The sequence below is a fragment of the Rana temporaria genome, chromosome 9 (genome assembly GCF_905171775.1).
Source record: "Rana temporaria chromosome 9, aRanTem1.1, whole genome shotgun sequence".
Taxonomy (NCBI): Eukaryota; Metazoa; Chordata; class Amphibia; order Anura; family Ranidae; genus Rana; species Rana temporaria.
In genome coordinates, this window is record NC_053497.1 from 165,872,850 (window position 1) to 166,017,028 (window position 144,179).

At 46.3% G+C, this 144,179-nt stretch overlaps 1 protein-coding gene across 2 annotated transcripts; it reads right to left on the bottom strand.

Annotated features, from left to right (window-relative positions):
• Positions 1–15,836: 15,836 nt before the first annotated feature.
• LOC120914294 (class I histocompatibility antigen, F10 alpha chain-like) lies at positions 15,837–109,250 on the bottom strand. Of its 2 annotated transcripts, none has more exons than XM_040324926.1 (8): positions 109,099–109,250; positions 84,545–84,805; positions 78,056–78,334; positions 25,284–25,562; positions 21,339–21,437; positions 18,790–18,822; positions 17,130–17,175; positions 15,837–16,511 (listed from the first exon to the last, which is right to left on the bottom strand). In XM_040324926.1, exons 1-7 carry the CDS (start codon positions 109,169–109,171, stop codon positions 17,132–17,134), a joined length of 1,068 nt encoding a protein of 355 aa, XP_040180860.1. In that variant the 5' UTR covers positions 109,172–109,250; the 3' UTR covers positions 15,837–16,511; positions 17,130–17,131. The 2 variants fall into 2 exon arrangements, with proteins under 2 accessions (XP_040180860.1, XP_040180859.1); XM_040324925.1 differs by having other exon boundaries at positions 21,339–21,452.
• Between the last annotated feature and the right edge of the window lie 34,929 nt (positions 109,251–144,179).

Below are 144,179 nucleotides of genomic sequence, written 5' to 3' on the forward strand. Positions count from 1 at the left end.
ATTCTATCTATGGAGCTCGAGGGGGCAGGCAGAGGCGGAGAAGGAGCGCAGCATGACGTGGGGGGCGGGCCCCGTGCTATCTATGGAGCTCAAGGGGGTGGTCAGAGGTGGAGATAGAGCGGAGCATGACGTGGGGGGCGTCATGAGATGTTTTTCTGCGATACTTCAGCCCAGCCTCCTGGGATTGATGACAAACATCTCCCAGGAGGCATAGCAGCGCTGGATGACGCGGCGAGTCTGCTGCCACCACGGCAGGGGAAATAAACTCACAACAACAGCACAGTGAGATTTTAAAAAACAAATAAAATACATGCCAAATATATGTAAGGGAGCTGTATTGAAGTGAATGAGCTAATGTTGAAAAACAGGGTGGAGCTCCGCTTTAAGTACCGTTTGGGGGCAGATTTTAGCCTTGGCTGTGTTTTTTGTCAGTGGCCTTTTGCGGCCCATTCCCTGGTGGGTACCTTTTTGTGCTAGGGGTTTGTCATATACTTCCCCCTCTTGGTTCACCTCTTCCCCCATGAGTTTGGACTCTGGTGCTCTCGGTTCTTCAGGAACCTTCCTTTTTCGAAACATCAGAGAGATTCTTCTCTTGACACTATCTCGGAAAGTGGCATTTTTAGTGGCCATTACTTCTGTCAGAAGGGTTTCTGAGTTGGCGGTCTTGCCTTGCAAGTCGCCATGCTTGATCCTCCATTAGGATTACGTGGTGGTGCTTCCAAAGGTGGTTTTGGCGTTTCGCCTGAATGAGGACTTTGTCCTTCCATCCTTTTGTCCTTGGCCGGCGCATCCTAAGGAAGTTGCGTTTCCTACTTTAGACGTGATACGCACTTTGCGGGTGTACCTGCCTGCTACAGCTCCGTTTTGGAGTTCTTCTTTTTTTTTTTTTTTTTTCACTTCAGACTTCAACCTTATAGAGTGTGCATTTATACGCTCATGTTCCGTTTGCCAGCCCTTAGCGTCTCTAATCGGGTTTTGCATCATTAGTGTGGTCATTTTTCTTGAGTTGCTTTTCTCTTACAAAAATGTGTATATTATATATTTTTATATTTATTATTTTTTTTTGTTTTTTTGAAATATATGGTCTCAGAAAAAAAATAATTTTGCAGTTCCTTCGCCTTATCCCAGTTCCTCCCTTCCCCCGCCCCCCCCTCCCCCTATCTCACCATAGACAATCCAAAATGCCTCCTGATGCCTTCATCTATTTTTAATTTGTCTTTAGGTCTCAGCCCTAAGTTTTTCTACATAACTCCAGGATCTCTTAAATTCCCTCCAGTTATCCCACTTCTTATCTTGAGCTATGTTATTGCCTTCTACTCCTTCTCTCATTTCTTCCATTCTATAGGTCTCTTCCACGGAGTCTATCCATTCCCAGATTGAGGGACATTCTACCTCCTGCCATTTTCTCTGTATTATCCTTTTAGCAGCATTTAATAGATGTGGGACTAGGGTTTTCTTATAATTTTTGATTTTTTCCTCTCCCCCATGGAACAGTACTACCCAAGGATCCAGCTTAATTTTTCCTTTTGTAATCTCTTCTATGCATCCCCGAATTTTTTTCCAGAATTCCTCTACTGTAGGACATTTCCACCACAGATGAGCCATGGTTCCCGGGGTCCTACATCCCCTCCGAAACTCTCCCGTTTGTTCGTCGTTACATTTGGATAGTTTGTCCGGGGTCATGTACCATCCAGTCAGGCATTTATAGCTCATCTCGGCTGTACGGCTATCTACTGCCGAGGAATGAGCTAGTGTCAGCATTTTTTCTATTGTGATCCTATCCCGTTTTGATCCTAGTTCCCTCTCCCATTTTTTGACGAAAGGGGGGACCATCCGCTCGTCCACCTTTAGCAGAATCTTATATAATTTTGAGATGGTTCCCTTGACCTTCTCTGATGTACATAGTTTTTCCAAATCGGATAGCTGTTCCCCTGACCTCAGTGGGTGCGGCAATCTTTGTATAAAGTGGGCCAGCTGATGGTGTCTCCATTCGTCAATTTCTAAAAAAAAAAAAAATTTCTTTTAATTCTTGTAGTGTTGCAATGTGCCCATCTTTTATTGCGTCCCTTAATTGGGTCGTGTCTTTTTTTTTATCCAGTTTCCTCCAATCTGTGATTTGCCCGGTGCAAAATAATCATTGTTTTTTAGTGCCAATAATGGTGAATTAAATTCCTTTTCTGTTTTTTTATACATAGTATCCCAAATTTTTAGTGCATTTTTAGTAATCTCATGTGTATTCTTATCAAGTGTCCTATATTGAGGTGGGTTCCATATAATCTTATTGAGGCTTGCCTTTGACATTTCATTTTCAGTGTTAACCCACCTCTTTTCCTTGCTGGCCCTAGCCCACTCCACTACCCTTGACAAGATCACCGCCTCGTAGTATGTTTTAATGTCTGGTACTGCTAGTCCCCCCTTTATTTTAGGTTGTCTTAGGGTCTGGAAGGATATTCTGTGTTTCTTGTTTCTCCAAATGAAATTCATAATCTGTTTTTTAAGAGCTGAGAAGAGTATTCCAGGCAAACTTATTAGGTATCATCTGGAACTTATAGGTAATCTTTGGTAAAATTACCATTTTACAGAAGTTTATTCGTCCTATCCAGGATAATGGTCTATTTTTTATCCTCCCAATTTCTTCCCTGATTTCATTTAGCAAGGGAATGAAATTTTTCACATACATTTTTTTAGTTGATTTTACTAGAAAAATACCGAGGTACCTGAGTGCTTTTACCCAGGAAAATCGGTATTTCAGTTTTAAGTCCCTTTCCTCTCGTTCGTCAACATTAATACTTAAGATCTCGGTTTTGGCCACGTTGATTTTAAAATTTGATATTTCTCCGTATAGCGTGCATAGGTCTAATAAATTTGAAATTTAAGTTTTAGGGTCCAACAAATAGAAGAGGACGTCATCTGCAAATGGAGAGAGTTTGTGTTCGTCCTCTCCTATTTGAATTCCTCTTATATCGGGGCACTTGCGTATCCTGGCCAATAGTGGCTCCAAAGAAAGCACAAACAGGAGTGGGGACAGGGGACATCCCTGCCTAGTACCGTTTTTCATTATCAGATCTTGAGATAAACTACCATTTATTTTTATTTTTGCCCTCGGTTCCTGATAAAGAGTTGTTATCCACTCCCTCATTCTTTGTCCAAACCCCATTTCCTCCAGGGTGCGTAACATGAATCCCCAGTCTACCCTGTCGAATGCCTTTTCCGCATCTATCGACAGGAGTAGGCTGGGGGATCCGGTCATTTTCATTTTTTGAATTATCAATAATGCTCTAACTCCATTATCCTTCCCCTCTCTTCCCTGGATAAACCCTGTCTGGTCTGGATGTACCATCTTTGCCATTTCTTGTTTTACTCTCTCGGCCAAGACCTTTGCGAACAGTTTTACATCTGTGTTTAACAGAGATATTGGTCGATACCCTGAGCAATCTCCTTTGTCCTTGCCCTCCTTGTGAATAACTGTTATAATGGCCTCTGAGGCCTCCCGGCTCAAACAAAAGTCTTTGCCCAATCCGTTAAAATATTGGCATAATTTTGGTAGAAGGATCTCCCTACATTTTTTATAATACAAAATAGTGAAACCGTCGGGCCCCAGACTTTTACCTGTTGCTGTACCGGCTAATGCTATGTTAATCTCTTTTTCCGATATTGGTCTGTCCATAACTGATGCCTCGCTTCTGTTTATTTTTGGCAGCCCTGCTTCCCTCAGAAAATTTACAGTTTTATTTATTTTTTCTCCCTCCTGCCCCTTCTTTTGTTCTACCGAATAGAGTCTCTCATAATATAGCCTGAAGGTCTCCGCAATTTCCTTTGTTGTATGCATCATCTCTCCTTTTTCGTTTTTGATTTTTTCTATATAGTTTTTTGATTTCTTTTTCTGTACTATTCTTGCTAAATGTTTATTAGTTTTATTTCCCCACATATATCTTTCCCTAGCAATTGAGTTAAATTCCTTTCGGGTTTCTTGTTCCATAATATCCTTCAATTCGTTTCGTTTATTGACAAGTTTCAAATACAGATCGCGTCGTTTCCCTATTTTTTTGTGTTCCTGTTCTACGAGGAAGATCTCTTTTATTAATTCTTCTTTTTTCCTATTTTTTTCTTTTTTTTTCCTTGCTCCTTCCGAGATCAGGGTTCCTCTTATCACTGCCTTATGGGCATCCCATATTGTTGCCACCGAGACTTCCTCTATCTCGTTTAACATGAAATACTCTTCCAGCTCCTTTTTTACCCTTGTTAAACTGGTCTCCTCTATCAACAAGTGTTCATCTAACCTCCAATTTTGTTTAGGTCTCGGATTTCCTGAAATGTCTATTATAATACTTACTGGTGCATGATCGGAGATCATCATGGTTTCTATTTTTGTCTCCACCACTATATCTAAAGTCCTGTGATCTACCAATATGTGGTCGATCCTTGAATAGGTCCCATGGACCGGGGAGTAAAATGTGTAATCACGTTGGTCAGGGTTAAAGACTCTCCAAGCGTCGATCAACTGACTCCTAAATAAAGCATCCCTAAGCTTTCTTAACTGTGCGCACCGAACACTCGATGTCTGGGATGTCTTATCTATTTTTGGGTTGATGCATAGGTTAAAGTCTCCTCCCATAATTACTCTTCCTCTCCTAAAATCTGTTAGTTTCCCTAGTATTCCCAAAAGAAATTTTATAGGTAAGACATTTGGGGCATAAACATTTACTAGAGTACATTCCAATCCCTCCAATCTTCCTCTCAGAAAAAGGAATCTCCCCTCTGGGTCTGTCAGTCTATTGGTTAATTCGAACCGTATCCTTTTTGAGATTCCGATTGCTATCCCTCTAGCTCTTTTGGAGATGGTATCCCCATAGTACCAAATGGGGAAGTCTGGTGCATGTAATCTAATGTTTGATCCTAGGGTGATATGCGTTTCCTGTAAAAAGGAGATGTCTGCTTTATATCCCTTCAATTCCTTGAGTACCTTATGTCTCTTGGTTGGGCTATTGAGACCTTTCACATTATAAGATATACATTTGATTTGTGGCATCTTTAATCTTTTCCTTTTTTCTGATTATTTTGGTGAGATAGGTCCCATCCTCCCTCCCCTCCTCCCCTCCTCCCTCCCTCCCCTCCTCCCTCCCCCATCCCCTCCTCCCTCCCTCCTCCATCCCCTCCTCCCCACTCCCTCCCCTTTCGGCCAGTTATTGGCCATTGAACCGTCCTCCATGTCTGGTCCAGTTTCCTCTAGGTGGGGTCCTGGGGTTGCCTCCCCTCCGCTCTAATTCTAGAGCGGGGGAGAGGGGGGATGGGTAAATCCCCAACTCACCGGGCATCACCACAGGAGACCAGGCGGGGAAGAAAAAAAAAAAAGAGAAAAAAAAACACAGAAAACAAGATTTTCTGGAAAGTAGGTCATTGTAAATTCACACATCTTTCTCCCCCCCTATCTCCCTCTCCTCTATTCCCATCCTGGTAGATCAGGGATCTGGATATCCATTTTTTTACAGAATTCTTCTAGGTCCTCCGGGAATCTAAGTATCATCGATCTTCCGTCTTTTGTACCAATTAGACATGCCGGGTGTCCCCAAGTATATTTAATGTTTAGATCTATCATCTGCTTTAACAGTGGTTTCAGTACTCGTCGCCTTGCCAGGGTCTCAGCCGATAGATCAGAGAATATCTGTAACTCTATCCCCATCTCTTGTTCGCTCTGAACTGGCTCTTTGTGGGTTCCCCACTCTATGCACCACCTCCTGCATGGTCCGCTCCCCTCTTCTCCCGTCCATCTCCAGCCCTTTAGCCGCTGTCCACTCTATGGACCCTTTCAATCCTGATGGGGTCTTCTATTGGTTTTTCCAGAAGGGGGTTGAAAATCTTCCGCATTATTTTCCTGAGATCTTCTCCCCTTTCCTCTGGGATTGACCTTATCCTCAGATTTTGTCTACGGTTTCTATTTTCTTGATCTTCTATTTTATAGAGGATAAGTCTCTGTTGTCGTTGTGTCTGGTCTATTTGGTCTTTTATTTCTTTAACCTCTTGTTCTACCGTCTCTGTTCGTTCTTCTATTGTTACAATTCTGGACATAAAGTGTCCTAGGTCTGTGCGTAGGTTCTGTATTTCCCCTTTAATTTCCTCCTTGATCGCCGTTTCCATCCTTCGCAGCATCTCTGCGATTTCTCCGTTTAAGGGGTACTGCATGTCTGATCGGTGTCCCTTGTTCCCATTACCTTCAGGCCCGTATTCTGTATTGCTTTCTTCTCTTGTCTCTATTGATGTTTCCTCCCTGGGGTTTCTTATTTACAGACTTTGGATCTTTGTTAGATTGTTGCTGTTTTGTTCCTCCCTGGGCTCCTTGTGTTTGTGGGCTAACTCCTTTGGTCATAAAAGGTCTAATAGAGCTTGTTGTTGATATATTACTCGGAGTTGTCGGGGGTCCCCCCCTTGTAGATCTGCTCGTCATTCTGCTCATATTATTCTCTCTTTTCCTGATTCTTTTCCCCAGTTTGACCTCCTACTGCCTCCCTCCTATCCCCCTGATCCCCTCTCAATTTTCCACCAAGTCCCCCTTTCCTTCCAGATGGCGAGGGGCGAGATACTGGGTGGAGACTGATATGATAGGTGTCAAGCCGTAAAATTTCCCTCTGCCCGAGGGGAAAACTGTCCCTGATGTTGTTGTATGTATAATTATCCGCCTCCTCCTAGGATACTTGGGGTAGTCCTCTGGATATTTGGGATCTCGTCCTATATTTATCCAATTTCTACAAGTCACTATATGTGCACTGTGAAAGGAGGTTGTTGGATCAGAGAATTATACTCAAAGAAACGGGAAAAAAGAAATACCCCCCACTCCTCCAACAATGGTTTTATCAGAACCCTCTAGGGGTTTCTTCTACCTACGTTCTACAAGTCCCCCTTTACGAGAAATACTTCCGAGAGAATAGGGGACTATGAAGAGAGATCCGACCTTATCCCCTGTGGCGATGGATTTATTCAGGTACAAAAGTTTTACCAGCCCTTCGTGTGGTCTGTTCAAGTTTCAGAACTTCCTGCCGCACGTTCCACTCTCCACCTCACCCCTTCATTTATAGGTCTTCAACTGCTGTGAACCCTGGCCCGGTCAAACATAGTGTGGTACAGCCGGGGATAGGGGGTATGTGTGGCGTTCCTATAGGTGTCCGGCTTCTTTGGGTCCCCTTATCTGTACCTTGTAAGATGCCTCTATATACAATGGGGGGTATCCCTTTAAAAAAAAATAGGTAGTCCCCTTTCAACCAGTTTTTGCAATATCCCTTAGACAAGACAGCCTCTTATGGTAAAATGGGAAGTTATTAATTACAGTTTATCCTTTGGTACAGGGAACATTTTGTGCAGACATTACTTCTCCTGGTAAACAAATAGCAGCTATACAAAACCAAGTCCCACGCTGTATTTTACCTCATTGACCATGCAAACGCTTGACCCTCTTCCCTTAGGGGTCCTTCACTTTTCCTCTTGTGCGAGAGAGGGGACGCCACTTCCAAGAGAAAAAAAATAAATAAATAAATAAACTTTTCCCCTCCCTTGAGCTGCTGTGTCACTCCCCCCTGCCGCACTATATCTCACCGTGCACCAAATCTATTGGGTAAAACGGTCCCGTTTGCTCTAGTACATTCAGATTCAAGTAAAAAGATTTATCAGCTAATGCTTATGATTAGTTTTTGCCACCTCCTGAGAGCACCTTAGCAATATCTTTACATGTCCTTACTCTCAATATAGGTAGATAGAGCTATGTCTCTGAATGAAGCCAGACCTTTAACCACCACTTTTACAGCATTAACATCATTTTGATCTCATTTTCACAACCTCCTTGTCCTCTCTCTTTGGGGGTTACTTTTACCTTACCTCCACGTATCTTACTTCCTCTAGATACTTTTGGGGAAAGCAGAAAGTTAACCGCCAACCTTATCTCCCGTGGTGATGGATGAGGGTTGATGTACTCTACCGTCCTCCAAGCGCTCCGTCTTGTTTCAAACCACCTGCTGCATGGTCCGCTCCCCTCTTCTCCCGTCCATCTCCAGCCCTTTAGCCGCTGTGCACTCCAGAGCGGATCGGTATCATGGTACGGCACAAGCTGTGCCGGTCCGTGCCACGATCTATTCCACCGCTACGCTGCAATGTTGTCCAGAAGATAGCCTCCGGAAAGCGGTGTGCGGTATGGGGCGTGCGGCATACGGCTGGAGGCTGTCGTCTCCACCTTCACTTGGCGCGGTCCGTCCTCATGCCCGGCCGTCTCCCAGCTGTTCGCTCCCCCCACCTGCGAGCGCGCCTCCTCCTCACGTGCGCGTGCACGCCATCAACGCACTGAGCTTGACAGCCAGTTTTGGAGTTCTGACGCTCCTTTTGTGTCGGTGTCTGGTCAACAAAAGGGCCTGGTGGTCTCGTTGACCACCATTTCTCGGTGGATCAGGCAGGCTGTCATACAGACCTATGCTCTTGGGGGGCGGGCACCCCTTTTCCAGTCACGGCACTTTCGACCAGGGCAATTGGTGCTTCCTGGGTTTTCCGACATTATGTGTCTGTCTCACAGGTGTGCAGGGCAGCGACTTGGTTGTCCGTTCACACTTTTTCCAGATTTTACATGGTTGCTGTGAGTGCATCTTCTGATGCTTCTTTCGGCCGCTAGGTTTTGCAGGCGGCTGTTTACTGTTGCACCTCCTCTGTTGAGGAGCTCTGCTTGTTTTGGGTTGAAGTTAAAATTGGTTTTACTGATACTGTTCCCACCCCTCGTTTTTGACACTGCTTGGGGACGTCCCACTTGTCAAGATTTAAGGACCAAAAATTTAAAAGTATTTTATTAAGTTTTTTTGTGATAGACCAACATAAAGTGGCATATAATTGTGAAGTGGAAGGAAAATTATAAATGTTTTAAATTTTTTTTTTTTTTTACAAATAAAAGTGAAAAGTGTGGCCTGCATTTGTATTAAGTCCCCTTTACTCTAATACCCCTAACTAAAATATAATGGAACCAATAGTCTTCAGAACTCAACTAATTAGTAAATAGAGTCCAACTGTGTGTAATTTATTCTCAGCATAAATACAGCTGTCCTGTGAAGCCCTTAGAGTTTTGTAAAAGAACCTTAGTGAACAAACAGCATCATGAAGGCCAAGGAACACACCAGACAGGTCATGGATAAAGTTGTTTAAAGCAGGGTTAGGTTATAAAAAAATATCCCAAGCTTTGAACATCTCACAGAGCACTGTTCAATCCATCATCTGAAAATGGAAAGAGTATGGCACAACTGCAAACCTACCAAGACATGGCCGTCCACCTAAATTGAGAGGCTGGGCAAGAAGAGCATTCAGAGAAGCAGCCAAGAGGCCCATGGTAACTCTGGAGGAACTACAGAGATCCACAGCTCAGGTGGGAGAATCTGTACACAGGACAACTATTAGTCGTTCTCTCCACAAATATGGTCTTTATGGAAGAGTGGCAAGAAAAAAGCCATAAGATGTCAAATTTGCAGTTTGCGAGAAGCCATGTGGAAGAAGGTGTTTTGGTCAGATGAGACCAAAATTGTACTTTTTGGCCTAAAAGCAAAAAATGTGTGGTGAAAAACTAACACTGCACATTACCCTGAACACACATCCCCACCGTGAAACATAGTAGTGGCAGCATCATGTTGTGGCGATGCTTTTCTTCAGCAGGGACTGGGAAGCTGGTCAGAGTTGATGGGAAGATGGATGGAGCCAAATACAGGACAATCTTAGAAGAAAACCTGTTAGAGTCTGCAAAAGACTTGAGACCGGGGCGGAGGTTCACCTTTCAGCAGGACAACGACCCTAAACATACAGCCAGAGCTACAATGGAATGGTTTAGATCAAAGCATATTCATGTGTTAGAATGGCCCAGTCAAAGTCCAGACCTAAATACAATTGAGAATCTGTGGCAAGACTTAAAAATGCTGTTCACAGATGCAAAAGTGGTCAGACACCTTTGGTGAGTTGCCATTTGCCACATGAGCACTCGTGATGAAGCTTTTATTTGAAGGAACATCAAACCAGAAGATTTCATTTATTTATGGTGTTGGGATTGTCACTTTGGCCTTTTATATATGTATTTGCTTTTGTAATAACCATTTACTTTTTCACTTTTATTTTGTATGTTTGTAGCGCCAACACCTTTACGTAAGATTTTTTTCCTATAATACAGTTATAGAGGTTTTCAGATTCTAAAACCAAAACATGTAAAACGTGGAAAGATCAGGAATGATATTATTATACAAGATTTATATAGCACCATAAGTTTACGCAGCACTTCACAATAAAAAGGGGACAGTACAATTACAAGGGAGGGAGATGTGGTACAAAAGGTAAGGGTGTCAGGGAATGATCTGATGGAGGGGACTCAAGTACAGTCCTTAGGTGGAGGTGGGGTAGGCTTCCCTGAATAAGTGAGTTTTCAAGGATTACCTAAAGGCTGACAGGGTAGTAGCTGACCGGACATACCGAGGCAGGGAGTTCCAAAGGATGGGAGAGGCTTTGGAGAAGTCCTGTAGGCAAGCAAGGGAGGAGACAACAAGGGAGTTTGAGAGCCGGAGGTCCTGAGAGGAGTGGAGAGGACAAATTGGGCGATATCTGCAGATGAGACTGGTGATGAAGCTAGAGGCGACGTTGAGGATGGCCTTGTATTTAGAATTTTATACGGCGGGGTAGGGAAAGCCAGTGGAGAGATTGGCATAAAGGGGTACCAGTCAAGGATCGGTTAGTAAGGTGTATTAGCCTGGCAGCAGCATTCATAATAGATTGAAGGGGTCTAGCCTGTGTAAAGGCAGGCCAGTGAGGAGGGAGTTGCAGTAGTCAAGGCGGGAAATAATCAAGGAGGGAATAAGTTGTTCTGTGGTGTCAATAGTTAGGAAGGTGCAAATTCCGGAGATGTTGCGGAGGTTAAGGCGGCAAGATTTAGCCAATGATTGGATGTTGGGGCTGAAGGAGAGGTCAGAGTCTAGGATTACACCCAGCACCCTGGCATGTGCGGAGGGACCAATGGTTGTTCCGTTCTCAATAATAAAGTCATATGAAGGGGACCGGGAGGGGGAAATATCTATGGGAATGTTAATATGTAGGGCAGCATTTGGAGCAATTACATTTTCAGTGGCTCCTCTGGGCCACCATCAATGAATAGGTCACATACTGACAGCTGTTCTGTCACAATCCTTTATCAAAAATTTCTGGGTGGAGCTTTGCTAACCCTAATTTGTGACTCCAATCTTCTGTGTAATGCAATGTAGCAACCGTTTCAGATTCTACAACATGCCTGGACCAGTATGGAAAAATACAAGACAAGGTAATAATATGTTTTTAAATTTATTTTTCTGATAAAAAACAAACAGTCTTTACAGCAGAAAAATAATTGCATTCTTAGATTCAGTGGCATTAAAAAAATTAACATTCAAATTTATTTTTAAAGGAAACCTCTTTTAACTCATTCACACCTGAAGATGATTTCCAGCAAGTTCCTCCCACTTTTCTAAACAACAGTTCTTACATGCTTATGTTGCCATCTATGATTATGTGGAATACTGAACGAGGCAAACAATATGCTTCATTTAAAGCTTAAAGTGGATGTAAACCCAGTTCATGAAATTTGAGCTGGGCACATATATCTGCAGTGTTGTGTTATCTCTCTTCAAAGAGCCAAGTCCCATAGCTCTCTCCTGAACCATTCCTCTGTTATCAGCCTGAAAACTCCTGACAAATTCTCTGACACATCAGATAAAAGCAACCTGAAATTTCTGTCGGGGGAGGTTGCTAAAATAGATTAGCAGGGAGCTGGCCCTGTTACAAAACACCTCTAATGCTTAGTACACACGGCCGGTTTTTCCGGTCGGATCAAAAACCGACGGTTTTCCCCACAGATTTTCTGCCTGCCTTGCATACACATGCCCAGACAAAAGACCGCCTGTCCAAAATGCGGTGATGTACGATGGCACTATAAAGGGGAAGTTCCATTCCTTTGGGCTGCTTTTGCTGATCCTCATGTTAGTGAAAGTTTGGTGAGAGACGATTCGCGCTTTTCAGCCTTGTGCTTTTCAGTCCATGATGTTTACAGCAAGACAAATGTGCTATCTCCATTACGAACGCTAGTTTTACCAGAAAGAGCGGTCCCGTCTCATACTGGATTCTGAGCATGCACGTTTTTTTTTCCCGTCGGAAAAGCATACAGACGAACGGTTTTCCCGCTGGGATTTTTTCCTGACGGGAAAAAAGAGAACTGCTTCTCTTTTCTTTTCCTGGCCAAAAGCTCTCATTGCAGTTTTCCCATCAGAAAAAACGGTTGTGTGTACGAGGCATGAGAGTCTCTGCCTATGTGGAGAGGGGGTGTGTGCCTTTCTTCCAATCAGCAATTTTAGCCATCTTGGCTGTATGCCCAGACGTCACACTCTGTGTTAAAAAGGAAGAGAACATTTCCAACCATGATCTGAACTTTCTAAATAGTATATAAATGTGAAGACAGCAGATATGCATATAAAACTTATGTAGGGAGATTTGGTTTATCTCTGTGTATCATCTGAGGCTGTTCACTTCACTGGGTGTATGGAGGGTTTACATCCACTTTAAATGCAGCAAAAGTAAAAACCAACCACTTTAATCATCTTACAAAAAAAGTTACATCAAAGAATACACCATTCAGCATATATTCTATCAGAACCTATTGTGTCTAGTACAGTGATCACTTTCTGTTGCCCTTTTTTGTGGAGTTACAAAGTGAGAACTCCAACCCCAGAGGTTTCATTTAAATTTTAATTGGTAAATATCAGAGAATGAGAGCAGACAACAATATACTGATATACTGGTTAGATACAGAAGCTATAGCACATTTTCTTTTTTTTTAAATCTGATCACTTTTAGAAATAAAAATAAAGAGTAAAAGAATACATGTATACTATAAAACCCCCAAACCTGATCACATTGATCAAAAATATATGCAAACATTAAAGTGAACCTGTGCTTTATGCATGCCAGAAGAAATAAAAGCTACACTTAACTCCAAGTTAAAGTGTTACTAAACCCAGGAACCTGCATTCTCTATATCTGGTCTCCCAAAGAACACGGAAATGCAATTATTTTAGTAAATATAAACTTCTAAATACCCTTTCTCATTAGCAGTATAGGGCAGTCTTGTGACTTCTATCAGTGTCCGGCTGAGCACTGGTTATAGCTTTTAGGAGGAGTATTCATTCTCCTTTGATTGTCCTATGACAGTGTATGACCCTATACCCTCTGTTTGGACAGTGCTGATTGGCCCTGTGCCGATCACATGCACCTGCTCAAAAAAAAAAATCTCTAGCAATACACACCAAACTGAGCATGTGCAGAGTGCCTCCAAGGCTCCATTTAATTAGTAGATGGGTTGGGGACAGTGGAAGATGAGGAGGATCAAAAAAGACAGGATTAAACAGCCTTTTTACACAATACAGAGGATAGGATTAACCCCTTAGGTTCCACAGTGAGTATAACAAGCATGCTTTACTGCACGTTGAGACTGATTTTACTGCTGAGGGTTTAGTAACACTTTAATATAAGAATCATGTACTTACCTTTCCACTAAACCCCAAAATTGCTTTGATCTGTTGCTGGCCTGTCTGAGAAATAAAGCTGCCTATCCAAACCCCAGAGACCAATTATCAGGCCATCAGCTGGAGGCAGGAGAGTGTATGCAACTCCTGTCAAAATAATCTCAAACAAGCAAGCATAAGGGGACTACTGTACATGCTCCTGATATTCTATGGAGGACAGTGAATGTTTATTTTCCCAGTATCGGTGCAGGTTTACTTTAAGCATAAAACAGCCAGTAATGTGTATATATAATAATTATATGATGAAAACGAACCTGTCATAAGGCAATATATTCTTTCAAATCTTCTGAGGGCAAAGATAAATTGCATATGTTTTAGCAATCCATTATTGTCCCACTATATACACCCAACATGCATGCACTAATAAAAGTCCAACAAAAATGCAACACCACATTTCAAAAAGTTAAATATTCCACAGAGTTCCGAGAGCACAGAATGTATGGTATCTTTACCATTATATTGGCACACAAAAAAATAATAGAAAACTCTTGTGCTCACCATACACCAACCATCTAACCAGCAGCAGTACCACAAAGTGTTAACCAACTTGCAAAATTGTGTAAAAAATAAATTGTACTCTGCTACAGGAAGATTAAACTCTCTTAAAGATAGAAACACCAAGAAAATCCCAATGAATGAGCTCAGGAAGAAAAAAAAACATAGTGCTCTCTGTATAGCTTAAAATCAACTAATATTTATTAAAAGCTCACTTAAATAAAACATATTAGTATAAGCTCATCTTATATTAGTGATTATAGAAGTACTACGTAGCTTGCCACTCTCACCGACACCTGGAATCAAATCCTTTAGCCTGTGCTGCTGCTGGAAAAAACAATTTCTCCTCTTTACACTGGATGATTATCAGCTCTCCACACTCCACCCAAGCAAGATTTCCTTGGTGTTGATCTTTGAGAGGGTGAGGTTTAATTATTAGAGCCATTCCTGGTGGTTTTAAAGGGACCTTTGCAGTTGACCTTTTATAACATTAAGGTCCAACATTGAAGGTGAGCATTTGTCCACAAGAGTTGGTGGAATGAACATTATCTAATCTTTGTTCCCTTCCAATTGCAGTTTGTTGGATGTTAATCTTAAAGAAAAGCGGACTATTTGACATGAAATTATGTTTGATTTCACATGCGCAATTTTTCATTAATGAGTGTAACGTTTTTCCAACAGTTTTGATTTATTCACATGAACAGTCTATTGGATTCATTTATATAGATTAAGGGTCCTTTCACACGGAGCGGACCGTTTCTGTGTCCGCTCCGTGTGTCCGCCAAAGCTCAGCGGGGATCATCCGTCATCCCCACTGAGCTGCCGGCGGATAGGGCGGTCCCCGCACACAGTGCAGAGACCGCCCTGTCTCTGCTCCGCTCTCCCCCATGGGGGATCGGATGCAGACGGACCGTCTGTCCGTCTGCATCCGATCCGTTCCGCCGGACGGAAGAAAAATAGGGTTTCTTCCGTTCGCAAAAGCGGATCCCGACGGACGCGGACGCTAGCGGATGCTCCATCCGCTAACGGACTTGTAATGAACGGACGAACGGTCCACTAGTGTGAAAGGACCCTAATATTGTAACATGTTAAAATGTATTTTTACACATATTACCAGGCAACTCCACCTTTCCGAAAGACCCGATACTCTAATGCCGCGTACACATCATCGGAAATTCCGACAAGAAAAGTCAGATAAGAGCTTTTGGTCAAAAATTCTGACCGTGTGTAGGCTCCATCGGACTTTTTCTGTCGGAATTACCACCAACAAAAGATTGAGAGCAGGTTCTCTATTTTTCCGACGGAAAGAGTTTCTATCGTAAAATCCACTCGTCTGTATGCAATTCCGACGCGCAAAAAAACATGCATGCTCAGAATCAAGCAGAAGAGCCGAACTGCCTATTGAACTTCATTGATCTCGGCTTGTCGTTCTTGACGGTCTGAAGATTTGTGTGACCGTGTGTCTGCAACACAAGTTTGAGCCAACATTCCGTCAGAAAAAATCCACGATTTTCTTGTCCGAATTTTCAATCATGTGTATGCGGCATAAGGCCTTGTTTACACCTGCATTGCACTCCGAAGAACAACCCGAATTTGGACCACTCTTCAGAGAGCATTTGACAGGTGGTGAGGAGGCATATAAGACATAATCATTAAGGAGCCAGCCTCTTCCCATTCCTGTGAAGGCTTACTATCTTCATAATCTATGCCTGGTTTTCTAGGCGCTAATTTTCTAATATTTTGCCAACTTCAGTCCTTTTATATTCTCGCCAAATATACTATGCTTTTGAAGAAGCGTGTCCGCACGTGAAACATGTCAAGCCCTAATTTTCTCCAATCAAATTCAATCTATTAAATCTATTGCTGCAGGTGTTGAGCCACACTTTCAGGACATTTATGTTACTATGGAAAGAATCTAGCGATCTTCCTTAAAGTCTTGTTACCAGTGTGGTTTCTCCACTAGCTAATGAAATGTTTTGATTGGATGTTTGTATATTATCTGTGTTATGTAAAGGATTTTTAGAATTCAACTTTATTTATGTATTTATAATAAAAATGTTATATTTTTATAAAAAAATAGCTATGAACATCTATGAAATTTTCTCTCGAAACAAATCGTATAGCAGACAGGATGGTTCCTATGTAACCCACCAGCTGCTGAATGTATATAATATAAAGTGCACCAGACAAATATCTGGTATGAGTGGTACAGATCCTAAAATTTCAAACAATCATTATCGAATGTTCCCAACAATCCTAATATCAGCTACGGTAATTGTATCTGCACATGAGATGCCCGATTATGGAATATGACAGGTTCTCCCTAAATCACAAAATGCGTATTTCTAAACTGAAAGAAGCCAAGCTATACATGTATACAGACAAAGGAAACAGTCCGCATTCTTCTCCTTTGTGGACCTGCAAAGACAAACAAATTAAGTAGAATTACTTTCCTATATCAGAAGTCTTTTTACTCTCAGAAGAATTTTTACATAGGAATACATAAATGTAGTGAGAGGTACTGTATTCTTTAAATGTGAAATGGAGAATTCACCCCAACATGTTCTACACAATGAAAACTCTTGTAATAAATGCCCTTCCATGGATAGTACACATCCCTTTTTAGAACACTATTTTAGACTGTATAACATTTCTTTACACACTTTGACAGTTTAGCACAACTTGTGGAAACTACACAAAAGACAACAAATCTACAAGCTTCAGAGACAGCCAAGTTCTCCTCTTTTCCTCACCCAAAGAAGAGCCCTGATCAGTCTCAAGTGTTTGCAGTTTTTATGCAGTCAACCAATAAAAAAATGTTTTGTGGGGAAGAGACCCTTGACCTCATCAACAACCACAACAACCCCCCAACCATGTTGTTGGCATGCAACCTGGTATGGTTCAAGAGGGGGGGCTGATTGCTTGTCCTCCTCCATTTTCCTGGCCCGACAGGCTGCATGCTCGCATAAGAATCTGGAATGGATTTTAGGGGGACTCCATTCCATTTTTGTGTGTAATAGGGAACTGAAAACTTACATTCAGGCCTTCTCTGCGTTGGAGTTGTCAGACGTGGTGTCAGAAGCTGCAAAATATACATCAGTGATTATCATGTACAGTACATCTATTATACTGCAAACAGATCTATATCAGTAGTTATACTGATATAGATCTGTTTGCAGATCTGCTCACACACAGGATAAAGCTCACACACAGGACCTGTATACAATGCAGATACAGACCGAGAAACACAGCTACAGGCATAGGAACACAGCCATAGACAAAGGGACACAGCAATAGACATAGGAACACAGCAATAGACAAAGGAACATATAAAATATAGATGCGCTAATATTAACTTAAAAGGTGATAAAACGTACAAAGAAAACTAATCAGGGAGAACACTCCATAAACTGTGAATTACTAATATGTCCTTAATTAGTGCACAGTGATTAGCAGGATTCCATGCAGAGAAAAAATCACTCTCTTTAATCTGAATGCTAATCCAGCCCTCCACCGCTGTGATCAGATGATACAGGCACTCACAGACAGGGATTGCATGAAAGAAAAGAGAAAAAACCTCATTGCGCAATATTCGATGACAGATCAAAAAATGTAATCAGAGCATTGACATATGCACTCACGAATCCCCGCTTTCAGTAAAGCATGAAAACGCCACTCAGTATGTTGTTTCCTCAGCTCAATCCGATGCACTCGGATTCGATCGCAGGCTCCTCCCTACGCGTTACGTCACAGGTACGCGACTTACTCATGGGTTCAAGTCGCGTGCGTAAGTGAGTAAGTCACGTGCCTGTGACGTAACGCGTAGGGAGGAGCCTGCGATCGAATCCGAGTGCATCGGATCGAGCTGAGGAAACAACATACTGAGTGGCGTTTTCATGCTTTACTGAAAGCGGGGATTCGTGAGTGCATATGTCAATGCTCTGATTACATTTTTTGATCTGTCATCGAATATTGCGCAATGAGGTTTTTTCTCTTTTCTTTCATGCAATCCCTGTCTGTGAGTGCCTGTATCATCTGATCACAGCGGTGAAGGGCTGGATTAGCATTCAGATTGAAGAGAGTGATTTTTTCCCTGCATGGAATCCTGCTAATCACTGTGCACTAATTAAGGACATATTAGTAATTCACAGTTTATGAAGTGTTCTCCCTGATTAGTTTTCTTTGTACGTTTTATCACCTTTTAAGTTAATATTAGCGCATCTATATTTTATATGTTTCACTGTTTGGATTTGGTATCACTCAAGATAGCAGCTATATTATTTGTTTTTTTATTTAGGTGCACGTGGAATTGATTATTTAATTAGCGCTGTAGTATATTTTTCACAATAGACACAGGAACACAGCAATAGACACAGGAACACAGAGATAGACACAGGAACACAAAGATAGACACAGGAACACAGCAATAGACACAGGAACATAGCAATAGACACAGGAACATAGCAATAGACATAGGAACACAGCAATAGACATAGGAACACAGCAATAGACACAGGAACACAGCAATAGACACAGGAACATAGCAATAGACACAGGAACACAGCAATAGACATAGGAACACAGCAATAGACACAGGAACACAGCAATAGACGCAGGAACACAACAATAGATACAGGAACACAATACACATAGGGACACAGCAACAGACCTAGGAACATAGCAGAAGGATACTCACTGTTGGTGCTCTTATAGCCAGCCCTTGTCTTCTCTGAAATATAAAGACATAGGGTTAGGAACCAAAATATAAAAAACTTTACTTCTATATTTTCAAATCGGAGAATTTTGCATTAAAAAAATAAAAATGTTAAAAGGGAATTGTATAGTTTGCTTCGTATAAGATGAAAAATTCCGATTTTTTGTTTACCTGTAAAACTGCTTTCTTGGAGTACATCACAGGACACAGAGGAGTTAAAGTATAACTTTTTTCTTAGTTCCAGTGGAGAGGGATTAAAATTCTTGGCAGTTTTTAATTGCTGTCTGTGTCTCCATTAACCACTTTAGACCCGTAAGAATTTCCCCCCTTCCTAACCAGAAAATTTTTTGCGATATGGCACTGCGTTGCTTTACCCGACAATTCAGCTATCGTGCAATGCTGTATCTAAACAAAATGTACATCCTTTTCCCCCCCACAAATTAGAGCTTTATTTTGATGGTATTTGATCACCTCTGCAGTTTTTATTTTTTTGTGCTATAAACAAAAGAAGAGCGACAATTTTGAAAAAACATAATTATTTTTTACTTTTTGCTATAGTAAATATCCCAAACTAAAAAAAAAAAAAAAATTCCTCAGTCTAGGCCGATATGTATTCTTATACATATTTTTGGTAAAAAAAAAAAGCAATAAGCGTATACTGATTGGTTTGTGCAGAAGTTATAGCGTCTACAAAATAGGGGATAGATTTATGGCATTTTTATTATTTACATTTTTTTACTAGTAATGGTGGTGATTAGCTATTTTTATTGGGACTATGATATTGCAGCGGACAAATCGGAAACTTTTGACACTTTTCTGGGACCAGTGAGATTTATAAAGCGATCAGTGCTAAAAAAAAAAAAAAACACAGCAATAGACACAGGAACACAGCAATAGATACAGGAACACAATACACATAGGGACACAGCAACCGACCTAGGAACTTAGCAGAAGGGTACTTTGTTGGTGCTCTTATAGCCAGCCCTTGTCTTCTCTGAAATATAAAGACATAGGGTTAGGAACCAAAATATAAAAAACTTTTACTTCTATATTTTCAAATCGGAGAATTTTGCATTAAAAAAATAAAAATGTTAAAAGGGAATTGTATAGTTTGCTTTGTATAAGATGAAAAATACAGATTTTACCTGTAAAACTGCTTTCTTGGAGTTCATCACAGGACACAGAGGAGTTTGTCCACAGAAACTGATTACTGTATAAATGTCACTTGCAGGGAAGGGGACAACACTAGGGGGCGATCAGGGGGTTAACTGTGGGGGGATGGGACTGACTAGAGGAGGAGAGAGATTGTTGTTTCTACTTAGCACATGATCTGTCTCCTCCCTGAGAGAACCGGGAATTGTGTGTTTACACACACACATAGATCAGATTCTCGCTCTGTCACAAGTGATCGCGGGTGCCCAGCAGTCATCGCATCCGCTGGGCACTTGCATCGGCTCCAGGGACACGCTGTGGGCACACATGTGCCTCCTACAGCGTCTTAAAGGCCTGATGTACAGCTATGACGGCTCTCCCCGGGGAGCCATCCTGCCGCAGTATAACTGCCACCATATGTGATAGGCTAACTCATTAGCCAAAAGGAAGCTATGGAGCAGGAAGAAGAATGTCCCTGTGCAGTATAGTATGCACTCAATACTTGGTCGGGACTCCTTTAGCATGAATTACTGCATCAATGCGGTGTGGCATGGAGGCGATCAGCCTGTGGCACTGCTGAGGTGTTATGGAAGCCCAGGTTGCTTTGATAGTGGCCTTCAGCACATCTGCATTGTTGGGTCTTGTGACGGGAGTCACTTTGAGTGGGGGGCTTGTGGAACCCAGCTTGGAGATCTCTAGAAACCTCAGTGTCTAGCTCCCCTGGCCCCTCCTATGTGTAAATCACCCTGTGTCCATTAGGGGCTCAGGGTGACTGAGAACCCCAGTCTGATCTGTGCTAGTCGGACTTGCTGTACAGCCACACTGGAATGTTGTACAATATATTGTGTGTTGTCTCATGCTGTTCATGGAGTTGTATATATGTTTGTACATGTGTTTCAATACACAGTCTGTTGTTTTTACCCTACATTGAGTTATGGCTAATAACTGGGTGCTCTGAGGGATCTTGGATCGCGTGGTACCGGACAGAGGAAGCATTTATGGTGGGCAGACACAGGTCTTGTGTCTCATCTTCCTCTTGACAATACCCCACAGATTCCCTATGTGGTTTAGGTCAGGTGAATTTGCTAACCTATCAAGCACAGCGATACCATGATCATTAAACCAGGAATTAAAGAGTCTAACATCTGATGCAGCTGTGCATGGAAGCCAATCAGCTTCTTACTTCGGCTTGTTTCAATTAAGCTTTGCCAAAAAAATCTGGAAGCCGATTGGGTTTCATACAGAGCTGCACCAGATTTTACACTCTCCTATTTTAGTAAATCACCTCCCTAATGTGTTTATTCCCTACAGTAAAAAAATAAATAAAAAACATTGTTAATGTGCTAATGAAATTATTATTCCCTCATCCTTATACTTACTTATCAATAAAACAATTGCAATAATAATAGCAAGAACAACAATGACTCCAATAGCAGCTCCAACGATCACTCCGACTGAAGGACCATTGCTTGGTGGATCTGACAAAGATAAATATAAAGAGAATCAGATGTTGGTGAGTCTGGGATTCTTACACACATATTATTGAGTTCACAAAATTCTGAAAACCATTAGCCACCATTACATACATCACTACTGCACCATATAGAACAGTGGGCAAATACAATTGGTAAATTTGTTTACTTGGCTTATAATTTGTATTTACTGTTCCATGAAAGAGGGGTGCTAATATTTAATAAAAATATATAAAAATTAATCTTCCTTAAAATGTATGAGGAATAGAAGGCGGGAATTTCCCAGCACACAGATTACCTCCTATACAGCACTATGTGATGTGTATACTATAGATGGGGCGTACACACAAAAGAAGAATACAAACAGGAAGGTAAGAAGATTTAATTGCAGACTTACTGGGAGGGGGGGATTTACTAACACTAGAGCGTGCAAAATCTGGTGCAGTTCTTCATGGAATCCATTTCCAGATTTTATTGTCAAAGCTTAATGTGATTGTAAAGCTTTGTTGTTGTTTTTTTTTATAACAAACATGTTATACTTACCTGCTCTGTGCAAGGGTTTTACACAGAGTGGCCCAGAGCCTCCTTTTCTGGGTTCCCCCCGGTGGCACTCCTGACTCCTCCTCTTCTTAAGTGCCCCAATGGAGAGCCGCTTTCCATGGGGGCACGTGTGCGGGCGCGCTCCCGAATCCTGCTGCTGTGTCCATTGACACAGACAGCAGGACTCGGCCTCCACCTCACTGGATTTGATTGACAGCAGCAGAAGCCAATGGTATCAATCTATCCAATGAGAACCCAAGACAGCGGCTGGAGCTGCTGTGCTTGTCCCTATTGCTGGAAGAATTGGATTCAGGTAAGAAAAAAAGCGGGGCTCTGGGGGCTGCTGCAGCACAATTATTTTGCACTTTAAAAGTGGAGGTCCGGTTTAACCTCCCTGGCGGTATGATTCTTTCAGAAAAAAGGTGCTGAAAGCGGTACCATTATTTGCAAGGAAATTTGGCGTTTTATACTGTAGGCCTGTAATTCTTAGGAATAACTCACTTAAATCTGACCAAACAAGAGTCTAGTAGGTATCCCGGGTATGAATTTTTTTTTAAAACAAAATTATAAATTATAATATAATAAATAATTATAAAAAATAATAATATAATTATAATAAAAATTATTCAATAATGTAATCAACTCAATCACTGAAATTTGCTCAGTTGCAGAATTGTCGCTGTCATTACTTTTATTTTTTTATGACGAATTTCCCCACAAATCGCTATCGCACAATTCTGCAAGTGATTATAATTTATTATCGCTGTTTTCTAGCTGCTCTAAAACCATTTTTGACATAAAGGGACATTTTTGGTTGCTATGGACAATCTCCAGTTTCCAGGCAGAAAGAACAGTTTTTATTATATAAAAGTACATGTAGGGCACTGGGCAGACCACTAGGGACAAGGGGGGTGTGTATTTTTTACATACAGTACTGTAATCTATAAGATTACAGTATACTGTATGTAATGTGTTTGTTTACGTTTTTGAATTTGGCGCCGTTCTCCGCTCCCGTGCGTCGTAATGTCGCAGGGAACGGAGATCGGCGGCACAGGAGGGCACTGTGTGAATCGAGCGAGGTCCTGCTCGCTCACACAGCGCGGTGGCATCGCTGGATCCAGGTACAAGGTAAGTAAACAATGCCTGTGGATCCAGCGAGGCAAGCCCGAGTCTTACTCGGGGTTACCAATCACAGCACAGAAATTTAACCCGGAGTCAGACTCGGGAATACCGCCAGGGGGGTTAAAAAAAAATTAAGTCAGCAGCTACAAACACTGCTGACTTTTAATAAGGACACTTACCTGTCCAGGGTGCCCACGATGTTAACAGCCGAAGCCGAGCAATCATTCGGGTCATTGCTGCTTCACTGCCCGATTCCCTACTGCGCATGCTCGAGTCGTGCGGCGCTATGTGAATGGGCGGATGTCTCCTGGGACACACACAAGGTCCCAGAAGACACCGCTCCCCATTTCCCAGAAGGCAGCATGAGGAGGAGAAGAAAGAAGACCACCGCAGACGAGGACGTGGCAGATTAGGGCGATCTGCCTAGTAACAGCCATTTCTGGCAAGTATAGAAAAAGAAATAAAAAATTCACATTTTTTGTAGCCTTTTTGGCTATTTTATTTTTTTTATTTTTTTTAGGGTGGACCTCCAATTTAATGCATACAATGCATTAAGGTGAAAAACCGTGAGGGTTTACAACCCCTTTAACTGAACAAACTAACAAAGTTAGAAGCTGATTGGCTACCATGCACAGCTGCACCAGATTCTGAGTGCTTCAGTTTGAGCCCCCTTTCACACTTGTACGACTTCATAGTCGCGCGATTCAATGAATGCCTGTGTAAGTGGCATCAAAATCGGACCAAAGTAGTGCAAGGACTACTTTGAAGTAGGCACAACTTAAAGTCGTGCCAGTATAAATGGTAGTCATTGAAAATAATGGAGAATGACTTGTCATACGATTTTGCAGTCCAAAATCGTGAGACAAGTCGTATAAGTGTGAAAGGGGACTTAGTAAATCTCCCCCACCGTGTCTCTTCACCACAAATACACCTTCCTGCACATTTTTTTTATAGTTCTTCAAATGCAGCAACTCATAGCAGCCAATAACATATGCTCTGCTAAAGTCAGACTGTTACAAGATAGATTATGATTGGTTTCTGTGGGTTAAGGCTAGGTTCACTTCTCTGTGTGTGGCTGCGAGAATCACATCTGTCCTCGCACCCGCAACCACCCGCAGCTAAATCATAGGAGACGTGTGGGGCTGCCATTCATTCTGAATGGCACCCCCAAGCATCTCAGCATGCAGTGTGTTTGAAGGTGTATGCACCTTTTGTGGAAACACAGACACAGCAACCAGTATATTTGAATGGGCTGCTGTGACCGTGCAAACGTGGGCCGCACAAAATGTGGAAGTGTGAACCTAGGGTTATTCACATAGGGCTAACAAATATCATATTCAGCGGGAGTAGGACTGCCATGTGTGAAGATCCCATTGAAATGTCCTTGGTATTTCAACATTAGAATCCTATAGAGAGATTATATGCCACATAGAATAAAAAAATAACTTTAGGCTCCACTCGCACTTGCAAATGGGGCTGATTACCTGTCTGCATCCAGGGTCGATCATTCACAAGTAATCGCTCCATTTCTTTTACTGATTACATGCCAGCAGCCACAATTAGCTGTGGAAGCTCTCAGCCTCCAATTGCTTTTATTGGGGCTTCTGGCTGCAGCTAATTGCTGGGAACCCCCGCTTTGTCTCCTGCATGTATTCACCCCATTTGCAAGGTAAAAAGAAAAGATAGAGAAAGAAAGATAGTTTTTGTCCAGAGTGGGGCTTTAATAATACTTTCAAAAGAGTCTGCACTCGTTGCCCACACTGTTCTGGGTTTCCAGGAGAATGCTTGTAATCCAAAGAACTCGCATATCAAAGCGAGTTTCCCCATAGAAGTCAATGGAAACTAACATAATTCATTCCACATTGACTTCTATTGCATGCAATACCGCATGTTGCCAGAGTTGGGGGGCGCCAGAGACTCGGAAATACTCGGAGACCACTCGTATGCACTTGGAAACACTCGCTAAAGGAGTATTTCCGAACGGCTCCGAGTGTCACCGGCACCCCCGCACCTCTGCCCAAAAGCGGTACTGCACACGGCAGAGTCTTGAATCCTGCTCGTTTTGCGAGACGCTCACTAACCGAGTAAGAATTTAAAAAAGATAATTGCTCGTATTGCAAAACGCTTGTTAAACACGTTACTCGCAATCAGAGGTTCCACTGTACTGTATTCTGTGTAAATATCACTCACCCCATATCACACTGAGAGTCTCTTCCCCCAGACTGCTGTGCTCCACATGACAGGAGTAAGAGTCTTCCTCCTTGTTTGGCACTTCCGCACTGACTCTGATCTGATAGGTGCCATCAGGATGGGGGAGAATTGGAGTCATTTCATATGAAGGAATATGGTCTGTCCCATTCCTCATCCACTTCACATCCACAGGTCGGGGGTGAAACCCGTACACCAGACACTGAAGTCTGGTCACATCATCCGACTGACGATGACCCCACACCTTCACCTCTGGGGGCACTGAGAGAAAGAGAGAAAAACAAAAATCAGCTGGCTGTAGAGAAGGTCACATGTTCTGATCAGTTTCATATAAAGATTATATAACAGTGTTACCTCCCTTGGATAGATCCGTGTAAATTAGTATTATGTGAAGTAAAAATGTAGAAGCTGCAGAGTCAGTGTTAAAGTGGCTCTAAAGGCAGAATTTTTTTTTTTTTACCCTAATGTGTTCTATGCATTAAGCTAAAAACCTTCTGTGACCAGTTTCCCCCAGCACCCTGTTATAATTATGATGAAGAAATAATAAATTGTATAATATTCTGGTGGAGATGTTAAATTCAGTGAGGCCTCAAGACAGACGAACTGAAGGTCTTTGTGACTTCATATGTTTTCCAAGTTTCAATGGATCAACCATTCTAAAATATATAAGCCTTGTGTTGAAACAAAGTCACCTGAACAATAGTGGCCCTTTTCACGAAACCAAAGATATTTACCGGTCCTCGTTGGTAAGATTAAAGGATAGGCCCAACACGGCCATAAAGGTTACACAGATATGTAACTAGACTGTTATCACATGGAAATCACCCCTGTCTAACGAAACCCATTGTGTTAGACCTCAGGAATTGTGGATACAGCTAAACCATCTCTAAAATATTCATTGAGTCTGTTCAAAGTTCATTTCAAAACATTTTAGGAAGAGATTTAAATTTTATGCAGTCAGGCCTCGTACACCCGACCGAGTTTCTCGGCAAAAAACAGCAAGAAACTTGCTGTTTTTTTTTTTTTTTGCCGAGGAAACCAGTTGTGTTCCTTTTTTCGACGAGGAAACTATTGAGGAACTCGACGAGCCAAAAAGAGAGGATGTTCTCTATTTCCTCGACGGGAATGGAGAAAATTGGCACGTCGAGTTCCTCGACAGCCTAACAAGGAACTCGACGAGCAAAACAATGTGTTTCGCCCGTCGAGTTCCTCGGTCGTGTGTACGAGGCCTCAGTATTATTTTAAAAATACCTATATGTAGCACTAACCCCGGAGGAGCTGCTGGGTGGCACATTTACCTCGTGGCTCTCCGAATTCCTAGGAGTGAATGGTGCGTATGGCAGTAAAGGAATGTCTGCAACAGGTGTCTTTTGCTGTGCTCTTTATTACCCAGCCGGGTAAAAACAATAAACTGGTGATGAAAGGGATAGAGTTGAAGGAAGAAGGAGAACAGCAGATTCAGGCGTAGTATTTGGAACAGTCCTGCTCCCATATGTAACACTTTCTGTACCACTCCAGCCTGAGTGGGCTTAGCGTACTCGGACAGGCCTCTCTCACTGACCTGGCAGCCGGAGTATCACTCAAACCTTGAACTTGAGGAAAAGTCTCTGCCACAGACCCTCCTGGTATGGACTCAGGGAGAAACCTCTGCCACAGGCCCCCACCGATTGTAATTACGGAGACAATGCTCCTTTAAGAATTACGCCTGGATCTCCTTCTTATCGTCGCCCAGGTACCGACTGACAGGTGATCAATCCTTCAGTTTCCGGCAACCTTGATTCCCCGATGGTTTGTCGAAATCCTCTTGGATCGCCAGCCTCCCATTGGCTTTACGCAGATGGACTCCCCACCGTTCAGCTATACCGCTTGGGATCTTCAAGAAATGGGAACCCAGTCGATCACTGGGTCCCCGCCAGGGATGGACTGGCCATCGGGACTACCAGGAGATTCCCGGTGGGCCGATGGCTCAGTGGGCCGGTCAGAAGTCGTGGCGATCTACCAGTCAATCGCTGACAGCTGGCGCCTGATGGGTAGATCAAGATTTAGAAAAAAAGTGAATACTCTGCGCTGCCAATTGTATGTGGATGGTAGCTGCTAACACGGCTCATACGAAAAAGCAAGAAACAAAAGTATATATATGTGTAGCGCTGAGATTGACTAAGTGAAAATCAAAATACCATAGTAAGTGCAGTGATGAAAGTTAAAACACATATACCAATATTATGCACAAATCATAAGTCTTAAATGGGTCCCTATAGAAGAATGTGCCTGGGTGGCACGTGATCTGATACACCTGCTGTGATATCAGATGTGGATGCAAGGTTCAACAGAACACAAGACTGTGATGGTCAAATATATAAACAAAAGTTCATCAACATCAAAAAGTCATTCAGGTGAGTGAGTGAATAGATGAAAATTACGTGACTTCTTTAACGTGACAATCCCACCACCGAAAAAAGTGCAGGCTTACCGGAACTCATTGACCGATGATGACATATGTCAACAAAGGTCAAACAAGGCTTTATATGACAGATGTCAAAAACGATCCTTGGCAGGAAGCATAGGTCCGACTGGTTGAAATATCTTTGAGTAGGATGGGTCCCCAGGAGCAAGCTGGAAGCTGTACTTGTAGATGGAGTCCCCAAACCGATAAGCTCAGTGTATTAGTGGTGCATATAGAAAGGAGAGAAGGGTGGCCACATAGCGTAACTCCGTATAATAAATAAAATAAGTTTTTATTCACAGCTGACAAACTTACATTTGGCTGGAAGTATAAGAGCTCTTGCATGCAAATAGGGCGACAGTGGAGTCCTCCCGACGCATTTCGTGGTCAAAAGCACATCGTCTGGGGTATCTCTCCACTGTAGCCCACTCCAATATATATGTATTCCATATGTTCACATCCAATCAAATGAGGATCTGACTCACCCAACAATCAGCAATCACAGGCAGCACTTCCACCTATCGAAGCCTCCAAGCCTCTATGTGAGAAATGAACCTCATGCAAAAAACAGGAAGTGGATACAGCCCTTAATGTGACAGCCAATATAGTTTAAGCAGAGTCATTGCGAGTGAGAACATAGTGATTATCTTGAAGTGACTGGCATAATCCGTGTAATATATAGTGTGGATGCTTTTTTTTTAAAAGAATATACACTTATAAACATCGCGGTCCGTAGGTCTGGCCACTGCACATGTGCAGTACCCAAGCCTCGTTCTCAAATAGAAGGGGTGTAACAGACCGCAGTGGTCAAGCCTCATTTGTGTGTGTCTAAGATGACGCCGCCAATGTCCCAACACGCGTGCGTGATGCCCAAGCCTCACTATGAAAAAGTGAAAGGCTTCCTTGTGATGGGATCAAAGATGCTAGATGGTCAAAGCGCATGCGCGCGCGGGTCAAGCCTCGTTATGAAAGAAGCCAGTCGCGGTTGGTCGAATCAGCCCCCACAGGAAGGAGGCGCATATACGATCATGATTGGTTAGATCAGTAACCTAGATAAACGAACAGCAAAAAAATGTGTATATTACACCCTTATGGACGAGCGAAAAAAAGGAAATTAAAAACGTCGCCAGCACATGGAATATATAAACCAGTCAAAGAGTTACATAGAAAATTGTATATTAAATTAAAAGAGGATTGCCACATTCGATCTGACCAAAGAAAGAGGAAATTTCTGTCAGATTCGGGTGAGAGACAATCAGCATGTCTAAAACAATTGAAATTGAACATATGTTTATTACATTAAAATGTGGTCTGTGGCGCGCGCTGCCTTATATGAATAAGTGAGCGTGTAGAAATTACCACAGGCAAAAATAAAATAAATGTGCAATGGAATTGCAGATATAAAAAATATATTATAACAAACCTGCCTCATAGACTATAAAAAACTGCCTCATGTTTGATGTGAGTCAGATCACCACGTACATTAACACACGACATAAATAATCATAAATGAGACAAAAATACGTAGTAAGGAACAAGAAAGTTACTGCGCGTATAAACTTCACGCAGTACGAATTAAGTGTACTATAACATTTCCAAAGACCCAGAATACGCAAAATGCAGAACAGCGATAAACTCATGACACATTATTAAAGGAATTTATATCCCATTCAACATTCATTCCGAACGGGGTATATGTCTGGAGTTCATATATCCAGAAAGTCTCTAAGCGGGAAACCCCCCCGAGTCATGGCTCCACCTCTCCACGGGGGGGTATATTTGTCAATGACCACAAATTGTGTTCCCTTGGGATTTCTGTGATGATATTGTTTATAGTGTCGGGGGACAGGATGTTTAGTGTCCCCACCTATTATAAGTGCAATATGTTCGCTCACTCGAACCAATTGAAAAAGTGCGGATGGTACGACCGACATATTGCATGCCGCAAGGACGCGTTAGTAAATATACATGTACTTGGTCGCACATGTACAAAATGTTTTTATGGTGTATTGCTTGTTAGTGACAGTGGAGGAAAATTACCAAGTACATTGTATATTTACTAACGTGTCCTTGCGGCATGCAATATGTCGGTCGTACCATCTGCACTTTTTCAATTCGAGTGAGCGAACATATTGCACTTATAATAGGTGGGAACACTAAACATCCTGTCCCCCGACACTATAAACAATATCATCACAGAAATCCCAAGGGAACACAATTTGTGGTCATTGACAAATATACCCCCCCGTGGAGAGGTGGAGCCATGACTCGGGGGGTTTCCCGCTTAGAGACTTTCTGGATATATGAACTCCAGACATATACCCCGTTCGGAATGAATGTTGAATGGGATATAAATGCCTTTATTAATGTGTCATGAGTTTATCGCTGTTCTGCATTTTGCGTATTCTGGGTCTTTGGAAATTTTATAGTACACTTAATTCGTACTGCGTGAAGTTTATACATGCAGTAACTTTCTTGTTCCTTACTACGTATTTTTGTCTAATTTATGATTATTTATGTCGTGTGTTAATGTACGTGGTGATCTGACTCACATCAAACATGAGGCAGTTTTTTATAGTCTATGAGGCAGGTTTGTTATAATATATTTTTTATATCTGCAATTCCATTGCACATTTATTTTATTTTTGCCTGTGGTAATTTCTACGCGCTCACTTATTCATATAAGGCAGCGCGCGCCACAGACCACATTTTAATGTAATAAACATATGTTCAATTTCAATTGTTTTAGACATGCTGATTGTCTCTCACCCGAATCTGACAGAAATTTCCTCTTTCTTTGGTCAGATCGAATGTGGCAATCCTCTTTTAATTTAATATACAATTTTCTATGTAACTCTTTGACTGGTTTATATATTCCATGTGCTGGCGACGTTTTTAATTTCCTTTTTTTCGCTCGTCCATAAGGGTGTAATATACACATTTTTTTGCTGTTCGTTTATCTAGGTTACTGATCTAACCAATCATGATCGTATATGCGCCTCATTCCTGTGGGGGCTGATTCGACCAACCGCGACTGGCTTCTTTCATAACGAGGCTTGACCCGCGCGCATGCGCTTTGACCATCTAGCATCTACGATCCCATCACAAGGAAGCCTTTCACTTTTTCATAGTGAGGCATGGGCATCACGCACGCGTGTTAGGACATTGGCGGCGTCATCTTAGACACACACAAACGAGGCTTGACCACTGCGGTCTGTTACGCCCCTTCTATATGGGAACGAGGCTTGGGTACTGCACATGCGCAGTGGCCAGACCTACGGACCGCGATGTTTATAAGTGTATATTCTTTTTTAAAAAAAGCATCCACACTATATATTACACGGATTATGCCAGTCACTTCAAGATAATCACTATGTTCTCACTCGCAATGACTCTGCTTAAACTATATTGGCTGTCACATTAAGGGCTGTATCCACTTCCTGTTTTTTGCATGGGGTTCATTTCTCACATAGAGGCTTGGAGTGCAAGCCACAGCGCCATCTTGGATAGGTGGAAGTGCTGCCTGTGATTGCTGATTGTTGGGTGAGTCAGATCCTCATTTGATTGGATGTGAACATATGGAATACATATATATTGGAGTGGGCTACAGTGGAGAGATACCCCAGACGATGTGCTTTTGACCACGAAACGCGTCGGGAGGACTCCACTGTCGCCCTATTTGCATGCAAGAGCTCTTATACTTCCAGCCAAATGTAAGTTTGTCAGCTGTGAATAAAAACGTATTTTATTTATTATACGGAGTTACGCTATGTGGCCACCCTTCTCTCCTTTCTATATGCACCACTAATACACTGAGCTTATCAGGTTGGGGACTCCATCTACAAGTACAGCTTCCAGCTTGCTCCTGGGGACCCATCCTACTCAAAGATATTTCAACCAGTCGGACCTATGCTTCCTGCCAAGGATCGTTTTTGACATCTGTCATATAAAGCCTTGTTTGACCTTTGTTGACATATGTCATCATCGGTCAACGAGTTACGGTAAGCCTGCACTTTTTTCGGTGGTGGGATTGTCACGTTAAAGAAGTCACGCAATTTTCATCTATTCACTCACTCACCTGAATGACTTTTTGATGTTGATGAACTTTTGTTTATATATTTGACCATCACAGTCTTGTGTTCTGTTGAACCTTGCATCCACATCTGATATCACAGCAGGTGTATCAGATCTCGTGCCACCCAGGCACATTCTTCTATCCCTCGCATCAGAGGGACCCATTTAAGACTTATGATTTGTGCATAATATTGTTATATGTGTTTTAACTTTCATCACTGCACTTACTATGGTATTTTGATTTTCACTTAGTCAATCTCAGCGCTACACATATATATCCTTAAGATCAAGATTTAGCAAGCATGCAGAGTAGCGCAGGAAGCGTGTGTAATATGTTCTCTCTCCTGTCACGGCACTCACGCTGCTCCCCGACAGCCCCACCTCTCTTCTCGTCCATCCCCATTTGCTTGTGACATCATCTGGGATGGACGAGAAGAGTGGAGGGGCCGCCAGGGAGCCGAGTGAGTGCCGTGACGGGAGGGAGAACATATTACACACGCTTCCTGCGCTACTCTGGCAGGTAAACGATGTGCACCATAATGTGCCCTGTGCCCTGATGTGCCCTGTGCCTCAATGAGGTGTGCCCTGATGTGCTGAGATGGGCCCTGATGTGATGTGCCATGTACGTGTTGTGCCCTGATGTTCTGTGCCCTGTACCCTGATGTGCTGAGCTCTGTACCATGCCCTGATGTGCACTGTACCCTGATGTGTTGTGCCCTGGGCCGGTCTGGATGAAGTCCAGGGCCACATTTTTGTCCCAGTCCAGCCCTGGTCCCCGCCGCTGTTCAAATGTTCCGGACCAACATGGTCCCGGAACCAGGAACACCGCGTGGCATGCACGCCGCAGCCATAACGCGGGGGCGCCGTGATGTGGCCACCCTAAAGGTGGGTGCCACACTGGACGAAGAAGACGAACCCAGACTCAATGGCGTCTGTCCCATAAATACCCTCTCCCAGCATGCCCAGCGAGGAAACTCCCTCCTGATTGGCTGCTGGGAAAAAGCACCCAAGTCTCGACTCCACTGCTGCCACCTATCATCCTGGGGTGGAACATCACCCCAGCAATGACAGAATGAGCCCACAGCACAGCCAAGCTGAGACAGAGACCCTGTTTTGAACATAACAATTTGGATCAGAGTTTACAAATACTCTGATGATCACCCTCTAAATTTCAATAGCACCGGTACTTGGAAGTAACCAGGCGCTACATATATTTTATTAAAAGTCACTAAAATTAGATATTATATTCCAGGTCACAGATACAATTATGATTTTAGTGTCTACTGACCTAATGATAATTCTGTTATAAGGTAAAAATATAAAGATTTTGATGTAGAACAAATTAGAAGTAGAATTGTTTTAAGATGCCAATGTCACGGAGCCCTGAACCAGACGTACAACAAGAGATAAGTGAAAATAAGAAGGCTTTATTGAAAATCAAGCTGTAAAGCAAAAGTCCAAACGGATGGTGAAACCGAAGCAGAGTCTTTGCGAAGCCAGAGGTCAGGAACCAGAAGGGTAGTCAGACGAAGCCAGGATCAGGAACCAGCAGGGTAGTCAGACGAAGCCAGGATCAGGAACCAGCAGGGAAGTCAGACGAAGCCAGGATCAGGAACCAGCAGGGAAGTCAGACGAAGCCAGGATCGGAACCAGAAGCAGCAGCAGTCTTAGAAGCATGTGAACACAGGAGGACCAAGCAAGGAACTGAAGCCACAGATCTCCTATATATATGAGCCAGGCATCCAGCTCCTCCCAGTGGGAAGGAGGAGCCGCAGGGTGGGAGGCTACAAGAAACCCAGAAACCAAGATGGCCGCCAGCACATGTCAAACGAAGGAGAACAGCAAGGAGGTAAGACCATGACAGTACCTCCCCCTCAAGGGCCGCTCCTCCGCGGAGCAAAAAACGGTTTCTGAGGGAAGCGTGCGTGGAAGGCTCGGAGCAAGGCAGGAGCATGGACATCTGCGGAGGGAACCCAGGAACGCTCCTCTGGACCATAACCACGCCAGTGGACCAAAAACTGCACCCGACCGCGGACCAGGCGTGAGTCCAGGATATTGCTCACCTCATACTCCTCATGATTACCCACTTGGACCGGACGAGGCCGAGGAACCGAGGAAGTGAAGCGATTGCACACCAGTGGCTTCAACAGGGAGACATGAAACACGTTGGAGATCCGCATGCCAGGTGGAAGCGCAAGGGCATAGGCTACCGGGTTTACCCTGCGAAGCACTCGGAAGGGACCAACAAAGCGAGGAGCCAGCTTGGGAGTGGGCACTCGAAGGTTGAGGTTGCGGGTGGACAACCATACACGGTCTCCGACCTGGTAGGAAGGAGCAGGCGCTCGTCTGCGATCAGCCTGGAGTTTCTGGCGCTGCGCAGAGACCTCAAGGGACTTCTGGATCTGTACCCAAGAAGCACGTAGGACGGAAAGGTGATCCTCCACAGCCGGAATATCCTGGGGAGAGAATGCCTCCGGTAACACGGCATGTTGGAACCCATAATTGGCCATGAAGGGAGACGTCCCAGAGGAAGAGTTCACCGCCGTGTTCCTGGCAAACTCAGCCCAAGGCAGGAGGTCAACCCAATTGTCTTGGTGATCGGAGACATAGCAACGAAGGAATTGCTCCAAGGCCTGATTGGATCGTTCTGCGGCCCCATTGGACTGAGGGTGGTAGGCCGAGGAGAAGGAGAGATGAATCCCCAACTGGGAGCAAAAGGCGCGCCAGAACCTGGACACAAACTGACTCCCCCGATCCGACACAATCTCCTTGGGCAAACCGTGCAACCGGAAGACCTCCCTGGCAAAAATCGTGGCCAACTCTTGTGCAGAGGGTAACTTCTTGAGAGGAACACAGTGGCACATTTTGGAAAACCGATCCACAATCATGAGAATGACCGTATGGCCTTGGGATGCAGGGAGGTCCACGATGAAATCCATCCCCAGGTGTGACCATGGGCGTTCCCCGGTGGCTATGGGTTGCAGAAGGCCCAACGGAAGGTGCCGAGGGGACTTACTCTGGGCACAAACGGAGCATGCCGCTACATATGCGGCGATGTCGGAACGTAGGGAAGGCCACCAGAACAGACGTGAAACAGCCCAGGACAGCTGATTCTTTCCAGGATGCCCCGCGGTCTTGGAGTTATGGTAGGTTCGCAACAACCGAGTGCGCAACTCCTCAGGCACAAAACATCTGCCGTTGGGTCTCCCAGAGGGAGCACCAGATTGAGCCGCCAAAATCTGCTCACCCAGGGGAGAGGTCAGGCTGGTGCGAATGGCGGCCAGGATCTGATTCGGAGGTATGACCGAAGTCGGAATCGATTCCTCCCTGGACAGCTCGGAGTACTGCCGTGATAAGGCATCCGCCCTGATGTTCTTGGAACCGGGTAGGTAGGAGACCACGTAATTAAAACGTGATAAGAACAGAGCCCATCTGGCCTGACGTGGTGTCAATCTCTTGGCCTCAGAAAGGTAGGTCAGATTCTTGTGGTCCGTCAGGATGAGAACCGGAACCACCGAGCCCTCGAGCAAGTGCCTCCATTCTTTAAGGGCCTGCACGATGGCCAATAACTCCCTGTCACCAATCTGATAGTTGCACTCCGCGGGAGACAGTTTCCGGGAGTAAAACCCACAAGGAAGCAGAGGACCCTCTGGTGTTCTACGCTGAGACAGAAGAGCGCCTACTCCCGTCTCAGACGCGTCCACCTCGAGGACAAAGGGCAACCCAGGGTTGGGATGCGACAGAATTGGAGCCGACACAAAGGCGGATTTTAGGGCCTCAAAAGCTCGGATGGCCTCGAGCGGCCAGACCTGGGAATTACTGCCCTTCCTGGTCAGATCCGTGAGAGGCTTGGCCAGCATGGAAAAGTCCCTGATGAACTTCCGATAATAATTGGCGAAGCCCAAAAAGCGCTGCAGGGAACGAAGACCACTGGGCTGGGGCCACTGTAAGACAGCCGAAACCTTCTCAGGATCCATGGAGAACCCCTCAGCGGAAATGATGTAACCTAGGAAGGTTACCTGGGATCGGTGAAATTCGCATTTCTCAAGCTTACCGAACAGCTTGTTCTCTCGTAACCGTTGCAACACTCGTTTGACATCCAGAATGTGGGCCTCCATGGATTCAGAATATACCAAGATGTCATCCAAATAGACCACCACACACTGCTGCAACAGGTCACGGAAAACATCATTGATGAATTCCTGAAAGACTGCGGGCGCATTGCACAACCCAAAGGGCATAACCAAGGATTCATAATGACCGGTCCTGGTATTAAACGCGGTCTTCCACTCATCGCCCGCCTTGATCCTTACCAGGTTATATGCCGCCCTCAGGTCGAGTTTGGTAAAGACCGTGGCCCCTTTAAGGCGATCGAACAGCTCGGAAATCAAGGGTATCGGGTAAGCGTTCTTGATCGTGATGCGATTGAGACCCCTGTAATTGATGCAAGGCCTTCTTTTTCACAAAGAAAAATCCAGCCCCTGCCGGGGATGAGGATTTGCGAATGTGCCCGCGTGAAAGCGCCTCCATCACGTACTCCTCCATGGCCTCATTCTCCGCTACCGACAGTGGATAGACCCTGCCACGAGGAGGAACGGCACCAGGTTGTAACTCTATGGCACAATCGTATGGGCGGTGCGGAGGTAGGGCAACCGCGCGCACCTTATCGAATACATCCCAGTACTCCTCGTATTCAGGAGGCAACAGAGAATCCAAGGAAGTACACAGCAACTTGACAGGCCCATGGATGCAACTAGCCCCACACTGCGGTGACCACGAGAGGATCTCGGCCGATCTCCAATCGAAAGTCGGATTATGCTTCTGGAGCCAGGGGTACCCCAAGACCACCGAGTAGTGTGGAGACGAAATAACCTGGAAGCAGACCGACTCTCTGTGAACGGCACCAATGGCTATCCCCACTGGAAGGGTCTTATGAGTCACGTGTGACGGCTGGAGGGGTCTGCCGTCTATCGCCTCAAGAGCCAGCGGGGAACCTCGAGCCTGCAGAGGAATGGAATTGGCGGCAGCGAACACACTATCAATGAACAAACCACCAGCACCAGAGTCCACCAACGCCTGGGTCGTCACCGAACCCCCGACCCAGGAGAGGACAACAGTGATCAGTGGTTTGTCAACACGGGAAACCGGGGACGAGGAGACTCCACCCAAGATCTGCCCCCGACAGGATCTCAGGTGCGAGCGTTTCCCGGACGGTTCGGACATGCCAACCGAAAATGACCACCGAGACCACAGTACATGCATCGGCCCTCGCGTCTCCGGAGTGCCCTCTCCCCCTCGGACAGGCGAGCAAACCCCAGCTGCATGGGTTCACCCCCCCAGGAGGCGTGGGAGGAGAGGGAGGCACGGGTGGGACAGCAAACGTAGGCACCAATCTGTTAGGAGGCCTCCGCAGGCTCTCCTTAAAGGAAGGTCTCTCCCTGAGTCTGGTGTCAATCAAAATCAGGAAAGAAATAAGAGCCTCGAGCTCCACTGGTAGGTCCTTAGCTGCAACCTCATCCTTCAAGGCATCCGAGAGACCATGAGAGAAAGCAGCGACCAGAGCCTCATTATTCCAGCCCACCTCTGCTGCCAGGGTACGAAACTCAATGGCGTATTCGGCTACGGATCGTGAACCCTGTCTGACGGACATGAGGAGCTTCGTAGCAGAGGCAGCGCGAGCCGGCACATCGAATACCTTCTGAAGAGAAGCAACAAAACCGGAAAACCAGCCAGCCATGTGATACCTACCACGTGGGTAGGTATCACATGGGTAGGTACAGAGCATGATGGGACTGTGAGGCCTATATAAATCCGACGCAAGCCGGGCACACGTCATTGCAGCGAGAAGAGCCGGCCGGCGTGTCAACATCTGGAGAAGACGGAAGACGAGAACAGAAGAAGATGACGTTACAGAAGAGCGGACTGACCGCCGCCAGTATAGCGGCGGCCAGCCCTGAAGGAGAAGGAACCGGACAGCGGGAGGAAGAACCGGGGTGCGCCGAGTCAAGAGTGGAGAGCGGCGAAGATGGAAGAAGACCCCCCCAGAGCTGAGAAGACCCCCGGAGCGGAGAAGACGTCACAAAAGAGCGGTGAAGACCCGGAGAGCAGGAGAAGACCCCCGGAAATCGGAAGAAGAAGCCTACCCTGGTAAAAGAGCTAAAGAAGACAGGGGAGGCCTCCGGAGCAGTCTAATAAAATATTTTAATACCCTGTGTGGTTTATTTGTGTTTTTACCACTTTTCTTGCAGGTGAATGGGTAGGGGTACGATGTACCCCATACTCATTCACTTAGGGTGGGGGGCCGGTATCTGGGGGCCCCCTTATTAAAGGGGGCTCCCAGATTCCGATAAGCCTCCCGCCCGCATACCCCGACAACCAACGGCCAGGGTTGTCGGGAAGGGGCCCTGTCCTCATCAACATGGGGACAGGGTGCTCTGAGGTGGGGGGGGCCGCAGTGCGCCCCCCTGCCCCAGAGCACCCAACCCCCCCATGTTGAGGGCATGCAGCCTGGTATGACTCAGGAGGGGGGGGGGGGCGCTCGCTCGTCCCCACTCCCTTCCTGGCTGGCCGGGTAGCGTGCTTTGGATACGGGTCTGGTATGGATTGTAGGGGGACCCCATACGCCGTTTTTTTCGGCGTAGGGGGGCTCTCCTTACAACCCATAACAGACCTAAGGGCCCGGTATGCTCCTGAGGGGGGAACCCATGCCGGATTTTTAGTTAAAATCCGGCGGGGACTTCCCCCTCAGGATTCAGAACAAACGCTGCACACGGCGGGAATCCAAGTCGGATCTCCCGTCGCTTCTATGACGCGCTTGCTGGGATGTGCTGTCACTATTCCAGTGAGTGTGAGATGTCGGCGAGATCTCGGCACCATGTCGCCGAGAATCAGCGCGATGCTGTCGTGCTAAAAACACAATATCACAAACACCTACTGTACTGTATATAACCATTTTATGTGATATTGATTAATTCGAGATTTTCCTAGTTTGTGACGGAAAATATTAATTATATGAAGACAGGAGGCGAGTATCTTGCATTAATCTTTCTTTTTAATGCCCATAGCAGAACATTTTACATATTTTAAATAAATCATAAACTTTTCCACATGAAATGATGGAAGAAAACTACATTTCCCAGCAGTCCCAGCATCCGTGTAAGCCACACCCTTCTGGTGGCCTGAACCTATATCTAGGACTGTCCTTGTGTATATCCTCCTCTTTCTTGAAGCGAATGCTCGAAACAGGATAAACTTGAGAAAGAAACTCCACACATGACTCTTCGGCCAGCCGGCCAAACCTGTTTTGACGTCAGCCAAGGTGGTAATGGACGACAACCATGTCGTTAAGAACTCCAACCGGGAGAGTATAACAGAGACTTCGTCCCAACGGGGGACCCAGGAATCAATTCGTCAAGCGCCCACAGGAGCCTGGTGTGGGGGTTCAGTATCCTGAAAAGAGAAATAAATATCCATAATAGGGTGGGTTGGGAGGGAAGATACTCGCCTCCTGTCTTCATATAATTAATATTTTCCGTCACAAACTAGGAAAATCTCGAATTATATATCAGACAGGAGGCTCATATCTTGCAAGTTTAAAGCTACATATATAAATACGTCATGTAACACAAACAGAACTTGGTTATAAATGCCCGTTATCTAATGCACCCCGCGTAAATTGTGGGGCAGTAGGGATCATACAGTACCTATGAGGTAAGGACAGATAAGGAGACATGATCCTCTGGTCTGAAATAAAATTGACGAAAGGTCGATTCTGACGACCAATCGGCCGCTAATAAGAGGTCTGACAAGGAACCCCCTGACGTAACCACCTTAGTGGCCATCGCCCCCCTGGTCGAGTGAGCGCCAAAGAGGGATACATCTATACCCGACATCTCCATCACCAATCTTACCCATCTGGCTAAAATGGCTGAAGACACCGGATGGTGCGGTTGTACATATGAGATTAATAACTGTGAAAAGTCTGGAGAACGTAAGGTCGAAGTGTGCGATTCGTATGTCTGCAGACAGCGGACCACGCAAAGATGTGGATGCGATTGGAAGAGAGGGTAAAAAACTGAGTGTAGGTTGGTTTTTGTCCTGCGTACTATAGAGAACCTAACCCCTTCTGGCGAAAATTGTCGCCTAGAAATATCCAAAGCTCTCACATCGGAGATTCTTTTTATAGAAACTAAACATAATAGAGTAGTGAGTTTTAGAGATAGACTCTTTAGGGACAACTGATCGTTGTCTTCCCAAGAAGAAAACAATTGAAGGACTTTGGACACGTCCCAAGTCGCTTGGTATCGTGGGTGAGGTGGACGCTTATATTTAACGCCGCGGAGTAAGCGACATACCAGTGGGTGTTTGCCTATAGGTACAGAATTTACCGGACAATGGTATGCCGAGATAGCAGATCTATAGACATTGAGGGAACTGTATGATCTTCCTTGTTCGTATGACTCTGCAAGGAAGTTTATCACCGAGGAGACAGGGGCTTGAATGGGATCAACCTGCCGTTGATCACACCAACGGACCCATAACCCCCAGGCAGATCGATATGCCGATCTAGTCCCTGGGGCCCAGGCCAAGGCGAGAAGGTCTCTAGCCGATTGTGAAAGGTCTGTACCCGATTCTGGCACCCCGAAACCAACCAAGCAAGAAGAGGTAGTCTGCCTTCCAGCAGCAATGGGTGTAGACCCTTGGTCGGATTCGTCAATAGGCGTGTTGAGTGGGGAAGGAGCCTGGGGTAGTCAATCGACATCCCCAGAATCAGAGGAAACCACGGTTGTGTCGGCCACCAAGGAGTGATCAACGCAACCGTCGCCCACTTATTGATTACGTGAAGGAGAAGTCTGGTGATCAGTGTGAAGGGGGGGAACGCATAATGTATCCCCTCCGGCCACATTTGAAGAAATGCGTCCACTGCTGCTGCTTCCGGTCTCCAGCTGTAAAAGCGGAGTAGTTGTCGGTTGAGTCTTGAAGCGAAAAGGTCCGTGTGAAACGGACCCCAGAGCTCTTGTATTGATAGAAAAAACGATCTGTCCAATGTCCAGTTGCTGGCGTCGGACAGATAGCGGGAATTCCAGTCTGCCACATAGTTGGACACCCCTGGAATGTATTCTGCCACCGGGATAATGTCGCGGGATAGACAGAAATTCCAGAATTCGGACGCGATGTCCGCTAGTATCTTGGATTTCGTGCCCCCTAGACGGTTGATATATTGCACCGCCGCCACATCCATGCGTAAAAGAAGGCAACATTTAAACCTCTGAGAGAGGAAACTCCTGATGGCGAAGAATGCCGCCAGGAGTTCTAGCGCATTGATGTGGAGGGAAGATTTGTCCATGGACCATGTCCCTCCTGTGGTGTCCTGGCCACAACGAGCTCCCCAGCCCTGTCGACTCGCATCGGATTCTAGGATGACATCCGGCCGAGAACTGAAGATAGTCTTGCCGTTCCATTCTATGGCATGTTGGAGCCACCACTGCAGTTCCTCTTCCGAACAAAGGGAGACTTTGTCCGAATAACGGAGTCCTTGCCGTAGATGTAGGGCTTTGAGGCGTTGTAAGGCCCGATAATGTAGTGGAGCTGGGAAGATTGCCTGGATGGAGGCTGATAATAGTCCGACTATGCGTGCAAGGACTCTCAGTGATATCCGGCCTTTGCGCAAAACTGCCCTGATTTATTTTCGAATCAGAGACAGTTTGTATTTGGGTAAGCGTAGGACAGCTTGTCTGGTGTCCACAGAGAAACCTAAAAACTCCATCTCTTGGGCTGAAAAAAGTATGGACTTCTTGTGGTTGATGAGGAAACCCAGTTCCTCTAAGAGTGACACCGTCCAACTTTTGTGTAGTTCGGCTTGTGTTTTTGAATGGGCCATGATTAGGAGGTCGTCTAGATATATTATCAGACGTACTCCCCTGCATCGTAGAGCAGCCACTACTGGCTTCATTATTTTGGTTAAGCACCATGGGGCCGAATATAGGCCGAAGGGTAGACAGGTAAACTGCCACATATGATCCCTCCATTGGAATCTCAGAAATTTTTGGGAAGAATAGTGCATTGAAATCGTTAGATATGCATCCTTCAGGTCTATTTTGACTAGCCAGTCTCCCTGGGTTAGCAGGTCTCTTAATAGATGTATTCCCTCCATTTTGAAGTGACGATATGTCACGTATTGGTTTAGATCTTTTAAATGTATTATCGGTCGATAGCCGCCATCTTTCTTCTTTACCAAGAATAGGTTGCTGACGAACCCGGGGGATAAAGGATCTACTTCTATCACGGCTTGTTTCGAAACGAGATCCTGTAATTCTTCGTCTATGAGACGTACATTTTGTTCCGAAAAATGACTGGGATATGGCTGAACCAACATGACTGGTTGTGATACGAAGTCTATGTGGTAGCCTGCTACTGCAGTTAGTATCCAAGCGTCTGCTGTAATCGTGTACCAGACGTGGATAAAATGTCTCAGTCTGCCCCCTACAGGTATATGAGAAAAATAATTCCTTGATACACTTACCAGTGGGTGGACGGGATCTGGGGAAACCTCTGCCACCGCGTCCTCTCCATGGGCGTCCTCTGGGAGGAAAAAATGGCGCCGGTTGTGCCATCGGGACGGAGTACTGCTGCTGCATGGGCGAGTAAGACTGAGCGGTTGCCCTAGGATAGGCCCTGTAATAGTTGCTTCGACCGGCAGATCGGCCTCTCCCTCTGCCGGCCCTATTAAAAACCTTGGGCCCAGAGCCTGACTTCTTCAATGAGGTTTGGGCTTTGTCCAAACTATAAAATAGGCCTACAAACCTATTAATATTTTTCATTAAGTCATCTCCGAATAGGAGACCTTCTGCTGAGGGACCTGGTTTCGACTCCGCTAAATGTGAGAGTTGCGGGTCGAGTCTCATCAGGATCGACCTGCGTCGTTCAATGGCGCAGGTCGTGTTGGCTGAGCCTAACAGGCAGATGGCACGTTGTGCCCACCCTCGTAATTGTATTAAATCTACTGACCCCTCGGTGGCGGCTGCCTGCTCCGAGAGGTTCAGTATTTTTGTCAAGGGGCCTAAGAGATCTAGAATACGATCTTGGATTGATCTAAAAGAGCGTTCAATGCCCTTTTTGGCATACTTGCCAGATTTGGTCAGGTACTTGAGAAGCACCGGGTCAATCTCAGGTGTGGATGCCACCTTTTTAGGAATAAAGGGTCTGGGGCATTCTGCCCTCAGCTTATTCCTATTTGCCCTGTCCAAGCTCCTTCTTGTCCAGTGTTCCACATATTGGGACACTTGTGGGAGGGGTGCCCAGTCCCCGGATCTGGGATGTGAAATACATTCCGGATTAAAAAATGGCTCCCCTAGGGAGTCCAAAATAGTTTCGGATGGTAATTCCGGATTGGCTTCAGTTTCAGTAGCCATTTGCCCAGCCTCCTCCAGATCGGATTCAGAATCCTCTGATGCTATGATCAGCGATCCTTCAGGATGCTTCATCCTCTGAGTCCTCATTAAATGAGTCCGGTTTAGCCCGGTGGACGGGTTTGAATTTTTTCTGGGGAATCTCCTTGAATATCAAGGGTCGCTCACCTTCAGGATGGCTAGGGCGGCAGGCCGTGGAGGGTCCTGCCTCATGCATGAATTCTACTTCCCCTGCCGGGGAGTCGGAATAAGCAGTCAGATGCTTGCGCTTGTAAAGGGCTTTGCCCTTTTTTACCACCTCAGGGTGAGTAGGGTGAGTAGTGTGAGGTTTGCTATTAGAAGCCAGAGCAGCCTGGATGGAGCTACTTATGAGCTCTTGTATTTGTGCAGCAGTTAGCAGCTTCTCAGGGGTTAAGGCTGGACATGTTAAAGGAGTACTCCAGAGCAATTTTTTTTTTATAATTAGCAACATGTTTAAAAAGTATATAAGAATGTAATTCACCTTCAGTGTCATATCTGCAGCAATCCCCGACTTTTCAGAAACCGGAAGTTCGGCCAGTCATTCCTGGCTATGAATTTCGTACCCCAGCTTGGTAACGAAACGTCATCATTCTGCACTCTTCCCCCGTCTGCTCCTGCATCCTGTGTCCGCCCCTGGCTCCTGTGGGTCACTCCCACACTTTGAATATTCATTGTTCATTCGTTTGCACAGCCCTGATTCGCTGGGCTGTGCAAACTAGGGGGCGGGAGCGATCCACCTCGGAAATGAGTGACAGGCAGCCAGGGCTGGGCGGCTAGTAATTCTATTCCTGCACATTGTCCCTAGAGCACCGTCATTTCATGTTAGAAGCAGCGCAGCCACGGACCCCCCCCTCCCCCCCCCCCCTTCCCCCCCCCGCACGGCTGTCTGCTCTGACATTCATTTATAAGGTAGCCACTCTGCCGGTATTTTACTGGCTGGGCTCGGGTACAGGCGGATGGGATTGGTGCAGTGGCGAGTCACATGGGTGGGGAGTCACACCAAGCAGAAAGCATGGAGACTGTGCGGGGGGGGGGGGGGTTATCGGTGGCGGCGGAGCGGCTGACCCCACACATCGAGTGCCTTCTCCCAAATACCAGTGACATGTAAGGGAGTCAGCAGGAATAAGACAGGGGCACGGGACAGGGCACGCCTGCCAGGGACAGCCCGATCTATTCCAATTTCCAGCACCGTGCGTGTGATGGGGGAGAAGGCTGCTGTCAGGTGTAGGGGAGCGTGGTGCACCATTGACAGAAAGCTGCCAGTGACTGTGTGTGTGTATGTGGGTGGCATGGCCCCTCTTTCACCACTCTCTCATCCTGATCCCTGATCCCTCTCTCTCTCATCCTGATCCCTGATCCGTCCCTCTCTCATCCTGATCCCTCCCTCTCTCATCCTGATCCCTCTCTCTCTCTCATCCTGATCCCTCTCTCTCTCTCTCTCATCCTGATCCCTCTCTCTCTCATCCTGATCCCTCTCTCTCTCTCTCTCATCCTGATCCCTCTCTCTCTCTCTCTCTCTCTCTCTCTCTCATCCTGATCCCTCTCTCTCTCATCCTGATCCCTCTCTCTCTCATCCTGATCCCTCCCTCTCTCATCCTGATCCCTCTCTCTCTCTCATCCTGATCCCTCTCTCTCTCTCATCCTGATCCCTCTCTCTCTCATCCTGATCCCTCTCTCTCTCTCTCATCCTGATCCCTCTCTCTCTCTCATCCTGATCCCTCTCTCTCTCTCATCCTGATCCCTCTCTCTCTCTCATCCTGATCCCTCTCTCTCTCATCCTGATCCCTCTCTCTCTCATCCTGATCCCTCTCTCTCTCTCTCATCCTGATCCCTCTCTCTCTCTCTCTCTCTCTCTCATCCTGATCCCTCTCTCTCTCTCATCCTGATCCCTCTCTCTCTCTCTCTCTCATCCTGATCCCTCTCTCTCTCTCTCTCTCATCCTGATCCCTCTCTCTCTCTCTCTCTCTCATCCTGATCCCTCTCTCTCTCATCCTGATCCCTCTCTCTCTCTCTCTCTCATCTCTCTCATCCTGATCCCTCTCTCTCTCTCTCTCATCCTGATCCCTCTCTCTCTCTCTCTCATCCTGATCCCTCTCTCTCTCTCTCTCTCTCTCTCTCTCATCCTGATCCCCCTCTCTCTCTCTCTCATCTCTCTCATCCTGATCCCTCTCTCTCTCATCCTGATCCCTCTCTCTCTCTCTCTCTCTCTCATCCTGATCCCTCTCTCTCTCTCTCTCATCCTGATCCCTCTCTCTCTCTCTCTCTCTCATCTCTCTCATCCTGATCCCTCTCTCTCTCTCTCTCTCATCCTGATCCCTCTCTCTCTCTCTCATCCTGATCTCTCTCTCTCTCTCTCTCTCATCCTGATCCCTCTCTCTCTCTCTCTCTCATCCTGATCCCTCTCTCTGTGACTGTGTGTGTATGTGGGTGGCATGGCCCCTCTTTCACCACTCTCTCATCCTGATCCCTGATCCCTCTCTCTCTCATCCTGATCCCTGATCCGTCCCTCTCTCATCCTGATCCCTCTCTCTCTCTCTCATCCTGATCCCTCTTTCTCTCTCTCTCATCCTGATCCCTCTCTCTCTCTCTCTCTCTCATCCTGATCCCTCTCTCTCTCTCTCTCTCATCCTGATCCCTCTCTCTCTCTCATCCTGATCCCTCTCTCTCTCTCATCCTGATCCCTCTCTCTCTCTCTCTCTCATCCTGATCCCTCTCTCTCTCATCCTGATCCCTGATCCCTCTCTCTCTCATCCTGTTCCCTCCCTCTCTCATCCTGATCCCTCTCTCTCATCCTGATCCCTCTCTCTCTCTCTCTCATCCTGATCCCTCTCTCTCTCTCATCCTGATCCCTCTCTCTCTCTCTCTCTCATCCTGATCCCTCTCTCTCATCCTGATCCCTCTCTCTCTCATCCTGATCCCTGATCCCTCTCTCTCTCATCCTGATCCCTCTCTCTCTCTCTCATCCTGATCCCTCTCTCTCTCTCATCCTGATCCCTCTCTCTCTCTCATCCTGATCCCTCTCTCTCTCTCATCCTGATCCCTCTCTCTCTCATCCTGATCCCTCTCTCTCTCATCCTGATCCCTCTCTCTCTCTCTCATCCTGATCCCTCTCTCTCTCTCTCTCTCTCTCATCCTGATCCCTCTCTCTCTCTCATCCTGATCCCTCTCTCTCTCTCATCCTGATCCCTCTCTCTCTCTCTCTCTCATCCTGATCCCTCTCTCTCTCTCATCCTGATCCCTCTCTCTCTCTCTCATCTCTCTCATCCTGATCCCTCTCTCTCTCTCTCTCATCCTGATCCCTCTCTCTCTCTCTCTCATCCTGATCCCTCTCTCTCTCTCTCTCTCTCTCTCTCTCTCTCATCCTGATCCCTCTCTCTCTCTCTCTCATCTCTCTCATCCTGATCCCTCTCTCTCTCATCCTGATCCCTCTCTCTCTCTCTCTCTCTCTCTCATCCTGATCCCTCTCTCTCTCTCTCTCTCATCTCTCTCATCCTGATCCCTCTCTCTCTCTCTCATCCTGATCCCTCTCTCTCTCTCTCATCCTGATCCCTCTCTCTCTCTCTCTCTCTCTCTCTCCTCTCTCTCTCTCTCTCTCATCCTGATCCCTCTCTCTCTCTCATCTCTCTCATCCTGATCCCTCTCTCTCTCATCCTGATCCCTCTCTCTCTCTCTCTCTCTCATCCTGATCCCTCTCTCTCTCTCTCTCATCCCGATCCCTCTCTCTCTCTCTCTCTCATCTCTCTCATCCTGATCCCTCTCTCTCTCTCATCCTGATCCCTCTCTCTCTCTCTCATCCTGATCTCTCTCTCTCTCTCTCTCATCCTGATCCCTCTCTCTCTCTCTCTCATCCTGATCCCTCTCTCTGTGACTGTGTGTGTATGTGGGTGGCATGGCCCCTCTTTCACCACTCTCTCATCCTGATCCCTGATCCCTCTCTCTCTCATCCTGATCCCTGATCCGTCCCTCTCTCATCCTGATCCCTCTCTCTCTCTCTCATCCTGATCCCTCTCTCTCTCTCTCTCTCTCTCATCCTGATCCCTCTCTCTCTCTCTCTCTCTCATCCTGATCCCTCTCTCTCTCTCTCTCTCTCTCTCTCTCATCCTGATCCCTCTCTCTCTCTCATCCTGATCCCTCTCTCTCTCTCATCCTGATCCCTCTCTCTCTCTCTCTCTCTCATCCTGATCCCTCTCTCTCTCATCCTGATCCCTGATCCCTCTCTCTCTCATCCTGTTCCCTCCCTCTCTCATCCTGATCCCTCTCTCTCATCCTGATCCCTCTCTCTCTCTCTCATCCTGATCCCTCTCTCTCTCTCATCCTGATCCCTCTCTCTCTCTCTCTCTCATCCTGATCCCTCTCTCTCATCCTGATCCCTCTCTCTCTCATCCTGATCCCTGATCCCTCTCTCTCTCATCCTGATCCCTCTCTCTCTCATCCTGATCCCTCTCTCTCTCATCCTGATCCCTCTCTCTCTCTCTCATCCTGATCCCCCTCTCTCTCTCTCTCTCATCCTGATCCCTCTCTCTCATCCTGATCCCTCTCTCTCTCTCTCTCTCTCATCCCGATCCCTCTCTCTCTCTCTCATCCTGATCCCTCTCTCTCTCTCTCATCCTGATCCCTCTCTCTCTCTCTCATCCTGATCCCTCTCTCTCTCATCCTGATCCCTCTCTCTCTCTCTCATCTCTCTCATCCTGATCCCTCTCTCTCTCATCTCTCTCATCCTGATCCCTCTCTCTCTCTCTCATCCTGATCCCCCTCTCTCTCCTCTCTCATCCTGATCCCTCTCTCTCTCTCATCCTGATCCCTCTCTCTCTCATCCTGATCCCTCTCTCATCTCTCTCATCCTGATCCCTCTCTCTCTCATCCTGATCCCTCTCTCTCTCTCTCTCATCCTGATCTCTCTCTCTCTCTCTCTCATCCTGATCCCTCTCTCTCTCTCTCATCCTGATCCCTCTCTCTGTCTCTCTCTCTCTCATCCTGATCCCTCTCTCTCTCTCATCCTGATCCCTCTCTCATCCTGATCCCTCTCTCTCTCTCAACCTGATCCCTCTCTCTCTCTCTCTCTCTCTCATCATGATCCCTCTCTCTCTCATCCTGATCCCTCTCTCTCATCCCGATCCCTCTCTCTCATCTCTCTCATCCAGATCCCTCTGATGGGATGCACTGGTGCATTGGTGGGCACTGATGAGGTGGCACTGGTGGGCACTGATAGACACCAATGAGGTGGCCCTGATGGACACTGATGGGCTGCACTGATGTGGCACTGACAGGCTGCACTCCACCCTAAACAATTATCTCCTCTCCACCCTAGGTTTTTGGAGATGAGGGGAAAAAAAATAATAATAAAAAAAAATAATCGGCCTAAAATATCGTCCGCAAAAATCGGCAACACATATCGGCCATCGGCCGCCCCAATTTCCAAATATCTGCATCGGCATCGGCCAGAGAAAAACCCATATCGGTCTACCTCTAATATATATATTATCAGGCTAAGTGCATCCGGCGTTTGCAAAACTACAACCCCCAGCAATCACATAACATACCAGATGGTATTTCTAGTTATGCAAAAGCTATACACTCATTATCTTTTACACACACAAATAAAATATATGTGTGTGTGTGCATGTCTGTGTGTTGTAATAATCAGTGCCTCTTGCTGCATAACTACAAATAGCAGCATGCATGCTATGTGATTCATGGGAGTTGTAGTTTTGCAACTGCCGGACGCACTCGGCTGTATATATATATATATATATATATATATATATATATATATATATATATATAAAACGAGTGCGTCTGGCGATTCCATAAATAACAACTACAAGCAATAACATAGCATGCATGATGATATTTGTAGTTATGCAGCAAGAGGCACTGATTATTACAACACACAGACATGCACACACACACACACACACACACACATACATATATAATATATATATATATATATATATAAATAAAAAAATTATTTATATTTATATATATATATATATATATATATATATATATATATATATATATATATATATATATATATATGTGTGTGTGTAAAAGATAACGAGTGTGTATAGCTTTTGCATAACTAGAAATACCAGCATGCATTGGTATGTGATTGCTGGGAGTTGTAGTTTAGGACATTTCTACTACCAGCAATCGCATAGCATGCTTGCTGATATTTGTTGTTATGCAGCCAAGAATTACTGATATATTGACAAAAAACATGTTTATTACATGAACTGGGGGCCTCCAGCAGTTGCTAAACTACAGCTCCTAACATGCACTGTATGGGCATGCTTTGAGCTGTAGTTTTGCTAAACTTGGGGGTTACATGTGTGTATGTGTTGTGTGTGTTTTTACTGTGAATGTGTGTGTCTGGAAGGGGTAATGGGAACTTTTAGTTGAGAGTTCAGGCTGCTTTCTCCTGCTGCACTGTATATTTATCTATGTGAGCAGCATGTGTACTCAAATAGCAATAGCTCTGTGCAGTCACAGGACACAATGATTGGTGGAGGGTTTGGAGGGGTGGGATATGATAATTTTAGGGGCGGATGGCATGGCAGGGGAGGCAGGGAGGGGTGTGTTTATTGAAATGAATGGGGAGGGGAGATACTAGGATAGGGGAGGGGAGGATGAGGAGAGAGGCATTGAGTGACAGGAAAGAAAAGCAAGGGAGCTTGGGTCATGACGATTTTTACATCATCCACCATGGCTCCATAACCAGGAAGTGGCTGAAATTCAGGAGGAGGTAGCAAAGGAATGGCTGGGCTGATTTAGGAAAGAAAGACATCGACTGAAAGGTAAAGCATAAGGGAACATTATAGTGTAAAAAAGAAATGCATTATAGAACTCCTTTAAGGCATTTTGGGACACTCTAGTTTCTTCTGCCATTTTAATTAGGTGATGCTATCTTTCAAGAAGCAAACAGTTAAGTAAATCTATATAAAATGACAAGAATAGCAATGGCAGTAAATTCGTTTAGTTCTAGAATTAATCTAAAATATCAAGAGAAAAAACACAGCAGACCACTCTAGCAAACGAGTGCTCCGCTCTGACAGTAAATATATATATATATATATATATATATATATATATATATATGGCAAAAGGGTCCTATACCGCTCTCCTCACCGCTCGGCAGCAGACTGGCGTTGCGGTGAGGAGGAGGTGAGTATAGGATGCGATGTAGACCGAAAACTCGCGAGAGTACGACGCGAGTGCCGTGATTGGCTGCAGCGCTGAAGGACAGAAGGAAAGAGCGCGCATTCTAAACACCGCCTCCTTCCCGGCCTGCGGCGGGATGGAGGGCAAGAAGAAGGGAGCATAATGGCGCCCGCAAACGACCTGAGGAAAAGAAAAAACAGGGAAGAACAGCGCGAATTGGTCTCGTGCCGCGTCCCCTTCAAAAGGTTGGTACAGATAATCAAAGAAATAGACGATATATATATTAATTGAAATAAAATAAAATTAAAATAAAAATTAAAACAAAAATTAAAATAAAATAGATAAAGGCGCACCGCAGATAGTGAAATACTATCCACAATGCCACAGATGTCTATATTACAAGAATTTAAGATGGTACAAGAAATTAAAGAACAAACAATAATACATAGCAATACTTATCTCTGCCATGAGCAGAAAGAAAGAGGAGGATATACACAAGGACAGTCCTAGATATAGGTTCAGGCCACCGGAAGGGTGTGGCTTACACGGATGCTGGGACTGCTGGGAAATGTAGTTTTCTTCCATCATTTCATGTGGAAAAGTTTATGATTTATTTAAAATATGTAAAATGTTCTGCTATGGGCATTAAAAAGAAAGATTAATGCAAGATATGAGCCTCCTGTCTGATATATAATCAAGATTATACTGAGAGTAGTGTATATTATGCCGGTTGCCAGAATCCCAGAATATAAATAATATATTCTTCAGCACCAATATACAAACTGTTACACATTCTGAAAATAGAACATATTATTTAAAGAGGAAGCAAACCCACTGTTAAAAATAAAAACGCCACCTGCAAGACAAAGGCATAATGAGCTAGTATGCATAGCATACTAGCTCATTATGTAATGCTCACCTCAGATCAAAGCCCCCACAGCCATCCTCGTACACCGCTCGGGCGGCCGACATCTCTTTCAGGATTACTTCTGGGTATCGCGACTCCCGCGCTGTGATTGGCCCGGAGCCATGATGATGACGCTCCTGCGTGCCTCCAGTCACGGCACAATCGCCGGTCCTAAAGTGCGCCTGCGCCGTAGACATCGGCGCCCGTCATTTTTCAAAATATCTCCTAAACCGTGGAGGTTTAGGAGATATTTCAAGCACCTACAGGTAAGCCTTAATCTAGGCTTACCTGTAGGTAAAAGTGGTTGTAAACCACTTTAACAGATAGTTCAGAACATGATCTTCTGCCCTCAGACATGCCTAGTGGTTGAAGGTGATATTATCTGAACTCATTAAAGTAAATTATTAGATTTCTTTAATCAATGGAAAAGAAGCCATACCTTTTGGGCGGAGCCTATTAGAATTATGTCTGAGATGGTATTTAGAGGTAAGAGAGATGCCATTTTTTATATGAACGTTTCTCATCCCAACAGATACACATGTATACATACATAGTAGTAAACAAAATTATAAAAAAAGTAAATTTTTAAAAAGTTTGATGCAGGGGTGCATAAACGATACTAGTACATTCACATGAAGTTATTAACCCACAAAACAATTTTTATTGTATTTTATTTTTTTATTTAATTTTAGTTATGGTGTTCACACACCACACTAATTATTTTTAAGTCAAGCAAAGGTACATATGAATGTAAGGTTTGTCCACAGTCACTTGCCATACCACAACAAAAATGGCGCTGGCGACACTTCCTGTATTGGATGGACTAGAGCTGTAGTTTACCAGTTCCAAAATGGCGCAGGCGGCATTTCTGGTGCCGACGACGCCATTTCCGGCCGTGAGTAATCAGGCTTGGACTACAGCTCTTGTTTACCATTTGTAAAATGGCGCTAGCGGCACTTCCGGTTTCGACGACATCACTTCCGGTTTCGGCCACTTCCGGTTTCGACGACATCACTTCTGGTTCCGGTTTCGACCACTTCCGGTTTCGACGACATCACTTCCGGTCGTGAGTAATCAAGCAATTGGACACAGTAAGATTTAGGGCATAAATAGCCATTCAAGGGGTACACCGGCAGCTTCCTGAGGACGAATCTAAGTATTCGAAACGCGTAGAGGCGCGGGGTACCACACATCTTTTTCACGCCACACGATCCTTGACCCCTGGAACGATACCGCACAGGCTTTTTCGTCCGCTGGAGCGCACCACGGTTAAGGCTTGGAACGCACGCTGGGAAGGTAGCAGTGACACTGGACAGGCTAGTGCCGGCTTGGGCACAGGAACATGCGAGTGTAAAATTTGTTTTTAATGTTTCATGAATAAAACTTGTTAAAAACGTACTACACCATATGGGCCTTTTTTCTTCTTGGGAGTATAAGAGAACCCATAGAGAGTTGGAGCGCAGAGATTCGGGAACCAGAAGAGGAAACCGTACACCATATGATTATATGCAGTTTACCTTTTTGAATCTGGTGAGAGCATAGCGCATTAGGAGGTGGTGGTGACACTATTAGGTGGCAAAGTCACACATTTTTTTTTTGCAGCAAGGCACAAAACGGAAAATTGTATACTCACCTTTCCGTAATTTTCCTTTCCTGACGCATCTTCATGGCAGCACACACACTGGGTTGTGACTCCGCCCCCACAACCTGACAGGATTGGTTAGCTATAAATTTGAAGGGGAGACGCCCCGCACCATTCTCTGTATATATCATCATAAAACAATAGGGCGGGCATCTGTGTGCTGCCATGAAGATGCGTCAGGAAAGGAAAATTACGGAAAGGTGAGTATACAATTTTCCGTTTTCCTGACGCATTCATGGCAGCACACACTGGGAAATAACTCGCCAGTCGGGAGGGTGCAAGAAAACAGTAATATTTATTCTCTATAGCGCTGAGGAATTGGCTCTAAGAACAGATCTGCCAAAGTCGACGGTAGCCAGGAGAGCAGAATCCACTCTGTAGTGAGAAATTAAGATGTGTTGGGAAGACCAAGTTGCTGCTCTGCCTATGGTTTCCGGTGAAATCCCGCAATATGCTGCCCAAGAAGTGGCCACTGCCCCTGTCGAATGAGCCCTAATGCTCTTTAGGAGTCGTCAGTTGCTGGATGGAATAGGTCTCCGCGATAGCACTTACAACCAAGAGGTAATGGTACGGGAGGTAGCTGGCTGACCTCGTCTGCTCCCGTGTGGGATAATTAAGACAGAATCCGTCTTCCTGAGATGTAGCTGTGAAGTAACTGGAGATGGTAGGTTTGACATCCTAGGCATGGGACTCGCCCCTCTCATTAGTAAAAGATGGAAGGACGATGTCCTGGTTATAATGAAAGGAGGAAGTTACCCTTGGATAAAAATGGTCTGAGGGCTTCAGAACCACTCTGTCAGGGGAGAACACTAAATAGGGGTTCCGTAGCCATAAGTGCTTGTATCTCCGACGTCCTCTTAGCTGAGGTGATCGCAATACGGGAAGCCATCTTCAGAGCTAGGTTCCACGGTGAGACTAAGTTGAATGGAGAAAAGGGTGGATTGGACAGGGCCTCGAGTACTACACAGAGATCCCCTGTTGGAAAGGCTGGCCTCCTAGGTGGTCTGATCTTACGCAGGCCCTGAGGAACAGAGTGACCGGATGATGAAGAGCCCATCTAGTACCCGTCATGGCTGAAAGGGCGGATACTTGCACCTTCAGGGTACCCAGGCCCGGGCCCATGTTAAGCCCTGACTGAAGAAATTCAAGAATTTGAGATGGGATTCCAATCTCTTTGCTGCGACGACACGAACCTCTCCCAGATCCTAGTATAGGTGACATCAGTGGAGCTCCTTAGAGCTTGTAATAAGGTTGATATTACCTCCTGAGAGTATCCTAGTTCCCCTAACCTAGCCCTCTCAACTTCCAAGCTGGCAAATGCAGCTTCTCTGGGCTGGATGGAAGAATTGCCTCTGATGTATGAGATCCCAGGTTACTGGAAGATGTATTGGAGGCCGCGTACCTGGTTGTAGCAGGGTCGTAAACCATGGCCTCCTCGGTCGGAACGGTATTAGTACAATAACCGTGGCTGAGGACCTCCGAAGTCGGGACAGGAATCTTGTAATCCGAGAAGTTGGAAGAAAAATGTACCCCAGCTCGAAGCTCCATGGAAGAGCTAGGCAGTTTGTCCCTTCGGCTGATGGAAAGTGGGCTCTGGACAGGAACCTCTGACACTTGGAGTTCTTTGGCGTGGCCGCTAGGTCGACTTCTGGTATTCCACAAGTTTTCGTAAGAATGGAGAATACCTGTTGGTTCAGGGACCATTCGTTGTTTGAAAGTGTCTCTCGGCTTAGGTAGTTGGCCAACGAATTCTGTGTTGCCGGGACGTACACTGCCCATAGATCTAACAGGTGCACTTGTGCCCTTTCCAATATGGGCAAACTTCCTCTTGAAGCGTGCGACTCCTGATGCCCCCCTGTATCTGGATACATGACACCTCTACTTGTTGTCCATCCTGATCAGGACACTCTTCCCCTCTAGAAGAGGCGCAACGGCCAGGAGAGCCTGAAAGGCTGCTCTGAGCTCTAAAATATTTGACACTATGCCCTGAGCCCGAAAGTGCCACTGTCCTTGGGCTACTTGGTCTAGATAGTGTGGACCCCATCCCCCCTGGCTGGCGTCCGATGTTACTACTTCTGGACTTGGGGGAACTATTGGAATGGACTCCCTGAGGTTAGACGGGTGTGTCCACCACCATACTAATTGCTTTACCCAGTTCGGGATGTGAATGGTTTGGAGTATTGACGTTCCATTCCACTGCCTGAGAAAGGAGTTCTGTAAGACTTGCATGTGTCACAGGGGCCACTGTATCAAAGGTATGGATGCTGACATGGACCCCCGGGTACTGAGGCAGGCTCTGACAGTAGACGTCTGGATGATAGCAGATTCTGTACCTTCTGGAGTAAGGGCTTCAGCCTCTCTTGAGGGAGTTGCACCCGGTACAACCTGGTATATTATTCTGCCCCTAGGAACACCCTGACTTGCTGAATGCTCTGGGTGCTGAGGCGATGCCGAATGGGGGGCACCAAAATTGGAAATGAGATTGATAGATTGAGAACCGAAGGGACCTCTGGAAGGCGGGATGATCGGGACGTGAAGGTAAACGTCCGAAAAATCTAGGAGATAGCATCCAGTCTCCCACGTCCACTGTCAACAAAATGGACGGAAGGCTTTTCCAATCTGAGGGCCTCTATTTTGATCGTCTGTTGAACCGCTTTAGGTCCAGGACTGGACGTAGATCCCCTGTTTTTTTTGTTTTTGTTTTTTTGTACCAGAAATAAAGGGGAATAAAACCCCCTCCCTTTCTGGTGCGGAGGTACTTGGTAGGCTGGAATGTGTTCCCTGGCAATGTGCCCATGAATTTCCAATTGTGACCGGTCTTGATAGAGGATAGTGTCCATGAATCTGTTATACGAGTTGCCCATATCCGAGCAACTCTCTTGAGTCTGGTGCCCACCTGAGCTGGGTGGGCAGACGGACCCTCAAAAAGGACTTCTGCTGTTCCCCGGCTGTGATAGCCTTGGCTTACTGTAAATACATGAAGGAGGGTCGAGTCTTCCAGTCCCTCCTAAATTTCCTGCCGGGACGGTAGGATCTAGCATCCCTGTACTTGACAGGAAGATCGCGTCTGTAAGCGGGGCCCTTCTGGGGCTCTGGTCTCCTATCGGAGGGAATCAGCCCGGATTTTCCCCTGGTAACCTTGGAGATGGCCAAGTCCATCTTTGTGCCAAATACACTTGAGCCGCCATGTGGAGTTTTGCACCAGTAGATTTTGATGCTGTCTCCGCTATCCAGGGTCTCAGCCATAAGGCTCTTCCCAGTCATGAAGTCGCCCCCTCAGGAGCCGTAAGCCAACTTAATTTCCCTGCAGGGAGGAGAATATCTTCCCCTGGTCGGCTCCTTCTAGAATGGAATTCTCAACGTTAGCCGCCCATGCAGCGATAGTTTTAGCTACTGCCGCCGTGGTGATAGCCGGCCTACTAGCGTCTCCTGTCGTGGAGCAGGCTTCCTTCAGTTCTATATTGATTTCACGATCAAGAACGTCCCGGATGGTAACTGCATCTTCAATCGGTAGAGAAACGTCTCTAGCGAGTCGCATTAAAGATGAATCGACCGTAGTTGCATTGATCAAAGAATTGATCCTAGACTCCCACAAGGGGTACAATCTGCAAACTTGTTGCTCATACTGGGCCGCTTATGCGATCTCCCCCACTCATCCTTTATGAGGTTTTCCAGCTCTTTGATGAAGGGCAATGATTCAGGACCCCCTTTTCAGCACCAGGAAATATTTCTGAACCTTCAGAGGTTCTGCCATAACCCCTTCCCAGCCGATCGCTTCCTCGCCTGAATGGGCAAATGGTTCAACTAAAGAAGAGACAGTCCGACGCCTGCTCACACTCCTCATTCTTAGAGAGGGTTTTTGCAGCCTGGCGTAACGGCCGGGTGCTGGGCGATGTGCTTGGGGAAGGATCGCCCACAATTGATCCCTGTGCGATTCTCCTAGGAGCTCAGTATATACTCTGGCCTCCGAATCCTTGGTTACTTCAATGAAGCACAAGCGGCAGGCCAATTCCCCTGGCAAGGCTGGCGCCCCGCATATTTGGCAAACATTTGCTGTGGTGCGGGTAAGATAGCTCCATCTGGGATGAAGGTAATCGTCTGCGGTGGGACCGACTATGACAGGAGTGGCTGTGACGCGAGCGGCTATGCCTTGATTGAAGAAAGCAAGAGGGTAAGCTTGAGTGACTTCTTGCGCCTTCTGCCGGAAGCATGGCTAGAATCTCCCTCTGTGCCGCAACCTTGCGTCTTTTGACCCGATAGGGCTACCAAAACTGTAGCGTCAGTGGCCAAGCTCTCTTTTTTGTCTCTTCTCTACTTACCACCTTCTGGACGGCCTCTATACCTGGTCAGCTGATGGTGGTCTGCGAGGGCAGTGGCCCCCATGAGGATAGCAGGGAGACAGCCCGGAAAGGTGGGAAAAAAGAGAGAAGGGAAAACATTACAATATGTCCCCCCCCCCCCCAACATTTCTATTTATTAAATATAATGATTTATATACATATATCTATCCTTATTTATTTTATTTTATTTTGGATTATATTAATTGTTTAATTATGGATATACTTTCTCCTATAATATGTTATAAATTAATATATAAATGTATTATATCTTCTATCCTATTTTTTTTTTTTTTTTTTTTTGTGTAATCAATTGGCCCAGGCTGAACTGGGACGAGCCTGCACACACCTGGTGCAATCTTCACTCTGAGTAGAGCAGAGCAGCAGGACTGCAGCCAGAACTACAGAGCGATAGGACTGTTTCCTTTTTTTTTTTTTTTTTTAAACGGCGCCGCCATTTGGAAGAGGGCAGAGGAGACCGGCGGCATCATCACTGAGCTGCGTGCATGCGCAGAGCGCTGAGGGGTACGCGGCGGTGACCCCGAGAGTATGGGGTGTCAGAGGAACCACAGGGCTCAGCAGAGCTGAGAAAAAAACAACAGGCAGACAAAGGTACAAAACGGACTAACCTTAGGTGGCAAATGTAATGATACAAATATCTTTGTGGAAGCACACACTGCACTGGAAGGAAAGACAGAGCGAAAGTGGGGACCACTGCGAGATTTGAAGCTTCTTTAAAGCTTGCTACAGATGCCAGTATAATTCCAGAGCCCCTAAGACCACCAGAACGGGGGTTCCCACCATAAAGCTCATTTAGAGACTGTACAGGAGGGACTTCCAAACAGGAGAGGCTGAACCTGCTGGGGCGATCTGCGGTAAGAGGCATGCTTCTTGCTTGTTCGTCCAATCTGTCAGGTGAGGATAAAAAAAGAGAATGGTGCGGGGCGTCTCCCCTTCAAATTTATAGCTAACCAATCCTGTCAGGTTGTGGGGGCGGAGTCACAACCCAGTGTGTGTGCTGCCATGAATGCGTCAGGAAATTCCTGCACTTACTGGAGGCACGCTTTTTGAGGACATTGTATTAATGCACGATTGCACTGGACTATTTAGTGTATTTATAGTTCCGTATTTTCATTTTTCATTATTGATTAATAGCGCAGACGCGCTTAAGAGTTTGCAGGGGAGAAGGGGTTCATATATTTTGTGTTTTATATAATTTTTACATTTTGTTTCTATATATGTGAATGTATCACAGATTTAGAGATAACGATTCACAAGAGCTGGTGTATGAATGTCACGGATATATACATATTTATTTATATTTTAACCACTTTAGCCCCGAGCCTGTTTTTCAGAGTCGGTGTTTACGAGACAAAACCATTTTTTTTTGCTAGAAAATTACTTAAAACCCCCAAACATTATATATTTTTTTTTTTCTAACACCCTAGAGAATAAAATTGAAGTCATTGCAATACTTTTTGTCACACCGTATTTGCGCAACGGTCTTACAAGCGCACTTTTTTTGGAAAAAATTCACTTTTTTAAATGAAAAAATAAGACAACAATACATTTGGCCCAATTTTTTTATATATTGTGAAAGATAATGTTACGCCGAGTAAAATGATACCCAACATGTCACGCTTAAAAATTGCGCCCGCTCGTGGCATGGCGTCAAACTTTTACCCTTAAAAATCTTGATAGGCGACGTTTAAAAAATTCTACAGGTTGCATTTTTTGAGTTACAGAGTAGGCCTAAGGCTAAAATTAATGCTCTCGCTCTAACGAGCGCGGCGATACCTCACTTGTGTGGTTTGAATTCCGTTTTCATATGTCGGCGCTACTCGCGTATACGTTCGCTTCTACTCGCGAGCTCGTCGGGACGGGGCGCTTTAAAAAATTTTTTTTTTGCTTTTCGCATTTATTTTTATTTATTTTAGAATTTTTAACACTGAAAAAAAAAAAAAAAAAAAAAAATTATCACTTTTATTCCTATTACAAGGAATGTAAACATCCCTTGTAATAGAAAAAAGCATGACAGGTCCTCTTAAATATGAGATCTGGGGTCAAAAAGACCTCAGATCTCATATTTGGGCTTAAATGCAAAAAAAAAAAAAAAATTTGAAAATGTCATTTTTTCAAATGACAAAAAAAAAAAATGTTTCTTTAAGACGCTGGGCGGGACTGACGTTTTGACGTCACTTCCGCCCAGCGGAGCTATGGGGACGGGCGAAGGAGATTTTTCCTTCAGTCTCGTCCCCGCTCACCATCCGGATGGTCCCGATCTCCTCCGCCGCTACCGACGGCTCCGGTAAGCGGCGGAGGGCGCGGGAGAGCGGCGGGAGGGGCCCCTCTCCCGCCACCGATAACGGCGATCTCGCGGCGAATTCGCCGCGGAGACCGCCATTATCGTTAACACGGCCGCCCACAGAAGAGATGAATATCTCGATTGTGGCAGCAGCTGCTACCGTTACCGAGATATTCATCTCTAAAGTGATGACGTATAACGGCGGTGGGCGGTCGGCAAGTGGTTAAGGTCAGCGCAGGAGTACAAACTGTACAAATACACTTTAATATTTTGCACAACTGCACCACCTGGTGGAGTACACCACAACTGCAGCAGACCAAATAATTTAATTTATATTAACACGTAATATTTAATATTTATTTGCGCCGGTACAACCACTCACAACCAAACTGTTAAGTTTGGTATTTAATTGCTGAATTTTTTTGGCAGGTATAGGGATAGGAAGGCACCTAAAATAATAAAGTATTTTTGGCAATGTCTGCATCTTAAATGCAGCTATTTTCCCAACCCAAGATAGTTGAGTCTTCTGTATGTTTATTAGGTCTTGATTAATACGATCTAAGAGGGGAGGAAAGTTATTTTCATAAATTTTGGATGGTTGTGAGGTTAATTGTATTCCTAAGTAAGTTAATGAGGTGTTGTTCCAGCTGAAACCCATACTGTGTCCTCAGGTTGTTTGCCAACAAATTCGGTATGTTCATGGGTAGGATATAACATTTATTTTGATTGATTTTATAGTATGACACGGCGTTGAATTTTTCTAATGCTGCAATTACTGACGGTAAGGATATTTCAGGGTTAGCTAAAGTTAGTATAATGCAGTGTTTCTCAATTCCAGTCCTCAGGCCCCCCCAACAGGTCAGGTTTTCAGGATTTCCCTCAGATGAAAAGGCTGTGGTGATTACTAAGGCAGTGAAACTGATCAAATCACCTGTGCAAAATAATGGAAATCCTGAAAACCTGACCTGTTGGGGGGGCCTGAGGACTGGAACTGAGAAACACTGGTATAATGTCATCGGCAAATAAACCTAATTTGTGTTCGTCTTGACCAATTGTAATACCTTTGACATCTGGGGAGGAACGTATATATTCCGCTAGGGGTTCTATCGCTAGGGAAAATATTATTAGGGATAGAGGGCATCCTTGTCTGGTCCCGTTTGTAAGTGCAACATTTCTAGAGAGCGTGCCTGATGACAAAACCCTTGCCGCGGGATCAGTGTATAAAGCAATAATGGCAGAATGAATAAAGCCATGAAGGCCGACTTTAGTCAGAGTTAGAGAAATATATTCCCAATGCATCCTATCGAAAGCTTTTTCAGTGTCTAATGCAAGAAGTAGGGCGGGACTATGGTCATTATGTATTCGATTGATAATATTTAACATTCTTCTAGTGCGATCGGGTGCTTGTCAACCTTTGACGAAACCTACTTGGTCGGGTTTGATTAGTGAGGGGGTTATGTTAACTAGTCTATTTGCCAGTATTTTCGCATAAATTTTGAGATCGGAGTTTAGTAAAGAAATGGGTCTGTAGTTTAAGGGAGATGTAGGGTCCTGTCCGGATTTTGGTAGTGTTATTATTACTGCTTCTAGAAGCTCTTTTGAGAAGGTTTTTGAAATTGCTGCTTGGTTGGTTGAACAGTCTGGACAGGTAAGGGATAAAAACGTCCTTGAATGTCGAATAATATTCTCCTGATAGGCCATCGGCACCTGGTGCTTTATTTTTAGGCAATTCATTTATGACTTTCAGAATTTCCTCACTGGAATTCGGATTATTAAGCTTTTCTAAGGATAATGGGTTAATGGAGGGCAATTTAACTTTGTCTAGAAACGCTTTTATTTTACTGGTGTCAGGTTGAGGGGTGTTCATGTCTTCTTTAAGGTTGTACAACGCCTCATAATATTGTGAGAATGTGTCTACAATGTCTTGGGGGTTGATTGATACTTTACCTGAGCTGTGGTGAGTTAATTTAAGAATTTTATTTTTTTGTTGACGTTGGCGCAATTGGGAAGCAAGGCGTTTACTTGCTCTATTTCCTTCGGAGTAATATTTTAAATTTTGTTTTCTAAAGTACTTCTTCTGATCAGCTATTAGGATAGATTTGAGTTCCTCTCTTAGGTTGGAAAGTCAACGTTCTAATTTTATGTCTATAGGATTCTTTTTATGTAAATCTTACTGGTTTGCCATCTCTTTAAGTAGTGAATTTACTTTGATGTTTTTTTTTTATTTTTTTTTCCTAGCGGTTATTTGTATTAGGAGGCCTCTAACATAGGCTTTATGGGAGCACCATAAAGTAGAATCATTAATATTGTCATTATCATTCAGTACAAAAACATCGTCAATGTATTTCTTCATCACAGACTGATGTTTCTCCTGAGAGAGAACAAACGTGTTATTTCTCCACAAATAATTATTGGGGCTGAATTGGTTGGAATCGATGTCTAGTGTAATTGGAGTGTGGTCGGACCACATTAAATTGTGAATTTTAGCATCTACTATTTTGGGAAGGAGATTTTTGTCTGTGATGAAGTAATCCAATCTGGAGTAGGATTTGTGCACACTAGAAAAGAAGGTGAAGTATTTTTCTGTAGTGTGCAAGCATCTCCATGGATCATACATATCTTCTATAGAGAAAATGTTGGCTAATCCTCTTCTGGGAGTCTTCCCCTTTTTTGACGTGTCCATGTCTGGATCCATTGAAGCGTTGAAGTCCCCGCAAATAATGAGGTGACCCTTCTGTATTTTCTTTGCCTTCTGAATCACTTTTTGGATGAATTGTTGTGGGTTTTTGTTGGGAGCGTAGATGTTGACAATCGTGTATATTGTATTGTCTATTGAGGCCACTAAAATTATGTATCTTCCTTGGGCATCCGTTTTGATGTCTAATTGTTGAAAGGAGACACTGTCTTTTATAATCGTAATCACTCTTTTTTCTTTTTCTTGTTGTTGGTTACGAATATTTGCGGAAATTTATGGTGATTACATTTTGGAGGGTTATCCTTGGCAAAATGGGATTCTTGAATACAAATGACATCACTTCCAAATTTAATAGCATCTGTCCATAGAGCTCTTCTCTTGAACAGGCTATTAAGGCCCTTCACATTCAATGACATGAGTTTGAGAGACATCTTAGATATAGGGATAAATGCTGATATGTAAAATCATCTTTATATATAAGCACAGTGTTGAAATGAAAAAAAGCAGCATGGAGGTGTAGATATACTTTTCCTCCAGTAGATGGAGGTGCTGTATTAGAAAAAATAAAATGGTATGATTAAAACAATGAATGTCATGCAACAAAAACAGAACAAGAAAAAATGAGAGGAGTTGCGATACAACTCCTGTGTACATTTACATGTACTTTTAAGACAGGGGATAAAAGGGAACAAAACAGAAAAATTCCCTGGGATCGCCTCCCCTTAGCCACAAATAATTCCTGAGTGGTATCATTAGGAATAGTTATGATATTCCGGGTAAGACCATATTTTTGTTAGACAGATGGCTCTTAGTTCTTTTTTCTTCCAGTCTTAGGGAATTGGACCAGGGGCACTAGTATCCATTTTGTTAAGAGCCTGGTCCATGCTGTTAATCGAGTGGGAAGATCCTCTGAAGTCCACCAACAATTTTGTGGGGAACCCCCATTTGTTGATTATTCCATGGTTACGTAGAATTTTCGTAATTGAATTTAGGTTTTTGCGAGCAAATATTGTCGCCTGAGAGAGATCCGAGTAGAGGATAATTCCCGCATAGGGGTCAGGGAGTGGTGAGTTACGTCGAGCATATTGCATAAGTTGATCCTTCACCCCAAAAAAATGAATTCTGGTGATGACATCTTGTGGTAGTTTCTCTGCTTTATGCTGCGGTTTAGGTAGCCTGTGAGCTCTATCAATTTCCAGCTCTTGTTTTGAAGTTGAAGGAATCAGGTCCGATATCATGGTTTTAATGAAGCATTTCAAATCTGATGGTTTCACATTTTCCAGTATTCCTCTGAACTTTATATTGTTCCTCCTGCTTCTATCTTCAATATCTCCGACCCTAATCCTGAGTTGTCTCACTTCTTCTTCCAGGTCATAATGAGAGTCCACTAATTTGTTGTGCGCTGAGGTAAAGTCACACATTTTGTTCTCAACATAGTCTACTCTTTCTCCTATTGCCTCAATTTCCACTTTAGATTTATGCATGTAGCTCAGCAAGTCATGCTGCAGGGCACCTCTGAGTGACATTATTATGTCTTTAATTGTTGTGTCCAGAATGGGTTGCCCTGCTGTCGGTATAGCATTCAATTTGTCATCATATGGGTTGTTATCTCGGCTATAGGCATTGTCAGGGTTAAAAAAGGCAGAAGTACCTCCATTAGCAGAGATCCTCCTCTTCTGTTTCACTGGGCTGAGAAACTCATCCTGGTGATCAATGTCGCTCTGTGTCTGTGAGGCATACTGTTTCTCCTCATCCCTGTCAGAGCATTCAGAGCTTGCAGCATGTTGCTGTGTGTGATAGAATACGCTCAATTTACGGGGTCCCTCTCTGGATTTCCGTTTAGCCGCCATTACCGTTTTGTTCCCGCTTATCTCAGGAAGAGATCGGTACCACTTAGTGCTGTATGGTCGCACGGTAGTCGGCTCAGGGAAGTCTGATATAACAGAGCTCCCTCACACTGCAGCCATACACTTCAGTGGCTAGCCACGCCCCTCGATATCTCACAGTATTTATTTGAGAAGAAAGTAAGGTGTACGTTTATCAAACAGAGAAGAGCTGAGATCCTGATGATCACCGGTGATCTCTCGGGTGTGCCAGTTTATGAAGCTGAGATGAGGAGTGGAGAACATGTTTTTCACTTCTCATCACTAGACACACCCTTCTGTCATTCACTTTTACACAGATGACCAGATCTGAGGATCTCACTGGCTATCTCTGTAAAAAATCTCTGTCCCAGATTCTCCAGCTCAGAGGTTGAGAATATGGGTGAGAAGCTGCTGTGATGTGAAGGAGGGTTCTTTCCTTCTAAATATCAGCAAAAGCAAGCTTAAAGATTGATATAAATAATAAATATATATGTTTATTTATGTATATAGGTGATTATATATATAAATATATATATATATATAAATATAAATGTGTATTACACACACACACACATACACAGTATAGTTATAATGTATTTTCTTTTAGGACTAGAGTTGCCACCTCTTCTTCAAGCCAAACCCGAACACTTTAGCAGTCTTGGGCACCTTTGGGTCCCCAAAGGAGAGTAGTTTTGCATAGCGTGCCACAGCGAACATTGGGTGTGGCCAAATTGTTATTGCGGACATCATTGCCCTGCCCCCCCAATGATACCGAACCTGCGCCCAGACAGCCACCCACAGCTCCCGGACAGCAACAGATTTGTGTGCGACTATCTTGCTTACCTGGGGAGCCACAGCCTGCTCTGAATAATGTGTCCAGGTTTAAGTCTGCCTGAAACCCGAACACATGATTCAAAACCCGGACTGTCCGGGTAAATCCCGAACAGGTGGCAACCCTATTTAGGACCCATTCACATCTGAGCAATGCAGAATTGTTGGCAGAATTGTGCAATTCTTTCCACAATTGCAAATTGCTCTAAAATTCTGTCAAAATACGCAATGCGTTTTTGGGTGCCATTCATTGTTAATGGCACCCCAAATGCAGTTAGCAAACATGTATTTTGCCACACATTTTGTCATTTGACAAATGCTCTAGCAACTTGCCAAAATGCGCATTGAAAAAATGCACAATGCTCCATGCCCAAAATGTACATTTTGATGCTTTTTTAAACATGTATTTTGGCTCATTTCTTTACCTGCGTTTTGGAGTGCGTTCCAGAAACACATGCAAAATGCATGATATGCTTGCAGTGTCATTAATTGTTAATGGTATCCCAAAAGTGGCTAGCAAATGTGTGGTTTGCCAAAATACGCATAAAAAGCAAATCAAAATGCACATTAAAAAGGTGTCAAACTATATGCTAAAAAAAGCGCCAAAGTGTGCATTACAAACCACACCAAAATGCATCTTAAAATAACCTGTGCCAAAATGTGTGCTAAAGGACCAAAATGTGTGTTTAAAAAAATGCACAATAAAAAAACCTACGGCCAGATGTGTGTTAAAAAAATATGCCATGTTAAAAAAAAATGCCAAAATATGCATAAATAATGCCCAAATTAGCAATTAAAAACACACATTTAAACAATGTGCCAAAATGTGTGTAAAAAAATTGAGTTAAAAAAGCGCTTATTATTTTCATGTAATAACACAGCCTTTTTAACTTTTAACTTTGGTTTCACTTTTAAATCTCAGCTGCTCTCAGGAGATCACAGGCAGCCCCTCCCCCTTCTACTCAGATCTCAGGTGTTCTCAGAGGAAAAACTTCTCATCTATTCTCCTTCTGAGAACAAATGTTCTCTGCTTCATAAACAGGGTGCCAGAGGAGAAGATTTTTCTCTGAGAACTGCTGAGAACTGAAATTAGATAAATTATCACGGTTTGATAAACGTACACCTTTAAGCGGAGGTTCACCCTTATTTGAAAGTCAGCGTTAAACACAAGGGCTCAGTGTATGTATTAAAAGTTCGCTGTCCAAAAAAAATTAAATTGATTGCATACCTTTGTTCTGTCTTCTGAACCAGGCACTTCCTGGTTTGGCTCCCGCGGGAGTGGGCGTGTCGCTTCGGCTGCGATCGCTGCAGTGATTCCTGGGATTACTTAGCTATGTCTCCTGGGACCACAGCGTAAAGCTGCCCAGGAGACGATTCAGATGCCAATAGGAGGTGCCTGTCGTCACAACGGGGCGTGAACTTTTTATTACGCCAGCCGTTGTGATGGCAACAGAGAAGTGTTGACGGCGCTGCTCCTCGTCAACACGGCTCATTCCCCCAGCTTCCTGGAAGCATTTGCTTGTGGGCTTCACGCTGCCTACAAGCAAAATGGAAACGGCCAGCACAAAATGTTATAGTCACACATTTGATATAGGCGGAGAATGCGAGGCAGTAGAGAACTTAACTATGTGAGTACTATCTTTTGAAGATCAAAAGAGTTTATTAAACAAAAAAAAAAACGTCCGGACCGCGGAACCCTGCTTTAAACACTTACATTTGCAGTGATGTAAAAAGCACTATTAAAATCGATAAAAACAGTGGCATCAGTAATCCTTCCGACGCGTTTCGTTCTAAGGAACTGTAACGCCACTGGCGTTATTCTCTCTGAGACGAGCGCAGCCTTGCTTAGCCACAGCTGCGCTCCTCTCTCGGTTTCGCTGACGTCACTTCCACTGCGCCCATCTTGCGTTCCACGCTGGAACGCGGAAGTGCGTCCAGCGTGTCGGCTTCTTTCCCGCGCTGTGCGGGCTATTTAAACTTGCAAAACGGACGGCAGGGTGTTCCGCTATTCTGTTGGACCCCTGCCGTCACCCAGGACCCGCTCCTCAACTCGCTGTGCACCTGCTGGTAACAAGACCCTCACGGACTACCCTTCCTGGACCTGGATCAGCGCTCCCTCCAGCCCTAAGCTCACAGTCTCTCCATCCAGGACTCAGATCAGCACACCCTCCAGACCTCAGCTTCTCAGGCTTCCTATCTCCAGCCACCCACTACAGACTTGATTACAGCCATCTCCGTTTACTACCAGCAGAACCGCAAGTATCTCTACTTAAACTTAATTGCATAGCCAGGCTATACTGATCTGTATTCTGTATGGAACTTTGTATATCATATACATTACTTGTCACCTAAAGACCTGCCTGGAAACACTTCGTTTCTATCTCAGCTTAATATACTTTGGCTCCCTCTGCATTGCTTTGAACCAGGGGACTAAGTAGTAATATTGTAAACCTGATAATTACAATTACCTCCTTCCACATAGACGTTGGCATTCACTTATACCGCAAATACAAGCTTATGAATTAATAAGCTCTTTTGATTGTGTTGGTACTCGATCTGAGGTTGTGATGACATAAACCATTAACTCTTAACCATACTTTAGAGTGAATATTGGTTTACAGCTGAGAAACCTCCGCAGCTGAGATCCAATTGATCAAATATATAAATAGCAGGACAGGATCGTCACAGGAACATCATCTGGGGTACTGATCCACTGTTATAAGTGCTATATATATATATATATATATATATATATATATATATATATATATATATATATATATATATATAGTAATGTTTGGGGGACCAGCTTGATCGCAGGACACAGGCTTCTTAAATCAAAACTATGGTTTATTAAACTTAAATGGCTTAGCAGCAGCAAAAACAAAAGAAATAACAGTCTCACCGACTTGTACAGCTCAGAACTGCTATCGCAGTTAAACAGTCCTTCCAGGTAAGTCCTTCAGTAGCAGGTTTTTAGGCAGGACACTGCCAAGTCCTTTCACAGCTTTTCATAGCTTTTCATAGCTTCCACAGCTTTCCTTGTCCACCATTCACCATGCATTGGACTCTCCTACACTCCTTCACTCTCACCTGCACTTCCTGTCTGCTTTAAACTACTTCCTTACACAGGTGCGTTAACCCTTTCCATTCCCTTAAAGGCACCACAGTCCAAACAGAGGGGAAATATAACGTCCTTCCAGGACCCAGCCATGGCGTCCTGTACATATCCCCCCCCTGTGCCCCAACGCCAAGGAGGTGGAGGCAACAGTGGAGCTCAAACAATGGACTCGGGAGAGGGCATCTGCATTTTGATGCAGTCTCCCGGGCCTATGCTCCACTACAAACTTAAATTCTTGGAGCGCCAGGAACCAACGTGTAATCCTGGCATTAGTCCCTTTACCCTGCCTCATCCATGTTAAAGGGGCATGATCAGAAATGAGCCTAAACTTCCTCCCCAAGAGGTAATACCTGAGGGAATCCAGAGCCCACTTAATGGCCAGACACTCTCTTTCAATAATAGCGTAGTTTTTCTCCGCTGGTGTCAACTTTCTACTGAGGAAGACTACTGGGTGTTCCTCACCACAAACAACCTGTGACAACACAGCTCCCAATCCTACATCGGAAGCATCAGTTTGGACAACAAACTCTTCTGAAAAATTGGGCGCTATCAAGACAGGGTGTTGGCACAGTGCTGACTTGAGCACCAAAAAAGCCTTCTCAGCGTCTGCATTCCACTCCACCATGACCGATTTCCGACCCTTAGTCAGATCGGTCAATGGAGCCGCCAATGTGGCAAAGTTGGGTACGAACCTCCTGTAGTATCCCACCATGCCCAGGAATGCACGTACCTGCTTTTTTGTGAGGGGGCGGGGCCAACTCTTTATAGCCTCTACCTTGCTGACCTGAGGTTTCACCACCCCTCTACCCACAATATAGCCCAGGTATTTCACCTCCTCCATTCCCAAAGCACATTTTTCAGGGTTTATTGTAAACCCCTCTTTCCAGAGAGAGTCCAGTACTGCCTGGACTTTGGGCAAGTGTGACTCCCAGTCTCTGCTAAAAATGACTATGTCGTCCAAGTACACTGAGGCATACTCCCGATGAGGTCGTAAAATCCTATCCATTGCTCGCTGGAACGTGGCTGGAGCAGTTTGCAGTCCAAAAGGCATTCTTTTGTACTGAAAACTCCCCTCTGGAGTAGAAAAAGCAGTTTTCTTTTTAGCAGCCTTAGTTAATGGGATTTGCCAATACCCCTTGGTAAGGTCTAATGTTGTGATATACCTAGCTGGACCTAGTCTCTCAATAAGTTCATCTACCCGGGGCATGGGGTAGGCATCAAACCGTGAAACTTCATTAAGCTTCCGGAAATCATTGCAGAATCGCAGAGTCCCGTTGGGCTTTGGTACCAACACAATCGGGCTCGACCACTCACTCTGCGATTCCTCAATGATCTCCAGGTCCAGCATCTTCTTTACTTCCTCTGAAACGGCCTTCCTTTGAGCCTCTGGGATGCGGTAGGGCCTGACAAAAACTTTGACTCCAGGTTCCGTGATAATATCATGCTCTATGATACTAGTTAGCCCCGGCAAGTCTGAAAACTTCTCTTTATTTCTCTGCAAGAACTCCTTTGCCTGCTGACTTTGGTATTTAGATAGGGTATTTGCTACTTGGACACTCTCCACCCCAACCTGTGGCTCAAGCCTTGCACTAGCCAGGGAGGTCACCGGTTCCCTGTCTGTCCAGGGCTTTAACAAGTTGACATGATATATCTGATACGGTTTCCTCTTGCCTGGCTGGTGGACTCTATAATTGACCTCTCCCACTTTTTCCACAACTTCAAAGGGTCCTTGCCACCTGGCTAAGAACTTACTTTCCACAGTGGGAATTAGCACCGCTACTCGATCCCCCACTTGGAAGTGCCTTATTTTAGCAGCCCTGTTATAGACCCGTCGTTGAGCCTCCTGGGCTTTTTGCAAATGCTCTTTGACTAGCGGCATCACGGTTTGGATCCTTTCCTGCATTTGGGAGACATATTCCAGGACACTCTTATGCTGAACAGGTTCACTTTCCCACTCCTCTTTAACCACGTCAAGAAGTCCGCGAGGTCTCCGCCCATATACCAACTCAAAGGGCGAAAAACCCGTGGAGGCCTGGGGCACTTCCCGGATAGCAAACAGGAGAGCTGGTAACAGGCAGTCCCAATCTTTCCCATCCCTTTGTACCACTTTCTTGAGCATAGATTTAAGGGTCTTATTAAAGCGTTCCACCAACCCGTCCGTTTGGGGATGGTAGACCGATGTGCGTAGCTGTTTAATCCGGAACAGCTTACACACATCGGCCATAACCCTTGACATAAACGGGGTACCCTGGTCTGTGAGTATTTCCTTGGGGAAACCAGTCCGTGTAAACATCTGGAGTAATTCCCGGGCAATGGCCTTTGAGGAGGTATTCCGCAGGGGTAGCGCCTCAGGATACCGGGTGGCATAGTCAAGAATCACCAATATGTAGGAGTGACCTCGAGCTGACTTTACCAAGGGACCCACTATATCCATGGCTATCCTCTCGAATGGGACCTCAATTATGGGCAGAGGGACCAAAGGGCTCCGAAAATGAGTCACCGGAGCGGTCAACTGACAGGTCGGACAAGAGGTACAGTATCTCTTTACCTCTGCTTTCAGACCTGGCCAGTAAAACCGGTCGGTGATCCGTGCCTCCGTTTTTTCAACTCCCAGGTGTCCCCCTAACACATCGTTATGGGCCAGGTCCAGAACCTTTCGTCTATATTGTTGGGGTACCAACAATTGCTCTACCACATTTTCTCTCTCCTTGGTAACCCGATACAGCAATTCATTATATATTGCAAAGTGTGGCCACCTCTCATTCGCACCTGGCTCTTGGGGAACCCCATTTACTACTACCACTTGTTCCCGTGCATGGGCAAAAGTGGGGTCCTGCATCTGAGCAGTCCCAAATGCCCCATGGGGAACACCCAAATCCGGCAGCGCAGGGGTAGAGGCCACTTCCTCATCCTCTTCCCCCAGCATTACCTGAAGTGGGAAAGGCTCCTCCCCCTTAGTGTTTTGGTAGGTCTGTGGCCCACATATCTTGACATCCTCAATAGTATCAACACTACTTTCATCACCATTAACCCAATCATTAGCATTTTCCCCATCTGGGTCCACATTAACGTTTGGCAGTTCAGGGTTATCCCTCTCAGCAGCAGGAACAGGGGGGCTAGTTTCTCCCCAGTCTCTGAACTGTTCTCCTTGTTCCCACAGTTTTGTAAACAATGGACAGTCTCGTCCTATTATAACATCATGCACCAAGTTCTTTATCACCCCCACCTCTTGAGTAACAGTGCCACATGCTGAGGAGATAGACAACGTGATGAGCGGGTACTCTCTAGTGTCCCCGTGAATGCATACCACCCGTAAAGTTTTTCTTACCGGACCGATCTTCCCAATCACTCTAGGATGAACCAGGGTTACCATGCTTCCAGAGTCCAACAAAGCCCGGGCAGGGAGGTGGTTCACTTGGACTTCACACTCAAACTTTTCCTCATCCAGGTCGAGGTGTGTGGTGCACACTTTGTGGGCACAAAAAGACCCCCTCCGAAGAACCCCGCATTCCATGGGCTCCTCTTGCAGTGGGCAGTGTGCCCGGGTATGACCCCAGGAATGACATCGCCAACATTGTACATCCCCTCCTCTCCGAACAGGAACAGAACGCTGCGAAGGTACCGGGAGTGTCTCTTGGCCTTCCGGGGTGTTTGTCCCAGGGCTCCTTGGAACATCCTTTCGAAGGGCAGCAGTTGGTCGAACAGGCCGTGGCAGACTAGGCCCTATGCGCTTGGTAGGTCCGAGCAGGTCCTCCACCACTGTATATCGTTCCACCATCTCAACAAGGAGGTTTGCTGTTTTGGGGTCTCCATGGCTGACCCACCGTTGGAGGTCATCTGGCAGGGACCTCAGGTATCGGTCCAGCACGACCCGCTCCACAATTTGGGGGCCAGACAACACCTCAGGCTGCAGCCATTTTTTTACTAGTTGCACCAGGTCATGCATTTGAGACCGGGGTGGCCGATCTGGACGATATTTCCATTGGTGTACACGTTGGGCCCGAACGGCCGTAGTCACCCCCAGACGAGCCAGAATTTCTGCCTTTAGCCTTTGATAGTCTTTAGCATCATCTGGTGGCAGGTCAAAGTAGGCTTTTTGAGGATCTCCAGTGAGAAAAGGAGCAATGAGGCCGGCCCATTGGTCCTGAGACCATCCTTCTCTCTCCGCTGTCCTCTCAAACGTAGCAAGAAATGCCTCTACATCATCGCTCAGGGACAACTTCTGTAGAAAATGGCTTGCCCTCACAGTCACCTGGTTGCCAGGGGCAACAGCCGCTGGCTCCTGAACCTGAGACAGCTGTTGCACCGCTTCCTTTAAGGCAGTCACCTGAGCCTGCATAACCCCTTGCTGGGCTGCTTGCTGGGCTGCTAACTGGGCCACCAACAGGCGAGTATTTTCTTGCTGCAGAGCCAGCGCCTCTTTGTGGTAAGTTTGCGCTTGTATGTTAGCCAGGGTCAGCTGTTTAATTAGCTCCTCCATTGCTTCAACTTTCAATGTTTGTGCAGCTTTAACCCAGGACATAAATTCAATGTACTGTCCCTTTAAATGTTAGTTCAATATAAAGTCCAATGCAACAGAAAAAAAAAAACGTTTTTTTTTTTTTTTTTCCTCTTCTTATGCCTGTTATTCAGTCCTGCCCGCATTCGAGCACCAGTGTAATGTTTGGGGGACCAGCTTGATCGCAGGACACAGGCTTCTTAAATCAAAACTATGGTTTATTAAACTTAAATGGCTTAGCAGCAGCAAAAACAAAAGAAATAACAGTCTCACCGACTTGTACAGCTCAGAACTGCTATCGCAGTTAAACAGTCCTTCCAGGTAAGTCCTTCAGTAGCAGGTTTTTAGGCAGGACACTGCCAAGTCCTTTCACAGCTTTTCATAGCTTTTCATAGCTTCCACAGCTTTCCTTGTCCACCATTCACCATGCATTGGACTCTCCTACACTCCTTCACTCTCACCTGCACTTCCTGTCTGCTTTAAACTACTTCCTTACACAGGTGCGTTAACCCTTTCCATTCCCTTAAAGGCACCACAGTCCAAACAGAGGGGAAATATAACGTCCTTCCAGGACCCAGCCATGGCGTCCTGTACAATATATATATATAAACAAATGATGGCTCCAATAGAAGGTAGGGCAATACTCACTTGCCACTTCCGAGTTTGTCAAAATGGAGTCTATAGCGTGCGGTTCAGGCCTCATTCTGAGTAGAAGCCTGAAACCGGAAATGACGAAAACATGCCGAACCGGAAGTAATAGTATCTCCGGTGCAAGCCTCGTAATATAAACACTTCAGTGGAGGGCACACTATGTGCGATTCAGGCCTCACTGGAATGGAAACCGGAAACATATATATGTAATGCCGCACCGGAAGTCGTCCCCCTTGCGTTCCAGACCTCACAGTGCTGGCGTTCCGGAGGATAAAAAATAACAGTCAATCGTCATGTGTCCCATTATAGCCAATACATCAACGTAGGGAAACCAATACAGATTACATTAACATGTGATACGAATGATGGCTATAAATACATGCGAATGACGGCTACATACATCTGCAGAGGCGCATTGCGGGCGGTATTAACCCTTTTTCGGCCGTTAGCGGGGTTAATACCGCACCGCTATCGTCCGAATACCACCGCAATTCAGATGGTATAGCGCCGCCATACCGCCACCGCACTTGCCGCCCCAGTGTGAAAGGGGCCTTAATGATATATTGCTCAAACATGCCATGGGCATAAGTGGAATTACACCCCAAAATACATTCTGTTACTTCTGAGTACGGGGATACCACATGTGAGACTTTTTGGGAGCCTAGCCGCGTACAGGACCCCAAAAACCAAGCACTGCCTTCAGGCTTTCTAAGGGTGTAAACTTTTGATTTCACTCCTCACTGCCTATCACAGTTTCGGAGGCCATGGAACGCCCAGATGGCACAAAGCCCCCCCCCCAAATGACCCCATTTTGGAGAGTAGACACCCCAAGCTATTGCTGAGAGGTATGGCAAGTATTTTGCAGATCTCCCTTTTTGTCACAAAGTTTTGAAAAGTGAAAAAATAAAAAAAATTTGTAGTGAGAAGTGAAATCAAAAATTTGCGCCCTTAGAAATCCTGAAGGCGGTGCTTGGTTTTTGGGGCCCCGTACGCGGCTAGGCTCCCAAAAAGTCCCACACATGTGGTATCCCCGTACTCAGGAGAAGCAGCAAAATGTATTTTGGGGCTGCAATGTCACATATAACCATGGCATGTGTGAGAAATATATCATTTAGTGACAACTTTTTTGTTTTGTCATTATTCAATCACTTGGGACAAAAAAAATAAAAAATATTCAATGGGCTCAACATGCCTCTCAGCAGATTCCTTGGGGTGTCTACTTTGCAAAATGGGGTCATTTGGGGGGGTTGTACTGCCCTGCCATTTTAGCACCTCATAAATTGAGATAGGCAGTCATAAATTAAAAGCTGTGTAAATTCCAGAAAATGTACCCTATTTTGTAGACGCTATAACTTGCGAAAACCAATAAATATACGCTTATTGACATTTTTTTTACTAAAGACTGTGGCTGAATACATTTTGGCTAAAATGTATGACTAAAATTGAGTTTATTCAAATTTTTCTTATAACAAAAAGTAAAAAATATCATTTAAAAAAAAAAATTAATCACAGAGGCAATCAAATACCATCAAAAGAAAGCTCCATTTGTGGGAAGAAAAGGACGCAGATTTTGTTTGGGTACAACATTGCATGACCGCGCAATTACCAGTTAAACAGCGCAGTGCCAAATTGTAAAAACACCTTGGGTCTTTATGCTGCAAATTGGTCCGGGTCTTAAGTGGTTAAAGCGGAGTTCCACCCAAAAATGGAACTTACGCTTTTCGAATTCCTACCCTCCTCCGGTGTCACATTTGGCACCTTTCAGGGGGAGGAGAGAGCAGATACCTGTGTAATCCAGGTATTTGCTCCCACTTCCTGGCATAGATCGCAGCAGTTCCTGCGGAGACCTGTGCCACATCGGAGACCTGTGCCCCCCCCCCCCCCCCACTGTCTTCTGCGAGATACACAGGTCACAGAAGACAGCAGGGACCAGTGGAATTGTGCAGAGTGACTCGTGCATGCGCAGTAGGGAACCCGGAAGTGAAGCCGCAAGACTTCACTTCCTGATTCCCTTACCGAAGAAGGCGGCAACTCCCCCGGAGAGCCGAGGGACAGATCGGCTTTGGGTGCCGACATTGTGGATGCCCAGGACAGGTATATATATTAAAAGTCAGCAGCTGCTGTATTTGTAGCTGCTGACTATTATTTTATTTTTTATGCGGCGGAACAACGCTTTAAGGAACTTTTTTTGATTTATCTCCTTAGAATGTATATACCCCTGAAGAAGACCATGATAATATGGGTCGAAACGCGTTGGGGTATTCATGTGGATGTCCATGTTGTAATGTCCTGCAAACAACTGGCTCCACTGTGTGTGCTTTTTTGCCTAGAATGTTGGAATATGGAGTTTTATATGTCAATTACCAGAGCCTAGTTTTTCAACTTTATGTGGAATCTGAAGTTCATGTTGTTGTTACAATAAAAGATTTTATAATAAAAACACTATGTTCTATGGATTTGATCATGTTTCCTGCAAAAAAACACATTAGGGGAACCTTCCCATTTTGTATTTTTTTTGGGGTGCACAGCTATGTTGGCTCTCACATTATTCTATTCTGTAGATATAACATAAGTAATGTATATAGTGCAGTGTGTATATACGGTGTGTAGATATAACATATATGATGTATATAGTGTAGTGTGTATATATATACGGTGTGTAGATATAACATATATGATGTATATAGTGCAGTGTGTATATAGGGTGTATAGATATAACATATATGATGTATATAGTGTAGTGTATGGTACTGGGTGAAACTCCTGCGCTGTGGTGGATAAGTGTGGGAATGATGAGGTGGCAAAGGGAAGGGAGAAAATTAAAACTAGGGGTGGGGAACTGCAGCAAACAAAAAGGAGTCTTTCCAATGAAGGACAAAGAGTAAATGCAATAGTGGAAGGAGTCTGCGCACGATTTGAGGATTGGGTTGCACTCCTCCATTGACTGGATTCTGGCATTTTTCCTTTTGCTGTTTTCACCAGTCATTGTTTCTCTTTTTTTCACCTCACTGTGAACTATATTGTTTTGGGTTTTCACCCATTCCAACTGTATATATTTAAGTACACATCAGGTAGATCACTCCTTTCACTTATTCATTTCCTTTTTGTGGTTCATCACCCGGTCCAATTAGGATCAGTTTCACTCCTGTGTAAGTTATTTTTGCTGCATTTGTACACGTTTGATTTCCCCGATTTTACACTCACCCCCTTCCCTCCACCACCACCGTTTCCTCGTCCACTTTTTCACTAGTTTAACCACAGCGCAGACTCCTTCCACTATTGCATATAGTGTAGTGTGTATATACAGTGTGCAGGTCCGGACTGGCCATAGGGCAGAAAGGGCATTTGCCCGGTGGACAGGGTTAAAACAGGCCGCCGCTCACCTACCGCCATGAGGCTGTGCCTGTGTCATCTCCGATGCATCTACATTAGCAGCCGAGTTGTGTGTCTCTCTCAAACACAGCTCCGCCTAAGGTCACGCTGGTAGTTCCGCTGTGTGCTCGGAGCCTCCGGCACTGCTCCTCCTCTTTCCGCCTCTCTACACCTGTCTGCCTGTCGGACTCGGATGTAAGGGGGCTCGGTGTGGACTCGGATGTAAGGGGGCTCGGTGCGGACTCGGATGTAAGGGGGCTCGGTGCGGACTCGGATGTAAGGGGGCTCGGTGCGGACTCGGATGTAAGGGGGCTCGGTGCGGACTCGGATGTAAGGGGGCTCGGTGCGGACTCGGATGTAAGGGGGCTCGGTGCGGACTCGGATGTAAGGGGGCTCGGTGCGGACTCGGATGTAAGGGGGCTCGGTGCGGACTCGGATGTAAGGGGGCTCGGTGCGGACTCGGATGTAAGGGGGCTCGGTGCGGACTCGGATGTAAGGGGGCTCGGTGCGGACTCTGATGTAAGGGGGCTCGGTGCGGACTCTGATGTAAGGGGGCTCGGTGCGGACTCTGATGTAAGGGGGCTCAGTGCGGACTCTGATGTAAGGGGGCTCGGTGCGGACTCTGATGTAAGGGGGCTCGGTGCGCACTCTGATGTAAGGGGGCTCGGTGCGCACTCTGATGTAAGGGGGCTCGGTGCGCACTCTGATGTAAGGGGGCTCGGTGCGGACTCTGATGTAAGGGGGCTCGGTGCGGACTCTGATGTAAGGGGGCTCAGTGCGGACTCTGATGTAAGGGGGCTCGGTGCGGACTCTGATGTAAGGGGGCTCGGTGCGCACTCTGATGTAAGGGGGCTCGGTGCGGACTCTGATGTAAGGGGGCTCGGTGCGCACTCTGATGTAAGGGGGCTCGGTGCGGACTCTGATGTAAGGGGGCTCGGTGCGGACTCTGATGTAAGGGAGCTCGGTGCGGACTCTGATGTAAGGGGGCTCGGTGCAGACTCTCATTTAAGGAATCAGGGGGTGGGAGGAGCTGGAGATCTGCATAGTGAGTAGAGAATAAAGGGGGAGGGGGGCATGATTGCAGGGACACTGTAATATAAAGGGGACTGCACTGTAATCAATTATATTTATATCACAGTATCCCTGCACATTGCAGCGTGGAGGACCGACACTGTGTACTTATATATATATATATAACATATATGATGTATATAGTGTAGTGTGTATATACGGTGTGTAGATATAACATATATGATGTATATAGTGTAGTGTGTATATACAGTGTGTAGATATAACATATATGATGTATATAGTGTAGTGTGTATATACGGTGTGTAGATATAACATATATGATGTATATTGTGTAGTGTGTATATACAGTGTGTAGATATAACATATATGATGTATATTGTGTAGTCACCTCTCTTCTCCAGATCTTCTCTCCCATTGTTGATGTGTTTCTTCAGCCATTCTATACATTCATTCTCCAGATAATTATTGTATCTCTCCCCCTGTCTCTCCTCCGGACTGTTCCATCTCTGTGTGGTGATCTGAGCCTCATTCATGGTCGGGATATAAATCCCATTCTGTGTGTCCAGAGACATGAATTCTCTCCCATCATATCTATGATGATTATACCCCTCAGTGGTGCCGTCATCTCTCAGCTCACAGCCGTACATCTCCTGTACAATATGGATCCCTGCAGACAGAAGAGGAAGATGAGACCCGGGATCAGAGGAAGTGATGTGTGTGTAATATGTGATGATGGAGGAGGTGATGGTATAGGGAGGAGATATGTACAGGGATAGATGTGTGTATACAGAGTGTACATATACAGCACAGATCTCCTTATAATGACACGGCCAGTACTACAGATATATATCCTCCTCTATGGCAGAAATCTCCAATACACATCCTTAGTATGGAGGAAGAAGAAGATCGGATCCTAGTGACACCCCACAATGTTCTACAGAGGGGTCACCGACTCATACCACCACTGAGGAGAGGACACTCATCACTGATTGGCTGTCCTGTCCTGACAAACATTCCTATTCACAAATCAGGTGCGACATCTTCAGATCATCATCTCATTGGCTGCGGTTTCCCTCCAATTTTTTTTAACAGCTAATCACACACTGTATAGATGACCAGTGATGGTGACACAGGATTGGTGGATTATGGAATAATTAGAATATCTTCCCTCATCATGGCTGTAGATTGTACAGAGAGATCACATCACGGGAAATCTCGGGAATTTTTTTTTTTTATTTATTAAAGGGCCCAGAGGTCCCCAGCATGAGGTCCATCTGTGCTGAATAGGGGGTCTGTGCTGAAGGGGGGTCCATCTGTGCTGAAGGGGGGTCTGTACATTCTCTAGGCTATATTTATATGGGCATGGAGTGAAGCTGAATTATCTCAAGAGCTATTTCACACTGCCAGCTGGCCGCATTATCGGTAAAGCGGTGCTTTACCATTATTTTAGCTGCGCTATTCGGTCGCTAGTTTCTAACCCCCGCTAGCGTTTGAAGACAGTGTTAAATGCGACTGTGTATCACCGCTGCCAAAGCGCCCCTCCCTGAAAAAATTTCAGCGGACGCCCATGGTCCCCAGATCCGGGCCCCTTACAAAAAAATGTCATCCGGGACACCCCCCCCACAATCAGAAGTCCCCGAGACCCCCAAAATCTGACATCCCACCTCCCTGGTATTGGATGATATGTATGTACCCACAATGCATTGCTCTGTGCATCCCATCCATAGGTCAGGTGAGAGGTGTGATGTGTATTCTCCAATCATGTCACATGAGAATTAGAATATGGATTTAGCTCCGGCTGCTTCACAATTGTCTGACATGAAAGGGCATGAAGAGGGTATTTCACATTGGTCACTTTCCTCACTCTCTCATCTTCCTTTTCCCCACTTTCTTTTTTTATTTTTCCTCGCGTTTTTGTTTGTTTTGTCACTCTTTTTGTTTTGGTGCTTGCACTTTATGTGTGGCGAGTAGGGTGCTGGTCCTCGGGCCGGTCTCTGAAAGTCTTGGGAGTTGGTGGACTCGGCCTTCTGGTTAGGTTCACCGGCTCTCATGGGGTCTCCCTTCGGGGGAGCCTCACCGAGGAGGGTTCTGTTTCGGCAGTCCCTCCGAGGATGTTGGGTCCTTGTGGCTTCGGCTGCTTGGACCAAGATGGGTCCATATGGCTTCGGCTGTATGGACCACAGTAACTCTAGTCCCTGTCAGGAGCCTAACGCCCCGGGGGATCAGAGACGGGTCCTCTTCGGAGGACCACTGACGTTTGCACCCGTCGCAGTTTTTTGTGATGTCACTCTTTATGTGTGTGCACATTTTTCCCTGCACCGGGTGGAGTTTTTGGGTTGTGTTTTGCACGCCACAGGCTTTTCAACAGAAAAAAAAAAATGAAAGTGTCGCCATATCCAGTGTGACTTTGCTGTACCACTTCCATGTGACTTCATCTGATAAGAAGCATTCCTGTGCGACTCTGATGGATCCGTGTTTAACGCTCACCTCTCCTCCCTGGTCCTCCCAATCACACCTCAGTGTAGAGGAAATGGATGTTCTCACTCCCACTTTTGTGCAAGTTTTTCCACTGTAAATGTGCGTCACACATCGGACATCCCATTCCCTGGAGTGGCTGCCCAACCTCAACAAATGCCCCAAAGAAGCTCTAGAACATTGTCAGTCGTGAAGTGTCACATTTTTTTCAGTGTGCATTTTGGTGCGTTTGTAGATCATTTTGTCGCACAGCAAAACACGCATCTGCTCACCTTGATTGGGGTGTCATTAACAATTAGGCTGCATTTACATCTGCATGTAACTCGCACAAAAAACGCACATTTCAGAAATTGCCAAGGAGACAAGGCAAGCGTGATGCGTGTTTCTGAAACATGCCCAAAGTGAGTGTTTTTTGTGCTGGTTGTCACACGTTTGGAAACGCACAGATGCAAATGCAGCCTAAATGGTAACGCAAGCATGACGCACATTGCCGTTCCTTTTTAAAATGCATGACAAAGTGTGCTTTTTATTGCAGGTTGCCATGTGTTTGGAAAAGGCGTAGATGCGAATGAATGGTAACGAATGCGCGATGCATGTTGCCATGCGTTTGAGACACACAACAAAGTGCGCATTTTCAGTGTGGGGTGCCATGTGTTTGGAAATGTTCAGAGATGCAAATGCAGCCTAAATTGTACCACAAGTGTGACACACAGTATTACGCATTTACAAAATGCACGGCAAACAAAGTGTGCATTCTCTTGTGGTTGCCATGCGTTTGGAAATGCACAGATACAAATGTAAGCATGATGTGCGGTGTAGTGCATTCTCAGAACACACGGCACTTGCGGGTTTCCCTTCATTCAGAAAAACACAGATGTGAATGAATGGTAATGCAGACACAACACGTTTTCAAAATGCTCAGCAAAGTGTGAGGTTTCTGTACAGGTTGCCACCCAAAAGGGAAACACACAGATGAGAACGCAGCCTAAATGGTAACACAAGAGGAGCGTTTCCATGCATTTTTGATACGCACAGCAAAGTGTGAGTTGTTTACTGCTTAGAAACGCACAGATGCAAACGCAGCCTAAATGCCAATGCATGAGCAACATGCTTTCTGCGTGGTTTTGAAATGCACAGCAACGCATGTTTTCTGTGCGTGTTGTCACACTTTCGGAAACAAGCAGATGCAAACGCATGTGTTTTGAAAATGTGCAGAAACGCACATGTGTTCCTATTCAGGCTGCGTTTGGATCTGCGCATTTCTGAATGTGAAGCAACCTGCACAGAAAATGTGGTTTGCAAGTTAGGTTGTGTTCTCATCTGTGCATTTCTTAATGTGCGTTGTGCGATTTCTGTGCGGGTTGCCATGCATTTGGGAACGCACAGATGTGAACGCAGCCTACATGGCAAAGCAATGCCTGCCTGCCGGGTGTTTACTAATCATGTGGCAAAGTGCGTGTGTTCTGTGCGGGTTTCCACACGTTCAGAAATACGCAGATGTGACTGTCGGCTAATTGTTCTAAAAACTCAACCGTGATTGGCAGTTGTGTGTTCTGCTGTGCCACAAAACATTCTACAAATGCACCCAAAATGTGTGACTAAAAAGGTTCTTGAGCCTCCTTGAGGTGTTTGTTCTGTATAGGGCTGGGCTGTCTATTCAAGTAAATGGGCCGCTATATGTGTGATGTGCGTTTAGGAGGGAAAAAAGCACAAAAACCGTGAGCGGGAACTTGTGTTTCTATTACACTGAGGTGTGATTGGGATGTGCTCGGGAGGAAGTATTTGGGCAGCAAGGATGACCAGGGAGGAGAGGTGAGGGTTAAATAATTAAATGATCCGTCAAAGTGGCATTCTTATCTATACAGGCATACCCCACTTTTAAGTACACAATGGGACCAGAGCATGTATGTAAAACGAAAATGTACTTAAAGTGAAACAATACCTTTTTTCACTTATAGGGTGTAGTGGGGGGTCAGGGGGTGTAGTGGGGGTGTTAGGAGCTGTAGTTAAGGTCTCAGGGGCTGTAGTGGGGGTGTCAGGGGCACACTGGAACAGGGCGGGCTATGCTCTCTGAGCTTCAGCTCCTTCTACTGCGGCTGCAAAATGTCTGTACAGTGCTTGTAAGGCACTTTACATACACTCACGGGTATGTCCTTACTCGCGAGTGTATGTAAAGTGAGTGTACTTAAAGCGGGGTATGCCTGTACTGATGTGACTTCTGTGAGATAACATAGAAGTCTATGGGGCCAAGTCACACTGAACGTCATACAAAAGTAGTGCAGGAACTATTTTTTGTTGCTGCGACTTGAGTCGTGGCAATTAAAACGCACTGATTGAAATACATGGGATGCGACTTTGAAGCCCCCTGAGAGCCAGGCTGATAAGGCCCTGATATGTACTGGCACCTCATCATACCTTCATCTAATTAAAGTGTATGTATAGATGAAGCTGTTGTAGTTTTTAGATGGAGTAGGGAAGGGTTACACCCCCATTAGGTTATATTTGCTGTCTCAGTCATTGGAATATTTCCCCTCACTTTCTGATTTGCTGAGAATGATCACTGGGACAAATACAGAGGAGAACAGAAACAGAACACAATTGTTATTGCACCAATCTGCTTGTTTTACCCCTTAAAGTGGAACTTCAGTTATTTTCTCATCTTTCCATCTAATAAATCTTCTGCCCTTGTTGTTGTTGTTTTAACTTTGGATAGTAAAACTTTTTTTTTTTTGCTAGTAAATACCTTATACACCCCACTTCCTGTTTCTTGTCTGGTAAAAAGCCTAGGCTTATGACATCATACAGGAAGGGAGGGGGATGAGTCATAAGAGGGCCAATGAGAGCTGCAGATCTGGAGGTGTGTCTGTGTAAATCCAGGAAGTAAACAGGCAGCAGCTTCAGCTGCCCACAGTTAAAATGGCTGCAGCCAGACTCAGTGGAGGGAGATTTCTGCAGCATATTTGGCAAATATAGAATCACAGGCCCAGATTCTCAAAGGGTTTACGATGGCGCAGCGCCATGTAGGCCGTCGTAAGTCCTAATCTGGGCCGTCGTATCTATGCGACTGATTCTTAGAATCAGTTACGCATAGATATCCATTAGATCTGACAGGCGTAATAGCGTAACTGCTATTTTTTTTTTGCCTGCTAGGTGGCGCTTCCGTCGATTTCCCTGTCGAGTATGCAAATTAGCTAGATACGCAAATTCCTGAACGTACGCGCGGCCAACGCAGTAAAGTTATGACGTTTACGTTAGGCTTTTCCCGGCGTAAAGTTGCCCCTGGGTCTATGAGGTGCAGTCAATGTTAAGTATGGCCATCGTTCCCGCGTCGAAAATTTATAAAATTACGTTGTTTGCGTAAGTCGTCCGTGAATGGGGCTGGACGTAATTTACGTCCACGTCAAAACCAATGACGTCCTTGTGACGTCATTTAGAGCAATGCACGCCGGGAAATTTTAGGGACGGTGCATGCACAGTTCGTTCGGCGCGGGGAAACATTTAAATGAAACACGCCCCCTACCCGCCGAATTTGAATTCCGCCGGGTGATTTACGATACGCCGTCGCAACTTTACAGGCAAGTGCTTTGTGAATAAAGCACTTGCCTGAAAAACTTGCGGCGGCGTAACGTAAATGAGATACGTTACGCCCGCACAGAGATACGCCGATCTCTGTGAATCTGGGCCTTAAAGTGTAAGTCAGCCAAAAATGTTTCTATCCTTTTTTGGAGCGAGTGGGGAAGGATTACACCTCCTGCAGAGTTTTTATTGCTCCCCGGGGCTCCATTAGAGAGAATTTGGCTCATTTCCTGTCCTGCTGACAACATTTCACCAAAACAGGAAGTGACGAAAACTCTGCAACTGGGACAGAGACAGAACTAAAAACCGAAACGAGTTCTAGTCTTCCTCTACTCTATTAATTAGAATCATAAATATTTCTAACTGTGGGGGATTTCCTTCAACTTTCTGTGGTAGAATGTAGTCAGTAGGACAGGAAGTGAGAGTAAAAACCTGGCAGGGGTACTTCCCTTTCCCCACTTTATTCAAAACTAAGAGAAAGAGTCCTGACTGGAAATACACTTTATTCTATCTGCTTGTTCTGGGGTCATGACCCAAAATATATGGAAGGCAATGAATCCGGATGACGGCCCGGCAGATAGAGAGCCGAGTATTAGAGATCAGCTCTGGTGTCCTCCATCTCTCAGTCCAGGTTTCCTATAAGAAGTAGTTGTGTATATTTTATAGGTGAGATGATAATTCTCATCAGATGAGGGAGGAATTTATTCATCAAGCTGAGATCTTCTATAAATCTCATAGAATGTCTCCCCCCCCCCCCCCCCCCCCTGTATTCTGTCTGCAGAGTTTGTATTCGGTGTAATAAATAGAAATGTAAGAATTCTCTCACCTCCAGTCTGGTTGAATCGGCTCATCGCTGTCTCTATATTGTGCTTGGAAACAGCCTCATTGCCCCGACCTAATTGTGTCTCCTCCTCCCAGTAATCAGATCCCAGTTTCTTCATCCACTCAGTCTTGGGAAGATATTGTCGGGTGTCACTGTTATAATTTGATATCTCCTTATCATCCACATATCCGACTGAAGAGAACACAGGGAGTCCGGATCCCGGAGAGGAGACTCCAGTGTAATAATACCGCAGAGAGTGACTGTCTGATAGAGAGACATACAGAGTGTTATACAGAGGCGTAACTAGAAACTTCAGGGCCCCGGTGCAAGAAATCATGAGCCCCCCCGAAAAGCATTATTTTGATACTTCATTTTTTTTACACTGTAAAACATTTATTGATCATTGGTGGAGAGCACACAGAGATACCAGCCTAACTAGTGTACTGACCATGCTGTGCACTCCTGCCTAGTGTGGCAAGTTGTTAATAGGAAAGCAGAGGGACTGGCCATATCACCAGGGATTTCACATAAATGAAGCAATCATAGGATCAATTAAATCTGACCTGGGGAATGGGATCAGTAACAGTGCTCGTAGGGAGGAGGAATGGGACCAGTGGAAGTGCTAGTGTTGAGGAGGGGTGGCAGCAATGGTACTTGAGGGGGGTGGCTGCGATGGCAGTGGTTGTGCTATCCGCTCCCACCACCACTTGTGCCTCTTACTGATCCCATCCCCCCACCACTGATCTCATCCCTACCCCCCCCCCCCCCCCACCTCTGTTGTAGAATTAATGGGGGGGATAGGGATGAGATCAGTGGTGGGGGGGATAGGGATGAGATCAGTGGTGGGGGGGGGGGGGTAGGGATGAGATCAGTGGTGGGGGGGGGGTAGGGATAAAATCAGTGGTGGTGGGGGGGATGGGATCAGTAAGGAGGCACAGGTGGTGGGGGGGGGGGTAGGGATAAAATCAGTGGTGGTGGGGGGGATGGGATCAGTAAGGAGGCACAGGTGGTGGTGGGAGAGGATGGCACCACCACCCTCAAGTACCACCACAGCCACCCCCCCTTTAAGTACCACTTCTGCCACCACCCCTCAAGTATCACCACTTCCACCCCCCTCAAGTACCAGCGGTGGTACTTGAGGGAGGTGGCAGCGGTGGTGCCATCCTCTCCCACCACCACCTGTGCCTCTTACTGATCCCACCCCCCCACCACTGATCTCATCCCTATCCCCTCTGTTGTAGAAGTAATAGGGGGGATAGGGATGAGATCAGTGGTGGGGGGATGGGATCAGTAAGAGGCACAGTGGTGGAGGTTGGCATTGATTGCTCAGCTCTGTCACTTGATTGACTTACCGTCAAATTACAGTTAAAGACCCCCTAGCAGTACAGACCCCCATCAGTTACAGACACCCCCCTCAGTTACAGACATCCCCTCAGTTACAGACCCCCAGCAGTTCAGACCCCCTCCCCCTCGGTTACAGACCCCCTCCCCCTCAGTTACAGACACCCCCCTCAGTTACAGACACCCCCCTCAGTTACAGACACCCCCTCAGTTACAGACCCCCCTCAATACAGACATCCCCCCCATCAGTTACAGACCCCCCATCAGTTACAGACCCCCCTCAGTTACAGACACCCCCTCAGTTACAGACACCCCCTCAGTTACAGACACCCCCCGTTACAGATTCCCCCCTCGTTACAGATTCCCCCCTCTTTACAGATTCCCCCCTCAGTTAGAGACACCCCCCTCAGTTACAGACACCCCCTCAGTTACAGACACCCCCTCGTTACAGAATCCCCCATCGTTACAGATTTCCCCCTCAGTTACAGACACCCCCCTCAGTTACAGACACCCCCCTCAGTTACAGACACCCCCCTCAGTTACAGACACCCCCTCGTTACAGACACCCCCCTCAGTTACAGACATCCCCTCAGTACAGTACAGACACCCCCTTAGTACAGACACCCCCCTCAGTTACAAACACCTCCTCGTTACAGACACCCCCTCGTTACAGACACCCCTTCAGTACAGTACAGACACCCCCTCAGTTACAGACTCCCCCTTGGTGCAAACCTCCCCTAGTGCAGACCCCAGTAGTACAGACGCTCCCCCCTTAACTCACAGTCAGACCTCAGAACAGAGCAGCTGATACACACAGCGGTGTGTCCCTCGAGTGCAGGCTCCTCCTTCTCTGTGGATGTAAACAGAGGAGGGGGCGGTGGGTTCCTTCCCGCTCCGCTGAGGGACACAGCCGCGGCACGAGCCGTGAGGCACACAGGGCAGGGGGCGGCGGGGTCACCCCCTGGCGGGTATCACCCGGGTGTGGCCCGCCCCCCCGCACCTTCCCTGGATATTAACACAGTCAGCGGGCATCTCTGCAGTTTGTCTCTGAACTCAGTGTGAAAAGCTTGGCCATGTGAGAAAGGTCCCGCCCTCCTCCTAGATCAGCTCACGAGATAGACAAAACACTGCGTCTATCACACAAGCTGATCTAGGAGGAGGGCGGGACCTTTCTAACAAGCTGGCCAAGCTTTTCACACTGAGTTCAGAGACAAACAGCGGAGATGCCTGCTGACTGTGTCCCTCATGCGGGCGGCGGGCCCCGCGGACTTGGTGGAACTACAGGGCCCAGTCGCAGCTGCGACCCTGAAAATTCCACCACTGGTGTTATATATACATCCCCTACACATCACACAGTATAATATATATAATGATTACATACAAGTCTCATCACTGACCCCGATCACTGCCGGAATAAGAAGATCACATCATGTCTATTCAGTGTGAAGAGAACAATGTAGTGAAATAATCCCTCCAATGTGATAAAGATTATATGAATTTATATTATAAGTAGGGTTGAGCGAACCCGAACCAGGGGTTGACAAATTTGCTTGGAATCTAGGAGCCAGCTAAAAAAGTTAGGAGCCAGAAAACTTGCCCGTCCCGACGAGCTCGCGCGCAGAAGCGAACACATACGTGAGCAGCGCCCGCATATGTAAACGGTGTTCAAACCACACATGTGAGGTATCGCCGCGATTGGTAGAGCGAGAGCAATAATTCTAGCCCTAGACCTCCTCTGTAACTCAAAACATGCAACCTGTAGATTTTTTTAAACGTCGCCTATGAAGATTTTAAAGGGTAAAAGTTTGTCGGCATTCCACGAGCGGACACAATTTTGAAGCGTGACATATTGGGTATCAATTTACTCGGCGTAACACTATCTTTCACAATATAAAAAAAATGGGGATAACTTTACTGTTGTCTTATTTTTTTACTTAAAAAAAAGTGTAATTTTTTCCCAAAAAAAAGTGCGCTTGTAAGACCGCTGCGCAAATACGGCGTGACAGAAAGTATTGCAACGATCGCCATTTTATTCTCTAGGGTGTTAGGATAAAAAATATATAAAATGTTTGGGGGTTCGAATTAGAGGGAAGAAGATGGCAGTGAAAAATAACATTAGAATTGCTGTTTATGTTCCAATGTTTTTTATTAGAAAAAATGATATTAACAGACAAGAAGCGTATCTAGTCATTGTACAATCATAATAGCAAATGAGATTTCAATATCAAGGGCCCTGACGTCTAAAACTCCTAGTTGGAATATCATGAAAACATTGGTAAAAGAAAAACAAAAAATAGAATACATAATCTAATAGAGATCACATAGACTAGCAACAAACAATTCTTTCCCTCAACTTCGGGTCGATCGTTGACCGACAATGATCGCACAATGCGTAGAAGGCAGGAAAGAGGACGTCAAAGCCCAGCAAACCCTGCATGGGCTACCTCCGGTCATGTTAATAACAATATACAAAGGCAATAAGGACAGAGAAGTCCAAGAAAGAAAATAAGATATAAAGGAAAGAATTAGAAAGGAAAGAGAAAAAGAAGAGAAAAGTAAGAAGTGAAGGGGGAGGGGGGGGGGGAGGAACCACGGATCGGCATTTCCAAGCTATAGGACTGAAAGTTATAACCAAGTCCCACGCACACTGGTATCATTAGTGAGGTAACCAATCCAAGGATCCCACACCTGATGAAAAAAATTCATTTTGTCTTGTGTTAGGGCCGACAACCTCTCATTTAACATCAGCCAGGATAATTTGCCCTTAAGCTGTTCAAATGGGAGAGCAGCTGACCTCCAATTTCTGGCAATGGTGATCTTGGCCGAAATAAATATAAATGTCAGTAGTCGCCTGCCAGATTTAGGGGCCTCAACCCCCCCACTTCCCAACAGCGCCTGCTTCGCCGACTTGGGCAGGTTTATCCGGGTGAGGGAGTAAATAAAGTTGTACACCCTGATCCAGAACCTCCTCACCTTGGGGCATGTCCACCTCAAGGTCCTTAATTTTAATATATGCCTCATCCAGCCGATCCTGTAGGTCCGTGAGCATAGCAGTATTCTGATTGACCCGTTTGATTGTATTGTCCACCTTGGTCTCAATCAGATCAAATCGTTCGCCCAAGCCATGTATATCTTTTTTCAGATCAGTGGTAATCATAGTGCAAGCCTTGGAGAGCTCCTGCTGTAGCATGGTGGAGAAACGGGCTAATAATATGGCATCAGGGGAGTAGTGGACAAGCTGAGGAGGGGGGGGAGACCTCTGACTAGGCTGGCTGAACAGGGCCTCAGTCAAATCAGCCATGTTCCTATCCATCGAGGAAGCTGGGGAGTGGGCCGCTCCGTGTCCCTCTGCATACAATATTGGGGATGAGGGCTGCAGATGTAACTCACCCCCATGGATCGAGTCCACATCTCCCGAGGACTGAGAGGAGAACGGGTCTCCGGGTGGCTCACGCCGATCCCGCTCGCCTTCACTCCTTGCAGCTCCGTCGGATTTCACCGCTGTGCTGCCACGTGTATCTGGGCGGCCGGGCGCCATGTTAGATCGCGGCCTGTGCGTAGGAGAGGACTCCGCTCCGCCCTTGACTCCGGGCTGTTTGTGCTGTCCTTTTCGCGGCTGGCCCCGTGCTCGCCGGTTCATCGCCGTCCAGGGCTTCAGTGCCGGTGTCCAGACCCCGTTGCCTGCGCTGATTATCGCTGTAGAGAGTCGGGGGTGCCGGGAGCTCAGCTAACACGCGTCCTTCCCGGAGGTCCCGCACATGCGCACTAGAATTGCTGTTTAACTTGTAATGCTTAACTTGGAATACCAACGGCCACCACCAGATGGCGCCAGCTTTTTTTTTTCCCCCTTCCAAGCCAAGTTGCCAGGACCCTATTTCTAGTCGCCAAGGCGACCTGGCGACCAGGATTTGTCGAGCCCTGACCCGAACTGTAAAGTTCGGGTTCGGTACGGACTTTGGGTTTTTCCCGGACCCGAAAACGAATAATTGGAAAAAGTCCGGGTTCGGAGTTCGGGTATGTTTTGGCGCGCTGCACGGCAGCCAATCGCCATTCGTTTTACTACTGTGACTGGGAACTGATCACAGCCATGCCTACTTATGGTATGGCTGTGATTGGCCAGTGCAGCATGTGTCCCATCATGTGACCACCCTCTATATTAGATAGAGGCACACAGCACAGATCGTCACTCTGCTTCACTTATCATAGGGAAAGGCTGCTGAATCTGCTGCTTAGGGACAGTGTTAGGTGTATCCTGCTCCACAAATCTCAAGAAGCACACTTTATTTCTTTGATATCTACATCATCTTATGGTATCTGGCTCGTTGTCACTGTGCTTCACTTATGATAGGGAAAGGCTGCTGAATCTGCTGGTTGGGGACAGTGTTAGGTGTATCCTGATCCAGAAATCTCAACAAGCACTCTTTATTCATGTGACATCTGCTGTGCTTCATATAGTTTAGGAATTTTGTTCAGCTATAGGGGCAGTCAGCAATCTATAGGTGACTCTGAATATTTCAACAGCACTGCACCTGTGATATACTGTGTTTTTTTGTCAAGTACATAGTTCAGGGACAGGTTCCTGAAATTTTCCTATAGGGGCAGTCAGAAATCTATAGGTGACTCTGAATATTTCAACAGCACTGCACCTGTTTTATACTGTGTTTTTTTGTCAAGTACATAGTTCAAGGACAGGTTCCTGAAATTTTCCTATAGGGGCAGTCAGCAATCTATAGGTGACTCTGAATATTCCAGCAGCACTGCACCTGCCTGCACCTGTGATATACTGTGTTTTTTTGTCAAGTACATAGTTCAGGGACAGGTTCCTGAAATGTTCCTATACTGTAGGGGCAGTCAGCAATCTATAGGTGACTCTGAATATTTCAACAGCACTGCACCTGCCACCACCTGTGATATGCTGTGTTTTTCTGTCAAGTACATAGTTCAGGGACAGGTTCCTGAAATTTTCCTATAGGGGCAGTCAGCAATCTATAGGTGACTCTGAATATTTCAACAGCACTGCACCTGTGATATACTGTGTTTTTCTGTCAAGTACATAGTTCAGGGACAGGTTCCTAAATTTTCCTATAGGGGCAGTCAGCAATCTATAGATGACTCTGAATATTTCAACAGCACTGCACCTGCCACCACCTGTGATATACTGTGTTTTTCTGTCAAGTACATAGTTTAGGGACAGGTTCCTGAAAATTTTCTATAGGGGCAGTCAGCAATCTATAGGTGACTCTGAATATTTCAACAGCACTGCACCTGTCCCCTGTGATATACTGTCTGTGCAGTAAATTGTTTAGGGCTGGGTTCCTGCTATAGGTGGAGAAATATATAGGTGAATCTCTGCCCATTTCACCAGCACTCCACCTGTCCCCTGTGATATACTGTCTGTGCAGTACATTGTTTAGGGCTGGCTTCCTGCTTATTGCTATAGGTAGAGAAATATATAGGTGAATCTCTGCCTATTTCACCAGCTTACACTATTTTTGTATTTAAAATTTCTCAAAATTAGGGCAAGACCCTAAATTTGAGAAATATATAGGTGAATCTCTGCCCATTTCACCAGCACTCCGCCAGTACATTGTTTAGGGCTGGCTTCCTGCTTATTGCTATAGGTAGAGAAATATATAGGTGAATCTCTGCCTATTTTACCAGCTTACACTATTTTTGTATTTAAAATTTCTCAAAATTAGGGCAAGACCCTGAATTTGAGAAATATGAGGAAAACGTCAAATAAGGGACGTGGCCGCGGTCGTGGTGCTGCTGGTGGAGCTCCTGTTACAGGGAGAGGACGTGGTCGATCTGTGCCAGCTACAAGCACAAGTGAAACACCTTTCTCAGGTGTGAGTTGCCGACAGAGCCTGCAGCGGTATTTGGTTGGGCCTAATCCAGCTCTACGAATGTTGAGGCCAGGAGCAGAACAGGCGGTAGTAGATTGGGTTGCTGACAGTGCCTCCAGTTCCTTCACATTGTTTTCCAACCAGTCTTGTGCTGAAAGTTCAGAGTTGGCGCCTGCAGCCGATGTCCACCATCAGTCTTTCACCTCACCCCCTTGCAAATCAGCCAAGCAGTCTGAGCCCCAAAGCATGCAGCAGTATCTTCTTTTTGATGAGTCTGTTAGCATGTGTTCCCAGGGCCATCCACCTAGCCCAGCCCCAGAAGGGGAAGAGATTGAGTGCACCGATGCCCAACCACTTATATTTCAAGATGAGTACATGGGGGGGACCATCACAGCACGTCTTGTAATTGTGCAGACTGACAAGGAGGGCAGTGGTGAAGACTGGGTGGAAGATGATGTGGAGGACGATGAGGTCCTCGACCCGACATGGAATCAACCTCATGCAGGTGACCCGTGTAGTTCCCCTAGACAGTACGCCTGCTACTGCCCAACGCAGCAAGGGACCGAGCACACCAAAGCCAGGTCCAAGGAGTTCCCTAGCGTGGCAGTTCTTCACACAATGTGCTGATGACAAGACACGCGTGATTTGCACGTTGTGCAATCAGAGCCTGAAGCGAGGCATAAACATTCTCAACCTGAGCACAACCTGCATGACCAGGCATCTAAGTGCAAAGCACGAGCTGCAGTGGAGTAGACACCTCAAAAACCAAGAAAGGTCTCTGGCTCCTCCTGCTTCCTCTTCTTCATCCGTCTCGGGCCTCTCTGCCTCTTCATCCACCTCCGTAGTGACAGTGCCACCTGCCACCCCTCAATTAGAGGACCGGCAAGCAACACTATCACCTGGGTCACCAAACATCTCCACAATGTCCCATGGAAGCATTCAGCTCTCCATCTCCCAAACACTGGAGCGTAAGAGGAAGTACCCCTCTACCCACCCACGATCCCTGGCCCGGAATGCCAGCATTTCAAAATTACTGGCCTTTGAAATGCTGTCATTCCCTCTGGTGGAGACGCAGAGTTTTAAAAGCCTGATGGCATTGGCTGTCCCACAGTACGTCGTGCCCAGCCGCCACTACTTTTCCAGGCGAGCCATCCCTTCCCTGCACAACCAAGTGGAGGACAAAATCAGGTGTGCACTGCGCAATGCCATCTGTGCCAAGGTCCACCTAACTACGGATACGTGGACCAGTCAGGGACGTTATATCTCCCTAACAGCGCACTGGGTAAATGCAGTGGCGGCTGGGCCTGAGGCGGATAGCAGTTTGGCCCATGTCCTTCCACCACCGAGGATTGCAGGGAGCTTCAGTTTGCCTCCTGTTCCTAACTCCTTCTACTCCGCTTCCTCATCCTCTAACGCCTCCTCATCCAGTCAGCGTAACAAATTCACCACCAACTTCAGCACAGCCATGGGTAAACGCCAGCAGGCAGTTTTAAAACTTTCCTGTTTGGGGGAAAAACCACACACCGCGCAGGAGTTGTGGAGGGACATGGAACAACAGACCGATGAGTGGTTGGCGTCAGTGAGCCTCAAGCCGGGCCTGGTGGTGTGCGATAACGGGCGAAATCTCGTAGCAGCTCTGGGCCTAGCCGGTTTGACGCACATCCCTTGCCTGGCGCATGTGCTGAATTTGGTGGTTTCCTGAAAACTTACCCCGATATGCCACAGCTGCTGCAGAAAGTGCGGTCCATCTGTGCGCACTTTCGGCGTTCTAACCCTGCTGCTGCTCGCCTGGCAGCGCTGCAGCGTAACTTCGGCCTTTCCGCTCACTGCCTCATATGTGATGTGCCCACAAGGTGGCCAGACTGTGCGAGCAGCAGCAGGCGATAGTGGAGTTTCAGCTGCAGCACGCATGCGTGAGTCGCTCTGCGGAACAGAACCACTTTACCACCAATAACTGGGCCTCCATGCGAGACCTGTGTGCCTTGTTGCGCTGTTTTGAGTACTCCACCAACATGGCCAGTGCCAATGACGCCGCTCTCAGCGTGACTATCCCAGTTCTATGCCTCCTTGAAAAAACGCTACGGGCGATGATGGAAGAGGATGTGGCACAGGAGGAGGAGGAGGAGGAATCGGGATCATTTACAAGGCTTTCAGGGCAGTCATTCACAAGTGGCTCCGAGGGTGGGTTCGTGCACCAACAAAGGCCAGGTACACAATTGTCTAGCAAGGGCACAGTTCTGGAGGATGACGCGGTGGAGGATGAGGAGGAGGAAGACATGGAGGAGGAGGAACCATGTTCACAGCAGGATGGCATCCAGACCAGCTCATGGCCATTACTGGTGCGTGGCTGGGGGGATACAGAGGACACAGATGATACACCTCCCACAGAGGACAGCTTTTCGTTGCCTCTGGGCAGCCTGGCACACATGAGCAATTACATGCTGCAGTGTCTCCGCAACGACCGGCGTGTTTCGCACATTATGACAGGTGCTGATTACTGGGTGGCCACGCTGCTGGATCCCCGTTACAAGGACAATGTACCGTCCTTAATCCCCTCACTGGAGCGTGAACGCAAGATCCGCGAGTACAAGCGCATGCTGTTAGACGCGCTGCTGGTGCAATTTCCACCTGGCAGTGGGGGCACAGTGGAAGCAGAAGGCGAAGGCAGAGGAGGAGGAAGAGGTCGCCAATGCAGCAGGGGCACCGCCAGCACCTCAGAAGGCAGGGTTAGCATGGCCGAAATGTGGAAAAGCTTTGTCAGCACGCCACAACAAACAGCACCACCAGCTGATATGGAACGTTTTAACAGGAGGCAGCATTTCAGCAACATGGTGGAGCAGTATGTGAGCACACCCCTACACGTACTGAATGACGGCTATGCCCCCTTAAACTTCTGGGTCTCCAAATTCGGCACATGGCCTGAGCTTGCCCTTTACGCCTTGGAGGTGCTGGCCTGCCCTGCGGCCAGTGTATTGTCTGAACGTGTATTTAGCACGGCAGGGGGCGTTATCACAGACAAGCGCAGCCGCCTGTCCAGAGCCAATGTGGACAAGCTCACGTTCATTAAAATGAACCAGGCATGGATCCCACAGGACTTGTCCGTACCTTACCCAGCCATTGTTTTTTTCTGAGCTTTCTAGGGTTGCCATCTCATCCCTTTCAAAGCAAAAACATATTAATTACACAGGTTCTCTGGCTGATTAAGGTGCTGCTAATTAAACTCACTTGGTGCCTTATCGACATTAAATTAGCCCCAGAACCTGTGTAACTCTGTGTTCAGGTTTAAAGGGATGAGGTAGCAACCCTAGATCTGTCTCACTATTTTGGGGTTTACCCTAATTTGAAAAATAAATCAATTAAAAACCAAAACCTGCTGTGTTGGCTACCTCCTCCTCCTCCACCGCCGCTTTCACCTTCAGTCGCATTCTTAGGCTTGCGCACTGCAACTGCTTTCTTTAAGTCCCACCAGAGGTTCTCAATCGGATTTAAGTCTGGTGACTGCGAAGGCCACTCCAAAATGTTCCAGCCTTTAATCTGCAACCGTGCTCTAGTGGACTTGGAGGTATGCTTGGGATCATTGTCCTGTTGAAAGGTCCAACGTCTCCCAAGCCTCAGGTTTGTGACGGACTGCATCATATGGTCATCCAATATCTCCTGGTACTGAAGAGAATTCATGGTACCTTGCACACGCTGAAGCTTCCCTGTACCTGCAGAAGCAAAACAGCCCCAAAGCATGATTGACCCCCCGCCATGCTTCACAGTAGGCAAGGTGTTCTTTTCATCATAGGCCTTGTTCTTCCTCCTCCAAACATAGCGTTGACCAATGGGCCCAAACAGTTCTAATTTTGTTTCATCGTATGAATAGAACATCTATTATGGTTTGGTCTCAAATAGTTGCCGACACCCCTGATGAACAGAAAAAAATGGAGGATCCCCCAGGGTGGGGCTTTTTAGGCAACAGTAGTACAAGTAGTCATGGTAGATACAAAATATATAATAGTTTAATAATAACAGGACGGTATCAAACAATGTTCAGTAAACGTATGTAGTACAAAGGTTTAAAAACAACACATTAATGGGGTGTAGTAGAAAAAGAGTGAAGAGTCCACAATATGAATACTGGGCCCAACGCGTTTCGGGTTTCCTTCTTCAGGGACCGAAGTATGTGTGGAGTCAGAAAGTGTAACAAACAACTTTTCACCCAAGAAGTTTCAACGGCTCAGCACACCCCTTAAAAGGACATCGCAATCAGGACGCATGGCAAACCTCAGATGGTGAAGAGAGGAGTGAGGACTGGCATCTAATATCAATCACAGCGTAGCAAGACCTTTGGCCCGAAGTGTCACAGCGTAAAAAGTTTATTGATTGTACATATATTTTTACCTGTAATGACAAAAAGTGGCCAGAGAGGTCAGTAGAGGGATCGGAAGATGGGAAGAAAACACAAGCAGTGTAGAGTGTGTACAGCTGCTGCAGCCATTGCTGGACGGCTGCAGCAGCTGTACACACTCTACACTGCTTGTGTTTTCTTCCCATCTTCCGCATCTTCCACATACTTCGGTCCCTGAAGAAGGAAACCCGAAACGCGTTGGGCCCAGTATTCATATTGTGGACTCTTCACTCTTTTTCTACTACACCCCATTAATGTGTTGTTTTTAAACCTTTGTACTACATACGTTTACTGAACATTGTTTGATACCGTCCTGTTATTATTAAACTATTATATATTTTGTATCTACCATGACTACTTGTACTACTGTTGCCTAAAAAGCCCCACCCTGGGGGATCCTCCATTTTTTTTTTTTTTTATTTTGTTTCATCAGTCCACAGAACACAATCCCAAAACTTCTGTGGTTTGTCCACATGACTTTTGGCATACTGCAGTCGACTCTTATTCTTTGGAGACAGCAAGGGGGTGCGCCTGGGAGTTCTGGCATGGAGGCCTTCATTACGCAGTGTGCGCCGTATTGTCTGAGCAGAAACTTCAGTACCCACATCTGACAAATCTTTTCTCAGTTTCTCAGCAGTCACACGGGGACTTTTCTCCACTCTACGCTTTAGGTAGCGCTCAGCAGTCGAAGTCAGCATCTTCTTTCTGCCACGACCAGGTAGCGTTTCAACAGTGCCCTTTGCCTTGAATTTTGCATTTACTACAGTATTACAAAACCAATTGATGTCATATTAGTTGCATATGGTTCTTTATGAAGTCCTTGTAGGATTTCATTCTGAATACAATTACAAATGTACAGTAAATTCCCTAAAACCCTTTACAGCATTGGGGGGTTGAATAATTTTGAACAAAACTGTATGGACCTCGTCCTCCAAGGTCAAAATCATTATATTTTTTATTTTTTTTATGTTATTTTAAGTTATTTCCCTATCCACATTTATTTCCATAGTACTTGCCATGCTCTTCCCGACATTTTGCTGCCATTTGCAGCCCTCCAGCCCTTTTTAGAGACATTTTTGTAGTCTAAAGTCCGGGTCCCCATTGACTTCAATGGGGTTCGGGTCAAAGTCCTGGTTCGGGTTCGGTCGCGAACCCGAACTTTTTTTTCAAAGTCCGGGTTCGGGTCCGAACCCGAACATCCAGGTGTCCGCTCAACTCTAATTATTAGTACAACAATCCCATCTATGAACTGTCATTACAATCTTTTATCTCTGATCTACACTTATCATAATGTATGATGTGATGGCAGCCAGTCCTGTCCTGTCCTAGTACAATACTGTGACGAGACCCTTGCTCGCTCAGTTCTGCTCTCCCGACACTCCTCTGCTTCTATTGGATCAGATTGCCGATTGCAACGTCCGATGGTCCAGTCATCCAAGGTTCCGGGATCCGAACTACAGCTATGTGCCGTTCGGACCCATTAAGAACACACACCAGGCAGGCTGTATGTATGTTCAAACAGGACTCTCTTTAATGGCAGCATTCTGCTGGTTATATACAGTTTACAAGCTTATCATCAATCAAAGAACAATGAAATCTCCACCCCTTTTCACACACTGGGGCTTCCATACAGATTTTAGGTAGACACTCTGGTGCCGACCCTGACAAGACACATTTCTTTAGATAATGACATTAGTGAAGTTAATTACTAATTGTCAATAGGGATATTGGCCTATATGAGTCCGGGGAAAGAGGGTCCTTCCCCGGCTTCAGCAGGACCACTATAAGGGCCTCATCCATGGAGGGTGGGAGCCTTCCAGTCTCAAAGGCTGTGTTGTAGACCTTCAGTAAAATTGGAATGAGTTGTTCCGAGTATTTACTGTAGACCTCAGACGGAAGCCCGTCAGCCCCAGGCGCCTTCCCATTATGTGCTAATGCCAATGCTTCCAGGAGCTCTTCCCTGGTAAGGGGAGCGCTGAGCAAGGCCATCTCCGAGGCAGGGAGACACGGCATCTGGTATTCATCCAGAAACGCGTGTATCTGGTCTACAGTGGGACTAACCTTCGATGTATAAACATCCTGAAAAAAGCTTTTAAAGCATTCAATGATGGACTGTGTAGAGTGGCACGCCTCCCCCCTAGCATTTCTAACCTCAGTTATATGTGAAGGCGGTTGCTGTGACCTGGCCAAAATCGCCAGTAGGTGGCCGGTGTTTTCCCCTTCCTCAAAATGTCTCTGCTGCAGAAAGAACCTTTTGTTTTCGGCGAGCTGCAGTGAGAGGTTCTTGAGCATGGTCTGTGCTGCCAGCCAGCTCCTCCTGTTATTATCAGAGGGGTCCGCTACATAGTCTGCCTCCGAGCGTTGGGCATCTGCCAAGACTCGAGTCTCCCATTCCTTAGTATTAGACTTAATCTCATTAATGGCTCTAATAAGCTGGCCACGCATATATGCCTTAGCAGAGTCCCACACAACCTGTAGAGTAGTGGAACCTATGTTATCCTTAAAAAAGTTAGTTAGTAGCAATGGGAGCGGGTCAGATTCTGACATAAGAGACAGCCAGAACGGGTTGAGTTTCCATAGGCTATTCCCCCTGTCCAACCCCAGGCCTAAATCCACAGTAAAAGGAGAGTGGTCGGAGGTGTGTCTTGGGTGATATTGGGATGACTTAACCATGGGCAACATCGGGCCATTCCCCAGGCCCAGGTCAATTCTAGATAACCCCCCCACCGAGGCTGACCGGCAGGAGAATACTTTTGCATCAGGGTTGGGCATTCTGCATACATCTGTTAGGCCTAGTTCAGTGACCAACCGAGCAAAAGGGGTGGGGCCCCTCCTCCCATGTACATCCCCCCCCCCTGTGCTCCCGAGCCTATCCTTCTCAAAATCCAGGAGATTATTAAAGTCCCCAAGGACCAGCACAGGAATACCAGGGAGACATGATATAAATTCGACCAACAGCTTTATAACACAGGATGAGAACGGTGGCGGAATATACACTCCCGCCAACACGCACTTCATCCCAAAGAGGGAGCAATATAGGAAGACGTATCTACCATCGGGGTCAATCTTGGCATCAATATACGTGTATTGGGTACCCCGCCGAATCAATACGCTCACTCCTCGTGAGTACACGGTATGGGTGGAGTGGTACTGGTGGCAAAACTGCCTTGATGCTATTTTTGGAGTAGACCCCGCTGGGAGATGAGTCTCCTGTAAACAGATCACTTCTGCGCCCAACCTCTTAATGGTACGCATCACCTCCAGGCGTTTAACCGGGGGAACCTAGGCCACGAACATTCCATGATAAGCATCTCGTTACCTTTGACATTGCATAACATACAACATATTAGCAGGATAATAACATAGCAGCATGTATAGGTGACAAATGTGACATAAGTAAGGGCAATAAACAAACCAAAGGGCAAAAAGTATGTCCGGGAGATTCAAGATGTTAGGAAAACTGGACATGCACATATCACGGATTGGGCATAGTAGAACATTAGCAATATGGACCAGGATCAGGTAGCACAAAAAATTAAATTGGATACGTAAGGGGACATCCATGGGGCATGTCGTGGTAGAACCCTCTTTCAATTGGGTCAAATGCATTTCGGCCAACAGGGCCCGGATAACTTCAGTCAACGGATCTAGATAGGGCTTAACAGAACCCTCCAGGGGGCAACAGTGGAAGCGCACCTTATAGTGTCTTAAAACTTCTCAACAGCCAACTTCTAGCCCACAACAACCAAAGCGAACAGTAACCGCCTTGCGACAAATAGCGTGGAAAATAGAACAAGGATCTAGCTTGTAGAAATAGTTCACCTCCTTAGTCTGCGGGGCGTCTGCCCCTAGCTTCCCTGATCGACTGTTCCTCTCGGTCTAGCCATTGTGCAGCAGCATTAGGGGAATCAAAAAATTGCACAGAACCAAACACCTCCACTCGCAGTTTGGCCGGATACAGCATAGCATATTTCAGTTCAAGGCCTCTCAAACGGCGTTTAACATCCATGAACTTGCCCCTCTTCTTCTGCAATTCAGCTGAGAAATCCGGGAATAAAGAGACTTTGGTATTGTCTATTTTTAGAGCAGCCGGATTGATTCTAGCATTATATAATATGGCATCTCTGTCCCGATAGTGCAGGAGTTTAAACAGGAAAGGTCTAGGTGGTGCACCGGGCTGTAATGGCCTGGACGGCACCCTGTGGGCTCGTTCAACAGAGAACATGGGGGAGAATGCTTCCCTCCCGAACGCAGCGACCAGCCATTTCTCTATGAATTCAACAGGGTTCTTCCCCTCCAGCTTTTCAGGGAGGCCTATGGCCCTCACATTATTCCTCCTCATCCTGTTCTCTAATTCTTCCAAATGAGAAGAATGCTGGTCAATGATATGGTTATTATAGGAGAGATCCCTCTGCATAGGCCCCATGTCATCCTCAATGGTGCTCACCCTCTCTTCCAGAGCGGAGGCCCTATCCCTCAGCTTTTGAGCGTCCTGCCTAAGAAAGGAGATCTCAGACTTCATCCCCTTGATTTCTGTGGTAAGGGCTGTGATAGACATATTGCAGGAGGTTACAGCGGCAAATATGTCCCGCAGGGTAGGCTCTCCCTCTGCAACAGGGCTCACTGGAGTTTGGGGCCTAGTGGATTCAGGATTCAGGGTACTCACTGTGTCCCATATCAAGCCGGCCTGTACCGAGTCCTCCAAGGGCACTGTGTCGTCCGCTTCGGATCCTCCACCTGGCGAGTCCTCCGGAGAGCTGGAGAAGGCCACCAGATCTTTCGGTGGTGGTTTGGAGAACAGCTTCTCCGCCGCCTCGCGGTGCTTCTCCTTGGCCGTGCGGCCTGCGTACGCGCCATTTTGAGACATGTGCTCCGCAGGTTTGTTCACTAGCTGCCGCTTACCGGACGACATCGTGGGACCGGAGCGCCGGAAAAGGTATGGGTATGATCCAGGGATCGTGAGGGGCACAACGGTATGCCTTAGGTCGATGTGCGGTGACTTCCCCAGGAGTTTATCCAGGATTCTCGGCGGAGCTCACTTCAGCTGCTTCCGGCTACATACGCTGCCTGGCCACGCCCCGTTAATTACTAATTGTAACAGAATACGTTATCTAGACAGCTTGGCTCCGCATATAGAAGAGGTAATTACTACCGCGTTATATAAGGTACAACAAAGCAATCAGAATAATTAACATGAGCCAATTATCTAATCATTTAGCCTGACGAGGTGACTAGGCGTCTCGTCTGCAATTCGCCACTATACAATACACATACAATGAACTTCAATCACATTCTAAAAGACATTTAGTTGAGGTAATTATCTCCCAGAGACGTCCCGTCTCTGACAACAGCTATTCACCTGCAGAACACAATAAAATGTATTTCACAAGCCGGCTCCACTTAGCATTTCAATAGCCTGAGCTAAGCATTGAAGGGTCATTGTCCTATTGACCTAGTCAGGACAAAATAAACCACTTGTAATATGTCCCATCTCATGTAATACATGAATTATGATTTATCAGCCACCCTCTCCTGTGTAACAGATGTCAAGTAGAAACACTTTAGCATCCCAAGGTCCGTGACAAATACCATGGGGGGGGGGGGGGGTCTTGGTAAAATGGATTAGGTCTTGTAGTGTCACAATGATGTATGAAAGTAACATTGTAATATTGGCAGCATTGCAGCTTTATTATAACTGCTGTAGAGGGAATCAGATACTTATAGTGATTTATGAAGGCAAATAAAGAGAAGATATAAATCCTTACAGTACACCCGCATTGTGGGCCCTGTGAGTGTGCAGATGGTTGCGCCTATAGAGCTTGCAATCATTGAGGGACAATTAAGTGTAGCACCCTGGGATATAGACAGGGTTGCTCATAAATGTACCTGCCAGGTATAGCAGCTAACTTGGCTAATTGATGAGGATCAATTGATTTCACTATACTCTGTAATTGCTGCACGTCTCTCTTTTGCCACTAGGGGCCGGGTTCCTGGTGGAGAAGGGCAATGCAAGGTCAGATTATGGGTATACCAGCCAATGGGCAGGGGTTTTCTTAAATCCCTTGGCCTGCTGGGAGAACCTATATATTTGGGTGGAGTGAGGTGATCGGGGTTCAGTGCCACCTAGATGTGTGTTGTACTAGCCAGAGTTTGGCTGCTCGGCTGTCTGAGGGCCTATCCAGAAGCAAGAGAGCAACGTAGGGTTGGGATTGCAGCTTGAAGTCCAACCAGAAGTGACGGTTCTGCCATAAAGACATAATGAGCTAGTATGCATAGCATACTAGCTCATTATGAATTACTTACCTCACATCAAAGCCCCTGCAACGGTCCTCGTATCCCCCTCCAGCTGGCGACATCTCTCCCAGGGTTACTTCTGGGTATCATGGCTCCGGCGCTGTGATTGGCCGGAGCCGTGATGACGTCACTCACACGCATGTGCGCAGGAGCCACCAGTAACGTCACACTGACTGAAGCAACGGCACATACGTGTCATTGCTTCAGTTTGCTTTAATGAGATTGGCACATGCAGGGGACAGGGGATATCTCCTAGACGGTGCTGGTTTAGGAGATATCCAGGGTAGCTACAGGTAAGCCTTATTATAAAGGGTTACAACCACTCTAATCTTGCAAATACCTAAGGGTGTTCTGGCCCTAACCCTCTCTCCCAAAGTTCTGTTAAAGGGGTTGTAAACCCTCGTGTCCTGCCTCCCTGTTTTACTCACCTGAGCCCGTTTGTTCCCTCGGCGGAGACACACTGTACCTCTCTGCCCAGGGTTCTCGGCTCTTGATTGATTAGATTGATAGCAGCGCAGCCATTGGCTCACGCTGCTGTCAATCAAATCCAATGACGTGGGCACCAGGGGGTGGGGTCGACTCTGGCATTCTGTGTAAAATGCTGGACTCTGGAGCACGCCCGCAAGGTAGCCCCCAGGGAGAGCGCTTCCCCTAGGGGGTTTACCAATGCGAGGAGGAGCCGCGAGCAACATTGGGGGACCCCAGAACAGGAGGATCGGGGGCCACACTGTGCAAAATGAACTGCACAGTGGAGGTAAGTATGACATGTTTGTTATTTAAAAAAACAAGGGTTTACAAACCCTTTAAGAGAAATAAAATCTCTTTTGCATCCAAGAAGTGTCTGGCACCCAATCAATCTACCTTGCATTGCACCCACTATGCCTTGCAATCCACCATATACAGAAGGATGTCAGCTATGTCTGGCCCTGGAGGTTCTCATTAGACCAAAGGAGGCCTGGGACCTTGCTACATTAGGTAATGAATTGAGGGAATACATGCATTGACTCCCAACAGTTGAATTTAATAGGAGAACAATAATGGTGAGTACATGTGAGTGCGGTGCAGTAAGTTGCCCTCTACTTTACACATGGTTCACACTAATGGAATTTCACATGCAACTTAAGTCGCACAGAATTGTATGACAATGGAAATCATTCACATCAATGTGACTCTGTGTGGTGCGATTTTGTAAAAACTTCTTGCACTACTTTGGTGTGAATAACAAGCATTTTTGCCCCATACAATATACAAACCACATCCAAGTTGTAATCGCATTGAGTCGTGTGAACCGAGCCTTACAGAGCAGATTTTGTTGGCAACAATATGTAAAACAAACCAATGGAGAAAAGCACTAAAACATGAAGAGGAGTTATAAAATGTCTAATTTCTGTAAGGGGGAAAAGTCACACATGTACAATGCGAAATCGCAGAGCAATCAGAGCCATTCAATGTTCTGGCCACTCTGCGTTGCCAACTGGCTAGGGGGCAGTGTGGTGCAGGATTCAGTGCAGCACACTGTCTTTTTTTGTACCAGTTTAATTTGAATCGTATAAAATGTACAGTAATAACTTGGATTGTGAGTAATGCGTTTGGCAATACAAGCTTTTATTTTTTTTTTAAATCCTGACTCGGTTTGCGAGCGTTGTCTCACAAAACAAGCAGGATTCAAGCCTCTGGGGTGTGCAGTACCGCATGTGGCCAGAGGTGCGGGGGCGAAGGTGACAGACGGAGCCGATTGGAAACACTCTGTTTCCGAGTGGCTCTGAGTGCTCTTCAAATGTTTCCGAATGTCTCCGGCGCTCCCCCCCCCCCCCGCCACCTCTGGTTACATGTGGTACTGCATACACCAGCAGTGCCACTGGAATGGATTATATGAGTTTCCATTATTTCCTATGGGGAAACTCGCTTTGATATATGAGTGCTCTGGATTAATCCAAGGTACCACTGTATACTTCATTTACTGCAATGTCAGGCGGCAGTGGCATGACATCATCAATTGTGATTGCAGCAGGGGCGTACCTAGAGCATTTGGCACCCGGGGCGTATCTTATATCTGGCACCACCCCCCAAATTAAAATGTAGAAAACACCCCACTGTGCCCTCTGCAATATCTCTTTGTCACTACTGTGTACCCCCTCTCCACATCTGCACCGCTGGACCCCTTTACATTACACAGCACCCTGCACCCCTTTACATTACACAACACCCTGCATCTCTGGACCCCTTTACATTACACAACACCCTGCATCTCTGGACCCCTTTACATTACACAACACCCTGCATCTCTGGACCCCTTTACATTACACAGCACCCTGCACCCCTTTACATTACACAACACCCTGGACCCCTTTACATTACACAGCACCCTGCATCTCTGGACCCCTTTACATTACACAGCACCCTGCAGCTCCGAACCCCCTGCATTTTACACAGACCCCCCTTCAGTGCAGACCCCTTCAGTGTATCCCCCTTCAGTGTAGCCCCCGATCAGTGCAGACCCCCCTTCAGTGTAGCCCCCTGTTCATTGCAGACCTCCTGTATAGTGTAGTCCCTCGTTCAGTGCAGACACCCCCCTTCAGTGTAGCCCCCACCCTTCAGTGCAGACCCCCTGTACAGTGTAGCCTCCCCTTCAGTGTAGCCTCCTGTTAATTGCAGACCCCCTGTACAGTGTGGCCCCCGTACAGTGCAGACACCACCCCCCTTCAGTGTAGCCCCCGTACAGTGCAACCCCCCATTCGGTGCAGACCCCCCTTCAGTACCTCATATCAATGCGGCGGCACATGCACAGCAGGTCCCCTCCCCCTGTTTACACATAAACAGAGAGGAGGGGGAGGTGGCTTCACTCTGCTGCTCGGCTGTGCCTGCTGTGTGACATCTGGGAACGCACAGACAGCCCACGGCCGCAAGAGAAGGGGATGGTAGGTGCATCTGTGTCACCCTGCACACCCCCCGCACACCCCCTCCCCCTTTCATCACGATTAAAGCGGTTGTATACCCCAAAATGATTATTTATTTATTTTTAAACCTGGAAGGCAAATGCATAATGAGCTAGTATGACTAGCATACTAGCTCATTATCAATACTTACCTTATACTTAACCGCAGCGGTCCTCGGACACATCCTCCACCGCCGCCATGATACCCGGAGTGACTTCAGGGTATCGCCGCTATGGCGCTGTGACTGGCCAGAGCGGTAATGACGTCAATCCCGTGCGGGGCGGCATGATCCCCACACATGCGCACATTTCTAGCAGTCTTCCATTCAAGAGCCGCCGCGCTCAGCGCCGTAGACATCGGTGCCTGCTTTTCTGCAAATATCTCCTTAACCATGTAGGTTCAGAAGATATTGCAATCACCTACAAGTAAGCCTTAATGTAGGGTTACCTGTAGGTGCAATTATGACAAGAGGGTGACCAACCACTTTAAGCACTGTAGATAAGCTAGCTCGCCTCGTTTCTTCCTGCCTATGCCCGCCACTGTGGCTCTGCCTAAACCCGCAGTGCCACCGCGGGCTTAGTACAATCGTGGAGGGGGGTGCCGGCCTGACACCCCCCCAGTGTGTGGAACCCGGGTGCGGCCCGCCCCCACTTAGTACGCCTCTGGATTGCAGAGCAATTCAGGCCGGTACGCTACAGTAAAATGCAGCATGCTGAGCACAGTGGTAGGTTGTGTTGCAGTGAGAATGGGACACTTAGGAAACAATTGTCTCCTGTGTGTCTCTGTGGTGACAGAAGTTTTCCCAATGCGGTAACGTCTCTGTCACCGCATAGAGCGCGAATTGGCCCCAAGTCTTAAGTGTGGATCCGGCCTTATCCAAGCCAACATGCAGCTTCCGGGAATCTCTATGGTGTAAATGGGTCCCAGAACCTGACACCTCTCATCAATGAGTGTCCACAGCTATGACTTGTCCTGTACAAGGGACCAGATCACATCTTCTACTATAATAATAATAATAATAATGATAGAAAGAGAAATGATCACTGAGAATACATTACACATTCTATAGAATATTGGGGCCCATCCACACCAGCACCCCAACGCAGAATTGCTCAGCACAGTCCCAGAACATCAATCTGTCCCAAGTCCTATTTCTTCATCTCCCAGGAATGTGTCAGGTCAGTGTGCACTGAGAATAATGGGACAGGTTGTATTGCTGCACAGAACATTTGTACATTCTACACATCATCATAGCCTGTTGGAGGGCACAGCCATGGCATGGAAGGTAAAGTGGTTGTAACCCCCTCGCCGTTTTTCATCTTAATACATTCTACACATTAAGGTGAAAAACCTTCTGCCACTCAGCATCCCCCCCTGAGCCCCCCTTATACTTACCTGAGCCCCCCTTATACTTACCTGAGCCCCCCTTATACTTACCTGAGCCCCACGATCACACCAGCTCCAGCCAGTGTCTCATGTCCTGATTGGATAGATTGATAGCAGCCCAGCCATTGGCTCCCTCTGCGCCGGGAGCAGAGCCGACTCCTGCTGTCTGTGTCTAGGAACGTAGCAGCAGGACACGGCAGTGTGCGCTTGCACGGGTGACCCATCGGAGAGCGCTTTTCTGATGGTACACTCGAGAAGAGGAGGAGCCAGGAGCGCCACAGAGTAACCTCAGAAGAGGAGGATCGGGGCCACTCTGTGCAAAACCAACTGCACAGAGGAGGTAAGTATGACATGTTTTTTTATTTTTTAAACAAACACCGAACCTTTACAATCACTTTAACCACTTGCTTACCGGGCACTAAAACCCCCCTCCTGCCCAGACCAATTTTCAGCTTTCAGCGCTGATGCACTTTGAATGACAACTGCGCGGTCATACAACACTGTACCCAAATTAAATTTTTATACATTTTTTCACACAAATAGAGCTTTCTTTTGGTGGTATTTGATCACCTCTGCGTTTTTTATTACATTTTTTTAAAAAGACAGAATAATAAAAAAAAAAATGTATATATATTTTGTTATAACATTTTGCAAACAGGTAATTTTTCTCCTTCATTGATGTACGCTGATGAGGCTGCAATGATGGGCACCGAGAGGTGAAACTAAGAGGTGGCACTGAAGGGCATTGATAGGTGGCACTGATAGCTGACAGTGATGGGCAGCAGTGATATGTGGCACTTATTGGCACCACTGGTGGGCATGGTAGGTGGTACTCATGGGCACTGTGGGCACTGGCAGGTGGCACTGGCAGGCGGTAATTGTGGGCACAGATGAGGCAGATGTCCCTTACACGTAAGCCGGTGATCAGCTTTTTTCTCTCCTCACGCTGTCAACGCGAGGAGAAAAAAAATGATTACTGAGCTTTTGTTTACATCACGTGATCAGTTGTCATTGGCCGACAGCTGATCACGTGGTTAGGGGCCGGGATCGGCCCCTTTCTCTGATCTGTGATCACCCGAGTCTCAGTGAGCGGGAAAAGGGGAGGACGTCTATTGACAGCCTCCCGGAAATTCAGGTCCGCGCTGTAGCCGTCATTCGGCTACAGCGCAGACGCCAAGAGGTTAAATACAAAAGAAAAATTAAAGCACTGCAAAAGTGGCAGGATCACCAAATATTTCTGAGCAAAAAAATTATAGACTAAATAACAGGCTGCAGTGATCACGGATAATAGGAAGACACATAGAGCCGATATGAATGTTGGAGGGAACATACACTTTAAAATCTAGATTAAAGCAAAGATCTATATGAACTTTTTTTTTAAATTTGGTTGGAGTCAGGAAGGGTTAGAACGTCAGTCAGGTTTTATTGTTGGCTGTAACTTTAATTACTTCCAACCCAGGACAGTTCTGACATTTCTCTCCTACAATTACTCAGAACTCTGAGAATAAAATGGACCAGTGGTCACCAGTATAGAGTTACAGAGGAGGTCTACCTCTAGAATTATTGTTCTCACTATAAGCCCTGGTTCACATTGGAGCCATTTGTCATACGACTTGATATCAAGTTGCATCCTATTGCCGGCAATGGCACCGCTCCAATCGGTGCGACGCCGACTTTGCGGCACCACACCGATTTGCAAAAGAAGTTCCTGCACTACTTTTGCCGATTTCAGGTGCGACTTCAATAGAAATCTGTGCATGAAACCACACAGATATCTTTCAAGTAGCACCTGAAATCGCACTGACCTGCTACTTTGAAATCGCGATACTTCAAGTGAAGAAGAACAATTTCAAAAGTAGCATCAATGTGAACCTGCGCCATCGCTCATGGCGATACCTCATGTGTGCTGTGATCACCATTTACATATGTGTGCGTGTGAGGACACAGATGGCAATACAAACCTGACAGAGGATCTAACCCCTCACCACTCCATCCTAATCTGAAATAAAAGTTATATTTCCCATCACACAGATGAGACTGAGCACAGCGCCCCCTCCAGGATGAGATCTATAAGAGGAAATAGGTGTGATGAGTGAGAAGGTGAAATGTATTGTCAGCTGATACATTGTAATGTCTTCTGACCCCCCTGACCTCTCCGTCCAATCATCAGCTCCGTACACAAGATCAATAAAGATCCTTCAGAGCCTGGAGAGCCGTATTGTCATCTTCACACAGACAGGACATGGTTGTCACTTCCACAATACTTCTACCTTTATCACTAAACATTGATTTCTACCATTCTATACAACACTTGGAGGAAATCCCCCCACTGACAAGATGTCATCTATATTGTCCTCTACTTACCACACTCCACCCCTGACACCCCCAGAATAATCAGGATGAGGGGGGTCATCATCTTCATCCTCCCCGCTGTCATCTATAGAGAGACCCCAAAACACGACAACCTCCACTTCACCCAGATCAGGACAGTCTGTGTACAGGAAGCTCTGTGCTGATTGGTGGAGGCTTCCTCTCTCTCCAATAGGAAAATGATTACATAGAGGATCAGCAGTTACCAGGCAGAATAACATAACGAAGGTTGGAGAGGAGAAGCCACAAAGTGAAAGTGAAACCTGCAGACATTCCACCAATAGAATTCTAGGAATCCCCCAAATCATCTCCTAATGGGAGAGATTCACAGGAGGAGACCAATCACAGGAGGAGACCAATCACAGGAGGGATCTCTACTTATTTATCTACAGAGAACCCTCCACATCAGAGAAGGAGCTTACAATCTAATGACCCCCCCACTGACATACAGACACACTCAGGACAATGCCGGTGATCTGCCGAGCTGGTTCCAGCTATCGTGGAAGTTCCAGCGCAGGCGCAATCTGATGTGCTGAGATGGTTCCGACTAACGGGAAAGTTCCTTCAAGGACTGCGCAGGCGCAAACTTGCTGACGGAATTCTTTGAACCTCGGCCGGCATCCAGGGCGACGTGGATTTCGAGGTAAGTGGCCGCTCGGACGGCTCGCTCCGCTTGCTCGGCTTCCTGGCTCTTTTTTTAACATCCTCCAATCCAGGAGGATGTTAAAGAATGAGCCTGGATGCCGGGCGAGGTTCGGAGATTTCCGTCGGCAAGTTTGCGCCTGCGCAGTCATTGAAGGAACTTCCCCGTTAGGGGAACATTAAGGACAAGTCACCGGGGGAATCCGATCATCTAGAACAGGGGTGTCCAAGCCAGTGACAGGGCAGGACAAGCCAGGGACAGGGCAGGACAAGCCAGGGACAGGGCAGGACAAGCCAGGGACAGGGCAGGACAAGCCAGGGACAGAGCAGGACAATCCAGTATGGAGGAAGCATCTGATGCTGTACAAGGATAGTATCACACCTCCCAACTTTATGAGATGGGAATGAGGGACACCTATTAGCAAAAGTATGTAGGGATAGGAGTCGGACACCCCCCCCGCCCTTAACCACTTCCCATCCACGCTATACCCGAATGACGGCTACAGCGCGGATCTCCCCTTTGCACGCTCCCCCTCACTGAGACTCGGGTGATCAAAGATCCGAGTAAGGGGACGATCCCGGCCCGCGGCCCCTTACCACGTGATCAGCTGATCACATGATGTAAACAAATGCTCTGCAATTGTTTTTATTTCTCCTCGCGCTGACAGCGTGAAGAGAAAAAAAGCTGATCACCGGCTTTCGTGCAAGGGACATCGGTCCCAAAGAGGAAGAGGCACATCCGCCTCATCTGTGCCCACCAGTACCGCCTGCCAGTGCCACCTGCCAGTGAAAAGCAGTGCCACCTATCAATGACCACCAGTGGTGCCAATCAGTGCCACCTAGCAGTGCTGCCTACCAGTGCCACCCATCAGTGCCCACCAGTGCCACCTATCAATGCCCTTCAGTGCCACTCATCAGTGCCACCTATCAGTGCCCACCAGTGCCACCTTATCGATGCTCATCAGTGCAGCCTCATCAGCATACATCAATGAAGGAGAAAAATTACCTGTTTGCAAAATTTTATAACAAAATATAAAACTGTTTTGTATTTATTTATTTTTTTAACAAAAAATAAAAACCGCAGAGGTGATCAAATACCACCAAAAGAAAGATCTATTTGTGGGAAATAAATAATAAAAATGTAATTTGGGTACAGTGTTGTATGACTGCGCTATTGTCATTCAAAGAGTGAGAGCGCTGAAAGCTGAAAATTGATCTGGGCAGGAGGGGGGTTTAAATCGGTGTTCCAACCACGTTTTTTTTTTTAAAGTCAAACACTGTAGCTGCTGACTTTTAATACGGACACTTACCTGTCCTAGGCGCCCGCGATGTCGCCACCCCGAAGCCGATCCCTCGATCAGTGCAGGTCCCGGCGCCGTGATCCTCACCAAGGGAAACAGGCAGTGGAGCCTTGCGGCTTTACTGCCCGTTTCCTACTGTGCATGCGCGCGTCACGCATCGCTTTATGATTGGGCGTCTGTTCTCTGGGATACACACAGTTTCCAGAAGACAGCGCACCCCATTCTCCAGAAGACAACACGAGGAGGACAAGAATGAAGACCAGCCGCGGACTAGGAAGAGGCAGATTAGGAAAAAAAAATGTTTTCAATTTTTATTTGGAGCATTTTTATGTCACTTTTTTATTAGGGTGGACCTCCGCTTTAAGTGCCCACTAAGCAAGTGGTTAAAGGAGAATAATAATACAATACAATGATAAGGTAAACAAACCCACAAGTGCTTCTTTTTTACATTGACTTTTGAAATGTACAAATGCAGCAATATAGAAATTAGATGAAAGGTTTAGCACTGGGAAACACTTATTAAAAGATAAATAGTGAAGGAGCTGCGGTGGCTCAACGCGATTGGCACTGCGCTGACAAGCCATTCACCTCTGCAGCTAGGGGTTCAGATCCCGGTCTCGGCTATATGTGGATTGAGTTTGGTGGTCTCAGCCCGGCTCCCGGTGGGTGTGCTATGCGAGGTAAGCTTGCGCTTAGTACACCCACCCCCCTCCCACAAAAACCACCACACTTACACGCACTCAAAATTGGGTTAACATGCACGCACTTTGACCATGCTGTCTCTAAAAAGAGAGGCGAAGGACTAACGGGGCTGGTTGAGCGGGCTAGATCCTCTGACTCCCTCTGCCCCGTTGGGCTTTAAAGCGGAGCAGGTAGGGTGGGCTGTGTGGGAGGACCCCCTCACACACCCGCCATTGCCACCCGGGGCATGGAGAAAGGTGGCAGATTGCCTCTGGGGGAGGCCTACCTACTCCCAACTCCTGCAGTCCGGCTCCTCTCTCGAGTACACACACAAAATAAACTTAAAAAAAAAAAAAAGATAAATAGTGCATTTTATATACTATATGGATCAGACCAAAATGAGGGACAAATGAGGAGGAAAGAGGGACAGAGAGACGTTGTTCCAAATACGGGACAGTTGTTATCTATGTAGTATCTGCATGGTGGCCGGTGTTCTGCCGATGAGTGTCCCCCCGGCGGATTATGCTCCCCTGTACTGCGCAGGTGCTTGCGCAGTACAACCCTGAACTGAGCCTCCGAAAATAGCCGAACATGTAGAGCATAGAGTCAGCTATAGACGGCGCCTGCGTGGACCTCGCTGTAAGTGGCCAGTCGGCCTCACATCCTCGCTTTGCTCGCTCGGCCTCCTGGCTCTTTTTTTAACCTGCTCCACGGGGATGTTAAGGAATGAGCCTGGATGTCAGAAGTGTAGCACATTTTGGTGTGCGCAGGCGCCGTCTAGAGCTGACTCTCAGCTCTACATGTTCGGCTATTTTCAGAGGCAAGCGCCGCGCCTGCGCAGTACAGGGGGGACCTTAATCTGCCGGGGGACCTTTTTCGGCAAGACACCGGCACTGAGAAGCAAGGCACAGACACACTTGGAGGGATGCCGGGCTGCCATGTTTGTACTAGTACGGGCAGCATCTAATGCAGAGACTACCGATAGTGCCAGGCAAGTAAATGTCACATTGGCTGGATTTAGGTGGGTGCTGGGGTGGGCTGCACCCCCCTCTCAAATTTTGATTGCACCCCCAAAGCCCCTGACCCACAACCTGCTCTCTACCTCACCACACAGCATATACCAGGGTTCCTGTGCGGATAATTGCCACTGCAGGACCACACCTGTTTCCACAGCCGCAATCACCCGCACAGAAAAATCGTTCTGGATGGGTGCGGGTGCCATTAAACCTAATGGTATGCCAAAAGCACTGGAAATTGCTCCTGCATGGGAACTGCACTGCACTTGTGGTTCCTCTGCAAGCTGCGATTTCTAAAATGCTGCAGGAACCTTTTCCCTGCATTTCAGGAGGCATGACCCGTGTGCGAGTATAATAATATAATGTAATATACAGAGTGCTCCCATACATAGACAGCTGATATTTGTTACACTTATCTTTTCCCTGGCTGTGCTCTTCATGTAAAAGATTACTTCCCTCCTCTACTAAGCCTTGGCTCACACTGCCATGACTTCATAGTCACAAAACTTTGAATCCAACATCCTTGCACGACTTCATCGTGGCTTACATATGATTTCTTTAACCGAAGTCAATACAAGTCATGCTGAAGTCGCACCAAAAGTAGTGCAGGAAACTTTTTCTAAGTCAAAGCGATTTGAGTCACACGGATTAGAACGGTTCCATTGCCATTCTTGGGGCGCGACTTGTTATGCAATTTTGAACACTCAAGTCGCATGACAAGTCTTGGCAGTGTAAACAGCACCACCTGCTGGAGAATCTGTATAATGACAAACGTGATTTACAGGAAACTGCATGACTTCACATAACAGTGGAGAGCGGCCATCACCCAGTTTAGCACAGAGAAGTCTTATACTGCCACCTACTGATCTAATGTAGTACTGTAACAGCATCTACATATTATAAAAAAAAAAAAACACTTTAAACAGTGGTTTTAGCCCGAATTGCTGACCAAAGCCTCATACACACGGTCGGACTTCAAACAAACTTTTCCATGGATTTTTGTTTGAAGGGCGTTGGCCGTGAACTTGTATAGCATACACACGGCAGAACTTTTTCAGCGAACTTTTTCAAAATCACGTTTTTCCTGCTCTTTACCGCCACCCTTTGGTCAACTTCTGCTATTGTTGGTTGATTTTAACATTGGTTCTGGGCATGCGCATTTGTACTTCGGAATAAAGTTCGATGGATTTCTGTACACACGATAGGACTTTGCACCGTAGGACTTTTGTTGCCGAAAAGTTTGTCCGTTTGCAGAGCGAACTTTTGTCAGATGAAAACCGAAAAAGTTTGTCCGATGGAGCGTACACATGGTCGGGTTTTATTTGAAATTCTGGGAATTTAGAAGTTTATTGTCACAAATTCTGACCGTGTGTATGGGGCATTAGACTGTCAAATCCAACAAACCAAAAATGTTTTTTTATACAAATTGCTCATGTGAAACCTCTTATTAGCCTTTGAATAAGGTTGGGATAGTAGGTGGTGGTGGCTCCTGTTAAATACGTGAAAAAAAAAATATATAAATGGATGTATATAAAAAATATGTAAAATGTCAAAAAACAATGCTTAACCAATATATAGCTGTGATATGGTCCGCTAGTAATAATTTAAACTTTATATTAGAAATGTGCAAAATCCGTGTTATGACAAAAATTATTAAGACAAAAAATATATGATATAAAAATAAATATAAAAGTGCCCTGTTATCAGAAACCAGGTACTTACCGAGACCGATATGCAGAGGGTGGCTCACCTTTACGACCAAGCGCGCCCGCCCCCTGAGGTTGAGACAGGAGGCAGAAGCACAAGGCGGTACCGGTGCCAGCGAAGAAGCGGTGCTTGCAGGTAGTAGCAGCAGATGTAGTAGCTTCTGTGGGGCTGCAGCCGGAGACAGGAGATAACTGAAGACACGTCAGGGATGCAGGTACGGATCAGGTCAAGATGAAGACTAAGGAAGTTCCAAAACACAAGCCGGGGTTCAAGGGGCAGAGAAGGTAGCAGATCCAAGTCACAAGCCAGAGTCCAAGGGCAGGAGAAAGTACAAGTCCGGGTCACAAGCCAATAGGTCAGGTCAGGAGAGTTCAAGCAAAGTAGGTGAGACAAGCCAAGTTCAAAAATTCCAGGAGAGAGCTGAGTCGGGAAGCAATCCACAAGGTAAGGTTCTCAGGAAACAGGATACGGGTCAGAAGCTGACGATAAACCAGCAACCTGTCTACTGACAGGAGCTGGTTTAAATAGGGCGGTCACGCTGGTGATTGGCCCCGAGAGGTCACATGCGTATGCGCACACGCCTAAAGTGCCCAGTTAGCCGCCGGGAAGCCAATCTACTACGCTGGTGTGTTAAAGGAGGAAGTACAGCGCTTTGGCCCTGACAGTGCCCCCCCCCGAGGGGCGGACTCCGGACGCCTAGACTGGTCATCAACTCTGGATGTTCTAGATGGAAGGCACGGATCAGCCGAGGGGCATGTAGATTTCTAGAAGGCTCCCAGGAGTTGTCCTCCGGAGGATAACCCCTCCATTTGATCAAATATTGAAGCTGCCTCCCCCGTTTTCTACAGCTCAGAATGGACTCGACCTCAAACTCCTCTTCTCCCTCCACCTCCACTGGTGGTGGTGGAAGATCCGTCCTTCCTTGAAAAGGATCGGGAACGATGGGTTTTAAGAGAGAGGCATGGAAGACCGGGTGGATCCTGTAGGAATTGGGTAGTGCAAGTTCAAAGGTCACTGCATTGATCCTTCGTTTGACCTTAAAGGGACCAATGTATCTCGGACCCAACTTCCGAGAAGGGACTGGTAATTTTAGGTTAGCAGTAGAGAGCAAAACCTCCTCCCCAATTTCAAAAGAGGGACACTCTTTCCTTCCTTTGTCGTAGAACCTTTTATAGTCCTCCTGGGCCTGTTGCATCATTCTCTGAAGATTCAAAAAGTTGGACTGAATGGCCATAATGTGTTCTTGAGCGGCTGGGACGGGTATTTCCGGAAGGGGATCTGGAAGGAAGGCAGGGTGAAAACCAAAATTGGCCCAAAAAGGCGTTTGATTGGTGGTAGCATGGACAGAGTTATTGTATGCGAACTCAGCAGAAGGTAGAAGAGATGACCAATCATCCTGAGAGGAGGAACAAAAACATCTGAGATACTGCTCCAGAGTCTGGTTCGTCCTTTCCGTTTGGCCGTTACTTTGGGGATGGTAGGCCGAGGACAGGCAGGTCTTCACTTCCAAAGACTTGCAGAGCTCTCTCCAAAATTTGGAGGTGAATTGGACCCCTCTATCTGAAACGATGGTCTTGGGGACCCCGTGAAGTCTGATGATTTCTTTGAAGAAGATTTTGGATGTTTCGACTGCGGATGGGGTTCCTACCATAGGTAGGAAATGGGCCATTTTTGATAAACGATCTACGACAACCAATATGGTAGTAAAACCTCCTGATGGAGGTAGATCCACAATAAAATCTAACGAGATATCGGCCCAAGGGCGTTCTGGTATCGGTAGCGGCTTAAGTAGTCCCCAGGTCTTGGTCTTAGGACCCTTATTGCGTTGGCATCTGGTACATGATGAAACGTAAATTTTACAGTCCTGCCTCCATTTTGGCCACCAAAAGTGCCGGGAAATCAATTCAGAAGTCTTCCGTACCCCGAAATGGCCTGCAAGCTTTCGGTCATGGAAGGTACTCAAGACCAGTTGTCTGGTTTCAATTGGAACATACATTTTATCTTGGAGCCAGAATAAACCGTCACGCTCCTCTAGTGACGATAATTCTGGGCAGGAAAGATGTCTGGACGCTGTTTTGATGGAATCTAACAAATCAGGTTGAGAGATCAAAAGAAAATTCCGGGGAGGCAGGATGGTGCTTGGTTCGGCTGTGCAGGGGGTTTCGGGAAACATCCTGGAGAGTGCATCCGCTTTACCATTCTTTGAACCGGGCCTATAAGTGATGTGAAAATTAAATCGTGAAAAAAAAAGAGCCCACCGAGCTTGCCTAGGTCTTAACCGTTTTGCAGAACGCAAATACTCAAGGTTTTTGTGGTCGGTAAAGATTATTATGGGGTGGATCGCTCCCTCCAGTAAATACCTCCACTCCTCGAGGGCAAATTTAATAGCGAGGAGTTCCCGGTCCCCCACGTCATAGTTCTTTTCGGGAATTGTCAGCTTCCGGGAGGCGAAGGCCACAGGGTATAGTAGAGCCTTCACGCCTTGTCTTTGTGACAAGATAGCCCCTAAAGCTGTTTCAGAGGCGTCGACTTCCAGGGTGAAGGGCAACTTTGGGTCTGGATGACGTAAGACAGGTGCGGAGGAAAAGACCTTTTTTAATTTTTTAAAAGCTTCCTGGGCCTCATGTGACCAATGGAAGTGAACGCCTTGACGGGTGAGCTGGGTGATCGGGGCTACGATAGCAGAAAATCCGATAATAAACCTCCGATAAAAGTTGGCGAATCCAACAAATCTTTGCACCGCCTTCTTGTCCACTGGGGACGGCCAGTCCTGGATGGCCTTGACCTTTTGAGGGTCCATGGCGACCCCACCGGTAGAAACAATAAAGCCCAAAAACTGTATCGTTGTCTTTTCAAAGTCGCATTTTTCGGCTTTTAGGTACAGCTTATGTTTTCTGAGGATGGTAAGTACTTTCCTGACGTGATGCCTATGGAGCTCAAGCGAAGTTGAAAAAATAAGGATGTCGTCCAGGTATACGACCAGAAAATTGTCTAAATGTTCACGAAAAATGTCGTTAACCAAGTGTTGGAAAGTGGCCGGGGCGTTACAAAGTCCGAATGGCATGACGAGATATTCGAAGTGCCCGAAACGTGATCTGAAGGCAGTTTTCCATTCATCCCCGTCTCTAATCCTTACAAGGTTATAGGCGCCTCTTAAATCTAACTTAGAAAATACCTGGGCAGATCGGAACCTCTGGAAGAGCTCAGGTATGAGAGGCAAGGGGTACCTGTTCTTGATGGTAACTTTGTTAAGTTCTCTGTAGTCGATACAGGGCCTCAGGGATCCATCCTTCTTCTGAACAAAAAAAATACCTGCCCCTGCTGGAGAAGAAGAAGGACGGATGAAGTTCTTCTGTAGATTTTCGTCAATATACGCCTTGAGGGCTACGAGTTCAGTTTCAGACAACGGAAAGATTCGGCCAAAAGGGATCTCAGCACCTGGCAAAAGATCGATCGGGCAATCATATGGCCGATGGGGAGGAAGACAGTCGGCCTGCTGTTTATCGAAGACATCTTTAAATTCCCGATAAACAGAGGGGACGTGAGGCGGAAGTTCAGGTGAGGATGTCAGGGTTGAGCAGGTCGTAATGGCGTTTATGAAGCAGTGTTGGATACAATGAGAAGAAGAGAACTTAACCTCTTTCCTGGACCAATCTATGCTGGGTTGATGTGTCTGCAACCAAGGAAGACCCAGGATGATGGGGAATAGAGGAGAGGGGATGAGGTCAAGTTGCAAAAATTCTTGGTGACCTGAGTCCGTGGTGACCTGAAGGGGAACGGTTTCCTGTGTGACTAATCCTGATTTGGGAAGGGAGCCGTCGGCCAAATGAATTCGAAGATGTTGTTCCTTATTGCGGAGAGGGATGTGCAGATCTTGGGCCAGGGTAGAGTCCAGAAAGCAACTGCATGCACCCGAGTCAACGATTGCCGGCAGGCGAACAGTCTTTTCCGGCAACTGTAATGAAAGAAAAAGAACAAGATGAGCCATAGGCGTGTTTGAAACATGGAAATTATAAGTAGGTTGAATCATGGGCTTACTCGGCCTTATAGGACAGGTGCGTAAGAAGTGGCCAGAGGCTCCGCAGTACAGGCATAGATTGCTTTGGCGTCTGCGTAGTCTTTCTTCGCTGGTAAGAGGTGAGCGGACCAACCCGAGTTGCATAGGTTCTGGATCAGGAAGGCCAACATGTTGAGAAGCTACAGGAGGAGGCTGAGCTGAGACAATCCTAGGAGGAATCCAGGCAGGACGTGAAGTCTGAAAGCGCTCAGAGCGACGTTCCCGTAGGCGTCGGTCTAGTTGAGTGGCAGACTGGATCAGGGCTTCTAGGGAAGCGGGGGGTTCGGTTCTTGCCAACTCATCTTTAAGAGTCTCTGAGAGTCCTAGGCGAAATTGATACTTTAATGCCGCGTCGTTCCAGCCGGTGTCAGCTGACCATTTACGGAACTCGGCGGTGTAATCCTCCACCGGTCTTTTTCCTTGCGCCAAGTTATGGAGGACGGTCTCGGCAGAGGCCATACGCTGAGGATCGTCATAAAGTTTCGCCATATGTTCGAAAAAGGAATCCAGGGAGTCCAGGATCGGGCTTTGCTTTTCCAGAAGGCTGTGAGCCCATGCTTGGGGTTCTTCGGTCAGGAGAGATATCACGAACCCAACTTTGACAGATTCCGTAAAGAAAGTCCTGGGCTGGAGAGCCAAGTATAAGGTGCAAGCATTTTTGAATGCCCGATATTTTCGGCGTTCGCCGGAGAACCGTTCGGGAGTGGGGACCCGGGGGTTCTGGATGAGTCAATGCTGCAACCGGATTGGCGGCAGCCTGTGGAGAAGAGGCCCCAGTAGGGGGTATAGCCGGAGAAGAAGAGGGTCCAGGGGAACCGGTTAATTGCTGAAGGCGGCCATCCACTTGTATGTAACCTTCCTGGAGTTTTTGTACCGCCTCGGTAAGCGCGGACACCTGCTGGCAAAGTGTCTCGAAAGGTGAACGCACCCTGTCGGTCTCGGACATTTTTCTGGCTGGTTTATACTATCAGAAACCAGGTACTTACCGAGACCGATATGCAGAGGGTGGCTCACCTTTACGACCAAGCGCGCCCGCCCCCTGAGGTTGAGACAGGAGGCAGAAGCACAAGGCGGTACCGGTGCCAGCGAAGAAGCGGTGCTTGCAGGTAGTAGCAGCAGATGTAGTAGCTTCTGTGGGGCTGCAGCCGGAGACAGGAGATAACTGAAGACACGTCAGGGATGCAGGTACGGATCAGGTCAAGATGAAGACTAAGGAAGTTCCAAAACACAAGCCGGGGTTCAAGGGGCAGAGAAGGTAGCAGATCCAAGTCACAAGCCAGAGTCCAAGGGCAGGAGAAAGTACAAGTCCGGGTCACAAGCCAATAGGTCAGGTCAGGAGAGTTCAAGCAAAGTAGGTGAGACAAGCCAAGTTCAAAAATTCCAGGAGAGAGCTGAGTCGGGAAGCAATCCACAAGGTAAGGTTCTCAGGAAACAGGATACGGGTCAGAAGCTGACGATAAACCAGCAACCTGTCTACTGACAGGAGCTGGTTTAAATAGGGCGGTCACGCTGGTGATTGGCCCCGAGAGGTCACATGCGTATGCGCACACGCCTAAAGTGCCCAGTTAGCCGCCGGGAAGCCAATCTACTACGCTGGTGTGTTAAAGGAGGAAGTACAGCGCTTTGGCCCTGACACCTGTGCTATGCTGGTAATAAACCAATAACATGTGCTGATAACAACAGCTCCTTAAATCTTGACAAGTGGGTTATGTTCCCTGTTTACAGGAGAGGACTAGGCAGAAACATGTTAGATAATAAAATACATGTTACTTTAACAGAGTTGAACAGCCCCGCCCAGGGGGCGGTCCCTCCAGACATAACCCTCCTCCCTGCAGTATGCAGCCTCAGTTTCGTTCTGAATAGCAAAGGAGATGGACGTATCTCTCCCTTTGGGCCCAGCGCTCTGAGGAAATGTGTATTTTATTTTTTCTTGAAAGAATCTTCTATCAACTGTCGGCTGAGAGACAGGCTGGATATATAGATCCTTGTATTCTACTCAGTCCGGCCAGCAAGCGTGAGCACACCTTTGCAAAGAGGCTTGGTCTGCCACGACATACCCCATGACTCCTGGGGTGGCCGGTGAACTTTGCTCCGAGGTCCACACATGACTGGGCTGTGGTGTTGTCTCACTCACAGTGGACCGGGCCGACAGCTACCTCCATTGCGGTTTTAGGCCTGTCAGGAATAGATAAGTACAGTCCCTCCCGCTTCGGTGGGTTGGTACGGCTGGGCATTCCTGGGGTTCGGGGGTCCTCCCTTCCCTTTTCCCTCTGCTGCATTACATTACTGAAGTGGGGCACCTTACTGAGGGGACTGCGGTATGTTTATTTTTACTGCTGGGGTCTTTTTAAAAGAGAAGTTTGGACACTGTTTAGCCTCTTTGGGCTTTCACTGTTCAAAATGCTGCGTTTTGCCGCCATTGTTGCAGAGCTGTTGCCATTTTTTGGGTGATTTTCAGTTACTATTGAAAATCCCATTGGCGGCCATTTTGTTGAAGCCGCACTATGGCGCAGGTTACTATTGCGGTCAGCCATCTTGTGCTGGTCCCTACGGCGTGCAGCACAGGTCTCCTCATAGTTTACCTTGCGGTTTTCCTCCTCTCACACACGCTGTCACACGTACGGAGGATGGGCCGGCGGTGCTGTGCAGTCTTTTCCTGCGATGGGGAGTCCCCATTTCCCAGATAGAAAAACGAATCCGTCGAGGAGGGCCCACCCCTCCCCAACTTGCTTACTCGTCCTCCATCAAAACCCGGGATCTTGGACCCAACTAAAGGAGCCCCCACATCCCAGCGCCCAATTTGGGTAGGGGGGACAAAACGGCCTCCATCAGACCCTCCCCGACCAAAATCCGGCCCATAGAAAATAGGGGCCCCGCTCAACTAGGAATCTCCCCATCCAAGCTGAAGGAGAAGAGACCACAGCTGCACAATGAGATCCGGCCCAGTCAAGGGGCCAACCCCAGCGGTGGAAAAAACAACCTGAGCTGAACAGGTGCGTGGGGATCCATGTATTAATTTGCAAAAGAAAAACAAGGGAATAAAAACTGAATAAAAAAAACAACAAAGAAGCACACAAAATACAGACAAACAGACAACGATGGGGGATAGTAGAAAGTCCAGAAAAAGAAAGAAGAGGAAAATTATTAGACTGGCTGACCAGTTGGTCCAGGGCCTTCTATATGTCTGTGATGCCACACGGGGCATCCTTGATGTCCAGAGCCTCTGTTTTGGTGGTGGCTTTTCGCCGCCTCATTTGGCTGAATTGCTGGTCTGCTGACCTGGCATCTTAAAATGCCCTGGCTGATTTACCCTTCAGTGGTGGGAGGTTTTTTGGTAACTCGTTGGATGACATTATCAGGGATGTCACTGGGGGTGAGAGCACTCTCCTCCCTCAGTCCACCAGGGGAAAGGAGCCATGCCATGGGCGGGTCCTTCAGTCCCCACTCAGAAGCGGTATTTTTGCGTCATTTTTGGGTTGACCCTCCCGGGCTGACTAAAGGCTCAACTGGGGGACTGAAATGTCCCTGGGTGCGTAAGCCGAACACGCCGGCACCCTATCCTGCCAATGTATGTAGCCTCCCCCTGCCCATAACTTGGGTAGGGGCAGGGCTTTGCAGGTTCACAGCCTGGTGAACCTCCCTGTTTGCTGACCAGTGGGTCTGTGGGGTGGTCTCTTCGGAGTATTAGATAGGGTTCCTTCCTATCCACCGAACAGATTTTTTCCCTCGAGTCTTGCAGTTTGTGGGTCTGCCCTGAGGCAGTGTGGCGTTTGCAAAGCTGCGGAGTAATTTTTACCTGTCCTGCAGGACTAGGGGTTTGAGAGATTCTATCCGAATCTGTTCTCGGTCCCAAAGATGGACGGGGTCCGAACGATTTTGGGCTTCAAGGGCCTAAAATGCCTTTGTGAATGATGGGTAGTTCCGCACGGAATTCATTTGTTCGGTGGTAGCTGCACTCCATCTGGGGGACTTTCTGGCGTCCTTGGACATCAAGGACGCATACATGCATGTCCAATTTTGCGTAAGTCACAGAGATTCTGTGCTTCGCGATTGGGGAGGTCCACTGTCAGTTTGTGGCCCTTCCTTTTGATCTAGCATCAGCACCAAGAGTTTTCACCAGGGTGCTTGCTTGCACTTATCCTAGCTTTGCTGGGACAGCGAGGCTTTGCCATCATGGGCTGCTTAGACGCCCTTTTTCTGAGAGCAGCTTCTGGCTCAGAATTAGTGGAGGATGTCTTTAGCCATTGTGGACCCTCTGAAAATTTGGGTGGGTGTTAAACATTTGAAAAAAAGGAAATTTGAAGTCAGTCCTGGTTTCCGACCCAGCGTTTGGAATACCTAGGGTTGATCCGGACTCCTTGGTGGCAAAGGTTTTTCTTCCCCTGGGGAAATTGCAGACTCTTCAGTCTGCAGTGAGGGTGTTGGCTTCATGCAATCAGTCATTTCTCCATTTTGCATGCCAGTCCTGGGCCTGTTGGTAGCCTCCTTTGAGGCGGTACTATATGCCCAGTTCCACACTCGTGTTTTCTAGTGGAAGATACTGTCCAAGTGGTACAAATCTCTTTTGTCTCTGGATCATCAAATCTGGTGAGCCACCTACTCAGTCTCTTTGAATTGGCTGGGATCCCGACTCTTTGGTCCAGGAAGTCGTTTCTTCCTGTTCAGTGGACGTGATTACGACGGTCGCCAGCCTCATGGGTTGAGGGGGCGCCTGGCGGGTCCAGTCGGCCCAGGGTCACTGGACTCTAGTGAACTCCTGTCTACCGATCAATGTCCTAGTACTTTCGGCGATCAGGCTATGCCTCTCCTCGTGGTCGAGGTGGTTGAAGGGTTGCCCGATGGATTCAGCCGGACAATGCCACGGCCGTGGCTTCGGTCTACCATCAGGTATACTGGCAGGTGGACTACTGGAGGCGCCAGAGGCTGGACCAGGGTGACTGGTCTCTGTACTTGGTGTTTCAGCTCCGTTGCAGGAGGTGAGAATCACGGGGCATGGATTTCCTGGCCGCTCGTCTCAAACACAAGGTGTCGGAGTTTGTGGCCAGGTCTAGTGATCCCTGTACGGACACGTCAGACGCGTTGGTGGCCCTGTGGGGTCTGTATCGGCTACTTTATGTCTTTCCTCCATTGTAGTTGCTTTCTTCGGCTGCTCCACAGACTGGAGGCGGAGGGCATTCCGATGATTCTAAACGCTCCAAATTCGGCATCCTTGGTACACCGATCTCGGGCGCTTGGTGGCGGATATACCCTGTTGGTTGCCAGGGCGGGAGGACCTTCTGTCTCAAGGTCCCATACTTCCTCCTGTGATACAGTCGCTTGCTTGCATGACATGGCTGTTGAAAGCCAGACTTTAAGAGACTGGGGTCTGTCCGTCTCCGTCATCTCACCCATGCCGAAAGCAAGGTAGTCTCCTTCCAGGAGGATTTACCATCGCACCTAAAAGGCCTACGTCTCTTTGTGCGAAGAGATGGGGTGACGTCCATGGACTTACTCTGTGTCCAGGGTCCTGCTGTTTTTACAGCTTGGAATGGATCTAAATTGCCTTAAAGTGGAGTTCCGGCCACAATTTCACTTTTTAATTATCAATACCCCAGTAATACACAAGCTTAATGCATTCTAGTAAAGTTAGTGTCATGGATCTGCCACTTAAGGGTTAACGGTGCAGACTGATTTCAGTGATTAACAGCAGGCTGCCCTATTTAAACACTTCAGCAGCACAGTGTCTTCGCTGCCTGATCTGCAGTTCTGACGTGGATACTATCTGAGACCTGTTTGCTATCTGAAACCTGATTTGAACACTGAACCCGGCTTGTTTGACCACTCTACCTGAAACCTGATTTGAACACCGAACCCGGCTTGTCTGACTCCTCTCATCTCTCCTATCCTGACCCGGCTCCGTTTGACCATCCGCCTGTTTGACTTCACTGCTGCCAGATCCACCTGCTTGTTTACCGACTATTCTTCAGCCATCTTTCTGCACGATCACCTGTTATGACCCGGCTTGTCTGACCCTGCTTTCCCGGTATACCTGAACTGTACTAAACTTGTGCCGCTGTAGTCGCAGCTTCTGTGCGGGTCGCTGACCCTTCCTCCGCTGAGCGTTCAGCATCTTCTTGCCAGAGGAATTCGCCCACCTGCTTCTACACTTCACCACCCGGCACTCCTACCCCTCTGTGCTCCGAGCCCGCTGTCTCATATCCAGTGGCTCGCGAACCAGAGTCGTAAGAGAGGCTACCCTGCATCAGACTCTACAAGACCAGGTACGTGACAGTTAGTCTGTAAACTAAGGTCCGTTTTGTTAGGTTGTTACAGCATTTAGATACTTTATAAAATAGAAATTGACTGGGGCCATCTTAAGTGTGGGCATCATGAAGCCAGACTGTATGACTTCCTGGATTTCAGCCTTGCAGATCCTGCACAAGCAGTGTAATAGGTTTCATATCAGGTTTCAATAGCAACGGGAGTGTCAGAGGACGTTGCCGCCCCTTCTCTATGCAAACCTCTCCTCCCCTCCTCCTTCCAGGAACCAGTAAATATACTAAATATTTGTTCCTGTGCAGATATATCTATATATATCTTGTTATATATGTGGTGTGTATACATATACTAGACATGTGCACTGTCAATAAATTAATTTTGTTTAGTTCCGTTTCGCATTAGCCGTTATTTTGTATTTTGTGCCCGAAACTCTATTCGGATTCGTACAAAATACGAATGTTCGTTAGATTCGTTCACTTTTCATAACAATTACCAACATTCGTTATGAATTTAAAAATCTGGACGCTTAAAGAGGACTAATACTATCTGCTGTGCTCATTATGAGGGGTTCCCACCATCCCTGTGCTGTGCTGACTTTCTGGGGCTGTACCCCTGCTGTGCTCATTATGAGGGGTTCTCACCATCCCTGTGCTGTGCTGACTTCCTGGGGCTGTAGGGATGGTGGAAACTCCTCATAATGAGCACAGCAGGAGTACAGGAAGTCAGCACAGCACAGGGATGGTGGGAACCCCTCATAATGAGCACAGCAGAAGTACAGACCCAGGAACTCAGCAAGCACAGGTATGGTGGGAACCCCTCATAATGAGCACAGCACAGGGATGGTGGGAACCCCTCATAATGAGCACAGCAGAAGTACAGACCCAGGAAGTCAGCACAGCACAGGGATGGTGGGAACCCCTCATAATGAGCACAGCAGAAGTACAGACCCAGGAACTCAGCACAGGGGTGGTGGGAACCCCTCATAATGAGCACAGCAGGGGTACAGCCACTGGAAGTCAGCACAGCACAGGGATGATGGGAACCCCTCATAATGAGCACAGCAGAAGTACAAACCCAGGAAGTCAGCACAGCACAGGGATGGTGGGAACCCCTCATAATGAGCACAGCAGGGGTACAGCCACAGGAAGTCAGCACAGCACAGGGAAGGTGGGAACCCCTCATAATGAGCACAGCAGAAGTACAGACCCAGGAAGTCAGCACAGGGATGATGGGAACCCCTCATGAGCACAGCACAGGGATGTTGAGAACCCCTCATAATGAGCACAGCAGAAGTACAAACCCAGGAAGTCAGCCTAGCACAGGGATGGTGGGAACCCCTCATAATGAGCACAGCAGAAGTACAGCCACAGGAAGTCAGCACAGGGATGGTGAGAACCCCTCATAATGAGCACAGCAGAAGTACAGACCCAGGAACTCAGCACAGCACAGGGATGGTGGGAACCCCTCATGAGCACAGCAGAAGTACAAACCCAGGAAGTCAGCACAGGGATGGTGGGAACCCCTCATAATGAGCACAGCAGAAGTACAGCCCCAGGAAGTCGGCACAGCACAGGGATGGTGGGAACCCCTCGTGAAGGGTTCCCACCATCCCTGTTCTGTGCTGAATTCCTGGGTTTGTACTTCTGCTGTGCTCATTATGAGGGGTTCCCACCATCCCTGTGCTGTGCTCATTATGAAGGGTTCCCACCATCCCTGTGCTGTGCTGAGTTCCTGGGTTTGTACTTCTGCTGTGCTCATTATGAGGGGTTCCCACCATCCCTGTGCTGTGCTCATTATGAAGGGTTCCCACCATCCCTGTGCTGTGCTGAGTTCCTGGGTTTGTACTTCTGCTGTGCTCATTATGAGGGGTTCCCACCATCCCTGTGCTGTGCTCATTATGAAGGGTTCCCACCATCCCTGTGCTGTGCTGAGTTCCTGGGTTTGTACTTCTGCTGTGCTCTGCTCATTATGAGGGGTTCCCACCATCCATGTGATGTGCTGAATTCCTGGGGCTGTACACCTGCTGTGCTCATTATGAGGGGTTCCCACCATCCCTGTGCTGTGCTGACTTCCTGGGTTTGTACTTCTGCTGTTCTCATTATGAGGGGTTCTCACCATCCCTGTGCTGTGCTCATGAGGGGTTCCCATCATCCCTGTGCGGTGCTGACTTCCTGGGGATGTAGGGATGGTGAAAACCCCTCATAATGAGCACAGCAGGGGTACAGCCCCAGGAAGTCAGCACAGCACAGGGATGGTGGGAACCCCTAATTATGAGCACAGCACAGGGACAGTGGGAACCCCTCATAATGAGCACAGCAGGGGTACAGCCCCAGGAAGTCAGCACAGCACAGGGATGGTGGGAACCCTTCATAATGAGCACAGCAGAAGTACAGCCCCAGGAAGTCAGCACAGCACAGGGATGGTGGCAACTATTCCTGCTTCCTCCTTCCCCCAGCACAGCACATTGCCACCATAACATCGCGCACCGCATCGCCCCGGCACAGCACACCGCATCGGCCCCGGCACAGCACACCGCATCGGCCCCGGCACAGCACACCGCATCGGCCCCGGCACAGCACACCGCATTGGCCCCGGCACAGCACACCGCATTGGCCCCGGCACAGCACACCGCATCGGCCCCGGCACAGCACACCGCATCGGCCCCGGCACAGCACACCGCATCGGCCCCGGCACAGCACACCGCATCGGCCCCGGCACAGCACACCGCATCGGCCCCGGCACAGCACACCGCATTGGCCCCGGCACAGCACACTGCATCGGCCCAGGCACAGCACACTGCATCGGCACAGCACACCGCATCGGCCCCAGCCCATCGCATTGAATGGCAGGTGGTAAAGGTTGGCACTGGTGGTTGGCACTGGCTAGTGTCACTGGTTGGCACTGGCAGATGACTACATTTGATGGGCACTGTGGCTGCGTTTGCTGGGCACAGTGAAGCAGCGTTTGGCACAGTGGCTGCATTTGACGGGCACAGTGTTTGCATTTGACGGGCACAGCAAAGCAGCATTTGGCACAGTGGCTGCATGTGACAGGCACAGTAGATGTGTTTGATGGCACAGTGGCTGCCTGTGACAGGGACAGTAGATGTGTTTGATGGTACAGTGGCTGCATGTGACAGGCGGATGCAGAACAATTTGTAATAGGACTTGCTATAGCACGGGGCCCGCCCCCCTGCATGGGGGACCGCACCCCACGTCATGCTCTGCTCTATCTCTGCCTCTGCCCGCCCCCTCGAGCTCCATAGATAGAATGCACACATTCGAGGTGTGCTAGTGGGGTGGGCGGGGCTGTGAAGACGTTTACCATCTCTCCGCCTCCGGGAGGGCGGGCGGAGGCGGAGAGATGGTAAACGTCTTCACAGCTCCGCCACCCCACTAGCATACCTCGAATGTGTGCATTCTATCTATGGAGCTCGAGGGGGCAGGCAGAGGTGGAGAAGGAGCGCAGCATGACGTGGGGGGCGGGCCCCGTGCTATCTATGGAGCTCGAGGGGGTGGTCAGAGGTGGAGATAGAGCGGAGCATGACGTGGGGGGCGTCATGAGATGTTTTTCTGCGATACTTCAGCCCAGCCTCCTGGGATTGATGACAAACATCTCCCAGGAGGCATAGCAGCGCTGGATGACGCGGCGAGTCTGCTGCCACCACGGCAGGGGAAATAAACTCACAACAACAGCACAGTGAGATTTTAAAAAACAAATAAAATACATGCCAAATATATGTAAGGGAGCTGTATTGAAGTGAATGAGCTAATGTTGAAAAACAGGGTGGAGCTCCGCTTTAAGTACCGTTTGGGGGCAGATTTCAGCCTTGGCTGTGTTTTTTGTCAGTGGCCTTTTGCGGCCCATTCCCTGGTGGGTACCTTTTTGTGCTAGGGGTTTGTCATATACTTCCCCCTCTTGGTTCACCTCTTCCCCCATGAGTTTGGACTCTGGTGCTCTCGGTTCTTCAGGAACCTTCCTTTTTCGAAACATCAGAGAGATTCTTCTCTTGACACTATCTCGGAAAGTGGCATTTTTAGTGGCCATTACTTCTGTCAGAAGGGTTTCTGAGTTGGCGGTCTTGCCTTGCAAGTCGCCATGCTTGATCCTCCATTAGGATTACGTGGTGGTGCTTCCAAAGGTGGTTTTGGCGTTTCGCCTGAATGAGGACTTTGTCCTTCCATCCTTTTGTCCTTGGCCGGCGCATCCTAAGGAAGTTGCGTTTCCTACTTTAGACGTGATACGCACTTTGCGGGTGTACCTGCCTGCTACAGCTCCGTTTTGGAGTTCTTCTTTTTTTTTTTCACTTCAGACTTCAACCTTATAGAGTGTGCGTTTATACGCTCATGTTCCGTTTGCCAGCCCTTGGCGTCTCTAATCGGGTTTCACATCATTAGTGTGGTCATTTTTCTTGAGTTGCTTTTCTCTTACAAAAATGTGTATATTATATATTTTTATATTTATTATTTTTTTTTTTTTTGTTTTTTTGTTTTTTTAGATATATGGTCTCAGAAAAAATAAAAATTTGCAGTTCCTTCGCCTTATCCCAGTTCCTCCCTCCCCCCCTTCCCCCGCCCCCCCCCCCTATCTCACCATAGACAATCCAAAATGCCTCCTGATGCCTTCATCTATTTTTAATTTGTCTTTAGGTCTCAGCCCTAAGTTTTTCTACATAACTCCAGGATCTTTTAAATTCCCTCCAGTTATCCCACTTCTTATCTTGAGCTATGTTATTGCCTTCTACTCCTTCTCTCATTTCTTCCATTCTATAGGTCTCTTCCACGGAGTCTATCCATTCCCAGATTGAGGGACATTTTACCTCCTGCCATTTTCTCTGTATTATCCTTTTAGCAGCATTTAATAGATGTGGGACTAGGGTTTTCTTATAATTTTAGATTTTTTCCTCTCCCCCATGGAACAGTACTACCCAAGGATCCAGCTTATTTTTTCCTTTTGTAATCTCTTCTATGCATCCCAGAATTTTTTTCCAGAATTCCTCTACTTTAGGACATTTCCACCACAGATGAGCCATGGTTCCCGGGGTCCTACATCCCCTCCAACACTCTCTCCCGTTTGTTCGTCGTTACATTTGGATAGTTTGTCCGGGGTCATGTACCATCCAGTCAGGCATTTATAGCTCATCTCGGCTGTACGGCTATCTACTGCCGAGGAATGAGCTAGTGTCAGCATTTTTTCTATTGTGATCCTATCCCGTTTTGATCCTAGTTCCCTCTCCCATTTTTTGACGAAAGGGGGGACCATCCGCTCGTCCACCTTTAGCAGAATCTTATATAATTTTGAGATGGTTCCCTTGACCTTCTCTGATGTACATAGTTTTTCCAAATCGGATAGCTGCTCCCCTGACCTCAGTGGGTGCGGCAATCTTTGTATAAAGTGGGCCAGCTGATGGTGTCTCCATTTGTCAATTTCTAAAAAAAAAAAAAATTCTTTTAATTCTTGTAGTGTTGCAATGTGCCCATTTTTTATTACGTCCCTTAATTGGGTCGTGTCTTTTTTTATCCAGTTTCCTCCAATCTGTGATTTGCCCGGTGCAAAATAATCATTGTTTTTTAGTGCCAATAATGGTGAATTAAATTCCTTTTCTGTTTTTTTATACATAGTATCCCAAATTTTTAGTGCATTTTTAGTAATGCAGGGCCAGATTCACAAAGGTTAGCGGATCTTTAGATCCGTGTAACCTATGTGTTTTAAGATCCGCCCTCGCAAGTTTGTGAGGAAAGTGTCAAATTCACAACACACTTACCTCCAAACTTGCGACGGCGGATCCTAACTCCCCCGGCGGAATTCTAATTCCGCGGCTGGGGGAGTGTACTATTTAAATCAGGCGCGCTCCCGCGCCGATTTAAATACGCATGCGCCGTCCGGAGAATTTCCCGGCGTGCATTGCTCCCACTGACGTCAATAGGACGTCAGTGGTTGCGACGTGAGCGGGACTTGCGACGCGCGTGTTCGTGAATCGGCGTACGCAAACGACGTAGGAAATTTCAAATTCGACGCGGGAACGACGGCCATACGCAACAATACTTACCCCTGCTTTTAGCAGGGGTAAGTATACGACGGGTACCGCGCTACGGAAACGACGTAAGAACACAGCGTCGGGTCCGCGTACGTTCGTGAATTTCACGTATCTCGCTGATTTACATATTATTCAGTGTAAATCAGCGGGAACGCCCCCGGCGCCATTTTTAAATCCAAAAAAAGATCCGACAGTGTAACACAGTGTGACACTGTCGGATCTTAGCCCTATCTATGCGTATCTGATTCTATGAATCAGGTGCATAGATAGGACCAGTAAAAATCAGAGATACGATGGTGTATCTGAGATACTCCATCGTATCTCTTCTGTGAATCTGGCCCCTCATGTGTATTCTTATCAAGTGTCCTATATTGAGGTGGGTTCCATATAATCTTATTGAGGCTTGCCTTTGACATTTCATTTTCAATGTTAACCCACCTCTTTTCCTTGCTGGCCCTAGCCCACTCCACTACCCTTGACAAGATCACCGCCTCGTAGTATGTTTTAATGTCTGGTACTGCTAGTCCCCCCTTTATTTTAGGTTGTCTTAGGGTCTGGAAGGATATTCTGTGTTTCTTGTTTCTCCAAATGAAATTCATAATCTGTTTTTTAAGAGCTGAGAAGAGTATTCCAGGCAAACTTATAGGTATCATCTGGAACTTATAGGTAATCTTTGGTAAAATTACCATTTTACAGAAGTTTATTCGTCCTATCCAGGATAATGGTCTATTTTTTATCCTCCCAATTTCTTCCCTGATTTCATTTAGCAAGGGAATGACATTTTTCACATACATTTTTTTGGTTGATTTTACTAGAAAAATACCGAGGTACCTGAGTGCTTTTACCCAGGAAAATCGGTATTTCAGTTTTAAGTCCCTTTCCTCTCGTCCGTCAACATTAATACTTAAGATCTCGGTTTTGGCCACGTTGATTTTAAAATTTGATATTTCTCCGTATAGCGTGCATAGGTCTAATAAATTTGGAATTGAAGTTTTAGGGTCCAACAAATAGAAGAGGACGTCATCTGCAAATGGAGAGAGTTTGTGTTCGTCCTCTCCTATTTTAATTCCTCTTATATCGGGGCACTTGCGTATCCTGGCCAATAGTGGCTCCAAAGAAAGCACAAACAGGAGTGGGGACAGGGGACATCTCTGCCTAGTACCGTTTTTCATTATCAGATCTTGAGATAAACTACCATTTATTTTTATTTTTGCCCTCGGTTCCTGATAAAGAGTTGTTATCCACTCCCTCATTCTTTGTCCAAACCCCATTTCCTCCAGGGTGCGTAACATGAATCCCCAGTCTACCCTGTCGAATGCCTTTTCCGCATCTATCGACAGGAGTAGGCTGGGGGATCTGGTCATTTTCATTTTTTGCATTATCAATAATGCTCTAACTCCATTATCCTTCCCCTCTCTTCCCTGGATAAACCCTGTCTGGTCTGGATGTACCATCTTTGCCATTTCTTGTTTTACTCTCTCGGCCAAGACCTTTGCGAACAGTTTTACATCTGTGTTTAACAGAGATATTGGTCGATACCCTGAGCAATCTCCTTTGTCCTTGCCCTCCTTGTGAATAACTGTTATAATGGCCTCTGAGGCCTCCCGGCTCAAACAAAAGTCTTTGCCCAATCCGTTAAAATATTGGCATAATTTTGGTAGAAGGATCTCCCTACATTTTTTATAATACAAAATAGTGAAACCGTCGGGCCCCGGACTTTTACCTGTTGCTGTACCGGCTAATGCTATGTTAATCTCTTTTTACGATATTGGTCTGTCCATAACTGATGCCTCGCTTCTGTTTATTTTTGGCAGCCCTGCTTCCCTCAGAAAATTTACAGTTTTATTTTTTTTTTCTCCCTCCTGCCCCTTCTTTTGTTCTACCGAATAGAGTCTCTCATAATATAGCCTGAAGGTCTCCGCAATTTCCTTTGTTGTATGCATCATCTCTCCTTTTTCGTTTTTGATTTTTTCTATATAGTTTTTTGATTTCTTTTTCTGTACTATTCTTACTAAATGTTTATTAGTTTTATTTCCCCACATATATATTTCCCTAGCAATTGAGTTAAATTCCTTTCGGGTTTCTTGTTCCATAATATCCTTCAATTCGTTTTGTTTATTGACAAGTTTCAAATACAGATCGCGTTGTTTCCCTATTTTTTTGTGTTCCTGTTCTAAGAGGAAGATCTCTTTTATTAATTCTTCTTTTTTCCTATTTTTTTTCTTTTTTTTTCCTTGCTCCTTCCGAGATCAGGGTTCCTCTTATCACTGCCTTATGGGCATCCCATATTGTTGCCGCCGAGACTTCCTCTATCTCATTTAACATGAAATACTCTTCCAGCTCCTTTTTTACCCTTGTTAAACTGGTCTCCTCTATCAACAAGTGTTCATCTAACCTCCAATTTTGTTTAGGTCTCGGATTTCCTGAAATGTCTATTATAATACTTACTGGTGCATGATCGGAGATCGTCATGGTTTCTATTTTTGTCTCCACCACTATATCTAAAGTCCTGTGATCTACCAATATGTGGTCGATCCTTGAATAGGTCCCATGGACCGGGGAGTAAAATGTGTAATTACGTTGGTCAGGGTTAAAGACTCTCCAAGCGTCGATCAACTGACTCCTAAATAAAGCATCCCTAAGCTTTCTTAACTGTGCGCACCGAACACTCGATGTCTGGGATGTCTTATCTATTTTTGGGTTGATGCATAGGTTAAAGTCTCCTCCCATGATTACTCTTCCTCTCCTAAAATCTGTTAGTTTCCCTAGTATTCCCAAAAGAAATTTTATAGGTAAGACATTTGGGGCATAAACATTTACTAGAGTACATTCCAATCCCTCCAATCTTCCTCTCAGAAAAAGGAATCTCCCCTCTGGGTCTGTCAGTCTATCGGTTAATTCGAACCGTATCCTTTTTGAGATTCCGATTGCTATCCCTCTAGCTCTTTTGGAGATGGTATCCCCATAGTACCAAATGGGGAAGTCTGGTGCATGTAATCTAATGTTTGATCCTAGGGTGATATGCGTTTCCTGTAAAAAGGAGATGTCTGCTTTATATCCCTTCAATTCCTTGAGTACCTTATGTCTCTTGGTTGGGCTATTGAGACCTTTCACATTATAAGATATACATTTGATTTGTGGCATCTTTGATCTTTTCCTTTTTTCTGATTATTTTGGTGAGATAGGTCCCATCCTCCCCCTTCCCTCCCTCCCTCTTCCCTCCCTCCCTCCCCCATCCCCTCCTCCCCACTCCCTCTCCCCTCCCCCCTCCCCTTTCGGCCAGTTATTGGCCACTGAACCGTCCTCCATGTCTGGTCCAGTTTCCTCTAGGTGGGGTCCTGGGGTTGCCTCCCCTCCGCTCTAATTCTAGAGCGGGGGAGAGGGGGGATGGGTAAATCCCCAACTCACCGGGCATCACCACAGGAGACCAGGCAGGGAAGAAAAAAAAAAAAAAAGAGAAAAAAAAACACAGAAAACAAGATTTTCTGGAAAGTAGGTCATTGTAAATTCACACATCTTTCTCCCCCCCTATCTCCCTCTCCTCTATTCCCATCCTGGTAGATCAGGGATCTGGATATCCAATTTTTTACAGAATTCTTCTAGGTCCTCCGGGAATCTAAGTATCATCGATCTTCCGTCTTTTGTACCAATTAGACATGCCGGGTGTCCCCAAGTATATTTAATGTTTAGATCTATCATCTGCTTTAACAGTGGTTTCAGTACTCGTCGCCTTGCCAGGGTCTCAGCCGATAGATCAGAGAATATCTGTAACTCTATCCCCTCGAGGACTATCGGAGGTTGGCCCCTCAGTTTCTTCCACACTTTTTCTTTGTCCTCATAGAGTCGGAACCTGATTATGACATCTCTTGTTCGCTCTGAACTGGCTCTTTGTGGGTTCCCCACTCTATGGACCCTTTCAATCCTGATGGGGTCTTCTATTGGTTTTTCCAGAAGGGGGTTGAAAATCTTCCGCATTATTTTCCTGAGATCTTCTCCCCTTTCCTCTGGGATTGACCTTATCCTCAGATTTTGTCTACGGTTTCTATTTTCTTGATCTTCTATTTTATAGAGGATAAGTCTCTGTTGTCGTTGTGTCTGGTCTATTTGGTCTTTTATTTCTTTAACGTCTTGTTCTACCGTCTCTGTTCGTTCTTCTATTGTTACAATTCTGGACATAAAGTGTCCTAGGTCTGTGCGTAGGTTCTGTATTTCCCCTTTAATTTCCTCCTTGATCGCCGTTTCCATCCTTCGCAGCATCTCTGCGATTTCTCCGTTTAAGGGGTACTGCATGTCTGATCGGTGTCCCTTGTTCCCATTACCTTCAGGCCCGTATTCTGTATTGCTTTCTTCTCTTGTCTCTATTGATGTTTCACTTGTGTTTCCTCCCTGGGGTTTCTTATTTACAGACTTTGGATCTTTGTTAGATTGTTGCTGTTTTGTTCCTCCCTGGGCTCCTTGTGTTTGTGGGCTAACTTCTTTTGGTCATAAAAGGTCTAATAGAGCTTGTTGTTGATATATTACTCGGAGTTGTCGGGGGTCCCCCCCTTGTAGATCTGCTCGTCATTCTGCTCATATTATTCTCTTTTCCTGATTCTTTTCCCCAGTTTGACCTCCTACTGCCTCCCTCCTATCCCCCTGATCCCCTCTCAATTTTCCACCAAGTCCCCCCTTCCTTCCAGATGGCGAGGGGCGAGATACTGGGTGGAGACTGATATGATAGGTGTCAAGCCGTAAAATTTCCCTCCGCCCGAGGGGAAAACTGTCCCTGACGTTGTTGTATGTATAATTATCCGCCTCCTGCTAGGATACTTGGGGTAGTCCTCTGGATATTTGGGATCTCGTTCTATATTTATCCAATTTCTACAAGTCACTATATGTGCACTGTGAAAGGAGGTTGTTGGATCAGAGAAGGGTTAATTATACTCAAAGAAACGGGAAAAAAGAAATACCCCCCACTCCTCCAACAATGGTTTTATCAGAACCCTCTAGGGGTTTCTTCTACCTACGTTCTACAAGTCCCCCTTTACGAGAAATACTTCCGAGAGAATAGGGGACTATGAAGAGAGATCCGACCTTATCCCCTGTGGCGATGGATTTATTCATGTACAAAAGTTTTACCAGCCCTTCGTGTGGTCTGTTCAAGTTTCAGAACTTCCTGCCGCACGTTCCACTCTCCACCTCACCCCTTCATTTATAGGTCTTCAACTGCTGTGAACCCTGGCCCGGTCAAACATAGTGTGGTACAGCCGGGGATAGGGGGTATGTGTGGCGTTCCTATAGGTGTCCGGCTTCTTTGGGTCCCCTTATCTGTACCTTGTAAGATGCCTCTATATACAATGGGGGGTATCCCTTTAAAAAAAAAATATGTAGTCCCCTTTCAACCAGTTTTTGCAATATCCCTTAGACAAGACAGCCTCTTATGGTAAAATGGGAAGTTATTAATTACAGTTTATCCTTTGGTACAGGGAACATTTTGTGCAGACATTACTTCTCCTGGTAAACAAATAGCAGCTATACAAAACCAAGTCCCACGCTGTATTTTACCTCATTGACCATGCAAACGCTTGACCCTCTTCCCTTAGGGGTCCTTCACTTTTCCTCTTGTGCGAGAGAGGGGACGCCACTTCCAAGAGAAAAAAAATAAATAAATAAACTTTTCCCCTCCCTTGAGCTGCTGTGTCACTCCCCCCTGCCGCACTATATCTCACCGTGCACCAAATCTATTGGGTAAAACGGTCCCGTTTGCTCTAGTACATTCAGATTCAAGTAAAAAGATTTATCAGCTAATGCTTATGATTAGTTTTTGCCACCTCCTGAGAGCACCTTAGCAATATCTTTACATGTCCTTACTCTCAATATAGGTAGATAGAGCTATGTCTCTGAATGAAGCCAGACCTTTAACCACCACTTTTACAGCATTAACATCATTTTGATCTCATTTTCACAACCTCCTTGTCCTCTCTCTTTGGGGGTTACTTTTACCTTACCTCCACGTATCTTACTTCCTCTAGATACTTTTGGGGAAAGCAGAAAGTTAACCGCCAACCTTATCTCCCGTGGTGATGGATGAGGGTTGATGTACTCTACCGTCCTCCAAGCGCTCCGTCTTGTTTCAAACCACCTGCTGCATGGTCCGCTCCCCTCTTCTCCCGTCCATCTCCAGCCCTTTAGCCGCTGTGCACTCCAGAGCGGATCGGTATCATGGTACGGCACAAGCTGTGCCGGTCCGTGCCACGATCTATTCCACCGATACGCTGCAATGTTGTCCAGAAGATAGCCTCCGGGAGGCGGTGTGCGGTATGCGGCATACGGCTGTCGTCTCCACCTTCACTTGGCGCGGTCCGTCCTCATCCCCGGCCGTCTCCCAGATGTTCGCTCCCCCCACCTGCGAGCGCGCCTCCTCCTCACGTGCGCGTGCACGCCATCAACGCACTGAGCTTGACAGCCCGTTTTGGAGTTCTGACGCTCCTTTTGTGTCGGTGTCTGATCAACAAAAGGGCCTGGTGGTCTCGTTGACCACCATTTCTCGGTGGATCAGGCAGGCTGTCATACAGACCTATGCTCTTGGGGGGCGGGCACCCCTTTTCCAGTCACAGCACTTTCGACCAGGGCAATTGGTGCTTCCTGGGTTTTCCGACATTATGTGTCTGTCTCACAGGTGTGCAGGGCAGCGACTTGGTTGTCCGTTCACACTTTTTCCAGATTTTACATGGTTGCTGTGAGTGCATCTTCTGATGCTTCTTTCGGCCGCTAGGTTTTGCAGGCGGCTGTTTACTGTTGCACCTCCTCTGTTGAGGAGCTCTGCTTGTTTTGGGGTGAAGTTAAAATTGGTTTTACTGATACTGTTCCCACCCCTCGTTTTTGACACTGCTTGGGGACGTCCCACTTGTCAAGATTTAAGGACCAAAAATTTAAAAGTATTTTATTAAGTTTTTTTGTGATAGACCAACATAAAGTGGCATATAATTGTGAAGTGGAAGGAAAATTATAAATGTTTTAAATGTGTTTTTTTTTTACAAATAAAAGTGAAAAGTGTGGCCTGCATTTGTATTAAGTCCCCTTTACTCTAATACCCCTAACTAAAATATAATGGAACCAATAGTCTTCAGAACTCAACTAATTAGTAAATAGAGTCCAACTGTGTGTAATTTATTCTCAGCATAAATACAGCTGTCCTGTGAAGCCCTTAGAGTTTTGTAAAAGAACCTTAGTGAACAAACAGCATCATGAAGGCCAAGGAACACACCAGACAGGTCATGGATAAAGTTGTTTAAAGCAGGGTTAGGTTATAAAAAAATATCCCAAGCTTTGAACATCTCACAGAGCACTGTTCAATCCATCATCTGAAAATGGAAAGAGTATGCCACAACTGCAAACCTACCAAGACATGGCCGTCCACCTAAATTGAGAGGCTGGGCAAGAAGAGCATTCAGAGAAGCAGCCAAGAGGCCCATGGTAACTCTGGAGGAACTACAGAGATCCACAGCTCAGGTGGGAGAATCTGTACACAGGACAACTATTAGTCGTTCTCTCCACAAATATGGTCTTTATGGAAGAGTGGCAAGAAAAAAGCCATAAGATGTCAAATTTGCAGTTTGCGAGAAGCGATGTGGAAGAAGGTGCTTTGGTCAGATGAGACCAAAATTGTACTTTTTGGCCTAAAAGCAAAAAATGTGTGGTGAAAAACTAACACTGCACATTACCCTGAACACACATCCCCACCGTGAAACATAGTAGTGGCAGCATCATGTTGTGGCGATGCTTTTCTTCAGCAGGGACTGGGAAGCTGGTCAGAGTTGATGGGAAGATGGATGGAGCCAAATACAGGGCAATCTTAGAAGAAAACCTGTTAGAGTCTGCAAAAGACTTGAGACCGGGGCGGAGGTTCACCTTCCAGCAGGACAACGACCCTAAACATACAGCCAGAGCTACAATGGAATGGTTTAGATCAAAGCATATTCATGTGTTAGAATGGCCCAGTCAAAGTCCAGACCTAAATACAATTGAGAATCTGTGGCAAGACTTGAAAATTGCTGTTCACAGATGCAAAAGTGGTCAGACACCTTTGGTGAGTTGCCATTTGCCACATGAGCACTTGTGATGAAGCTTTTATTTGAAGGAACATCAAACCAGAAGATTTCATTTATTTATGGTGTTGGGATTGTCACTTTGGCCTTTTATATATGTATTTGCTTTTGTAATAACCATTTGCTTTTTCACTTTTATTTTGTATGTTTGTAGCGCCAACACCTTTACGTAAGATTTTTTTCCCTATAATACAGTTATAGAGGTTTTCAGATTCTAAAACCAAAACATGTAAAACGTGGAAAGATCAGGAATGATTATTATACAAGATTTATATAGCACCATAAGTTTACGCAGCACTTCACAATAAAAAGGGGACAGTAAAATTACAAGGGAGGGAGATGTGGTACAAAAGGTAAGGGTGTCAGGGAATGATCTGATGGAGGAGACTCAAGTACAGTCCTTAGGTGGAGGTGGGGTAGGCTTCCCTGAATAAGTGAGTTTTCAAGGATTACCTAAAGGCTGACAGGGTAGTAGCTGACCGGACATACCGAGGCAGGGAGTTCCAAAGGATGGGAGAGGCTCTGGAGAAGTCCTGTAGGCAAGCAAGGGAGGAGACAACAAGGGAGTTTGAGAGCCGGAGGTCCTGAGAGGAGTGGAGAGGACAAATTGGGCGATATCTGCAGATGAGACTGGTGATGAAGCTAGAGGCGATGTTGTGGATGGCCTTGTATTTAGAATTTTATGCAGTGGGGTAGGGAAAGCCAGTGGAGAGATTGGCATAAAGGGGTACCAGTCACGGATCGGTTAGTAAGGTGTATTAGCCTGGCAGCAGCATTCATAATAGATTGAAGGGGTCTAGCCTGTGTAAAGGCAGGTCAGTGAGGAGGGAGTTGCAGTAGTCAAGGCGGGAAATAATCAAGGAGGGAATAAGTTGTTCTGTGGTGTCAATAGTTAGGAAGGTGCAAATTCCGGAGATGTTGCGGAGGTTAAGGCGGCAAGATTTAGCCAATGATTGGATGTGGGGGCTGAAGGAGAGGTCAGAGTCTAGGATTACATCCAGCACCCTGGCATGTGCGGAGGGACCAATGGTTGTTCCGTTCTCAATGATAAAGTCATATGAAGGGGACCGGGAGGGGGAAATATCTATGGGAATGTTAATATGTAGGGTAGCATTTGGAGCAATTACATTTTCAGTGGCTCCTCTGGGCCACCATCAATGCATAGGTCACATACTGACAGCTGTTCTGTCACAATCCTTTATCAAAAATTTCTGGGTGGAGCTTTGCTAACCCTAATTTGTGACTCCAATCTTCTGTGTAATGCAATGTAGCAACAGTTTCAGATTCTACAACAACATGCCTGGACCAGTATGGAAAAATACAAGACAAAGTAATAATTGTTTTTTATCAGAAAAATACTTTTAAAAACATAACAGTCTTTACAGCAGAAAAATAATTGCATTCTTAGATTCAGTGGCATTTAAAATTAACATTCAAATTTATTTTTAAAGGAAACCTCTTTTAACTCATTCACACCAGAAGATGATTTCCAGCAAGCTCCTCCCACTTTTCTAAACAACAGTTCTTACATGCTTCTGTTGCCATCTATGATTATGTGGAATACTGAACGAGGCAAACAATATGTTTCATTTAAAGCTTTAAGTGGATGTAAACCCAATTCATGAAATTTGAGCTGGGCACATATATCTGCAGTGTTTTGCTATCTCTCTTCAAAGAGCTAAGTCCCATAGCTCTCTCCTGAACCATTCCTCTGTTATCAGCCTGATAACTCCCGACAAATTCTCTGGCACATCAGATAAAAGCAGCCTGAAATTTCTGTTGGGGGAGGTTGATAAAATAGATTAGCAGGGAGCTGGCCCTGTTACAAAACACCTCTAATGCCTAGTACGCACGGCCGGTTTTTCCGTCGGATCAAAAACCGACGCTTTTCCCGACAGATTCCCTGCAAGCCTGCCTTGCATACACATGCCCAGACAAAAGACCGCCTGTCCAAAACGCGGTGATGTACGATGGCACTATAAAGGGGAAGTTCCATTCCTTTGGGCTGCTTTTGCTGATCCTCATGTTAGTAAAAGTTTGGTGAGAGACGATTCACGCTTTTCAGCCTCATGCTTTTCAGTCCGTGATGTGTTTGCAGCATGACAAATGTGCTATCTCCATTACGAACGCTAGTTTTACCAGAAAGAGCAGTCCCGTCTCATACTGGATTCTGAGCATGCACGTTTTTTTTCCCCCGTCGGAAAAGCATACAGACGAACGGTTTTCCCGCTAGGATTTTTTCCTGATGGGGAAACTGCTTCTCTTTTCTTTTCCTGGCCAAAAGCTCTCATCGCAGTTTTCCCATCAGAAAAAACAGTCGTGCGTACGAGGCATGAGAGTCTCTGCCTATGTGGAGAGGGGGTGTGTGCCTTTCTTCCAATCAGCAATTTTAGCCATCTTGGCTGTATGCCCAGACGTCACACTCTGTGTTAAAAAGGAAGAGAAAATTTCCAACCACGATCTGAACTTTCTAAATAGTATATAAATGTGAAGACAGCAGATATGCATATACAACTTATGTAGGGAGATTTGGTTTATCTCTGTGTATCATCTGAGGCTGTTCACTTCATTGGCTGTATGGAGGGTTTACATCCACTTTTAATGCAGCAAAAGTAAAAACCAACCACTTTAATCATCTTACAAAAAAGTTACATCAAAGAATACACCATTCAGCGTATATTCTATCAGAACCTATTGTGTCTAGTACAGCGATCACTTTCTGTTGCCCTTTTTTGTGGAGTTACAAAGTGAGAACTTCAACCCCAGAGGTTTCATTTTAAATTCAATTGGTAAATATCAGAGAATGAGAGCAGACAACAATATACTGGTTAGATACAGAAGCTATAGCACATTTTTTTTTAAATCTGATCACTTTTAGAAATAAAAATAAAGAGTAAAATACATGTATACTATAAAACCCCCAAACCTGATCACATTGATCAAAAATATATGCAAACATTAAAGTGAACCTGTGCTTTATGCATGCCAGAAGAAATAAAAGCTACACTTAACTCCAAGTTAAAGTGTTACTAAACCCAGGAATCTGCATTCTCTATATCTGGTCTCCCAAAGAACATGGAAATGCAATTATTTTAGTAAATATAAACTTCTAAATACCCTTTCTCATCAGCAGTATAGGGCAGTCTTGTGACTTCTATCAGTGTCCGGCTGAGCACTGATTATAGCTTTTATGAGGAGCATTCATTCTCCTTTGATTGTCCTATGAGAGTGTATGACCCTATACCCTCTGTTTTGACAGTGCTGATTGGCCCTGTGCCGATCACATGCACCTGCTAAAAAAAAAAAAATCTCTAGCAATACACACCAAACTGAGCATGTGCAGAGTGCCTCCAAGGCTCCATTTAATTAGTAGATGGGTTGGGGACAGTGGAAGATGAGGAGGATCAAAAAAGACAGGATTAAACAGCCTTTTTACACAATACAGAGGATAGGATTAACCCCTTAGGTTCCACAGTGAGTATAACAAGCATGCTTTACTGCACGTAAAGACTGATTTTACTGCTGAGGGTTTAGTAACACTTTAATATAAGAATCATGTGCTTGCCTTTCCACTAAACCCCAAAACGGCTTTGATCTATTGCTGGCCTGTCTGAGAAATAAAGCTGCCTATCCAAACCCCAGAGACCAATTATCAGGCCATCAGCTGGAGGCAGGAGAGTGTATGCAGCTCCTGTCAAAATAATCTCAAACAAGCATAAGGGGAATACTGTACATGCTCCTGATATTCTATGGAGGACAGTGAATGTTTCTTTTCCCAGTATAGGTGCAGGTTTACTTTAAGCATAAAACAGCCAGTAATGTGTATATATAATAATTATATGATGAAAACTAACCTGTCATAAGGCAATTTATTCTTTCAAATCTTTTGAGGGCAAAGATAAAGTGCATATATTTTAGCAATCCATTATTGTCCCACTATATACACCCAACACGCATGCACTAATAAAAGTCCTACAAAAATGCAACACCACATTTCAAAAAGTAGAATATTTCACAGAGTTCCGAGTCCTTAGAAAAGCGGATAGTACAGAATGTGCGAGACAGTTCATGGGGTTTGGCACACAAAAAAAAACATACACCAACCAATCAAACCAGCAGCAGTACCACAAAGTGTTAACCAACCTTGCAAAATTGTGTAAAAATAAAATTTTATTTTGCTACAGGAAGATTAAACTCTCTTAAAGATAGCAACACCAAGGAAAACCCAATGAATGAGAAAAATATAGTGCTCTCTGTATAGCTTAAAATCAACTAAAATGTATTAAAAGCTCACTTAAATAAAACATATTAGTATAAGCTCATCTTATATTAGTGATTATAGAAGTACTAAGTAGCTTGCCGCTCTCTCACTGACACCCGGAATCAAATCCTCTAGCCTGTGCTGCTGCTGGAAAAACGGAAAATTGTATACTTACCTTCCGTAATTTTCCTTTCCTGACGCATCTTCATGGCAGCACACACTGGGTTGTGACTCCGCCCCCACAACCTGACAGGATTGGTTAGCTATAAATTTGAAGGGGAGACACCCGGCATTATTCTCCGTAAATATCATCATTGAACAGTAGGGTGGGCAGCTGTGTGCTGCCATGAAGATGCGTCAGGAAAGGAAAATTACGGAAGGTAAGTATACAATTTTCCGTTTTCCTGACGCATTCATGGCAGCACACACTGGGAAATAACTCGCCAGTCGGGAGGGTTCAATGCAACAGTATTTTATTCCCTATAGAGCAGAAGAATTGGCCCTGATGACAGATCTGCCAAATTCGGCCGTAGCCAAGAGAGCGGCGTCCACCCTGTAGTGGGCGATAAAGGTATGCCTGGAAGACCAGGTTGCTGCTCTGCATATAGTTTCCGCAGAAACACCACAATATGCTGCCCAAGAGGTTGCCACTGCCCTGGTTGAGTGTGCCCTGACGCCTTCCGGGATCTCCATCTGCTGAGTGGAATACGCTTTTCCAATAGCCCTGACCAGCCAAGAGGCGATGGTGCGGGAAGTGGCCGCCTGACCTCGCCTGGCCCCGTGAGGTATAATCAAGAGAGCGTCTGTTGATCTGAGATGAGTAGTAGCCGACAGATATTTGGAAAGTGTAGATTTAATGTCCAAGGCATGAGGTTCGCCATTCTCGTTAGAAAGGCATGGTAAGACGATGTCCTGGCTGTAATGGAAGGCCGAAGTAACTTTGGGCAGGAAACGGTCTGACGGTCTCAGAATCACTCTGTCGGGATGAAAAATCAGGTAAGGTTCTTTAGACATGAGAGCTTGCAACT

Coding starts and splice junctions, on each gene's coding strand:
- LOC120914294 (XM_040324925.1), bottom strand. CDS start 109,171: ATGACAGCGGGGAGGATGAAGATGATGACCCCCCTCATCCTGATTATT. Junction 78,335..84,544: donor CCGATTCAACCAGACTGGAG/GTGAGAGAATTC, acceptor TTCTGTCTGCAG/GGATCCATATTGTACAGGAG. Junction 17,176..18,789: donor TGGCTATAAGAGCACCAACA/GTGAGTATCCTT, acceptor TATATTTTGCAG/CTTCTGACACCACGTCTGAC.